General features: G+C 44.4%; 1 long non-coding RNA gene across 1 annotated transcript; it reads left to right on the forward strand.

Moving 5' to 3' along the window:
- The first annotated feature begins 7,538 nt into the window (after positions 1-7,538).
- On the forward strand, positions 7,539-109,039 carry LOC146812980 (uncharacterized). The gene is made up of 3 exons (XR_014965997.1): positions 7,539-7,697; positions 36,929-37,055; positions 108,883-109,039. It is a non-coding gene; the product is annotated as an uncharacterized LOC146812980 (long non-coding RNA).
- Positions 109,040-144,179: the final 35,140 nt, after the last annotated feature.

Consider the following 144,179-nt stretch of genomic DNA (forward strand, 5'->3'; position numbering starts at 1 on the left):
TGCGTGAAAAACCACTGCAAAAAAGTGCTGAAGAGCTCAAAAAGAGCACATGACACCGAGCAACCCATAGGTAGCGCCTTATCCACATACCATTCACCCTCAAATTGTATGCCCAACAAAGGCCAGTCGTCCGGATGAACCGGGAGCAGCCGGAAAGCCGACTTAATATCGCACTTTGCCATCCCTGCAGCTGCGCCCGCGGCCACAACCAGTGACATGGCGACGTCAACTGAGGAGTATGACACCGAAGCAGCGTCTTCATCGATAAAATCATTGACTGACGACCCTTCAGGCCATGACAAATGCTGAATCAGCCGAAACTGCCCCTCCTCTTTCTTGGGCACCACACCAATAGGAGAAATGATCAAATTAGGAACTGGCCACTCTCCAAACGGGCCTGCCATCCTCCCCTCATGCACTTCCTTACGCAATTTTTCCCTCACCACCAGCTTGTGTTCTGCTGCGGATTTCAAATTATCCGCCCACCTTCTCTGCCGGGGCCCGTGGTACCCCAAATGAAAACCCCACCTGAAACCATCCAAAAGAGTTCGCTTTGCCACCAAGTCCTCGTAGCCATCCAAGGCAGCCTGAAGCCGAGCCAATTTAATTGGTGTAGGAGCCCTTTGGCCCAGGACCTTGTGCGCCCCTACCCCCTCGCCCACCCTGTGACTGCTGCGCGCTGCCAGACAACCCTGCACCTGCTTGCTGCCCTCCTGATGGCCTAACTCCCCAGCAGTTGACGAGGGGGTGCCGCTTGCCGCACTTAGAACACTCGTGTTTGTATTTACAATACTCTTGCGTGCACAGGCCCTTGTTGAAATCCCAACAAGCCCCGACCCCAGACTGTGATGCGGCTGAGCCTCCCACCCCACCCCGGGTGGGCTTTCCCTGAAAGGGCCGGTAAACTAACGGCAGACCACTAGCCGTAAAAATCGTCTTACCCCCTGGCGCGGCCCCCATGGTATGTTGCCACAGGTCATTATCCAACTCGACCCATTTAGCTTCAGCATCCCAAGCCATACGGGCTCGAAATTCCTCGTCATACTGAGCCCAAGCATAACCCGTACCAGTGATTTGAGCCTTTCGAATAACGTCCATATACTTAAATATGGCTACGCAGCGCTCGGGAAACTTTTCGCAGTAAACACTAGCATAAATTAAGAACGCCGCCGTCCAATTCTCGATCGTCAGCGGCACCTTAGGGCGCTTGGCCAACTCGTACTCCTCCTCTTTAGAACCCTCCTTAGACCTCACCTCCCTGTGTAACAGTTTCAGAATCTCAACATATTCACCCTTCCAAATACGCTCTTTTGTCGCCAGCATTAAATGCGCACCCAGGGGCTTAGTCACCCCCATATAAGGGAGCTTCTTGATCTTTAGTTCCTTGCTCTGCGGCTTTTCCTTACCATCGCCTGCCTCCGCCTTAGACCCACTCTCCACCTTGGCCCCCAACAATGCTCCCTCCGTCCCCGTGCCAACTCCCGTGTCCTTCACATACTTGCCTCTATATAATCTCCCCTCCGACAGACCCCCACCCCCGTCCTCCCCAGACCCCACAGACACCATAATAGGTTTGGCCTGTGTTTTTGCGCTCTCACCTGGCTCTAAAGAGGGTGTGCGGACCGACTCCGACCGCCTCATTCCCTGTGCAGAAAAATCCCTTGGAGGATGCGCCCTCGCTGACGGGCCGTGCTCTCCTGTAGGTTTCACCATCAAGGACTGTGCGATGGGTGCCACACCCGGAACCTGCAACAGCCTATGAGACACATGAGAAATTCCCCCCCCCTCGGAGCCCCGAATCTCCCCTTCCTCGGGGCTGTCCTCATCATAATCCAGGAGTATTGGCTCATCCACCAACAACTCCTCAGGAGCAAAATCCACCACACGGGCCTTACCGGACCCTGAATGAGCACTACCGGCCTCCGCGGCCTTAAAACCATCCTGCGGGGGAGCCGACTGTACACGCCGGTCCTCCCCTCTACTCCGCCTAACACAACTGTCCATCCTCTCAGAAAATTCCGTCCACCTTGACCGGCGTGACGTTGGGGCCAGCGAGGCCGCGCCGGACCTTCGTGAGCTGGCCGCGACGGGATCCCCCGCCGGTACGGAATGTGCCGCGCAAGGCCTCATCCTCCCTTCTCCTCGGCGATAATGGGCCGCACCTCGCCCTACCGAGTCTGCTGCTCTGCTACTTGACCTATCCTGGAAAGAAAAAGTTTGGACTGGTGTGCCAGGAGCAATAAAACCACTAGCTGCCCGCGATCCAATACCACGCAGAAAACCCGCACTCGACACCCCACTAACCGACGCACTCACTCGTCCCACTCCCACACGCTGCGGCGCCACCCTCTCCTCCTCATCCTCGCTCCATTCCAGCCTAGCGTGACCCAACGCCGACGCCGCAACCTCGCCATAACCTCTCCCCATAGACAGTGACCGAACCGGCCTCGAACGGGCACGACCGCCCGCCCCATACACCGCCCTCAACCTGCTGCCACCTCCTGTTACCGACCCCCGGGCACCTGACCAACCCCCCGCTCCCTCCCCACCAAGGCCCCGCACACCTTCTGCCCAGGAGGGAAAAATATCCAGGCCCTCGCTCGCCACACCCCCCCCAATTGCCTCCCCGACCCCTACAAACCAACCTTCATCCCCAAACTCCCCTTCCCCAGCCCCCCCAACAAGCTCCTCACCTACGGCCTGCCAGCCCACCCCTCCCTGGACCTGTAGCTGCTCTGAACTCCCCCGCTCCAAAAACCCCTGCTCCCCCTGCCACCTCAAGTCCTGCGCCGAACACCACCCCTCCACCTGCGCCCATTCCCCTTCTCCCAGCGAGCTCGCCCCCACTGAAAAACCCGCGCCCCCCACAGAAGAAACAGGGGAAAACAACAAGGGGCTATCAGGCTCTGACCTCCCACTCGCCTGTTGCACCATCCCCAACCCGCACAACTCAGGCGACTTCACCAACCCCAGCCCTCCTGACTCTAAATCCCTTGAAAACCTCGCCCCTGCCTCATAGCACCTAGCACTTCTACCAACCTCATAGCCCTTTCCACCTTCACCCCCTGCTCGCTCCGCCTCAGTAAAATCCCCACGCTCCTCCCCTGGGACAGGGAACAAAACCTCCGCCCCCTCCGCACGCGTCCCCCCTCCCTCGCGCTCAATACATCACCCGTCGGCACAGAAGACGCGCGTCTCTTCATACCGCGCCCGCCCCCGCGCTTAGCTCCTACCACGGGGGGGAGATAACCGCTCGCCGGCACCACAGACCGGCCTGCCCCACCCGCCGACACACCCCCGGCTCCCCCCGCCGCACCCGACCCACATGGCGAAGCGACACGAGCGGGGGCCGTCTTTCGTAGACGCGGGCGGCCCCGCTCACTCACCGTCATTTGCTTCACCCGCTTCGGCGATGAGCACGCCGCCACCGCAGCCGCCACTCCGGCAGAGGCCTGACGCGTAGGACGCGACGGCCCCGCCACCTCACCCACGACCAAATCAATGCGGCCTGCTTCGGACAGCAACCGGAGGGCCTCAAGAACCCGGTAATCTTGCGACGCCATCGAAATTGAAGACTAACAATACCTGCTGACAATACACCTTAACAAAAAACACGCCACTATCCTAGCTCCCGGCCACCAGGTCACCAAACCTAAAATGGTGGCCGGGGGCGGGCGCACAAGGTATTTATACCTGCGCAACATTCCGCTACTTTTGGGCTCTAATTGGGCTGCATTTGGGCTACATTTTCCCTACCAGCAAGCCCAAATTCAAAACGGCCGCGCAGGGCCAGCAAACCCCTCCCTCCACACGCCCCCTCCCAAACTGCCCGGGGGTGGGGACTCCCTGCGGTCGCCTTCCCCCCCCAAGCCCCCCTTGCGTCACGACACTGGAGGGAGTGTACTAAATAAAAAAACAACTGGCAGTTAAGGGGAAATCGAGGACGTGTCAGTTGGGGTTCATTCCAAGACCCAAGAATCTCTCTGAAGCTGTTAAGTTTGCCGATCAAGCGTTGATATTGGCGAAACGACACCTTGCAGTGCTGTGGAACAGCAGCAGCAGCTCTACCCCGTTAGCCACACCAGGAGGTGTGCTCACGAGGGGGACCGGGGAATCTGCAACGCTTCTCACTGTTGTGAGTATAAGAGGCGAGCAGACCTCGAGAACCACTGACTGGGATACGTTCCCGTCGCACACTATTCAGCGCCACATTACGTCACAGCGAAAGAAAGTGGCTCGAGCGCTGGCAAGGTGTGATTGGGAGGGGGATGGGGGTGCGGCGTGCTCGCCGTGGTTTTGGGTTGCGGCTGCCTGTGCAGTGGAGGGGATTACCTTCAGGAAGGGGAGAGGCTGTGACAGCGAGGCCCAATAACCTGATGTGATTATCAGGTTCTGGGACCTGTGTATCCCTTTTCCTCTCTTTTTGAAGGAATGATAAGATGAACGGTGATTAATATCAACGGCAGAGTCATGCTTCTCTATGGCCGGTCGGATGCTCGCTCTTTTGAAAGGCACTCTAACCCCATTTTAGTTTTCAAATTGTTGTTTACGCTGCACATGTGAGTACATGTACTATGTTTAAAGATAGAGGGGCCCATTGGGGGCCTCTGGATGTAGTCCTTGTAAACATAGTGTCTGGAAAATGCCAATAAAACATAACAAGCGCGGCCATGAAAGGAACGTGCGGTATGCAGCTGGCACACGGCCGTGCTGCTGCTCGCTCCCGAGCTCCCTAGGCCAGGGTAGAGAGAAGGTGGGACATGCACCTGCCTTTGGCCAATTGCGTGCTGTCTTTCTTAGAAATCAAAAGTCACACAATTGATGGACGGGATGCAGAACAAGTCAAAACATTCACCCTCAGTCAAGAGATCTGAGTTAAATCCATCATTGAGTGAGTGAATGTCTGAAAAGTTTCAGCGCTCCGTCCATCATCTCCTTGTGTTTGCTTTGTTCGCCCTAAATTGGCAGGGTATGCCCAGACATGGGTCCCTTGCTCACTTTGCCACTGGATTCAAGCTAGCCTGGCTGATGATGGGTGTTACCCAGAAACCAGTGCCAGGATGCTTGTTTCCGGTTCTGGGAAGACCTGGCTTGGCAGTTCGGGCTGGACTGTTGCCATGAGGCACAGGGTCAAGACTGATTTGCATATAGCTGGGTCTGAACTGAGGTGGCAAAGTGAGCTGAAGAATGATGATGGATTCAACCCAGATCTGTGACTGGGGGTGAGTGTCTGAAAAGTTTCAGTGCTCTGTCCATCATCTCCTTGTGTTTGCTTTGTTCACCCTGAGTTGGCAAGGTATGCTCTGACGTGGGTCCCTTGCTCACTTTGCCACTGGATTCAAGCTAGCCTGGCTGATGACGGGTGTTACCCAGAAACCAGTCCCAGGATGCTTGTTTCCGGTTCAGGGAAGACCTGGCTTGGCAGTTCAGGCTGGACTGTTCCCATGAGGCACAGGGTCAAGACTGATTTGCATATAGCTGGGTCTGAACTGAGGTGGCGAAGTGAGCTAAAGAATGATGATGGATTCAACCCAGATCTGTGACTGGGGGTGAGTGTCTGAAAAGTTTCAGCGCTCCATCTATCATCTCCTTGTATTTGCTTTGTTCATCCTAAGTTGGCAGGGTATGCCCAGACGTGGATCCCATGCTCACTTTGCCACTGGATTCATGCTTGCCTGGCTGATGACGGGTGTTACCCAGAAACCGGTCCCAGTTTGCTTGTTTCCGGTTCAGGGAAGACCTGGCTTGGCAGTTCGGGCTGGACTGTTCCCATGAGGCACAGGGTCAAGACTGATTTGCATTTAGCTGGGTCTGAACTGAGGTGGCGAAGTGAGCTAAAGAATGATGATGGATTCAACCCAGATCTGTGACTGGGGGTGAGTGTCAGAAAAGTTTCAGCGCTCCGTCCATAATCTCCTTGTGTTTGCTTTGTTCGCCCTAAGTTGGCAGGGTATGCCCACACTGGATTCAAGCTAGCCTGGCTGATGACGGGTGTTACCCAGAAACCGGTCCCAGGGTGCTTGTTTCTGGTTCAGGGAAGACCTGTCTTTGAAGTTCAGACTGGACTGTTCCCATGAGGAACGGAGTCAAGACTGATTTGCATATAGCTGGGTCTGAACTGAAGTGGCGAAGTGAGCTAAAGAATGATGATGGATTCAACCCAGATCTGTGACTGGGGGTGAGTGTCTGAAAAGTTTCAGCGCTCCGTCCATCATCTCCTTGTGTTTGCTTTGTTTACCCTAAGTTGGCAGGGTATGCACAGACGTGGGTCCCTTGCTCACTTTACCACTGGATTCAAGCTAGCCTGGCTGGTGACGGGTGTTACCCAGTAAGCGGTCCCAGGATGCTTGTTTCCGGTTCAGGGAAGACCTGCCTTGGCAGTTCGGGCTGGACTGTTCCCATGAGGCACAGGGTCAAGACTGATGTGCATATAGCTGGGTCTGAACTGAGGTGGCAAAGTGAGCTAAAGAATGATGATGGATTCAACCCAGATCTGTGTCTGGGGGTGAGTGTCTGAAAAGTTTCAGCGCTCCGTCCATCATCTCCTTGTGTTTACTTTGTTCTCCCCAAGTTGGCAGGGTATGCCCAGACGTGGGTCCCTTGCTCACTTTGCCACTGGATTCAAGCTAGCCTGGCTAATGACGGGTGTTACCTAGAAACTGGTCCCAGGAAGCTTGTTCACGGTTCAGGGAAGACCTGGCTAGGCAGTTCGGGCTGGACTGTTCCCATGAGGCACAGGGTCAAGACTGATTTGCAAATAACTGGGTCTGAACTGAGGTGGCGAAGTGAGCTAAAGAATGATGATGGATTCAACCCAGATCTGTGACTGGGGGTGAGTGTCTGAAAAGTTTCAGTGCTCCGTCCATCATCTCCTTGTGTTTGCTTTGTTTGCCCTAAGTTGGCAGGGTATACCCAGACGTGTGTCCCTTGCTTACTTTGCCACTGGATTCAAGCTAGCCTGGCTGATGACGGGTGTTACCCAGAAACCGGTCCCAGGATGCTTGTTTCCGGTTCAGGGAAGACCTGGCTTGGCAGTTCGGGCTGGACTGTTCCCATGAGGAACAGGGTCAAGACTGATTTGCATATAGCTAGGTCTGAACTGAGGTGGCGAAGTGAGCTCCAGAATGATGATGGATTCAACCCAGTTCTGTGACTGGGGGTGAGTGTCTGAAAAGTTTCAGCGCTCCGTCCATCATCTCCTTGTGTTTGCGTCTTTCTTAGGGTGATGAAAATGAAAAGCACACGCATGAGCGTGGGGTCCAAATTTAAAGTCCTAACTAGAAGCCCCGCAGGGTGGCGCATGCACGCTGGCTCAGGCAAGACCTAAAATCATTAAAAAACGGCCTTTTCCGATGTCCTTACTGGGTACAGGATCTCAGAAACAGCCAGCCAAGGAGCCCTGCAGTCCCGACTGCTGCCACTTCACCATCCGGCCTTCAACCTGGAAGGACAGCCCCAGCCATGCAGAGCCGGTGACTCCGTCAACCGGATCCTGCCACTCTGCTGTCAAGAGTGCTCCGTGACCCCAGACGCAACGATGGAAGGCACCCCGCTGCTCAGGCTGGCTCCGCCATGCCCAAACAACCATACATCCGCCGCAATACTCGTGAAAAAGTTGCAATCCAAAGATGTCACAATGCAAAAAACGACCGCAGAACTGCAAACGGCCAGTGGATGGTACGCCCGCCCCATGTCAGGTGAGACAGAGAAAAATTAGGAGGTTGGAGGGAGGTGGGGGTTGTGTATATAAAAATGTTAGATTACGTGGTATGGGTGTCTGGTGAGGCAGGGATGCCTCGTATGTGTAATGACTAGAAGTGAGGGAGGGATGAGGAGGTAATGGTGTTACCGCTAGGGGGTGCTGAAGCTGGTGTTCATGCCATGTGCCTGGTATGAGTGGCACCTGCAGAGAAGGGATTGTTTCAAGTTTGCTTTCTGACAACTGTAGTTTCTCTTTTCATATAAAAAACAGATCACACCATTTTTGTTGTGTTAGCTGGGAAGCTGGGGCCAGGGCTGGAAGTAGGCTACACAAGGCAAATACCCAGTTTAGTAACTTTAAACAGCCTATTTGTGTTCGACTGCTTCCTGCTTCTTATAATTTAGCTTTTTTAGGAATGCAGGAAATAACCAAGAAGCGCATCACGACGTTCTTTCAAGAGGTGTATCTTCTGCTCTTTCCTAAACTCAAACATGGTTGGAGTGGTCCTGATCTTGGGTACATATCCTGGATGTATAGATGAAGAAGGCCTGTTGCCTTCTTTGTTTCTTTCTATTTTGCACTTTATTTCCAGTCTTATAGTGTCCTGACTTTGGATGTGCAGAGGTGGTTTGTAGATGATGCAGCTGGTTTGAAGATGGTCATCAAGAGAAGTCACTAGAGTTTCACCAGGGTGGAGGTGACGTGGTCATATTTCTTCTGACACTTGATATGGCGTACTGTAGAATAGAGATATCATATTGGACGCTCACTGGAGTCTGGGTTGACCTGTGAAGCAGGGCCTTGTCACCACCCTCATACAAGATTACCAGGGCAGATCTAAAGTTGCTTTCTAGGAATGGTGATTTCCCTTTCGTTAGAAGAGAGAGCTAACACCAGGCCCTCATGGTTTTCTTGGTGAGGTGTTCCTGAAGGGTGAGGTCAGTGTATGGGGTAAATCAGACTTCCTAAACGTTATTTGAAAATTGGGGTTCTAACCTTCCAGGTTCATGCTGTCAGCCACTTTTGGACTACTTGCCTAATGTCACCTGTGAAAAATTCATCCAGCTGTGGCTTTTTACCCAAGAGCAATTTGCATTCCTGGATTCATAAGCCCATACTTTTAATTACAAAAATAAACTTCATGGTCCATGATGGTCAGCACAGTAGTCTTAAAAGGTAAGCGTGTATAAGGCTGCCACACATATATCTATGGAAACTACTGAAACTGCCTGAAATAATTTATTTACATTGGCGTAATATCTCGCCATATAGGGAGGATGCTTACCTCTTCATTCACAAAGTCCTAATGATTGTGTATGTCTAGATGCCAGGGACAGTGAATAATCAAGTATCAGACATAGTTTTATAATATCAAAACATATTTAGTTAATTTACTATTCATGTTGTCATATTAAAAATGTACATACCTCTACACAAAAACATGCATAGCAGTGACTAGAATTCATAAAAAGTAGATATACCCCTTTATATCTGAGAAAATCATACCCCATTCATACTGAATTACATCTGCCCCATATCTGTACATACATTCATTCAAACCATACTCAACATTCATACCAGCAAACATTGAACAAGACAAAAGGAACAAACGTACTATTACAGACAAGATATATTAATGATAAAACATATATGCAGAAAATAGCAGCACAATATTTTTCAAAATACATTTTCTGTACAAAGGTAAGTGTTTTCTAGTAATATCATTCCTTTTTATGACATGGAAAGCATTGTTATCATTGCGTCTTGTTCTTTGGACCTCACATTTGGGTGAAATACCTGCGCAATATGGTCGCAAGTTCTTCAGGGCGCTTAAAGAATCAAAGCTTGGGGCAACAGAATGGGGACTGTACATCCACTGGTGTCTTTGTTCCTGACGATTGATGGAATCAAGTGGGACCAAATTTCACAGATAGAAAAAAGGGATCAGACAAACAGATCTGCCTTGGTGTAACAGCAGATCTCCTTAAGAGTATCAGCAGATGTGAGCTCCAAGAGGGCAGCACAATAAAGAAAGAGAATCCCAGAAATTAGATGTCTCCCAAATGTTTGGCACGTGGTCTTAATTTAGATTAGTTGCACCAGAATTTAATTCATGCCAGAATAACAGAAATAACCTACTGTAGAGTTGGTTCAAGAATCCAGAACACAAGGTAACCATCACTGAGTGAGGGGCGTAGCCAAGTAACAGGGCCGACAGGACATGAGACTTGAAGCTCCCGGCAGGCCCGCAGCTAAAATCCTTTATTGATGCTGGAATCTGGAGCTGATCGTTGCCCCTGACCACGGTGTTGTGCCTTGTAACTAGTGGCACGCCCATGACACGATAGCCCCCGGACAACAAAGCTGCTAAGAGGTGCTGTTAGTGTGCTCTTGCTGGGCCTAGATTGATAAGGCGTACTGTGATGCAGCTGCCTGGTGGAGGCGCGGCTGTGTCTGGAGGTCGGCTGGTGCCTGTGGCGGCTGGGACCTCCTGTGGCGTGCGGAGGATCGATTTCTTCTGTGGATTTCCTTCCCCTCTCCTTCCTCGTAGTGCGATCGGCGCCACTGGCTCGGGGGAGGGGGGGGGAGACCCGGCAGAGGGCGATGCTTCCCGACAAGGCCCAGCTTAAATTTATTTATAAAGTTTATATAGTGCGAACAAGATCCCGAGGGATATCAGAGCGCTTTACAATATGATGGAAGGAAGGACATAAATGCAATATCCACATCAAGTAAGAAAAATAAAAAATAAAAACACAAAAGTATTTGCAGATTACAGGATAATTGTACCCAGGAGGGTAACACATCAACAGGTACAGGCGGGCGACAAGTGGGGGGCAACAGTATGCAGTAAAGAAGAGCCGTAACAAATGGTGGTACAGTGGTAGTAGGAGCAACGGCAATGGGCAAGTGAAGCCTATCCCTCTTAGGGTAAGAATTTGTTCATTAGGAATGCAATGGAGGGGGCCCCATGCTCCATGAACACTTGAGTTCTTGGGGGCATCGTTGAGTGTGCGATGGTCCCTCTGAGGCAAGGCACTCTGCAGCTGAGTGGGTGACTGGAGCAGACGTGGTGGGGCGAGCCCATTGCATGCACGGAGTGTCCGGGGCCGGATTGGGATCAGATGGTGAGTGGAGGCCAGACACCCGTTGGACGGCCCTTTTGTGGTGCGAGTCCTTGGCGATCAGAGAGGCCTTGCCTTTGGGCCCATTCAACCCCTTTTGCCTGGAGCATCTGCGGGGGTGTGGGGAGGATCACGGGGGTGGTATTGGCGCAGTGGGGGGCGTTGCGAGACATGCTCTGAGTCCTGGCCCGCTCAAGATATGAAAATTGAAGAACGCCCCTGAGGACAGTTTGGACTTGGAACTGCAGGAGCTAGGCGGTAGGAAAAGGAGCCTCGCCGGCGCCTTGACGGGGAATTGCTCCCAGAGCTTGTGGCATGAAGGGGCACTTTATCTTGCGGATGATATGGTGGAGCTGCGGGAGCCCTGCTTGAGTAAGCGGGTGGGCTACTTGGACCTCTCTGGGCAAGGAAGTCGTTCAGGACAGTTGCAGAGGTGCCCATTCTGCTGACCTGTAAGTTTGATACCGGCTGGGAATTGAGGCAAGTTGTGGGTCTTGTGCTTACACAGGTCTGAGTCTTGCAGTCAAGATGGGCTCACCCTAGTGAGGAGGATAGCACGCTCAAATTAAATCTGGACTGGGGCAGATACTTGTGGAGTAAGAATTGTCATCCTCCAGCCTATTGGACTGGAGGTGGTCTGCACAGAGAGGGCGCAAACTGGGCACCATCAGCAGAAGTGGGGTCTGACTAACACACCAGTGGGGCAGAGAGAGTGGGACATATTAACCATGAACGGGGTGGCCTCGGTTGCACGTAAACATAGGCAAGGACAAAGCGGCCCGAGCTGGGACATCCAACACCATCATGCAATATACCACACCTCATCATCCACCACAGCGCATAACTTGTCAAACTGCTGGCACCGATGAGGAGGACGGTGGAGGGGAGGCGGAGCTGACGCGGGCTGAACTGTTGGCTGCCATACAGGGATCTCGAAAGGCGTTGGAGGAATGGAACAACACAGTCTCCATTATGTTAATCTCCTACAGGCAGAGCTCCGCAAGGTGGCGGACAAGGTCACAGTGTTGGAAGAGGATGTATCTGGCCTCAAGGGGGAAGTGGTTGCCCTAAAAAAGCAAGTGTCACAGTTATCCTCCACAACGAAAGCCCTGGAGCGCCATGCAGAAGACGTAGAGGGCTGGGCCCGGCACAGTAATATTCACATTTTGGGCTTTCCCGAGAGGGCAAAGGGGAGTTCCATGGAGGGGTTCTTGGAGCGATGGATCAGGGCTCAGTTGTGTCCAGAGGGCCTATCAGGCGTGTTTGTCACTGAAAGGGCTCATAGGGCGCTGGTGCCTCCTCCGCCCCCTGGGGGCCCTCCATGGGCGTTCATTGCGTAAATCATGAACTACAGGGATAGGGACTGCATCCTACGGGCCACCAGAGCATGGTCTTTGCTTTCAAAACAACAAGATCTCTATTTACTGTGATTATTCCAAGCATGTACAGGAGCAATGGAAATCGTTTCTAGGTGTGAAGAGAAAATTGAGGGACCTCCACCTGCAATACATGCTTTTATATCCTGCAAAGCTTAAGGTCCTGATGCAGGGAAAGGCGTACTTCTTTGAGACTCCCAACGAGGTTTGGGAATAGCTGGAGATACGGGGTATGCGCTTCCTTCGCGAGAGCCTCGGACACGCACCAAAAATTGGGGCACCAGACCCATATCCGGAACATACGCCGGGGGGCGGGGGAGGGATCACCTGTCAAGGAAGGTGGCTCAGATACCAGAATCAGAGTTGGGAGCGATGGGACTCTGCATCTGAGCGCAGACTCTCTCTCGACCTTGGATGCTGAGGGGGACACTGTTGGCCAAAACAACGGTGCATCGTCATAGTGGCCTAATGCATCGGTGGATGTGGTCCCGGAGATGCTGCTTGAACAGTAGGTTGATGCTGGGGGGTGTGGGGAGAAGGGGGGTGTGTAGGGGTTGTGGGGCTCGGCTGTATTCAGGAACAAAGCAGCGATAAGCTACTACTTGCTACTTAGAGGCTGAAGAGAGTCATGGTATTTATAGGCTAAGTGCATGCGGTGGGTGCGGGGGTTCTTATAATAATGATGGCTTTTGTCTCATTTCGCAGCTGTCACAACTGCAACACGGAATAATTAATTTGGTTGAAGACGGAATTTGGGGAGGCGTTATAAGGGTTCCAGACTTCTGGACATAGGGTGGTTCAAGAGTGCTTGCCCCAGTTGGGCTATATAAGGGATGCGTGTGGCCTGGTATGACATTAGAGGTGACATTTCTGACTGGATTGTTGTTTGTAAAATGTCAGTGGGTGGGGGGATGCGATTGGGGGTTATTAGTTTGTTTGGGTTGGTTTGTTCTGAAGGTGTGCACTGTGGTGGCAGATGTAGGGGTGGGCAAGGGTCCGGCATCGGGGCCTGAAGTGAGCACACTCCATAATGGAGACTGAATATAAATTTCCGAACTGGAATGTGAGGGGACTGGGCACTAAGAGACACAGGGTGTTAACATTTCTTAAACTTCAACACGTATCGATTGTTTGCCTCCAGGAAATGCACCTGGACGACAGCGGGGCTGACAGAGTTGCCAAAAAGTGGCGAGGTCATATGCATCATTCCTTCTATTCTACCTACGCTACGGGTACCATGGTCTGGGTGGCGCCGGTCACGCCATTCACTGTGACGTATAGCGAGGCGGATGTGAATGGAAGATATGTACTGTTGCGTGGCTCCCTGGATGGCAGGGAAATTGTGATACTGAACACGTATGCACTCAATATAGACGACCCCTAATTTTTTCCAGGTCACTCGGGGATTATTGTCTAACAAAGTGGTTGTTCCCTTTATATGGATGGGTGAATTTAATTGCGTGCTGGATCCAGCTCTTGATAGATCCCCCCCTAGAATGACCCAAATGCTTCGCAAGGTCATGCAAGATTTGGGGGCTCATGATATATGGAGGGACATTAATTCTGCTCTTTCATTGTTTACCTGTCAATTCCAGACGCATGGTACACAGAGTAGGCTGGATAGAGTGTTGGTGTCGGGCGCACTTGCATTCCCTGAGGCAGCGGCAACTCATTTGGCGTGCTTCTTGGCCAATCATTCGCTGGTGCAATGCACGGTGAAGTGGGGGACCCCTATTCTGGGCCCTAGGTGTTGGAGGTTCCCACCTGACCTCTTGGAAGACCAAGTGGGGAAGACTACATTGGCACAGTCGATCGCAGCCTATCTAGAGATGGACGGGGGGAGGGGGGGGGTGAGACTGGGAGGGCCACTGAGTGAGAGGCCTTAAAAGCGGTGACTCGCGGTGTGAGTATGGGGCTCGTGTGTGGGGTGAGGAGACAATTGCTTGGGGAACTTGATAAGGAGGAGAAGACACTGGCTGCAAAGCAGGCGCAAAAGCCAGTAGAGCCGGGAGCAGGTAAGAGGGAATGGGAACAGCGCGAGCGTATAGCCGACATCTGAGACAGAGTGGACAAGTCAACCCTGACGTGTTACCGCCAGCAGTTGCAAGCAGAGTGCGACAAGTCGGACGCTTATTGGCCTGGATTTTACAAAGTGAGCAGGCTCCCAAACTGACAACTGCCTTGACTGCGGAGGGGGGACACTGGTTCACACCAGGGCTGGCGTGCTGTAAGTATTCCAGCAGCACCTACAGTGGGTCTATACTGCAGACCCTGGAGTGACTGCTGTTGGGTATCTCCCAATTGCTGAGGATGTGGTGCTGCCGCAGCTTTCGCCGGAGAGTGATTAGGAACTTGATTCCCAGTTCACTGTCGAGGAAATGCAGGTGGGACATCGAGCCATGCCAGGATCCAAGGCCCTGGGTGCGGATGGGTTCCCTATAGCTTTTTTGCAGGCATACTCAGACCAATTGATACAGCCACTACTGCAGGTGCATGAGGAGGCCTCTGAGCTAGGGGTACTACCACCCACAATGCGCAAGGCCGAAAGTGTCATTCTCCTCAAGCCAGGGGGGAACGCGCAGGACCCCTCAGCATATCGTCCTCTTACGATTAATAACTCGGACGTTGAAATATTATGTAAAGCCCTGGCCACCAGACTGGCCCCTCATATGACTCACTTGGAGGATCAATGTGGGTTTATACCTACTCGTAACACGGGTATGAATATCAGGAGGTTGTCCCACCATACTGCATGAAACACGACAAAGAGACGAGGACCTAGCTCTAGTATCTATAGACCTGAAAAAGGCTTTTGACTCCGTGGACTGGGGGTACTTATTGGAGGTGCTAAGGTTAGCTGGTTTTGGACCGAATTTTAGAAGATGGTTGCATATCCTGTATACGGCACCTAGCTCGAGAGTCTGGGTGGAATGCAGCAGGTCCGGTGAGTGGAGGCTAGAGAGGGGGGACGCAGCAGGGCTGTCCACTCTCCCCACTGCTATTCGCCCTGGCAATAGAGCCCCATGCGATTTGGGTGCGTAGGAATCTGTCCGCTTGGGCCATTCATGAAGGAGGAACATCTCAGGTGATATCTTTGTATGTGGATGATGAATTATTTTATATCTCCTCGCCCAGGGAAGTAGTACCGATACTGCTACGGGTTTTGGAGGAGTTTGGAAATTGCTCTGCACTGGGACTCAATAGGAGCAAATCTCAGCTTTTTCCCCGGCCTGCTTGGCTGGCCACTGCGTGGAGTCGCTCCCTCGACTGGTTCGGAGATGGGAGACTGGGTATTTTAGGTACCTGGGCATACAGGTGGCGGGTGAGGATTCACAAGTATTACAACTCAATATCTATAAGACAATAGAGGCTTTAAGGGGTTCAGTATGCTTCTGGAAAACGCTCCCACTTTCCTTAATGGGCAGGATGGCGATAGCTAAAATGGTGGTACTGCCCCGTTGCCTTTACATGCTCCAGAACATGTTGTGCCCTATACCTAGACGAATATTGAGGGTCCTGGACTCCCTCTTGATAGACCTCAGTTGGGCGGGACGGCACAACAGAGTTGCACTTGCTACACTAAATCGTACCTACGATGGAATGGAACTATATTATTATGCTGCTAGGTGGTTTGCCGAGGGGGACAACTGGGAGAAACATCTCCTCTGCGATAGAGTACCAGTCACTGAATTGCCGGCTTTATTCATGGAGGGCGCGGGCACTTCTGAAGCAGCTCTGTGCGTGGCTAGGCAGACAGTGTGCGCTTGGCAGGTATTCGTGGACTGACTCCTCAGGCATGCTCCGTTTCATAGGGAATTGACAGTGTGGGATTTGGCACCAGTTCGGAAAGTTATGGCCAACATGCCCTTTAGGGTTTGGCAGGAGGGAGGATGCGATTCACTCGCAGACCTGTACCCAGGTGAGTGCTTCATCATGTTTGAACAGGCGTACATGGATTTTGGACTGGGGCAAGGACAATATTTACAACATGTTGCCCTGGCTAACATATTTAAAGAAATATGGCCCACGTATCCCCTGATACCACAACTTACACAGACACTAGATATTATACTTACCTGTGGGACAGGCAAGCGTATTAAATCTCTGCTGTACAGGGCAATGAGGGCAGACACCGGTGCTCCCCCTCCTGTCGCATATGCTGCTTGGAATGCAGATCTGGAGGAGCCATTGGAGGAAAAGAATTGCAAGGTGATAGGCGCGCTCACACACTTGATCTCCTGCAACGCTCGGTTTCGCTTAATACATTATAAATACGTACACCGCACATACATGACCACGGTAAGGATACGTCGCATGGCCCCTAGCAGGCCTAATTCAAGTCCTAGCTGTCACAAAACGGGGGCTAATTTCTTGCACTTGGCTTGGGAATGTCAAGCGGTCGTTGGCTTTTGGACAGAGGTAGTGGAGCTGATAAGGGGTCAGGTGAATAGAAGAGTCCAATTACACCAAAACATTTTCTCCCAGGGTTGAAAAGGAAAATAAAAAAAACAAAGTAAATTGAGCTATAGGCTACAGCAAATAATACTGGTGCTAGCAAGGCGCAGAATTGCAATTGTATGGATGAGGACATGCCCCCCGGAGTTTTCAACATGGATACAGGATGTACGTGAGTGGTCCCTAGCTGAAGAAGTGTCGTGGAGATTAGAACCTAGGGGACAATCTAAGGCTTTGGAGGGAGCTATGTCACGATCTACTGGCCGGGAGCTCCCAAACAGATACACAAAGCACAAATATAGGGGAAAACTATGGGAGCTCTTAAGGGGAAAAGGAGGGGGAGTAAATGTCTTAAATGTCCAATTCTTGCCTCAGAATTTGGAGGGGGTGGCAGAGGATCCGATGTCTTGTATTACTGTCATTGTACTACATGTATATGTATTGCCTTTGCTTGTTACTGGGTGCTCACCTATGGTTATGTTCTTGAAAACTTTAAATAAAGTTTATAAAAAAAAAAATCACCGAGTGGTGTGGCTGCCACACATACCATGGGTTGACTAAGCAGCTATGCAAAACAAGCATTGGCATAGCCAATAGATCTCACCTTTGGGACCTTATAAGTGTTTAGTTATCCAGCACAATACCCTTGGTGCAACAACATCAACTGTTGCATCGCTAAACACTTATAAGGTCCCAAAGGCGAGACCTATTGACTATGCCAATGCTTGTTTATTTTGAGAGAGAGAGTACCTAATCCTTTTAATTGTAGAGTACCAGCACTTCTCAGAAACAAGCAGGTACTCTGTTACAGAGTACCTACACTTCTATTTTTCTTTTATTTCAAGCACTGACTAATACCCACTGAATGCTACACCCTTTTAAGCACGTCAGAATGAAACACTGAATAAACCCTGTCAAGAACCCGCAGTGTATCCTTCTGGTTATGCAGCCAGATCTTAACTCACTGAGCTATTTCAGCGGTTTAGAGTGTGTTGGCTAAATTTTCTCTCCCATCAGCCAGCAATTACGGGTACATTTTGACGATAAGCAATGTTTTAGTTGTACACACGTTTGCTGTGAATAGGTTTCGTGTTCTCAGCCAGATGACAATTTTCACAGAGAAAAGCAGCTAGTGAGAGAAGCGATTACAATTTCAGAAACATGCTTCCTTAATCTTCAGCTGCGTGACAAGCTGTGAACATGAAATAAGAAAGCTGTTAAACGTTCTCACTTCAAACAAAATAGAGTTAAGCCACGAGCCGAAATAAACGCTGAGATCTTGGAGCACAGGACTGCGTTCCTTAAAAGTTATATTTGTTGATGACAAACAATAAATTCGCTTCAAAATATTTTCCCTATGTAACGGGAAAGGTGTTACAGCATGATTAGTAGATAATGTTTTTTATAAGATGTTGCCGACAAACCTTTACACTCGCTGTCAGCGCGACGGAATGCAGCGAAAGGGACGCCGTGCTCATTCATATGCAAATTGATGCACAAGTTAATTGCTTTTGGGTTGTCACTGGTGTTTTATGTCTGGCTTGTAAAGATCACGCCTGGCATATCTATTATGTTGGGCTCAAGTGAACTCTAGCTCTTGCTAGCGGCGTCATGCAAGGGAGGCGATGTGTTCATTCATATGCAAATAGCAGACCAACAAGCGCGCGCAAAAAGCATTGGCCGCGCCTAAAGTTAAAGTGATCGCGATGCACTTAATTACCCGTGACGGAGAAATGACAGATGGCGGTTACGCGCTTTCACGCGCACATGCACGCAAGCTTGAGACCAGCAAAAACCCTCAGGTAGCACTTTGAAAACCCCCTTACTAAAAGTCAAGCAAGCGGTGCATGCGCTGCTCTAGGCTCAACCTTAAAAGGCTGACTGTCTAAAATATCGAAGAAAAAATATCATGTGACCAAAATATTGTGGTAAGAATACAGAGGACAAGAATATTGTGACGGTAAGCTTGTATGGGAAAACAATGTTTAACTCCACATATACGTACCTTGACGATAGATCTCTTAAAGATGCATAGATGTGGAGTTAAGAGTGGCAAATCTGGACTTACTGATTTGCACTTACCTTTTAGATATTCTTGTCCTGGATATTTTTTCCGTGATATTTTTGGCACCCCATGTGTTCGACCTTCATCTTTGGTCAGACGACCTAAAAATGGAAGCACTGCTAACATAAACATAATCAGTGGTGATTCCAGTGAGAGAAAGAGAGAGAGAGAGAGATAGTTTAAGGCTGGCCCGTCCATCTCTCCCATATCATACCCCTGATAGATTACCTCTGATTATCTCTCAGAGTAAGACAGTAAGTGACAGTTTGAAATTTCTAGATCTAGTTTCCAGATTCTCTTTTCTACTTTCACACCCTTGTTCTGTCCCTTTCTTGTTCTGTCTCTGCCAATATTGCTTTTCAATATCACGAACTCACATGCACATTTTCTCCCACATCCTTGTTTTTCTTATTATGTAACTCTTTTTCTTCCTTACTTCTCTCTTGCTATTTTTAGTCTGTTTTCATGCTATGATCTCCCTACTCTGTATTTCTGTGCTTTCCCGTCTCTTCCACTCTCTACATGGCTGTCTCTTTCTCCATCACATGTGACTTCCCTTCTTTGTCAGTGATACATGCCTGTGACTTTCTTCTTTCTCTGGGTTCTCTCTTACCCCCCTCTCTCTCTTCATTTTTTCTATATTCATCTTCTACACGCTTTACTGGTGACTTCTGTGTGTAATTGTCTCCTACGAATGCCTCTCATCTGTGTGTACCACTTTTATTACACTCGTCTCTCTTCTTCTGTGTGTCCCTCTGTTTTCCATTGTTTCTTTCGTTCGATATTGTATCCTATATCTTTCACAGAAACCCTGGCTGTCTGTCTCTCTTATCTACCCTTTGTTTCTTCCCTAGTATTCCTCGTTGTCTAGTCAGTGATGTAATAACTGGGTTAATGTTGCTTGTCTCTCCCTCCTTCTGTCCTCTTCGTCCTATTTAGCTGCCTCTTTTACCTATGACTTTCCCTTTAGCACACTGTTTTATGTACCTCCCTCACTTCCTTCCCCCCTCCATCGCTTCTTCTCCCCATCTCTTCTCTTTACCTCCAATACTTCACTCCACCTTTGGATCCCTGTGAGATTAATTCTAATCCTGGGTGCCCCACGTTGCACTAACAGGTCAAGCATGAGTTGCTTAGTCACCTTTTTAGCACTCAATCTATCAACATTATATTGTAAGCATCAAGAGGGAATTTACTTTACTAAGTTACAGAGTACCCAGCCCCATGCTCACGTTTGCCTATTAACGCGTCACCTTTCTGCACTCAGTTTAAATCTTGTCTGTCTGTCTGTCCGTCTCTGTCTGTTCTGCTGCTGCTGTCTGTCTCAGATATGCCGAAGTGGGATACACAGTTTAAGTTTCGTTTTCTTGTCCCCTCTGCTGGTTTCCAGTCATCCTAGCTAGCCAGACACTCCCCCAGCCGGCGAGACGTCAAGAGGGATAAATTAATTACGGACTTTCTGCTCTTGCACAAACTCATCTTCAAATTCAAGGGTTAGAATTTCGGATCTCCCTTGCAGTGCAAGAGAAATCCGAGTCTTGCATTTTTAGATCTGGCTGCATAGGAAGCCTGCACCCTGTGAAACCTCTCTGCCACTTCTTTTGGAGGGGTGTGTGAAAAGGAATTATTGCCTAACATAACTGTAACCCCCGCAGAAACGTTTTCGTAGTCACACTAGTCAGCCTAAAGAAAGCAACATTATTTGATGTTCAAAGCCTCTCTTTCATATCTTAGCCCCAAGTAAAAATGTTTTTAATAACCCTAAAAAGTTTAAAGGTCGTCTTCTTCCTTTCTCACAGTCTCACACTAATGGCTTTATTTAGGGATTGACTAACGACTCCTTAGACTGCAAGGACTGGGGGTGAATGTTTTGATTTGTTCTGCATTCCGTCCATCAATTGTGTGTCTTTTGCTTTCTCGCCCTAAGTGCGCCAGGTATGCCCAGACGTGGGTCCTGGGCTCACTGTGCCACCGGACTCAAGCTATCCTGGCTGAAGAGGGGTGAAACCCTGAAACCGGTCCTAGGATGCTTGTTTCCGGTCTAGGGAGGACCTGGCTTGGCAGTTCGGGCTGGACTGTCCCCATGAGGCACAGGGTCAAGACTGAGGTGGCATGGTGAGCAAATAAAGATGGATTTAACCCAGATCTCTTGACTGGGGGTGAATGTTTTGATTTGTTCTGCATTCCGTCCATCAATTGTGTGTCTTTTGCTTTCTCGTCCTTAGAATGCGGCTGCCCTGGCGCCCGCAGGGTGCCATAGAAGGGCGGGCCACTAGTGCCAGCAGGGCACCAGCCCACCCCCCTTCTTCTAAGTATGGGGACCCCTCGGGGAGGAGTCCCCCTACTCTGGCAGCCAGGGGCTGCGGCTCGCAGGGCGCGTCATTTCCGGGGCGCGAGGAATGGGGGGGTATATAGGCCTCCCCCACCCTCTGTCCTTCCTCTTTTGCGCCCTGGTGCTGTCTTCCACCCTACCGCTTACCCGGCGTGGAAGCAGTGGGGAGGCATAGAATGTTGTAATGTTGTTCTTTTTCGTTGCAGGCGGAGTTAGAGGGCGATCTGGAAGCAAATGGGTACCGAAGGGTACTTCTGCGTGGCACCATAGGGTGTGCCAGAGCCCAGGAGACTCATGGGAAGTTCCTGGAAAACCGTGTCGGTGCCCCGTTAGTCCTTCGGGCTTGCCTTGCTACGCTCCGCCCTGAAAGGGGCGTGAGTAATAAGGGACCGTGATCCAGGAAGAGGATCACCGAAGGGGCACCACAGATGGGGTCCGCCCCAGTGCTGCTTGGCTCATCAGGCGGGCAGGCGGCCCAGATGGTTCCCTGCCCTTGGATCGCCCGTAAGATAACCCACCATATTGGTGTATGTAATAAACCTGCTGCAGTTTTCTACCCAAACAAAATTTGTGTGGTGTGTTTTATTTATGCGTAGAACATGCATGCTATTGTGGGGGGGTGGGCAGTGTTGCCTCCTGCTGGTGCTATGCACTGCGGCTTTGATAATCGACTGCTATGTTTCATGCAGTGCCTCAGCAAAGCTTTTTGTTTTTCAAAACCAAACTCCCAAAACGAGAGATTGTTTTAGCAAAGAAAAAAAAATGATTGGCCTAGTGTACTGAGAGTTTTCTCCCAGAATGATTGGCGTATATGTATTTTTTCGTTCTCGATTGCACCCTCAATGTTGAATCTTACCTAAACAATTCCTGGCAGCAGGCGGATGACAAGGAGATGTTTATGGAAATGCTCATCCAGGCATTTTTCACCTCAGCAGAAATACAGTACGCAAGGTGTGTTATAGTGAAGAATAAATATTTCTTAAGCAAAAAGGAAAGCATTCTTTTTATGAGATGAACAATAAATGTTTTCCTGTTTCATTTAAACACTCCGATTTCAGACCATGATGATTATTGTTCCAAAAATTGGCAGAGACCTGTACGTTTAATACATAGAATTTTGGCTAGAGCAAGAGCTCGTAATTAAAATGCAGGAGTGCATAAAATGAAGGCTGGACCTGAGAATCCTTTTCAGGAATGCATAAACTGTAGATTGGTATTAAAAACGCAAATTACATTAAATATAATTGTCCTAGGGGCAAGATAAATTAAACCATAAAAGTAGCCAGGGTTTGGAACACAAAGTGAGAAATCATAAAATGTAGATTGGACTTCTTTGGAAAACAGTAGTATTGAACTGTACTAGTTTTTATAGAGCACTGAGCCTGTCCCTCACAAGGCCTAAAGCACCGTTCTGGGTGGTCTGGTTTCATTATTTAAGTACCACTTCATAATAGTGACAAGGATATTGAAGCGCTCTAATTTGTATCAACTGCTTGGGCGACTTTCAGAGTGCATGGTTGAAAGGCTAGTTGTATGGTTTGATCTTTATTGGACATGTTAGGTGAAGAGTGTGAGGTATGATAGGAGAGGATGTGCTGCCGACTTTGGAACTGGGGAACCAGAATGAACAATAGGAATCGAGTCAACATCCTGTAATTCTAGGCAAATCACATTAAAATTAAAAAAAGAATGAGACATTTTTTAATGCAACTGGTGGACATGTAATGTGCTCCAATTCCTCCGGGTTGAGTTTGAGTTATATAAAACTGCAAGAATTAGAAATTATAACAACAAATAATACACATATGATGACTTAGTGGCCACATGTATCATGGAGTAAAGCTTCACCGAAGCATAGGTATTGCAGAGGTTGTGAGAAAGACTCAGCCGCACCTGCATGGACTATACATGGAATCCACTGCTGATACGGTGCACACCAATTACGATCAGGAGACCATACGTATTTGAAGGCATTGTTACACCACCAAGTAGTATTATATATGGGATAATGGTTTCACTAGAAGGATATTGCAAGTCATCAAGGAGTTCCTAGACCAAATAGACGAACAGTGCTAAGGGCTGCTTTGCGTTACTTTGAGGGAACTCAAGTTTTGCACTAGAAAGTAAATTAAAAGAACATTTTGCACAGGTTTGCATCACTTTTGTGACACAAACCCAGCACAAAAGTTTTATCTGGGCATTGGTGTATTGCTCTTTCATGTTCATTACAGACAAGCAGTATAAAAGTAGAATCTGTACTGCAAAATTAACCACACCAAATGCACATCCTATTTAAAAAAAATATATAATAGAATCAATTTAATGTAAGTCAGGTTAAAAAGGCTGTGGACAGCTGCGGCCCGTGGAGGGAGTTCCGTGGGGTGGAAAGGCGGGGCGGGGGAGGGGCAGGGTGGGGGGTACTAAAAACCGGAATATGGATATTTGGAGGTAAGTAAACAATTAAATAAATAAAATGAATTTCGTAGCGCGCACTGCATCGCAAAATGCAATGCAGCGCTTGCTACGAAATTAGTTTTATTTATTTAATTGTTTACTTACCTCCAATTATCCATATTCCAGTTTTTAGTAACCCCCGCCCGGCCTCTCTGCCCCACGGAACTCCCTCCACGGGCCGCGGCTGGCTGTGGAGCAGATTTTGTAGAAACATGTAGAGAGTCTATCTTTCTTGCAATGACCTCTAGTTTGGAAAAAACAGAAACACAGCAGGAATTTCTTATTGATGTTTACCTTTTCTTTTTAACTATATATCAAAAGGAATCGCCAGCTCCCATTTTTGTTGGTTAAACTGCCTTTCATACTGGATCGTGGACACAGCCATTCTGATGTCTGATCTCAACTGTAATAACTTACTATAGTTGAGCAGCTATGTTATTTCTTTATTACACATGAGAAGATGCGTCACAACTGAACTGTTATAAGAAAACTCAGCATTGGCCTTTATACAGGGATTGGATGTTCCAAAGTATTATGTGAAGTCGGTCAGAAGCATTCCCGGAGAAACTGAAGAGTAATTGATTGGCGGTGCTGTTGAAACATCAAAAGAGTGATGTATGGTGTTCTCTCAGGAGAAACAAAGAAATGAACTGGAGTGATTGTTAAACTACAAAGGAGTCTATCCATGTGCAACAAAGAATCAACCACCAAAACAGTAGTGTATGGAGTTTACCCAGGGTGGAGTGGGGAGTGACTCAGCGAATAAGAGAACAGAGATGGAAGGGAACCAAACTCTGCTTCAAGCCCTCTTGTCTATCAGGCACAAACAGGGTAGTCACTACAGATAGAGACTTTTATCCTTCTTCCTTTTAGTTGGATACGCGAGATGGACACCTTGATGGGAGAGATAAAATGAGTGAGCTGAGCAACATTTACCAGAGGGAGGAAAGGGGGCTGGTATGCAACAGGTTCAACAACTGCACCTGCAGGTCAATAGAGACATTAAGAGACCAGTCCTTGAGGTGGAGGTGGTCACTTTAGGGCAGGTAGGAAGCAAGGGGCTGCAGGGTATGAACAGAGCACAATAATTTGAAAACACAAAGCTAGACACGGGAGGAAAAACAACACAAATCAGAGGAGGAAACATTTTAAACGTAAAAGTACTGTAGATGCAAAATTGCAACAAATGGTTGCCTTTAAACTTTTTCCATTCAATGTATATCTTTATTCAGTTACATTTTAAACCATAAAAGCTTACATCTGTACTGTTTTTGGAATATCGTTTTTTATGATTCAGCCATTAAATCTAAACCTAATGACCAAAATCATTTCCCTGTTAATTTTCACCAGTACTAAGTAAGGCTCCATGTTCTGGGTAGAGGTTAACATAGCAAATTGACAATTAATTAACAATATGTTCCATTCTAAGAAGTGGTCCTTCACTCATTTATAATCCGTATTTAGTATACCTTCGGGGGTTACAAAATAACTCCACCCTTCCCATCCTTGGAAATAAATCCCTAATGTACTTGAGCCAGGGTATTTAAAGATGCGATCAAGTGTCTGGCAGTCCCTCAGTATTAGCCGGTTCATGCTAAGCTACTCCGTGGTTCATCCTCAAATTCATCCCAACAGAGGGTAGGAGGGCTATCTGGTCACTGAGGTACTTGACTCCCAACTCCTCATGCACGCAAGAAGTCGAAGTGCATTGGAGGGACACACAACAGTCGTCTGAGGAATTTGTTTTCTACAGTTTGCCGTTCATTGAGACACATAACCCCAGATGTTGCTTCCGTAGGACATCTTAGAGATGCACTTAGCCTGATAAATCTCAGCTAGTGCCTAAGGAGTCTACTCTCCATTTTTGTTGCGAAGCTAAATACAGCCGCATTGATCCTAGTGAGTGCCTCTTTCTTTGCTGTAATTAAGGGTTTCCAACGCTTCCAACTTGGAGTTGAACAACGCAGCCAAATAAGGGAAAGCCTTAACCGTTGCGATTACATGTTTGCTCATGCTGAATGTTTTAGATCTTGTTGAGGTTGGGACCCACCACCATAATAAAGGATTTGGTAAGATTAACAATCAGGTCAAACGTGTTCATAACACCATCAAAGGAGTTCAGGCAGTTTTTTAAGGCCTTGGCTGTCCTGATCATCAGTTCCATGTTCATCCCTGTATAAAAGTACCTGGAGTGACCGAGGACCAATGTGGTGACAATGTACCTTAGCTGTCACTAACGCCTGCTCAAGCCCCTTTATATATAAGGAAAATAAGAAAGGGGCAAGTATGCACCCTTGGAGAACCCCTTTTCTTTTTTCTAAAACTGTTAGTACATGCAGATTCATTTGTGTATCTAACTAATGCTTTCGTATTGGTGTGCAGGTCCTGTAAAAAAAGAAACCATATTGGGGCCCACCCCCATACCAAGGAGAATATTACAAAACGTTGCAATTAACTTGGTCAAAGGCCGACGTAAGGTCCATAAAGGCGAGATGGACTGAGTCAGAATAGGCTACAGTGTATTTATTAATGACTATATAAAGATTCAAACACTGATCGGTTGTGGATTCACCCGTTCTTGAGCCAAATTCTTATTCTGCAATTACTTTGCTCTCCTACTCCCTGCAAGATTATCTGTTAATAAACTAATACCTTTTAAACTTTCTGACTTTCTCGTACATAGGTGGGGTACCTAAGACCACTCACACAACACCAGGAGTGCACAAGCCTGAGGCCTGTATGAGATACGTTCATCACATGGATAGAAGTTGTCTAATTTGAATACGATGGCCAATCTATTTCACCCTTACTCCCAATTACCTGTTAACTGTCACAGTTGACAGCTTCATCCAGACCACTTTGTAGCCATCTACGCTTTACAAGATGCAGCTCATAAACTGTTTGGAAAAGGGAGGCTGCAAATTCCAGAATTCAAAACAATGTTGGCTAAAAATACACAACTGAATGAAGGCATCCCCATATTTTGGGTCCGGTTGGCAGTCCTGACAACCTCCTCACTGATCTATAAACATCAGGCCATTGCGTCAGGCCTATTTGCTTTCTGCTGCTGGGAATATACGCATTTTACCCCCATGGAGAGAGACTCCCAAGGAGCAACAGTGAGCACTGTAAAATACCCTGCCCATGTTCTTCTGTTACATTAAGATCTAAGGGGTGAAATAACAGTTTTACTATCTCTTTAAACTATCATCAAAAACAAGAGTGATAATAATAGAAATGTGTTATTTGTATAACTCTCTGCAAAGGACAGTGTCTATGCAATTATTAGCAATTCATAACAGAAACTGAGGGCCAGATGTACGTAATTTGCGACCAATATTTTTGATGCAGCTAAATTATTTTGAGAACCGACCTAAGTATTAATAGGTTTGATTCACACAGTAAGGATTCAGAGTGAAGCATAATCCAACCTACCTCATTTACTCTCCATAAATTAGTAGCAAATTGTGACTTACTCCAATGGATGGCCATTGGATGAATGATGGCCTTCTGTGGCCAACAGACCACCATGTGTGTGATCGCAATTTCAATATTTTATTGTTTTAAATGCAACCCATTTGCTTGAAGGAAAAGATGCTGCATTTAATTTTTATTATTTGTTATGTTCCACTGGAGCACTTACTACTCCAAACACTTCGCCTTTGGGAACGGCTTCCCACCAGCTTTGAAGAGTTGGTAACCTAAAAATGGTTTGCAACCCAAATTATGGTCACAAACAGAAGTTACATAGCATTCTGAAATGCAATTTAGAAGGGATACTAGAGACATCCCCTTCAAAATTGCGATTGGATATGCATTTCTAAACCCATTGTGCAATTTGGCACGGGAGTGCTTGGCAATCTATTGCTTCTGTGATGGTTAACAAAGATAAGGTCTGGGGGTTCACTAACTTAACCAGAGGGCCTTCTGTGAGCCCTTCCTACAACATCCCAAAATGTATACATCTACTCTCACTGCCTGTCGTGCTTTCAGCAGTCTTTACAACCTTACCTAAATGTAAACATGTTTAAACTGAGCACGAAAGCGTATTTTCCCATCCACTGGACCACTCTTTTATGTTGCTGTCATTACTCGGGCCATTGCCCGCCCCAAACATATATTCATGGCCGACCCAAATATTAATAAGTTGGATCACATAATAAGAAATCGGAGTGGGTGACAATTCAGCCTACCTAAATATTAATGAGGTATGTCACAAATTGCAACACACTATGATTGATCACAATCACAGGGATGAGGGCTTGGTGGGGGCAGCAGACCAGTATGTCTGTGATTTATTTTTATAAAGCAATCTTTTTAAAAATAAATAAATGCAAAAAAAAAATGGGATGTATTTAAAAAAGAAAATGAATACTTTTACAGACATTTTTTAGAAGCAGGCAGCATAGTTCCAAAGTGGAAGAGGTACCTTGGGGACTCCTTCTCATATGTGAATGAGTTACCAGCACCTTTGAATTGGAGGTAAAAAATTAATGTTTTGTAAATGGATTTTGGTCGCAAAACATTCATACATACCTCAAGGAATCGATATTTGGAAATACCGATTTCTTAATGTTTTATAAGCCCATTTAACGATTTTGAAATCCTTTTCCAAAATGTTAAATGGGTTTGGTACATTTAGATATACCAAATCTAAACCCTGTTAAATCACTTTGTACATAAAGATCTAAATAAATAAAACCTCTTCTGATCATAATATCTCAACTGCTGGCCAGTATTGTTGCGGTAAACTGTTGTTGGCTCTTATGAGGAGACACTCAGGGCCAGATCTTTCAAGGTTTTGTGTCGCCCTTGTGCCGTGGCAGGGGGCACAAGGGTGATGCAAAACCTCAGTTTGATTTATCAAGCAATGCAAGGCCACCTTGTGTGGCCCTGTTTGACTTGATAAATCTAAAGTAACGCAAGCATGCAAATCACTGTGTTGCCTTACTCTGCAGCAGGAAGGCATTCCGTGGGTGGCGCATGGGTGTTCCCATGCATCCATCCATGGATTTTTGAGCATTTCCCGATTTACCATCAGTGGTAGACCTGGGAATGCGTCAAAATGCTACCCCTCTCCAGGTGAGTAGTATCTTTATTTTGCCTCGTCTTTTCCTCTTTCTACATATGCTTCATTCTGCCGCACATGTAGAAAAAGGACAATGCCGCTCAGTAGTGTCCCTTCCTGAACAAAAACAATCCTGTCTACAACCCAGGCACCCTTGCAACATGAATCAAGGGTGGCTGCGTTGGCACTAGGTAGCACATTGTGCACCAGCACTGGGAACGGGCAGGAATTCGCCACTTAATGGTAAATACGGCTCATTTCTGCCCTTCCCGTTCATACAGCACAGCAAGTCACCTTGCTTTGTTGCGTGAACACCTGATAAATATGGGCCTCAGTTTACAGCCACAAGCACTCACCTCTATCCAAAAGCTCTTCCCCTGACTTCAGGTCTCCTTCTACATGCAGCAGATAACCCATGGTTTACTCTGACCTGTGTCCCATAGAATAATTCTCTTACAAACCAAGTACACAGATAAGTGCCACTCTTCCCAATTCATAGGGTATTCCTTCTGCTTCCACAACTAAGTCCAGCAAGAAAACTGAGCCTTCCTACTTTCTTTCTACACACATGATGCAATTGGGATCTCCACTGCACTCAACTCAACTACCAATCAGAAAGTAGAATGTTGTTGACTTTGTTTGCACATTTTGCTTCTATGACAATTTTATTTTTTGGGACTCTGTTGTTATTGTCCTCAATCGTCACTAAAAGTTTTTTCATGCATTCTATGACTCTTTCATGTGAACAGTGTCATTTCCAGATGTCTGGGTAAGTTGCAGGTGTGGGTGAATATGACGAGCACGAGTGAGAGCTCTGGAGATGAGTCTGAAGGCAGTGTGATTTTCTCACAGTGCCTGCCAGTGAGTCATAAAAGAGATCAGACTTCATGCACATGCAAGCATCGGCTTCTCTGCAGCATACCCAGAGCGACGGTCAAATATGTACCAATTCTAATGGGGTGATTTTACAGAAAAGTGTGAGAACGAGTTGTACATCTGTCAAACTATTGACAACACCAAAGGGAAATAAAATGCAGTGCTTTAAGTTGGATTGGTTGGCAGTTGTGTGTGGAGTGTTGGTGGAGTGAGGAGATGAATAGAATGACAAGACTGGGTGAAGAGGAATTTGATGAGGTGTGAGATATGCAGATGTAGGATGTCAGAAATATATTGGCATCTGCTGTGATGTCCTAGTCTTGGAGCGTTTGGATTTGGGGCAGTGCAGAGTGTTAGTGGCAGGGTCAGAGTTTATCCCTGGTGCGAGGGGTTTGGGCAGGATGTGAATATTCTTTGCTTCTATGCGAAGTGATGCGATTTAGCCAAAATAGTGCTGATTTTGAGTTCTAGACAGGCTATTATAGGGAGCAGTTGCAAGACACCTGGGTCAGCTGAAGGTAGTGGGGTGTGCTGGGGCAGGTCGGAGCTATGGGTGGGGGCTAAGGAAGGAGCCATCCTATTGGGGGTGGAGGATTGTTAGGCAAAAGGAGGGGTGTATAACTCAGGATGGGTTGAGCCCAGGGGGCAAAGATAATCCTGAAGGTAAAAGCAGATGTTCGGCAGTGGACTGAGATGGACGGGGGTTGTGGGTGGAAACTACGCAGGGGGAATGGAGAGTCGTGGGTTTTGGGGGTGGAGGTTTGTGTGCATGACTCAGCTCATTGTGAGAGGGAGGAAGAGTTGTTTTAATAGAAGAGGAGACAGGGGTGGCACTAGAGGGCAGGGAGGTGCAGAGTACGGTGTAGTGTCGGTCAAAAATGGTTAGGTTGGACTAGGATTCCCATTTCAACAGACGGGTATCGTCAGTTCTTCCCTTATGTCCCAAGATGGTAATACAGTGAGCATGAGTCCATGGTGGATGTTGGTAGCTTTAGTTACGTGAAGGTTTTGAAGGAAGTTATTTCTCCATTTGACAGATTTTTTTGTGTAGACGATGAAGTCAATTTTGTGCCCACGTTGTGCTGGACTGTAATAGATATCCGCAATTAGCATTTCAGGATGCTCTCTGAGGGTTTTGTGCTTGATGTTTTTTGCGGCCCATTTGGAGAGGTTTCGAGGGAATTTAATGCAGTATGAGTTGATGCCATACCTTTCCATGATAGTGTTGTGATGGGGCATTAGTGAGTGGTCCTGCTGCACTATTATCAGCCTAGGCAGTCAGAGTATATATGGACTAATAGGAAAGATGGGCAGAGGTTACCGATGAGGAGGTAGGTGCTTTCCTCGACCAAGATATAGCGTATGCATGATGTGGTAAAGACAAAAAGTAGCCAAGCCAGATTCCAACTTCTTGGCGGCATCCTCACCCTTTGATTATCAGCCAAGGAGTTTAGTGTAATGTGCACTTTTGATTCCATCTGACAATTGAGGGAGTCCACTAGTTCTTTATTAGTTAATAATTCTGGGGCATATGGTCTGCAAATGCAGGCAAGGCATATTAGTGAGTTACTTAGAGTCACAAATTGCTGGGCTCATAGTGGTCTTGGTAGGATTTGGGCTCGCTACATGGTAGCTTTGGTGGGATTTGGGCTACCCTCATGATATTGGTGTCGTCAGCTCCAGCAGCAGCTTCTCCAGGTACAGATGGGGCCCAGCCAAGGGTAGGTGCCATTCTCGGCCTCCCCACCAGGATTTCGCAAAATCCATAGTGGGCTCAGGAAGTAAGTATTAGACAGAGGCAGGAGGGAGCTATTATGGTCGATTGTTTGAGTGTCTACTGGTAGGTTTCGGTAGATTTTGGACTACCTCTGAGGAAGTCAGTGTCCTCAGCTCTGGCTCCAACACCTGTACATTTCCACACAGATGGGGGCAAGCAGATGGTAGGAGCAGCATCCGCTTAAGGCATTCCAGTGTCCTCAGGGGCTCAGGGTAGGAGCATAGATCAGTAGCTGGAGGGGGCGTTATAGTCTTTCAATTGGGCACCGTTTGGTAGATTTTGGTAAGATTTGGGAAAGATCAGCGAGAGTGGAGTTCCAAACACCTCTTCCCAGTGCTGAACGATCCTTGGTTATAGGGAGCACTGTGGGAGGTAGGTGTTCCTTCCAGCCTCCCTAGGCGGGCTCACAGAATGCCCAAGCCTCAGGCCTGCACTCCTCACCTCATGGGAGCCGGGTGGGTTTCGGTAGATTTTTGGCTACCTCAGGGTGAGTCGGTGTCCTCAGCTCCCACTCGAGGCGAGCAGATAGTAGGAGCAGCTCCCAGCTTCCCCAGAAGGATTCCAAAGTGTCCCCAAGGGGTCAGGCTTGTAGTATGGAACAGTGTCTGAAGGGGACGTTGTAGTCTATTTCTTGGGCACCTTTCGGTAGGTGTTGGTAGAATGTGGGCGACACCAGCAGGATATGAGTTCTAAACACACCTTCCTGCTGCTGAACCGTCCAAGGGTATAGGGGGCACTTTGGGGTGTAGACGTTCCTTCCAGCCTCCCCATGTGGGCTCACAGAATGCCCCAGCCTCGGGACTTGCACTCCTCATGAGAGCCACATCAGCCACTGCAGATCCCACTCACCCTGTGCCAGATCGAGGAGGACCAGGGCGAAAGACAGGCCCCGGCATCGGAGAGGTAAGGTGTGTTGCAGCTTTCCCCACCCAGTTGTTCACCGATAAGATGGCTGGTACAGTCTAGTGCAGGGATTTACACAACAAGTGATCCCAAGCTTGGGAGTCTCTCAAAGGTTCTACCACCTGGCAGCCATCTTTTCCAGTCTCCCCAAAATTATAGAACGGACAGGAGATGGTACTTGAATAGCAGTTTGTTCAAACCTCTCTGTGTTCATTTTTCTTGACGTGGCAACTTTGACTCTGTTTTCATTAACACATATTTAGGAATAGTCTAGACCAGTACTTAGAAAGAATTTTAGAACCGCTACCCAATTTTTAGAACAACAAACATTCACAACACACCTAACCTTAACCGACATGAGGTGGGGGTGATTTCTTTTATGTTATAGTAGACATACTTTCAAAATGCTGTGAACTGCCAAAATAACCAATAGTTTGTGAATGTTGCAACTTTGACCACGCACTTCAATATGTCTTTATCTGAGATATTGCTCTGCCCATAAAAGTGTCAGATGTTAACTGCACTGGAGCTGAAACACTTTTCAAACTGGGGTGCTGGCCTGTGGCATCTGTTCACTAAAATCAAAAAGTTCTGAAAAATCTCAGTGTTGATACCAGTACTTTTAGCAAATTTGAAAAACCCTTTCTACAGCAGAGTATTGGTTAAGGCTCATGTCCATTTTTGTTTTAAAATAAGTCCTAGTGTTGCATTTTAGACTACATCTGCTCCCTGCAAGGACAACCCTGGACTCCCCGGGTGTATTTTTTTCAGAAATTTCTGAGTCTGGTCCACCCAAGCCCAAAAAGTGCGGGCATTCACCATGGTAAGTGGGACGATATTGGGATTTAGTCCCACTCTCCTGGCCCATATGTAAAAACAACACCCAAAAAAATGAAATGTCTTTTTGCTTGCCATTGGGATGGAACAGAAAGACTGTTGAGCCCTTAGGGGTGAATGTGGGCCCTTATGTTAGGATGGGCCAGACCATCCCTATTATTTTATTTAAAAAAATACATTTCTGTCATACAGTGGGCTTTCTGTTCTGTCACCCAGGGGCAAAATATGGGGAAATGCCTCTTTACCCCTGTGGGTACAGAAAGACTTGTTTGTCCTTTTTGGAGTGAGGGTGTAACAAATGACAGAGCGCAATGCCCTTGCCCCTTTCTTTTGCCTCAAAGGCAAAATCCCCGGTGTCTCGTGAACTTTCTACTCCTCGCCCTCATAGGGGGTGCAGATTTGGGGCAAGCTCCCCAATTAGGGCAAACCTTCCTACAAAGACACGATCTCCCTTCCAGGACATGTAATGGTTTGATGCCAGGGTAGGAAGCCCCCTATTTTTGTTTGCTTTGGCGCAATTTTTAATTAGTTAGTATATCATGGGCTCACTGCACCCCGGGGGGGAAATAGTTTAGGAGAAACCACCAATCTGCCCCCGGGGGGGAGGCAGTAACACTCTTGCACCGTTTTTGGGTTGGGGGCATGATAATGCCCATGGTAGGCATTCCCCACCCCTCTTTTTTTGAATGATTATTTTAACCCTGGTGTCTAGTCGGCTTTCTGCTCTTCCCCCGGGGGCAGCTTGGGGGTGATCGCCCATGGGGCAAACCTCCAATCTGCCCCAGGGGGCCAGAAAGATTGTGTGGTGTGGGGGCAGCCCCCATTCCTAAGTTAAAAAAAAATCCTGGTGTTTCTTTGGCTTTCTGCCCCCCCCCACCTCCTGGGGGGCAGATTGGAAGTAATTACCCCCATATGTCCCCAGTGATGGCAGAAAGACTGTTACTCACTTTCTTGAGGTGGTGGCATTGCCATGCATATGGTGGGCAGCCCCCACCCCTATGTTTTGTTCCTATATTTCCCTGGAGTCTAGTCATGATGGGCATACCACCCCTATGTTTAAAAAAAACATATTTGCTGGTGTCTAGTGGGCTTTTTTCCTTCTGGGGGGCGCAGATTGGGGATAATCACCTCATCCACCACCAGTGGGGCAGAAAGACTGTTGCACACATTTGTTTGGGTGGGGTCAGCTGCCACCTAAATATTTTTTCCCCTTTATGTCTCAGGTGTCTAGTGGACATTCTGCCCCCTTACCCCAGGGGGGAAGCAGATAGGGGCTAACCTCCAATCAGCCCCCAGGGACGTCAGGGTGACTGTTTCATCACTTTGTGGGGTGGGGGTAGGGCAATGCCCATGGTGGGTAACCCCCACCATATTACCCTTTTGTCTAGTGGGAATTCTGTAGCACCAGTGGTACAGAATGGGGGTAATCACCCCATCCGTCTTCAAACAGGAGCAGAAAGACTGTAGATTTGGGGCTGTGTGGGGAACTCAAGCCCTTGCCTAAGTGGTCACTTACCCAAAATCCCCGGTGTCTAGTGGGTGGATCCCTGCTTGGTGATCGCTCTCATGTGGTTATCTCATGTGGGTGATCGTCTTGTTTTGCTTTCCCTTTAGAGGTAAGAACGTCAGCATGCACTACACGCTGATCAAAAAAAAGAAAAAAACACAGGCTGCTCAGGAAGCTCTTTCCGAGCAGCCTAAGTTAAAATTTTACATAAAAGAAGCCTCTGGTGCCAAGAGGGTCTTTTATAGCACTCCCCAGTATCTCCCAATGACCGTCACACATTAGGGAGGTAGTGCGAGCAGCAGCCATTGGCGGACACCCACATTAAAATGGTCAAAAGAATGACCAGCATATTTATTGCTCTTTCACACCCACCAGAAATTGACTGGTGACCCACCAGCGGCTTGGTTTAGAAAGCTCTAAAATACTTTTGACATGTTTTTATCTTGTTGTTGCTGCTTTGCAGAACAAGCATTGGCATAGCCAGTAGGTCTCGCCTTTGGGACCTTATAAGTATTTAGTTATGCAGAACAATAACCTTACTGCAACAACATTAACTGTTGCATGGCTAAACACTTATAAGGTCCCAAAGGCGAGACCTATTGGCTGTGCAACCGGGCCTGGCTCAGTCATTTGTCCTGATTGGGCCTAGTCCTTGTCAGATATGTTCAGCGCCCGTTACAAAGAATGGACGTTTGATCCGCAGGTCTGTGCACAGATTGGGCAGAGATAAGTTTGCGGCGAGTGTTTACCCTGCACTTCAGCGTGCAGTAATGCCTCTAGTCTTGAGCAGCCCGTCCTGGGAGCGCAGGAGCCTGTCCTCAGGGTGCAACTACGCCGCACATAAGACAAGGCCTGGATTGACTGAGGGTAGTGTCTGTTCGTGCGCAGTTGTGCATTGTGCACCCGTGCCTTTTTCATGGAAAGAAAATAGCTGCAGTGCTCTGCGTCATACGAGCGCCCTCGCAAAACATAACTAAAAAACTCACCAGAGTTATGGCAATGTAAAAATCATGCAAAAAATACTCGTGGAAATGCCGTTTTATTTGTATACTGCATAAGGTCGGTTACAACTTTAACACCCTGTAATGGAAAATAATTTGCAAAAAGTCTTTTGCTGGCATTTTTTTGGGATGTCATTCCCATTCACCGTGCTGTTCTGTGCATACAGATTCCTGCATGAAAATGTGCGCGGGCGCACAGCTCTGCGCACGGTTTTAAAGCACCGCTCTGTCTAAAACACGTACTCCTACCTTAATCACAATGTAGCACAGCTCAGAAAAGGAAGGCAACCACTGGTCCCTGCTATGCTATCTTCAATTCAGCGCACACTCTGAGAATTTCTGGGCTAAGTGCATGCGCTTTAGGCAGTGGACAGTCTAAACAATGGGTGAAATAGTTGGAAAACGTAGCACTGTTTGCACAATATTTTACAATTTCCACACACTCAAAATTATGTCTTCTGGGTTTGTGTAGCAGGAGGAAAGTCTCATTCAGGGCTGGTGGTAAGAATGCAAAACTCTGGGCAATCGAGGTGTAACAATAAACTACGAACAAGCAGGGGCTTAACCCACTGGACTAAAGTTAAAAGAAATACGTGCAAGCATTGGCCGCGCGGCAAAGCGAAAGTGATGCAGGGACGTGCTCTGTGGTGGGGAGGGGCAGAGGGAATGAGGGTACAAGGGCGCTAGGAAGACGTGGTGATGCACTGAAAAACACAACTCACCCATGCAGCACGTCAAGCCCACTGCCCACAGGAACCGCGCCGGGCTCATGGTAGTGTAGTGCAGGGAAGTCGATAGAAGCGATGAGGGAGGAGGCTTAGGAGTGACTTGAGGGTGAACATGGAACAAACAGAGAGATTGTCGAGGCTGACGAGAAGGGCGGGGGTGAAAGGAGGGGGTAGTGAGGGGGTAGTGCAAGCAGAGGTGACGAGAAGGGCGGGGGAGAAGGAAGTGGGTAGTGCAAGCAGAGGAGCCTGAATAAAGCTGACGAGGAGTGAGGGGGAGAAGGGAGGGCGGAGTGTGAGCAGAGGAGCCATTAGAACAAGGCTTAATGAGATAAGAAAGGCAGATGGCGGCTGCGCGCGTTCACGCGCACACGCACACAAGCTTTAGGCCAGGAAAAGCTTGTGGGAAACACTTTGAAAAGCCCCTTACTAAAAGTCGAGCAGGCAGCGCATGCGCTGCTCTAGGCTCAACCTAAAAATGCTGGTTTGTGATGGTATTTGTGATTTGTTTCATCAACCTAGGCATAAAAACTGGTCAGACCAATAGCCACAGCTTCAATCCTCTTAAAGTAGCTCGGCTAGTTAATGTACCGGCACCATATCATTGCGTGTAATGTTAGAGGTCACAGTTGAGGTTTAATTGAGATAACATAAGGGTTAAAGCTTTTGTTACAGATATCCTTGTGTAATCTTTTCTCCCCTTGCTTCTTTCCATTTGTCTCTAGCTAGGGGCCCCTCGTCATCTTGTGCACATGTGGTATTGATGGGGCTGTTGATTTCGACTGGTGCCTCTCATCCTCTTCCTGTCTCAGCCAGATTTAATCAACACTTTCTCTTGAGATCTCCCTTCAGGTAATTATGGTGTCTTGTCACATTCCAGTGGGTGAGTTGACAGCTCCCCAGGGAATCAATCAGCAAAAAGCCTTCCAGATGGTTCAGTGTTTACTCGCTCAGTAGCGAAGCCGGCACACCTACACATCACCCCACAACAGCAGCACACATTATACACGATTTCTGTCACCATCATATGCACAATACAACTGAAAGCCACGGAGTTGTCTGAACGTTTGCTCCCTCATTGGCAAATCCTTTCAAATTATACTGATACATGATACCATATTATCAATCTACATATCCATATTGAAAAATGTCTATATTTTTTATTATAAGGGAGAAGGAAAGTGGGATCACTGATTCCTTGATGTGTAAATCACCACAGTGCAAAAGGGTTTTATAGTCCAGGAAATTTCAAATGTACCTTCGCTGGAGTTTTGGGTACCTTATGTTATTACCTGCTGCTATGTATTCTGCAGCATTTTCTACTATTTCAAACCTTTTACATAGCCTGCTGTCCCTGATTCCTCTCTTCTACCAAGTGTGGTCTGTTGCTGGGACTAGGCGACTAAAAGGACAGGTCTCAATGGCCAGAATATTCAAGGTCGGTTGATGTTATGTATGGTTTTTTAGCTATCCTGCTCTCTCTTTGTCCTTTCTGCCCTACATTGCTCATTGCGGTGAGGAGGAGCTGAACTAGAGTGGACAACATAGTCCAGACTATCTCACTGACACCCTCCGCTGACAGGCCTTACTTTTTCTAAATTACTGGAAAGTAATGCCCCTAACCCTGTCTATTTCCACACTCCACTGGCCCCAGCCTGCCTTGTCCTTTTAAGTTGGGTACACCTCATTGTTTGTGGGAAATCTCACACTTCCCTAACATTTTTGACTAAGCTATGCCCTGCTTAGAACCTCGTAGTACCAGTTCTGAAACTATCCAGAATACATAAGGCTCTGGACGAGTTTAAATTCTTGATATGACAGGAGAATTGGAAAGCAGTTAATGTTCTTGCAAAACTTAATGATAAAGAGTAATTATCTGATATTGAATGTCCTTAAATTCAAATTATTTTAATGTTTACATGGACGTGTATAATAAAACATAAAAGTTAAGTTACAGCACCTCAATCATAAACCAATCAGACAGACAACTCAGACAAAGTGCATGCTTACCTAACAAACAAAATTCTCATATAAGCACAGTGACACACACCTACATCAGTCACCCATTTAGACCACAGATACAACCAATGGATATCAACACGTACACCCGTCTATTTAATACAAGCTCCTCAAATATCAAGGGTTGTATACTCGCGACACAATGAATTTCCAACAAGACTTAAGTCAGGTGGTAGGAAGGGTGAGCCTTCTGATGTCATTAGAGGAGAATTAGCTTGAAAAGTTGAGTCAGCCTTGGAACGAGCAGTGCCAGGGAGGGAGGGCGACTATGATTTTGATAACAGCATTCCAAATGAAGATGACAGCCATCTGTGTGCCAAGGCACGTGGAAATCCCTACAACACACTTCTGGTTCCAGTAATTCTGTGTAGTACCATGGAGTAGAACTACTCATAAAGACCAGATATCTGTCAATGCATGTGTCACATTAACAGATGTATTACTGTTAGAAAATTTATTTTGATGACCTATTTTGTAAGGACACCTTTTTGTCACTGTTATTAATTAAAGTATATTAACTGCTTACTATGCACTGTGGAGTAGATTGAAGTAATGGATGCCCTTGGGACAGATTTGTGCTTAAAAAACAAAACAAGTGCAAACGAGAATGTGGTTGGGTATCTGACAAGCAGAAATGATGACATTTCAACCAAGCAGTTCACTATGCAACAGCACTAGTACAGGGCTGGCCCTCAAGGCTGATGAGGCAAAACCTGTCACAAAAGACTGCTTCAGGTTTGGTACAGACAAGCCTCCATGTTCTCCTGGGATCTTTGCAGATCCATGGAGTAGGTTGTAAAAGAAGCACTGTTCCCAAACTGCAGGATTGAGGGCACCAGCTGCTCAAAATGGCGAAAGTTTGGGCACCTCTGGGGGATTCCTTGTCCTTATCGTGTTTATCAAAAAGTGAAGCAAAGATGTGTCATGCATTGTGGTCTGATTGATCAATGGATCTCTGACCCTATTTTGACCTCTCATTGGGCCATAGCCTGTGTAGGGCTGGGTGGAACTCGCGGAGTTTCACTCTGCAGAATAAGGTGAGATTACCTAAAAACTCGATGAGATTCTGCAGAGTTCCGCGAGCAGCAGAGGTTCGGTATGTTGCACTGCTCGTGCTGATTCTTAGCGCCAGGTGCTTGCCCCGCCCTGTAAAATCAGTGTGAATGGCACCATGTAGCACACCAGAGGGTGCTGCATCTTACTGCTGCGCGAGTAGATTTTTTACTTGAGCGGCAGCTTTCCCAACACGAGTGGCAGCTTTCCCAACGCAAGCGACAGCAACTTGCTGTGACCGCCCGCGTTCAAAACTCTTGATGAAAAGTGATCTGTCACTCAGTTTTCTTGCTGGCGAACTCACTGTTGGTGAGTCGCATGCGAGAAAAAAGTCCACCACGCGGCGGTTGGCAGAGTTTTTTTTAGAACTGGGCAAAACACTGTGAGCTCCGCCAGAGGGCTGGAGTTTAACAGCCACTCCTGATCCTGTGGGGACAATCTAGCCGACTAGAAATGCCCCAGATGTGATTCCTGGACCATAGAGTGACCTTGGCTATGCTTAGAGGGTACTCAATAGAGATGGTCTTGCTCACAACTGGGTTATGACTCATTCAAAACACTACTAATCCTAAATCACAGCAGAACTACCACCAACGAAGACGCCCTGGTCGATAGAGGGGGTAACTCCATTTGGGTAACTATGATAAATGTATTTAGTATTTTGTACCTCGATCCCCATGATCGATTATGGATATCAAGATACTCACATTTTGAAACTGTAGCAAATCTGTTACTTCTGCTTCCAGACACTCACCTGGGCCAGACAAGGGAAACAGAAACAGCAAGAATGTTTTGGGATTACTCAAAATGTGTAAAGAGTACACATTTCTGTCCCACAAATAATGTGACTTGGTGTTCACCAACATACCTGCAGCTCAAACCGATATCTACCCTTAACAACAGTAGTATCTGTTGATTGCAAGGCTAACGCACTAAACATATGCAGTTCCTCTGCCCGGGCAGCATTTGTATTACTTGTGGGAAATCGAGGTCATAACTGTGCAAGTTTATCTTTTGCTTTCAGAAGGTTTTGCTTACTTTCGTTTCGCCTTCAATACCAACAAGAATTCCCCCACTCAACCAAGTATGTGAAAGCGAGGAGTGTTAATGTACAGAAATGAGCCGCCTACCCAACATTCCTGGGAGGGTAACACTGGTACTCATATACAGAAGAATGACCCCTCCCCTGACTTAGTGAGTCCTGAAAAAAATCCACCCCCGGATTTTGTGGTGTTAGAGACCACCCAGTGACATGCTTTCTGGGAAGGGAATGAGGTTGCACTTGAGAATCTGTTCTTTGCCAGCACAGATGGCAGAGATCTTTATGTCAAACGGAAATTCCGGGTCCTTTACGAAGTAAACATTTCCAAAGAGGCAGCTGACTCATTCAATTCCCCGATAATGAAACAGAAGGCGGTGGGGTCGTGGAGCACAACATATTTACAGTTTATTCAAAATAATTTAATCTAAATTACCCTAGTTAACACATGCCTAATCCTAAAAGAAGTTCAAGAAAGTGAAAATAAAAGTGATAGCCTCCAAGAGAGGCTCCTGGCCTTTGAATTATGCCTCCCACCCTCGTGTTTTCAGCTTTGCAATCAGATAAAATATACATCTGTAATCCATTCCAGCAGCTGCAATGGCTGAGAGCCTTTAATCAGAGGTATTTACGGCCTCCTCCCTCACTTGGGACTAAGACTCAGCAGCTCCACCCTGGGGAGCTATTCAAAAACGGCATTTTGTAGTATTACAATAGAAGTTCAAACATAATACAAAATGCTATTCACAAACTGTAATTCTAAAGTACTACTGTTTTTTGCAGTTGTACTTTCGAAGTGCAGTTTGAGAATACCATTTTGTAGTTCGTTTGTGATACTATTGTATTCCTACAAAACATACTACAAAATGTAGTTTGTGAATATCCCCAGGCCCTTCAACGTGGGATAGACATGCAAGTAACACGTTTGGAGAAAATTTACACTTGGATTTTGTGAATTTACCAAAAAGTAGTGTTGCTGAGTTGGGGCCCATTTTCAATCTCTAAGTTATCAACCCCTCTCTTGGTCCTCCGATGGACCTTGCTTCGTGCCGACTGGAGTCAGATAAAAGGGGTTCTATTCAGCCATCCAACGAGGGCCAGGAATTGGATGCTGCTCTCCAAACTGATCATCAAAATCAAATATATGATCCTCAGAACTACACTATACAAGTATAGTATTCAAACTGGCAGACCAAATCTCCTAAAGAAATTTAGTCGGGCTAATATCATGCAAACTAGTACTTCAGTTAAAATACTGTAAGGGTTATAGAAAATATAGCAAGTATACAAGCACATCCGCATTTCAGTGATACCAGGTTTGGATCCATTATTTCTTTAGAATCAGTCCTTGTGACTCTTTTGGCAAATTTAGATAAGATGTTTAAAGCGTTTGCAGCCCAAGTAAACTTTCAAAAGTTAATCTTCTTGTAAGTCTTTTTTTTAAACTTTATTTTCATTTTTGATGAATTAAACAACCAACATTACAGCGTACAAGAGGTCGTAGGTATCATGAGCACACCCGCTAGGTTACCAAGGCCAACCTCATGAATTCTTAGAAGCGATAATATAGTTGACAATGAGGGATAAAACATAAGCTTAATCGTAGTGAACCATAAGCATTTGGATAAGCATTCATTCCACCTGTCTCCCCCACCCCCCAGGGCAGCCTCTCTCACCTTTTCGGCCCAGGGCGGGCCCAGCAGTTCAGAGAGGGACTCCCAGCCCTCAGTCTGCCAGCGATCAGGAGCTGCCAGCAAGCACAGGCCAGGGCTCTCCAGGCCAGGTCAGACCGCTCCAGTCCGGCCGGGCCTCACCCCTGCCGCATTGCGTCCTCTGTGTGTCGTCAGGCTTCTTCGGGTCCAGGGTCAGCCAACAATCCGGCTCCGCGTCTTTGTTGCAAAATCATCCTGTACCCTCAACTTTTTCAGATGGGTACTGGTGGTAACTGACTCTGACTAACCAGTCCTAGAGCCAGTGCTATGCTAAAAGACACTTAGAATACAGTTAAAACACCTACATTCACTAGGGAACACTATGCATTGGGGTACCCCTGTTATTAGCATGACCTCCACTGTAAGCCCCTAGTATATAACAGGGCAAGGGGATTAAAACTACCTCTTAAAACAGGCCACAGGGCGCGTTTGCACACTGGTGAATGGAGTGGGGGGGGGGGGGCTGAGCTGACAAGTCCCCTTGAATCCTGAGTGTCCCTTGGGTACAACTAGCCCATCAGGTATCTCTAGTTAGCACCACAGAGCTGCTTTGCAGAGAAAATGGGCACGGCCTGGACCACCTCTCTACAACGCAGCACAGTGGCGCTTCCTGGAAGCACCTGGTGGACTAGTTGGCCCCCATTGGCCCTCAGGATTTAAGGGGAATTATTTCCCCAACTTAAAATGCGCCATGGGGCGTGTTTGCACACGTCACCTCAGGCCCCATCCCCTCCCTTCCCCACTGTGTAAACACGCCCTGTGGCCGTTTTAAGTTGGGAGATTAACTCCCCTTGAATCCTGAGGGTCCCTAGGGGCAAATTAGCCCACTAGGTACGTCCAGTAGGCACCATTGCAGAGAGGTGTAAAAAGGGGCACAGCCTGCACCACTCCTCTGCAAAGCAGCACAATGGCGCTTCCTGGAAGCACCTGGTGGACTAGTTGGTCCTGTGGCTGTTCTAAGTTGAGAGATTAAGTCCCCTTGAATCCCAAGGGTCCCTAGGGTCAAACTAGCCCACTAGGTACCTCCAGTAAGCGCCACAAAGCTACGTTCCAGAGAGGTGCAAAAAGGGGCGTGGCCTCTGAACACCTGTCTGCAACACAGCTTCCTGGTGCATACTGGAGATACCTGTTGGGCTAGTTGTCCCTCAGGGACCCTCAGAATTAAAAGAGAGTTAATCCCCCAACTTAAAACGCGCCACGGGACGCATTTGTACAATGGTGAAGGAAGGGGGCGTGGCCTGAAGTGACATGTCTGCAAACACACCCTGTGGCGCGGTTTAAGTTTGGGAATTAATTCCTCCTCAATCCTGAGGGTCCCTGGGGGCCAACTAGCCCACCAGGTACCTCCAGTATACGCCAGAGAGCTGCGTTGCAGAGAGGTGTTCAGAGGCCACGCCCCTTTTTACAACACTCTGCAAGGCAGCTCTGTGGTGCTTACTGCAGGTACCTGGTGGGCTCGTTGGCCCCCAGGGACCCTCAGGATTGAAGAGGAGTTAATTCCCCAACCTAAACCACTGTTCAAACGCGCCCCTTGGTGCGTATTAAGTTTTGGGATTAGCTCCCCTTGAATTCTGATGGCCCCCAGGGACCCCCAGTATTCAAGGGGAATTCGTTCCCCATCTGCAAACGCACCAGGTGGGCGCGTTTGCAGAGTGCTCAAAGGAGGGGGCGTGGCCTCCGGCGCAATGCCGGTCTTTTTCTTTTTTTTTTTTAAGAAGGGGGGCTGTGTGGCCCCCCTTCTTTTCCAAATATTCTTGGCCCTGGGGACCCCATCCCTCAGGACCTGCCCCCAATATATATATATTTTTTTATTTTGGGAAGGGGGCTGCGTGGCCCCCCTCCCGAGGCCAAAATCTGCCCCGGGGACCCCATCCCCCGGGGCATGGCCATATTGTTTATTATATTTTTTTTTTGGAAGGGGGCTGCCTTGCCCCCCTCCTTAGGCCATTTATGGCCCTGGGGACCCCATCCCCCGGGGCGGGACTTTGTTCTTTTTTTAAAAATTTTGGGGAGGGGGGCCACGTGGCCCCCCTCCCAGGCCACTTGTAGCCCCGGGGACCCCATCCCCTGGGGATGGCCCTCTCCGTTAGGGACCGTGGGGGGGGTCCCCAATCCCCCCACGGTCCCACCGGCTCCCCGCGTCCGTCGGGAACCGGCATTACTTTTGCACATGGGGAGCTGCTAAGATGCAGCTCCCCGTGTGGTAAAGCAATTTGGTTTGAATTTTGAAAGAGAGAGCAGGTTTTCCTGCTCTCTCTTTCAAAATTCAAACCAAGTTTGCTATGGCAGGGCGGGAGCCTTGCCCCCCTCCTTAGGCCATTTATGGCCCTGGGGACCCCATCCCCCGGGGCGGGACTTTGTTCTTTTTTTAAAAATTTTGGGGAGGGGGGCCACGTGGCCCCCCTCCCAGGCCACTTGTAGCCCCGGGGACCCCATCCCCTGGGGATGGCCCTCTCCGTTAGGGACCGTGGGGGGGTCCCCAATCCCCCCACGGTCCCACCGGCTCCCCGCGTCCGTCGGGAACCGGCATTACTTTTGCACATGGGGAGCTGCTAAGATGCAGCTCCCCGTGTGGTAAAGCAATTTGGTTTGAATTTTGAAAGAGAGAGCAGGTTTTCCTGCTCTCTCTTTCAAAATTCAAACCAAGTTTGCTATGGCAGGGCGGGAGCCGTGAGGCTCCCGCCCTACCACAGCAAACTACAGTGTCCCGGGGGTGGGCACCCCGGGACACTGCAGGAGCTGGCCCTGGGGGGTGGCGGTCCCCAGGAACATGACAAGGCTCCAGGAGGGGGGCCGTGCGGCCTCCCTCCCACAATCTACAATCTACCTCTGGGCTCTAAATATTTAAATTGGGGGGTCCTTGACGGTCCCCCCAGCCCTGGGGACCACCACCCCCCGGGGCTGGGGTGTCCGTCACGGACCCCCCAATTTAAATATTTAGATCACCGGGGAGGTGGCAGTCCCCGGGGCATGTGGGGGGACTTTAGCCCCCCACACAGGGTATTTTATTTTTAAAAAGGCCCGGGGGGTGGCGGTCCCCGGGGCTGCGGGGGGCCATGAGCCCCCCACCAATCTTTCCTTAAAGCCCCGGGCATGGCGGTCCCTGGGATTTGGGGGCCTTTGAGCCCCCCACCCATTAATTTTCGAAGCCCCGGAGAGTGGCGGTCCCCGGGGCTGGGTGGCCTGAGTGCCCCCCGCACATAATTGAAAAAAGCCCCGGGGTGGTGGACCCCGGAGCTGGGGGGGCCCCTCTAAATATGTTTAATATATATAGGGAAAGGCCTATGGAAGAATGAGAAGGTGTATAAGTATGTGAATGGATGATTTAGTAGGTGCGTGACTGACTATATAAGTGAGTCATTAAACGTATCTTACTGCAGACTAGTGACTAAACTGTGTGAATGTCTGTATCAGTCTGTCAGTTGTTGTGTAAGCGGCTGCATGGTTTGGTGAGTAGCCACATGAGTGTCTATTTGGGTTATTGATTGGTTGCCTGAGAATCTATATGGGTGCCTGGGTATCTGTGTGGGTGGGTACGGGGGTGTGACTGCATAAATGTGTGAGCGGGTGATTCACTGGGTGTATGGGTTCAAGAGTGCATCTGTGAAGGGCTGTATGGGTGGGTGAGTGTGTGCATGGATGAGTTGATGAGTGAATGGATGTCTCAGTGGTGCATGTGTGAATAACTACATATGTGCAAGGCAGTATATGTGAATGTTGGACTATATAAATGACTATATGTGAGAGTGAGTGATTGGAAGAGTGGCTGTATGGATGAGTGTGTGCTTGTATCAGTGATTGTATAAGAGAGTAAGTATGTGTTAGTATCTGTGAGAATAAGTGAGGTTGTGTCTGTATAACTGCATAGGTGAGTAAAAGGGGGTGTGATTGATTCTTTGCATGACTGACTAGGTGTGTGAGTAACTCTATAGATAAGTGGCAGTGTGTGAGTGTCTGTATAGGTGTATGAGTGCAAATGATAGTGCTGTATTGATTTTTTGTTTTCCCATTTTTTTGTTTTTGTATTGATGAGTGACTGCATGTATGAGTGACTGTATGGGTGAATGATTAGATGATGTGTGTAGACCTAGGAATCACTGGGTGGGTATGTAGTAACTGGTATTGGTTTCAAAAATGGTAGCTTGTATTTTAGAGTGGGTGTATAAAAGTTTATACTAGGGTGTGAGGAGGTGCATCAGATTATCACGTGGATGATGTCATCAGTGATGTCATTTGAGATGTCATCAGTGATGTCATCAGTGATGTCACTGACCATGTCATGAGTGATGTAATATGTGACATCATCAGCAGTGCATTGCGGGGGCGCGAGTTATAGTTAGTTCAACTAACTATAACGGCCGAATTTCTCTGGTTTTGTATGAGTGAAATGTCCAACTAACTATAACATCCCTGAAACCTGTGGTTTTTTCAGTGATATATATATATATATATCTATATATCAAATCAAATCAAATCAAAACTCACTTTATTCGATTATAACACATGATAATCATAAAAGCACAATAAAAAAGAATCTCGTAAAATAGGTCATAACATACATGATAGCAATCATTCTTAAGAAGAGATCGCTTCATTAAATTGTTTCATGATTTACTATAAAATTGATTTCATACATTTAAAAACATTCTTTGAAAACGATAAAACAGATATAATAGTAAAATCATCTTCCAGTAGTTGTAAAACAAGGAAAGCCGGATGAGATTGCCTTAGGCCGATTTTCCTTAAAAGGGGGAGAATCCAGTACTTTCTTTCCGACAAGTAAAATCTACAGAAAAATAATACATGGATAGTCGACTGGTACGACAAGCCTTCACAGGGGCATTTACACAGATCCCTGGACCAATCATTCTGTTCTGGGAATGAAATTGATCTATGTATGGTTCCCAGATGAAAACGAGTTAGCAGGAACCTACTATAATCTCCTATCGGCAGCCCTAGGTAGGGCTGGATTTTGAAGGATGTAAAGGTGGAATAATGGGCAAGAACTGTTGGCTTTTTTAGTTCTGCCCCTCTTCTAAGATCTTCCACAAAAGGCAAACATTTATTTTTAAAATCGTTCCAAGATATGGCGCCTATTGTGGATGGTTTAGTAAAATACTCAGGGTGGCCTCTGTTGAACATGAACTTTCTGATATAATCCAGCCATTTTATATTCTTAACCCCTTCTAAATTGAGGCAATCTGTTAGAATTTGTCTATTTAAAATTGTCTGGTCTGTGGTCCAGATCCTAAACCATAACAGTACTGGTTGAATTTTTATTTGGTCCGTGAGGTGATGAATGCCTAGTTCAGTGTGGCAGATAAAAGAGGAGGTGCTGGCTGGGAGGGTCAATATATATCTCAAGAACCTATTCTCTATAATCTGCAGGGCAGTCACATCCTCGAAGCCCCATATACCTGCTCCATAAATTGCAGTTGCAACGCACTTAGCGTTATATATCTGTAGTAGTTCTGTTGGGGCCCTTTTGCCGATTTTCCTACTGAAATTTATTAAAGCGGCTACAGTTTTAATAAATAACAACTTCCTCGTTTTGACCGCCTGGGACCACATCCCCCTTCTGTCAAATAAAATTCCGAGATAAGAGAATGTGTCTGAACTTTTAATTTCATTAGAATTTAACACAAAAGGCCGGGATTTACTACTACCTATCCTGCACTTCATCACATAGGTCTTTGGGATATTAACGTTGGCGGCAAACAAACAGTTTAAAAGATTAGCCATGGGCTATGAAAATAGTCCAGGCGCCTTTGCCGCACGTGTAGTCTCTCTGTTAGAGAGCATTGACTCTGATGCATACTCGTATGTGGATGATATCTACCTCACAGACGATGAATTATGGTCGCATCTGTGTCGCGTTGAACACATCATTGTCATGTTTGCGGACTTCGGTTACAAATTCAACTTTGCAAAGTCACATATTGCAGAGTATACAGTGTTGTTTTTGGGCTATGAACTCAGCAACGAAGGCCGAGGATTAGCCCCTCATTTCCTGGAGAAGTGCACATGTTTACGTGCTCCGACAACACTGAAGAAGCTACAACCTTTGCTGGGTTGTCACACCGTATCCTAATCTAGAGGCAGTGACGAAGGCCAGTGTACCTAATTCTAAGGCTTTGCATCCACGTTAGATACAATGGGCCACTTCCTTGACATCGCTGGATGTCACTTACAGAATCTGCCTCTTGTGAGTGTAATTCATACTCTTGGGCACCAGTGGGTTGGTGTCCACGCTGTCTGAAACAGCTTAGCTGACGAGGCAGCGAAAACAGCAGTGGCAACATATCTAGTAGCAGCAGTTACAAGATCCAAAAGTAAGATTGATGATGACCTCTTGGCAGCTAATGCTGCAACCGTGAAAGGAATATTTTACCCAAGAGGTTTCCCTTCTAAATACTCTTATCATTTAAGTCCTGATAAAGTTCCTTATGTGAGAATTAACGACGTTGGTGACAGATTGATTCACAACGCGGACTGCAGACTTTCCTTGATAACAGCAGCTCACGAAGGCTTGGCTTCTGCGCATGCCGGCGTTTCAGTGACTGTTACTCTCTTACAACAACGTTACTGGTGGCGCGGGTTGTATAAACAGACTAGAGCTTATGTTCTTAATTGTGACATCTGCCAGCAGATTAAACCTTCGACTGCTGCGCGCCCACCAGAAACACAGTTGTACATATCTAATAAACCACTTGGGTGTGTTTATTTGGATCACTGTGATCCTTTCTCCTCTGATACTGCGTATAAGTACATCTTAGTTGCAGTGGATTCGTGCACACGTTTTCTTTGGGTATGGCCACAACAGAGTGTTGATGCTCGAACTGTCATCAGGGATTTGTATGTCTTTGTGGGAATTTTCGCATGTGGTAACCTTTATTCTGACCAAGGTCCTGCGTTCACCTCTAAGGCGTACAAAGAAGCCATTTGCTCTTTGGGGGTCCAAGTCAAATTTTCGTCTCCATACCGGCCTGAGGGCAGTAGTGTTGTGGAGCGAATGAACCGTGACTTAAAGCAATCTCTGACAGCTAGGGTTTTAGGCACTGGCAGGAACTGGTTAGCCCATCTGTATAACGTTCAACGTGCACTTAATAATCTCCCTAGAAGGTCTCTGGGTGGGCGGACCCCATGCGAAATGCTCTTTGGCATAAAGATGTTTGTTCTGGACCTTGATGGTCTAGACATGGCGGCGTAGGCCGCACCCTTTGACGTAGATGATCACTGTGCTGTATTACAGAATCTACAAGAGACCAGAGACGGTCTTGCAAAGGAACACTTGCCCTCCACGACTGATACTGCGCTTCAGATTCCGGTAGTGGCTGGCTACCTTGAGTTGGTGACCTGGTCCGTGAGAAGGTGGAGAACAAGAAGGAGTTCAGCCCCTCTAATCGTGCTCCTGTACCAGTGCTTGGCATGCAGGGTACAAGAACAGTCATTTTACCTCCACTTCCTGGTTGCAAGGATAACAGGTACATCTCCATTAACAATGTCTAACTACAGTGAGTGGCCAATTCTTCTTAGTATGACTCCAGCGGTCTCTTGTCCAGCGATGCTGAGAAATTCTGTTTTGGCTCCGGCGTCTACCACCAGGCCTGACATTGCCATCAAGATGCATATGGTTACTAATCCTTTGTTGCCACCACCGGCTGGTGGTTCACCTGAAGATACTGAGTATTCTTATCCCACAGATGTGTTGTTGCCTGGTTTACAATCAACTGCAGTTGACCAGTCACGTTTTTCATTTGACACTAACTCTATGACTTCCAATCCCTCATCGAAAATTTCTATTTTTGCTGCTTGGTTTAAAAGACATTTTTTAATTCCACCCTGGACTTACATTTGGCTGTTGCTCATCAGTATTTTTTTGTTTATGTCCATTGGATTTGTGGTGGTATTTTTTCATCTTTTAAATGGACACTATCTCACTGAAAGATCTGCAATTAGATTAATTGATGGAACTTTGGCCCCGACTCCTCATCGCACATCATGAAAAGGGACCAGACTTTTGTGAATATTACTGTCTGGCCTGTGTTTGATGGGATTGTGTGGGATGCTGTTAAATTTAAAATTCATGGTCCCACAGAAGTGATTAATGTCCCCCCAATGTACTTCGTGCTTCTATGGGGGATGTTGTGAAACAAAACATCTGCTCTGATGATTGGGACGTCCCGGCCATAGAGGCACTTTTTTCTGATTTGAAATATTATGCTGCTTTTGATACTGAAGATTTGTATTTAGACATGGCTAACTATGGGGAGTTGTTTTGCTACCAACACCATGGCAATCATTTCCTGCATAAATCGAATACATTTAGAAATGTTGTCAATTACACACAATGGGAGCATTGCCCTGCGCCCATTGAAGGCAGCTCTAAAACTTTAGTGAAAAAATGTACATATTTTACTGATTTCATTGTATCTGAACCAGAAGCATTTTATTTTAAAGTGGCTGCGGAGCCAGCTTCTAAGGTTAGACTGACCCACACTAAATTATTATATTCCAAACCCTTTATGGATGAATTGGCTATAGGGGGCTATTAGCTGTGGAAAGATACCATTGATCTTAAATCGCTTTGGGGTTCTAAAACGTGGCAGGTACAAGGTGCAGAGGCTCTGAATTCTACCATTTTTCAAACCACCTGCTTTGGATTGGCTACTTCTAAAAAGATGAATTCACCCTCTGTTCCTGATCTGGGTGCTTATCCACAATGGAATAATCACACAGATCTGTCCATCGATGCGTTGCAGTCCTATATTTCTAATACATCCTTCAACATTTCCAACTTAGATCCTGAAGGATGGTTGATATGGCAGATGAGCTCAGATTCCTGTCAACGTCGGTTTCTGGGTCTATATCCTGGCTATACACAGGTTAGGGATGACCCCAGGTTTGCATCTCTTCATACTGTTACTACCTATTCTGTCGGGAAGTTATGTCAGAATTGGCTGCAACATTCCACTTTAGCATCTGTTAAAATTCATTTATCAAAATTAAATGACAAAATAGATCTGAATGATTTTGTTAAGGGTCCTGTGGATGGCAGATCCAAAAGATAGGTGTATGCTATTTTTAACGAGGTGTGGAAATTATCTCAAATTGAGGCTGCGTCCAGATTAAGAACTATTGATCAAGCAAATCTGGAAAAAGTGCTAGCTGTAATCGATAATAGCATTTACACCCTTTCTTCCAGAATTTACACGTTAGATAACATTGTTTCTTCTGTTGTGGATATTGTACAGGATGATATGTCTGTTTTATACCATGGTCAAAATCAATTGCGTTCTATTATGCAGTTTGCATGGACTTTGCACACATTGAAGGCTGGGAAAGTTCACTGAGACTACATGAATACATCATCTTTATTCCTGCCGTTTAATCTGACTGCAAAACAACAATTCACGTCCATGAAAGATGCTACATACTCATTACTGCAAATTGAAAAGTTAGAGCCTTTACCTTTCTATGTGGCCGAATCGAACTCAGCCGTGTGGCTTATCCACGGTTTGATCACCCTGCCGTTTCCATTGTTTAAATTCAGTTTGTGTATGAAACATTACGCCCTAGGCAGATATGAACCATTGGGTACTTCTTTCCTGCATGAAGCTTGGTCACTCCCATTTACATACAGATACATGAGAGAGGGTAAAGAAGTTTATTTGAAAGGAGAGGAATGCACTTCCACACCTGATCACTCAGTAGTCTGTAGGCACATTCAATTGCATGGCGCATGCAACGTTCAGGCACCGAATTTAGCTTTCATTCCAAAGGGAAATCCTGTGCCAGTAATTACGCCCACTTTTACATTTTTAGCTAATGGTAGTTATTTGCTCTTAAATAATGAGGCGTGCTGCAGGATGCTAATAGGAATCCCGTACATTGTAGCTGTCTCACAACGCGTAATATGCTGTAAAAATGTCCTGTTCCCGCCCCCGCATGGGAGACTGGATGTATCCATCTGGCCTTCCATCCCAACCTTGAAAGCAGAGTTCAACAAGATGAGCAGAATAAGGGCTGTATTGTCTCAAAAAGAAGTCGCACTGACTTCCTCCCGTGAAACATTCGTCCTTCACGTAGCTAACACCCGCACCGAGGTGCATGCGCTTTTAAATACTGATCTCCCCCTTCATTTCGGTGCTCTGATTCATACTATATTCAATGCCTCGTCAACAACTGGCTTAGCGCATTTTTTCAAAGTTGTGGGCTCCGGCCTCGTGACCTCCTTCCAGACTAACTTTGGTGTGATACCGGCATTTTTTAATTCTATTTTTTCCAGCGTCATTGGCGGGCTCCTGTTGATTCTCGCCCTCACGGCTGGTGTGCTGCTTTTGGTCTGCTTGCTGCGCAATGACTACACAATATATATCATGCAACAGCCTGCCCCGGCTGCTCCAACTTCATAACCGGGTGCTTGAATATTATGGGACATTACCACGGGCCACTTTAAGCTTAGCCTATGGATTGTCCTTCCGGTTTTCCTACTTTACTTGCGTGCAACCTATTTTTCATTCCCTGGATTGTTCTTTTGAATGGGCTCTGGATTTGTGCCTGTCGAACTTGGTGTCTCCTGGCCCGGATAATGATCGACTGATGAGTCCCTTAGTGGCTCATGAGTTGGACTGTTCTGGTATCGGGATTATGGCCTGTGGAGCGGCACATGGAGTCCTAGGGAATTGGGATTTCTATACGGCAGCGTTTGACTTCTTGGCGAGAAGTTATCTTGAAGAACATGCAAGTTGTCCTCTGATTGTGCTAGAGGCTCCAGTTATCGAAGAACATGTATGTTCATTTACTTTGCTAGACTGGATGGTGGAATCGTTTACAGAACATTATAATGACTTCCTCTTGGAGGCTGTTGCTACTTATTGTGCTTACACGTTGATGGATTAACTTGGAAGTTGTCCATCATCCATTAGCCAAAACACAAGTTTTTAAGTTTTTTCCATTTTTTTTGTTTTACTCCACATCTAGGCTCTGTTGTGCCTTTGCGAGATGTTATATATATTTCTTTCCTTTTTCAAGCGGGTTTTTCGAACTTTCACTACTGTTCGACCTGGCACCTTGGCGTGGGTCTCCCTTTCCACTTTTTGTTGTTGTGCCTTATGTTTTTGCTGGTGTTAGCTGCTCAGAGCACTGGGCCACCAGTGCCACAGTGCAAGTGCTCCCTGTTGTAAATTGCTATATTGATTGGATTCCATGATTGGCTTATTTGGTTTACTGTCAGACCCTAGTACAGTGCACCAGGAGTGCCCAGGGCTTGTAAATCCAAATGCTGCTGGTGGGCTTGCAGCCCTGGTTGTGCCACCCACAGAAGCAGCCTTGTAAAATATGTCTCAGGTCTGCCATTGCAGAGCCTGCGTGCGGTCTGGTACTGTCATGCTGACTGGGCAAGTGCACCCACTTGCCAGTCCCTAAGCCTTCCCTTAACTTCATGTTAGTCACCCCTATGGTAGGCCCAAGGGCAGGGTGCCTTGTAAGCATAAGGTAGGACAAGCCCTGATGTGTGTGGCATGTCCTAATAGTGAATTACAGCCATTTTCGTTTTTCCCTATTGCAAGGCTACCTGTTCTCCATAGGCCAGAATGGGCTGCTGGAATTATTACACACTATAATCCCAGCAGACTCAGAGAACATGGTAGAAATTTGAGTTTAGTATGCCTGAACTCAGAATAAGAAAATACATCTTTTAGTAAGGTTTATTTTAATATTCTGTGTTTGCAAATACCGCTTTTAGAAAGTTGGTCTTTGCTGCCTAACCATTTCAGCCCGCCTCTGCTAGGATGTGTATCTGCTGTCTGGTTTCTGTGAGTGACAGGGCTGGGGAATTCCAGGAGACAGGCTGGGCAGCCAGGTGGTGAATAGAGAGATTACATCCAAATGGCTGGGAGGAGTACACCTGGACTCTGAATAGGGCTGTGCCTTTCCACCACAATGCTGGCTCCACCCCCGGGGGAGCGTCTGATGTCTCTGCCCTGCACACTGAAAAGAAAAGCCAGAATCCTGTAAACAAAGTACTCCAGAACTGGGCTTTACTGGGCAAAGGCCCCCTGGCCTGAAAGGACAAAAGAATTGCAGTATAAGTATTGGGACCCTGAGCCCAAGAAATTAGATCCTGCTTTGACAAGAAGAAACCTCTGTCCGACGAGAAGGAACTGGGAAAGCTGTAAGGAGGAATACTGTCCCTGACCTGGGGGATTGGCCTGCAGTATTTGCCTTGCTGCTGAAGGAGAGGAGAAAGACTACAAAGACTTTATTTTCCAACTTGTGCTTAAAGATCTCCAAGGGCTTGTGAGTGAGCTTGCCCCCTGAACGAAGTCCCAGGACCAGTGGACTTCCCCCGCCTTGAGAGGAGCTGCTGAAAAATGCCGTTCTCCCCGTAGCGCTGAAGCAGAGAGAAGTGTGCGCCTCACCAAGGTTGACACGTACACTGGGAAGCCCCTGCCAAGCTGTCCGGCCCGAACAACAACTTTGTGGCCCCCACGAGCCGTAGCTCGCAACATGAGGGAAGGACTTCGCACCGCACCTCGCTTTCCACCCTCCAAACCGCACTACTCCACGCGCACCCTGCCACTGATGTGGGAAGGCTGCGGTGCGTAGAGTGGCTGGGTACGTCTCACACCACTGCAGCGTACAGTCCGCTTCGCACCGCGCTCAGAGGATTACCCGAGCATCAACTCTCAAGGTACGGCTCGTACGCCGCAACAAACAGCAACCGTACCGCACAAAGCACCGTCCCCTCAAGCAATGCGACTCTGGGCCTCCACGAGCAGTAGCTCGCACCGTGAAAGAAGGACATCACCACGTGCAACGCTTTTGTTTTCACCGCTTCGTCCGTGACGAACTCTTCCATCAAAGGTACTGTGTACGACTCGCACTCCGGGTTTGAGCGCATCGGACAGAAGCGTCCGCTGCGCGCGTCAGACTCTTTGGGTTCATTTCATCATCGTAAGGGCCGAACCGAGGAATATGAATCACACAGACTTTTTTTAAGATACGCTTCACACAAGAATTCTTTTATTGCTGAGAGTATTGTGGTTACGTCTGTCGTTATATGGTCTTGTGCTAAGCCTGATATAAAATATACTTATTTTTGATAATCCTAGTGTGGAGTCCATTTGTGGTGGGTCACCTGATTACTGTATGAGTTCACAAATGCTTAACCCATAACGCCTCTGAAATAAGTCTTGTCTGCTCGTGCCAAGCTACCTAGAGGGTGAGCAGGGGTTATTTTAAGAGGGTAATCCCCTTATCCTGACTAGAGGAGAGGGTCCCTGCTTGTCACAAGTGCCTACCTGTGCCAACCAGAGACCCCCAATTCTAACAAATACCAATTATATGGATGGACAGTACATGAACTTGGTTCTGTCTCTGTCAAACTTGAACTCTGCGTTCCTAATTTGCATCCCTATTTGTTCGTGGTCTGATCAAGGGAGGGTGTAGTGGAGAAGGAGATCCAGGTACACACATTGGTATGTTAGCATAAGCGTCTTAGAATTAAAACGCCATCTTGCCACTTTTGCTGCTTTTGCATACGACACTGCAGGTAGCTGTTATTATAAGAAAACTGCTTGCTTGCGTTTTCTTCACATGAGAACGGTCTGTTGTTCACATCCCTAGACGTGCACCGCTACCTTGGTCTGAACAATGTGTGCAGAAGCCGTCAGGGCCAAATAACAATGTATGCTTTTGAATTCATGTTGATCGGCCCACGCTCTAGCCATAACACGCACACAGCTGCAAATATCTGAAACTCGAGTGCCTTTAATATTGCATTTTGCATGCATGATTCAGACACTTTGGAGAAGACCTTTTCCAGGCACAGAGCAGAACTGATCCTGTGATGTGATTCACCTAAGCTGATCTTTACAGTATGGGGTTCCCCATTCAAACCTAGAGACCTTCTATTAGTTTAATAATACTAGCTTTCTTATAAAGGGAGGGTGACTCTAATCCACTATCATTTATAGCATGATTTCTTACTTCAGTTTATATGGTATTGTAACAATGCTGATGGTTTTAGTTTTTTTTAATCATTTGTCTGCTTATGTTAGCCAAAGTACTGCATCTTAGGGCACGTAGTTAAAAATAAACATTTTAAACTATAATGTGTCTGTGATTACTCTTGTTGTGGACTGATATGAGAATAATAACGAAAAGGTGTTTCTGATTCCCACCATTCCTGAGAGTACTCTAAGTCGCTTGTTCTGAGTTGTCTAATCATTGGTAGCTTCGAGATGATACGGAGAACGAATGAGACACTGATGCTAGTCGGATAGGGGTTCTGGGTACTGAGGTGAGTTTTGGTACACCACAATTCACTGAGGTCCTGGTTTCCTGCGCATAGTTCTGTGCATGAGCAGAATCCCTGCAACAGGATCAGGTCAAGGACCCCAAGGACCACATAACAAAATGGCGTGGCTGTAGGCTAGCACATCCATTCAGAAGTAAAAAAAGGAACACCTACCCCAGGAGCAGGGTGGAATGAGGAGGGTAAGTCACCTGAAGTACAAGGGGGAAAGGCTGGAAGTCATAGTTTCCTCTTAAGATTTTTAAAGTGGGGAAGAAGTCAGCACAGGCACCAGCTCCGGGAGGGGCAAAGCAGCTACGGTGTCTGGAGGGAGCGCACAGCACGCAAAAGGGAGAACAAGCTTGAAGAGAGAAAAGCAGGGCACCGGCGTCACGGCACTCTGGAGGAAGCTCCGACGGGAGGAATGATCCACACGCCCCAGCTGCAGCCCTGGAGAGGCGCCACAGGAGCCAGGAAACTGCAGCAGGGGTCCGGAGGGCAAGCGTTGATCGGTGGGGCCACCAGGGCAGACAAGACAGGCATTGGACGTCCAAAGCGAGGTGAAACCGAAGGGCTGGCAGTAGGGTAAGCAGCAGCAATCGAGCCCAGAGGCAGAGGGAAGTCCAGGAAGGGAGAGCCTCATCCCCGCTCACCGACGGCCATCCGGAGAGCTCAACCAGGCATCGGCATCGCCAAGAATGACTCAGACGACTGCAGGTCATCAAAGACTCAAGGAATGGCAGGGGAGAAAGAAGACTAGTTGTGGAGATGCGAGGAGAGCTGTGCCCGATGCCCGGCTGGGTAGGCAACGGCCGGTATAAAACATATACTGGCAAGTTTACAATATTAAAAATCATTTAAAAAATCTGAAAGTTTTTCCATTTATTCCCTTCCTTGACACCAGTATTCCCAAGGCAGATTGTACCCTTAGGCTCTTTGCCAACTCCATAATATATTTCATTGTGTTGGTACATATATCGTTGTCTACTTAAAATATACATATCTAAAAAAGCCATAAAAAGTTTGGATTACATCCTGAATCTAACCTTACAGTTTTTTATACTCTTTAATTCTCTTATAGGTTCTACTCTCCACGAGGGTGGGTTCTAATCATTGTTCATTTTCTTATATTTCTTAAACCAGATAGACAAATAACTCCTCATCGGAGTTCAGACCATTAGGGGTTTTTCATTCAAACATCAGAATGTAATGGGATTCCAATTTCCTCAAACTTGCCTCACGCTTCCCACCCCGTCTCCTTTTGGGAACTGAATCTACTATGAAGTATGAAAAATCTTCAACTCTGTCTCCATGAGTGTCATTAATGTGTTGGGCCACTGGGTAAGATTGGTCCTTGTTCCTAACTGTCCTTAGATACTGGAGGATTCTAATATGTGCCAAGGGGCACATGCATTGTAGCACGTACACCACATGGTCACTCTTGCAGTTAAAAATCCGAGGGATCCTCCATGGCTTGTTCATAAATGGCAGCTGGATTTCTTTCTTATTTACTCCATACTTGCAGGCCTTGCAGTTACAGCATTTATTAAAACCAGGGTTGGCCTTCAGCCAGCTTCCACTTTCAGTTTACTCAGGGCTACTGCTTACCAGTTCCTGCCTCATTGATTTGGCTCTCTTACAGGTGACTAAAGGTTTATGAGACACCAAACTATTTAGAATGGGATCCCCCTTAACCAAGTGCCAGTGCCTATTCATGCAGTCTCTCACCCTTGCATGATAGGCACTGTACCCGGTTATCATTCTCGTGTCTTGTTTGGGGATATCACTGTTTTTCTTCTTTTTCTGCTTGTCAAAAAGTATTTCTTGCTGTAATCTTCTATCCACCTTTTCTACTGCTTGACTGAGTATTGCCTGGCTGTTGCCCCTTTCCTTAAATCTCTATGTCAGGTCTGTTTGTGCTTGAATTAGTGAGCTTGCTTTGCTACAGTTTCTTTTCATGCGAAGTTGCTCAGTGCACAGGATTCTGTGCTTTAGTTTTTTCGGGTGGAAACTGGTTGAATGCAGTATAGAATTGCGCGCAGTGGGTTTTCTAAAAGTTTGTGTATGTAAATTGCTATTTCTAATAAAAACTTCTAGGTCTAAAAACTGTATACTAGAATCACTGATAGTTTGTGTAAAAGCCAAATTGAGTACATTATCATCGATGGCTGTTACAAATGTATTTACACTATCAATGGGGCCTTTCCATATGATGAATAAATCATCAATAAATCCACACCAAACTTTGATGTTCTCCTTCCATTCTTTCTCATACTGGACCCTGAGCACCTGCTCCTCCCACCAGCCCATGTGAAGATTCGCATAGCTGGGGGCGAAGCAGGTACCCTTGGCCATCCCTCTGAGCTGTCTGTAAGTATCAATGCCAAAGAGAAAGAAATTATTTTCCAAACACAGTTTTACCATCTGCATTAACATTTCAGAGTGTTGGTATGCATTCAATGGTCTGCTGCCTAAGAAATGTCTGAGGGCCCTTAACCCATCATTATGTGCTATACTCATATACAGTGAGGCTACATCAAGAGTTATTAGAAGATTGTCCTCTTCCCACTGTACACTATGAAGTTTCCTCAAAATTTCCCGGTATCTTGGATGTAATATGGCAGGGCTTTCACAAAATCTTGCAAGAAGTGATCCAAATATCTGGTGGTTTCATAAAGGCTTCCAATAGCCAAACATATTGGCCTCCCAGGAGGGGATATCAAGTCTTTGTGTACTTTTGGTATTAGGTACATTATCAGGGTAACTGGATTATTGATTTTCAGGTACTGATGTTCTGAATCTGATATAAGACCCATGCCTCTCCACCTTGCCAGTTCTTTAAAATACTTGGTTTGTACCTCCAGAAGATTGCTATGCGGAACTCACTGTTAACATTCCACAACACTCAGCTGTAGCCGCGCTTCTACATTATATTTTCACAATAGCCAAAGGGCAACATTGCCCCCCTTGTCAGATTGACTCATTACTATGTCAGATCTTGATTTTATCTTGTCCATGATTTTTTCACAGTTTCTATCTTCTTCTTTTTTGTCTTTATTAAAATTCATGCTTGATTCCTTGGCAAGTTCCTTCAGATCTTTAATCACTCGATCAGAAAATAAATCAATTGAGTCTTTTGGTAGGACTGGTATAAAGGTTGATTTTTTCTTAAAACAAGTTATACTTGTTCCATATATATTCAAACCTAGTTTGTCTAAATATCTTTGCAAGATGGTTCCATGTCTAGGTTGTCGTTTGTCCTCTCTAATTCATCCAAGTCTCTGAATCTAAGGTCTAAGGTCGTGAACTACTAGATTACTTATAGTGTCATGTTCTTGGTTTCCCGCCACCTGGTTCTTCCTGCTGGGTTGGTTGCTGAAATATTTCCTCAATTTCAACTTTCTCAAATAGTTGAAGAAATCAATCTGGGTCTGTACGTAATTAAAGTTTGTTTGTCTGCAGTATGATAGCCCTAATGAGAGAATGTTTATTTAAGTTTTCGATAAGGCAAAATCTGATAGATTTATCACAGTAATGGGTGCAGAATTCATTTTTGTTTGTTCCACTTGTTGTTCTTTGTCCTACTTCCTGACAGCAGCTCCATACCTTCTCCTTCGTCTTTGTCATTTCCTCTGTAGCCCCGGCCTCTTCCCCTTCTTGGTGGTCACTGTCTGGCGTTTATGTTTCAGTCCAGTCCTAAAAAATGCATTTCTTCCACTACAGTTGAGGGTTTGTCCGTATTCTCCATTGTTCTTGCGTCCTCTTCGAGTTCTGTATCCACCTCTGAGCTCCACTCGGAGCTCGTGTCTGCAGTCTTTCTTTTGTCTTTGTTCTTATTGACTGGCGCTGTCATGCAGGACATTTTTTGCCAGCGAAGGGAGTCAAATCATTTCACAAAGGTGGAAATTTGTCCCCTCTGATAATCTAGACGGTCACTGGTAAATTCTATTGCTTTTCTTTCCTTTATTGATTTTTCATATTTGCATAATTTGGTTTCTAGTTCTTTTTCAAATGTATTGATCCTTTCAGGGTTTGTCAAGTTATTTAGTTCAAGTTGGAGACACTTGTGTTCATCTAAAATCCTGTCTCTATCTTTTTTGACATAATTGACTAAAATCTTCATCATATTGATTGAGGACTCCGCGCTGTTGTTTACCCAGTCTTGGAGCATCTCTGGATCTAGATTTTCTAAGGTAGGAGTAATCAATATTCTTAATCCGCGAAGCACTCTCCCAACCTATAGATATTTATCCAGAGACCGGATTTCCCACCAAGTCAAAATTTTTGCTCGCCTGAGTTTTTAGGTCTCGGATGGGCGTAGCAGCGCAAAGCGCTGCTCCGTCTCTGCGAGAGGTATTGTTAGAAAAAAAATTCTAAAGGGGACTCTAAGCCCCACCCCTCTTTTCCATTGGGTAGCATCAGCGTTTATGGTAAATGCTGGCTTCCCATGGGAAAAGAGGGTTTTTGGTTGACACCCTGTCCGTTTTCCGACTGCCCCTCCGGACACGATAGCCTGCGTTGCGGCTGTGGTGAAGACTTTTCTTATCTGCTTGTTTATTTAACAAGCAGATAAGAAAATTCTTCACCACAGCTGTGAAGCAGGCACGGAGCGCAGAGGCGCACGGGGAGGACAGGGGATCGCGGCAGACTCTGTGTTTTTCTGCCGAGGCAGCAGGTGTGCGTTCATGCTGCAGGCTCTGGATCCAATCCCGCACTCCAGCACACACAGAGCCGCCACGCCGAACCGCACCCCCCTCCGAGTGAGAACACTGAAGGGCCCAAGTGAGACGAAGAATGGAGACATCCCCAGGTGCTCTTCACTGATTACTATGAAGGGGGTGTTCTAAAGTTTAGCAAGGGAGGATCCTAGTGCCATTCACCACTAATCCCTTATGGGTTCCTAAGTACCGCGCTACTCGCCGAAAAAGTGCTTTGAGGCCTCGTTAGGGGTAGTAAGCGCTATATAAATGCAATTACAATAGGTCCCTTTCAGGCAGGGAACCAACGTTGAATGCTAGTGCTCACAAAACATTCCGATATTACCTATTGAGCCCTGCACACACTGACCTCTGGACACAAATCCATTCAGAAAGTAACACACTTCCAAATATGTTTACCCCTTTAAACAACAGCAACACCGTGTTACTGGAAGCTGTCGGTTTCGCTTTCAGGTCTAGGATAGCAAATAATTTGAAGGCTCAAAAATATGGGCAGGGCCAATAAGAGCCAATGATCCTTCTGGGGTGGTAAATTGGGTACTATGGCACCTGTGTGGTATACAAAGCACTGCACATGATAGTTATTTAAAAAATAAATACAAGACTGCCTAAAACGGAAGGTGATGCTAAATGCCTGTAGTGAATAGAATACCGTTAGTAATAGCAATACATCTCCATACAGTGTTCTGATTCAAAGAACTGTACATATAATTGGCCAACTCAGCCCATCTATCTCAATGGGCCAATATACTGGGAACATTTAAATAGGTCATGCATGCTAACACTACGTTAAAGTACAACACCAGTACAATTATGGTTTACACAAATTATTTATATTTTACCATGTGGGGTGGTCATTCATAACATAACTTGCGTATCTGTAATGCTCATGTTCACCCACGGGCATCTTACCAACGATTAACAGATAGTTATTGTTAGCCAACTCAATGGTACCCATTTTATCGACCTCAGATGGATGAAATGCCAGGAGTGGACATGCTGGGGATTTGAACCTATGACCTTGAAGGAGAAAACAGTACGCGGTAGAGGACGCATTAGTCCACTGAGCCACCAGATCCGACTAATTGCATCAGCTGATGCTTTGCCCACTAAGCTAACTAATAGATTTACATATGCAATACACACCTTGCACTTTTTCTGCCAGACATAAATGCCTAGGGGCGTGCTAAGCGCACACAACAAAGCCGGTGAGTGCAGAAGGCCAAGAGCGGGCGGATGAGTGGATGAATGCACCCCTTGTAACTAATATTGAGAGCAGCGTCGATGATGAATACCCTCTTAAAGTGGGAAGTGCTGATGGACCAGGTAGAGCAAAATTTTGTACACCTCCTCTATTTTGCTTGAGAACTAATTATATAATCTACTAATTATAATTTTATTAACTGAGTGCAGTGGGAAAACTAATCAACCATTTACACACACCAATTACATGTGGGAAACTGCTATTTGCATGGCAAAATAACTCTAATAACTAAAATCTGTACGCATATTAATAGTGGTACATGTGGTAATAGAAATTGCATGATTTATGTTGCTTTTGTGACGTTTGCGTTCCCGTTTAGGTCCGTGAAGGTAATTATTATTGCTTTAAATGTCGCTCTATGCTAGGAAATACTAATAAATAAAGGGACTAGTAAGGGGTTAACATTAGAATCTTCATTTCTTTGTATTAATTATTCTTTTGTGTCTGTTTCGCTTAAGTTGGCATTTGGGCCTACCCAGAAAATAGCGCCCGTAATGGAGTTCAGAAGTGGCCACCGTCTCGTGAGCGCGATCCCTACTGCGCAGACTCAGATGGCTCTGTAGACCTCCACATAACCTATACCACAGTGTCCCTGGTCAAGGATAGGATCTTGGTAGACTGCCAAACTCCAGACAGTAAAAACTGTTTTAAATGAAGAATTGAAATATACAAGCAAACCAAAAACATTGTTGCATAAGGACAAATTGTGCCACAGAAGTGAACCAGCAAAATTCATGGGAACTTAATGAAAATGAAATCAGACGATTCCCCACCAGCCAATCAAAAACCTTTGTCGCCTAAAAATGCTTCATGTTATCCCAAATTTCATTATAAAAAGGGTAGTACAATAGAGAGGGGGGCTGCTGGACTTATGGACATATCGATGAGGCTGGCTGATGCTGCTTTCTTACTCGATGACCGCAAACCTCTATCGATCCCACAGGGGATCACAAATACTTGCACGATTTCTGGTCCTTTGGAGATCTTTGGGACTGTAACGTGCTGAGCAAAGAACTTTGGACTTTAAGCTTTGGCCTGCTTTATTTGGGACAATTAACGGCTAAATTTGGTTATGCAGACCCAAATGAATTAGAGAAAATCCAGATAGCAAGAATAGGTAAATATAAATGTCCGGCATCTGTATTGATTTACTAAATTTCTAAACTTTGATTAATTTTAAATGTTGAGATTAATTAAATAATATTTAGATAAACAAATATTGATTAACAGAAATTACGAGTTTGTGGTTATTCAATGAAGAGAGTAAAGGATTCTGAGTCTTAAATGTGTTTTAGCTGGTTCTAAATCACTATCAACCAATCCAACGAATTGGTCTGTACGTCCAAGTGGTGGAGTGCCTTGATGTTTAGGATTAGGAATCTATAGGTGGCAAATGTTAATGTATATTCTGTAAAATAACTTTTTCTCCCTCATAGGTTATAAGGTACTCCCCCCACATGTCCAGCGCTTAAATTATTCATCCCTCCTGTGTGCAGAATCGTATATGGAGATGTGTGAGTGTTGGTGTTATGGGCCCCACCAATGAATGTGTGCGTGAATGAGTTAGCGTGATGACGGGTCTGCGACGCAGGGAGGTTATGTAAATTTGTCCCCTTTCTCGCGCTGGATCAGTTTTTCTGGTAGCAGAATGATGGTTTTATTGCATTGATTTAGTGATTATTGCTTATAGATTTGATTACTGCTTATTGATTTCTAATTTTTGCATACTGATTATTGATTGTGGATGTTTGGATGAGTATTGGTTTATGTATTAACACTATATGTTGAGTCGCGTTGAGTTCTATGTTGTTTTTGAAGACTTCTGGGTAGTAGGAAGTCGGATGCCTTATGGCGAATGTAATGATTCCATAGTAGGGCAGAGGTAAGCGCTGCTCTCAAGAAAAACTGAATTATTGTTGCCCTGTAGGTACACGGGGAAAACGTGTAACAATTGAAGTTGCACGATGCATTGTCTGGGTTTGATTTGGTAACATCGACGTGTGTTATCGTTAGGGACATTTCTGTGTGAAAGAGGTGTATGGGTAGCGAAGGCCACCTGTGAAATTTTGGTCTTAAGTGACAGGAGTCCACGTGAACACTGATTACGCTTATCACTGGAAAGGTAATAGGTGTTCCCTAATCTTGTAAGAAGGATAAAGTAGAGGGAAGTGCTACTTTATTAACGAATTAAATAATTCTGTAGTAGGGCAGATTGCGCCACTGCTCTCGGGAAAGACAGAATTCTGTGTGAATGAACTCCATTTTCCGTATGAATGTGTGTGAATGAAATAGCATTCAGGTTAATTGTGACACTCTGGTTTTATTTCTCAGGAGCAGAGCGTCTTGATTCTAGAGAAACGGTTAGCTAATGCTTGTTAGAAGGGTAAGGTAGAGGGAAGTGCTAATTTATCGACGGATGTAATGATTCCGTAGTAGGGCAGATTGTAGCGCTGCTCTCGGAAAGACGGAATTCTTGTGAAAAAGGTCAAGACTATACTTTTGTTAGCGAAACAGATAATGGTGGCGTTTTTATGTCGTTATTAACAGACTTGTGAGTCAGAAAGAGCGTAAGAAAGTTTGCCGATAAATTTTGTAAAGGCAGGGTCAGCAGAAGCAGGAGTAGCGAGAAAAACTGACGTCAGAAAAGACCGCGCGGGGATTGGCCAGTCAATAAGAAACGTAGACGCTCCTGATTGGTGCGTTAGTGTACGCCGCGCTAGGAGTGGAAAATTACAGGGTGATGTAAATGCTCCAGATTGGTGCGTTGGTGTGAGTCGCGCTGAGATTGACCAGTTAGTAAGAAACGTAGACGCTCCTGATTGGTGCATTAGTGTGAGTCGCACTGGGATTGGAGAATTACAGAAGTGACATAGATGCTCCGGATTGGTGCGTTAGTGTAAGTCACGCTACGATTGGTTAAAACAACAGAATAGTCGTAGGAGAAAATTAGCGATATTGAAAAGACAAAATGATGTATTACGATCCACCAGAAAAAGAAAAAAAGTCCTGGTTTGGAAAGATCAAGAGTTTATTTAAAAAGGACAAACCGATTGTGACTAGAGAGGGACAGTTGCTTCCTCCACCGAAATCGCCTGCATCCTTCATGGTTGCAAAATATGGATATCATACATGTATTTGGTTGGACAATTGGGCAAAGTATACAAAAGATGATGGAGTGTTAGCTTTTCCAGAACATGGTTCATTCAATTTAGCGGTATTAAGAAACTTGAGAGAAAGAATGATTAAACTAGAACCGAGACCTAGACCTACTCAGTTTGAAGCATTGACAGAATGGGAAGATGAGATGTATAACAGAGAAAGGCAGCGGAGTGGCGGAAGGTACAAATATATGTTTGGTGAGTCGTATAGACAAGAGAATCATGATGATAGAATGAGGAGATGGCGAAGTGCAAATATGACTGATGGTATGTTCCCTATGAGAAGTGCTGAAGAGACTAGTAGTAGAAAATGTACGGAGAAAAGAAACAATACGGGACCAGTAGAAAATAAGTATGGTGCGCATGAGTCAGAGCATGATGTTCTTGAGGACATGCTTTATAAAAATCCACCCCCGTATCAACAAAATTCCACATTATTGACAGCAAGTGCCCCAGTAAAAGAATCACCATGGAATATGAAATTTGAGACAATACCACATGATGTAGGAAGAAATAATCCCTTTAGAGAAACAGAGAATATACAAACTGGTAAAATGGCTAATGAAAATTCAGCGGAATTAGCAAGGACTACATTAGAATGAACTGAAAAGATTAGGGAATTGACTAAAAACATGGAAGCTGTAACTGTTCCTGTAACAATAGGACCTGTAATCCCCATTTTTGATAAACAGAAAGATAGTGAGCATTGTCTGACGATTCCTTACAAAAGTAATAAAGAAAGTGAAATGCAAAGAAGAGATTCCAGAGAAAATCAATGGGGACAAGTAGTAGGTATTTCCGAACAAAGTACTCCTAAAAATTTGACTGTAAATCAGAGACTAGTGAATAGAGCAATAATGACTACAGAATCAGTACTAGGGTCACCAAAAGGTTTAGAACCCCACGCGAAATGAAATGAATCCTGTAGGCCCTACTTCCGATGAATTAAGTGAATGGTTAAGGAGTTTACAGCAAAAAGATGTTGAACCTCGACCTTTAGATGTATCCAAATTCAAAATAGTTTTAGAAGAATTAATAGTAGGAACTATATCCTACAGCAAAGTTAAAAGCTTATCAGGATGAGGAATTTATGTTTTTATGCAAAAGCATAACATGGAGAGCAAGAAATTTATATGAAAGATTAGAAGAAGTGGCAAGTGAAATGGGTATCGACTTTGAAAAGGTAAAGTCATTACAAAAACCATACAGGGTAGATTTTTCTGAAAAGGACATTGAAAATGTGAATACCACAGAATGAACAACTCAGATTAAAGATTTAATCATTATACTGAGAAAATGGGGTTTATGTAGATAAATGGAAAAGCAGATGGTTTTGGAAACAAGACGATGTAACAGACAAAACTGAGTGTCCCATGAGGGAGATTCCAGGCGGAGTCTATGTGCATGCCCCCTGGACCACACAAGACATTTTATCATTTACCAATGACTTTCCTCGACTGCGCGAGAAGCCAGTGGAGTGGTACAGGCAGGTAGACAGATTTGTAAAATTATCAAAAGTACTATGGATTGATTTAAATAGTTTATTTGATATAATTGTACCAGCAGACCTATGGACAGAAGGTAAGATTACGATAGGTTGGCCTACTCAAGAATACCCTAGAGATCCAAAAGCAGGTGCCCCTGATCCAAAAGTAATGAGAAAATATGAACAAGTAGTTACCTTTTTGAAAAATAAAGTGCCTCCTAAAGAAACTGATTGGGTAAAACTTGATAGAACTCATCAAGAAGTAAAAGAGTCCGTACATGCGTATTACGAGAGGTTGATTCATTTTGTATATTGATTTGTATATGGATAGCGTCCTGAAGTAAGGGAAATGATTAAACAGCATACTGTAGATTGGCAAAATAAAAAGATAGATGAAGTACTGAGACATGCAAAATATTTTAGCGATGAGATTGAAGCAAAGCAGCGTAAATTAAAAGAAAAGGCCATGTGGGCTCAAGTAAAAGTAGCAGAAAGACAGGAAGCTCAATTAATGGAACAAGCCAATGGTACGAACATGAGAAAAAAAAACAACTTTGGAAAAGGGAAAGGACAGATTAGTCTAGATGAAGCTAAAAAGAAATGGCCATGTCATAATTGCGGAAGAAAAGGGCATTGGAGAACCGGGTGTAAATTTCCCCCAAGTGCTAATGGTGATAATGCATCATTGAATCCACAGGTGCAGAATGAGGTGAGTTGTCAACCACAGCGACAGCAGCAGGTTAGGTTATTACCCAACAGAGTCAGGTGCCAAAACCGCCTTTTCCACGGAGCGTAAATCCTCAGAAATACAGTAATGAGACAGGATTCTACAACGAAGAACAGGTAACTAAGCTGCCGCGCGCTAGTGCTGTTTCGCAGTATTGGCTACAACGCGATGAGAGTGAATCAGAAGAAAGCTATTGACGGTGCTGAGGGGAGGAAGAAGAGTGCGTACTTGGCGCAACTCTAGAAGTAGACCAGACAGGCCCTTTTGTGGATGGAAAGGTAAATGACGAAAACATTACTTTCCTAGTAGATACTGCATAAACATTATGAATATGATTAACATTCAATATTTATAAATCAGACGTATGCTTTTATAACACTCTTTTACATCATTAATGTTTTACATTATGCATTAATCATCTCAATAAATGTGGTACCAGAGCCCTGGTGCCAGAACCCAATGCATTTCGGGACATTAAGTCCCTTCGTCAGGGGTATTTCTAGAAGAAAAGAGAAAGAAAAAGAAAAAGGAGACCGTTCTCAGTTGGTGCACTTTTCCCAAACACATTTTAAATTATCATATTCCCTTCACCATCATGTTGTGTCACCATATATGTGTGTAACTTGCACTTACTATTTCTGTCACTAGATGATTCTTCCCTGTGTGAAGATAACAAAGTAGAAAAACCAGAATTCTTATTGATCCAGACCGTCAATCCAACAAATGATAAATTCACATCTTTATGAAATGCCAAACTCATACCTGATAACAATGTGATCAATATTTCAAAATTCCATCCCCTCTCCGGAACATCTAAAAACGTAAAGTGTCATTTTATGTACCAATTTAATGACACATGATTCTCACAACAACAAAAAGAATTCAAAATAAATGATCTCACCTCATTCAGAGCATGAGTTAAACGCAATCGTTTGAAAAAATCCACGCTGTGTGCTTCGTCAAATGAGTATATCCTCCGGTGACCCAGTGTTATTCATCACCTAAAACATATTGGCAACCCGAGTTAAAGTTTCTACATCCTAATGCTACCTTCTTGTCTCCCTCTGAAGTTGCTAATCGCTTACCTAGAATTTCTGAAAAAGCTTCAATATCCGTCTTTCGTTCCCGAGTGGTGAAAAATTACCGCGTTTGCGTCCATTAACAGAGAACGACTTCCGTGCTATATTTAAACGTCATCACGCGTTTTAAACATCGAAAGAGGACTTTACAGAAGCTACGTGAAACGTGCCTGCATCAGTCCGCTTTGTTTATCAACATTAAAGACGGACTAAAGTTGGGTCATACGATCTACAATGAACCAACTAAATTGCCCAAAGACCGTTAATGAGGGATTTATCTCTGTCTGTGCGTTTGACACCCGTAGTTTATATGAGCGGTTGACTTGACTTTCTGTGTTTCATACATGCTAGGATGCAATTTATACTCAACCAAATTCGTGCCCATCACCAAAGAGTAGTGGAAAAGGTACCCACCACCAGTATATGGTGAGGTGTGCGTGAAAAAGCTGTTACACTTCCAGATTTTCAATCTTTAACGATCCAAAATGACATACAAGCAAATTAAAAACAAAAAACACAAAGTTATACGTTTCAAATCAATCTGTGTGTTTTTATGTTTAATCTAGGTCTGGAGTCAATATTTCTATTATTTTAGTATGGGTGAGTGATTTTGCTAAAGTAACGCGTATGGATCTTTTTGTGATTACTCAGATTATGCATGCGTGTGTTTATAAAAAACAAGCCATTTCCAATTTGTCATTAAGACCATGTGGTGTCATGGTCTGTAATTTTTTGATCCAAAATACTTCCCGCTGTACAAGATATTTTGAATTGTCTCTATCAGGGTATTTTGGCACTTCCTCTATAATTTGGAATTTGAGTTGTGCTATTTGGTGGCGCTGTTCCTCCCAATGTGTGGCTAAACTCGATGTGGAATTCTTAGTACGAATTTTGCTTTTATGTTCCGTCAATCTTATTTTCATTTCTCTTTCTGTTTTTCCCACGTATAAAAGTCCACATGGGCATTTTATAGTGTACACCACATTTTCAGAGTTACAAGTCGTCCTATTCAGGATCTTTATTTTAGCCCCGGTACGAGGATGAAGTAACGTGTCCCCTGGAATTGCATTATTGCAATGAATGCAATTCCAGCACTTAAAAGTACCTCCTTTCAAACTTGTCGGTTCTGTGGTTAAGGTGGATTTCCTCTTTCTTGATAATATTTCCTTCAGATTGTGTGCTCGAGTGTATTCAAACAACGGTTTCTCACCAAAGACTCCGTTAAAATCCATTTCAGACTCCAGTAGATCCCACCTTTTGCATATAATTCTCTTGATTGCACGCGATGTTGTAGAGTATTTTGACACAAACACAGTTCGAGTGTTTTTTGATGTGATTTTCTTTGTCAGCAATTTCTCACGAGGTATGCTCTTCACTTTGTTAAGTTGTTCTTGTAGGAGATCTGTTGGATATCCTCTTTGCTCATAATTCTTTATTTGTTGCTGCCATGTTTCCTTACAAGTTTCTTCAGTAGATGAAATTCGGCGAGTTCTTAAAAATTGAGACACGGGTAGATTTTTGATTAAGGACGGTGGATGAAAACTATTGTACAGTAAAGCGTTGTTTTTGTCTGTGGGCTTTTTAAAAACGCTGGTGTTGATTTTCCCTGTTTCGATATCAATCCAAACATCCAAAAAAGATAGTGCCTTTTTACTGATTGTATGAGTAAATTGTATTCTAGTATCAATTAAGTTAAGTGTGTGTATGTTATTTGTTAGTGCTGTCTCTGATTTCTTCCAAATGAGGAAAATGTCATCAATGTATCGACGAAAGAATACAAGTCCTTCTTGCCATGTACTGTCTGATAAGATATAGTCTTTTTCAAATCTTGCCATAAATGTATTCGCGTAGACTGGTGCCCCAGGAAAACCCATAGAGGTACCATTTAGTTGTGTGTAAAAATCATCTTTCCAATGGAAATAACTGTTCTGTAAGCAGAATTCAAATAATTGCATGATGAAGCTTTTGGGTGCATCCAGATCTTCTTGACTGAGTAGAGCCCATTCGACTACTTCCAGTCCATCCGCGTGTGGTATAGATGTGTACAGTGCTACAACATCAATAGTGCACAGAATCCATTCATTGCTGCATTCAAGATCAAGGGTCTGCAAACTACGCAAAAAGTCAGTTGTATCTTCTACATATGTACTCCAATTTTGAACAAATGGTTGGAGATAGGTGTCAATAAATCGTCCTGGATTTTCAAAAATCGATTCGCAGCCTGAAACAATTGGTCTGAATGGAGGATCAATTACACTTTTGTGTATTTTTGGAAGAAGATAAATCCTAGGTCTACGTGGGATTTGATTTGTGAGATACTTTCTTGTTGAAGCGTCAATCCAATGTAACTCCTCAGCTTTTTCTAAGATTTGGTTTAAGAGTTTCTGTATTTCAAGAGTGGGATCCTGTGACAGGTGTCCATAAATTGCTTCATTATTCACGTGTTCCGCAACTTTCCTGTCGTAATATTCCATGTCCATCATTACCAGTCCCCCTCCTTTATCCGCTTTTTGAATTATAATATTTGGATTTTTTGCTAATGATGACAACGTACTAAATTCAGCTCTGCTTAAGTTAACATAGGGACATTTTCTGAAATGCACCGCTTTGTCGTGTGCGATTCAAGCCCTGTAAATTTGTTAGGGAGAGGTTTGCTGGGCAAAATGAATTGCACAATATTCTGTACTCCTGATGGAATAGCTTTTGAGGCTCCTGATGAGGATGTACTGTACAAAATGACAATAGCTAATATGGAACCTGAAATTACTGAGGCATTTGCTGTATTTGACCCTGAGGAATTGCCTCAAGAATTGAAAAAGACAGTAAAAACAGAGGTGTGGGATTTCACAGGAGAAGATGTGGAATTAACGAAAAATGTAGATCCCGTAAAAATTGCTGTAAAAGAAGGAGTAATTTACCCAAATATTCCACAGTACAAATTGAAACCCAAGATAATTGCAGGAGTCACTCCTATAATAGAGAAAATGATTAAGCAAGGTATTTTGAGAGAATTAATGAGTAGTCCATGTAATTCACCAATTATGTGTCTGAAAAAGCCTAATGGAACTTTTAGAATAGTACAAGACCAGAGAAAAATAAATAAAATCTTTGTATCATGTTGTCCCATTGTACCTAATCCATCTGTAATTTTGTATCAGATTCCACATGACGCAGAATGGTACACAGTGACTGATTTGCGTCATGCTTTCTTTTCCATTCCATTGCACCATGACAGCCAACAGATTTTTGCGTTCCGGTTTAGCGAACGTATTTTGGCATGGTGCCGCATCCCACAGGGGTATACAGAGAGTCCCTCGATATTTAATCATATATTGAAAAAGTCCTTAGAAGATTTAAAAATGCCTGGAAGCTCGGTACTGGTCCAATATATCGATGACCTACTTGTGGCATCGAGAATTCGAGAAGCTTGTGTAGTGGATACCATTGTATTGCTGAATCATTTGGCAGATGGAGGACTTAAAGTATCCCCATCGAAATTACAATTCTGTCAGAAAGAAGTACGATATTTAGGCCACAAAATTGAAAAAGGATTGAGGAAAGTAACTGCAGATAGAATCAAGATAATAAAAGGAATTAGAGCCCCAATGACCCAAATAGAAGTGAGAATGTTTCTTGGAATGGTCGGATATTGTCGCCAGTGGATTAGTAATTTCTCTTTGATTGCAAAACCTTTGGTACGCTTGACAAGGAGCGATGTAAAAGATCCCATTGAATTAAATAAAGAAGAGTTGCAGGCTTTTAAACAATTGAGAGAAAGTTTGTGTGAAGCACCAGCACTTGGCATGCCAGACTATGAGAAAGAATTTGAACTTTATTGCAGCGAAAGAAATGGATGTGCATTTTCTGTGTTAATACAGAAACACGGAAAATTGCGGAGACCAACTGCATATTTTTCAGCTATATTACACCCTGTAGCTGTAGCATTGCCTGGTTGTTTGAAAGCTGTAGCAGCTACTTATAGGAGTCTGGAACAGAGTGAAGGAATTGTGATGGGATATCCTGTGAGAGTGTTTGTACCTCATGATGTGGCAATCCTTTTAACATGGAACCGCACTCAGTTCATGACACATAGTCGCCTGACGAAATATGAGAAAGTCATCCTAGGTGCAACGAATGTGAGCCTTGTGAGATGTCTGAATGTGAACCCTTCAACATTGTTACCTGATGCTGAGAATGTGGAAGTCAGAGATGATGTGGATCATGACTGTTTGGAAGTGCTTGATTTTTGTACCAAACCACGTCCTGATATAAAAGATGTACCTTTGACAGAGAGTAACTATGTGATGTTTGTGGATGGATCATGCTTGAGAACAGATGAGGGAATTCTGAGTGCAACGTATGCAGTATGTACGGTAGCAGCTGTACTGGAAGCATCTTGTCTGAAAGGAGTAAAATCAGCCCAGGTTGCTGAACTTTTTGCATTAACAAGAGCATGCAAGTTGGGAAAGAATGTGAGAGTGACTGTGATAACCGATAGCCAGTATGGTTTCGGTGTAGTGCATGACTTTGGGCAAATTTGGTCCCAAAGAGGGTTTATGACATCGAGTGGAACTCCTATAAGGAATGCTGAAGTGGTTGGAAAATTGCTTTAGGCGATACAGCTGCCTAAACAGTTAGCTGTGGTGAAATGTGCTGCGCATACTAAATCCAATGATTATATCTCAGCTGGCAACCAATTTGCCAACGATATGGCTCATTATTGTGCTCGTAATCAGAACTCTGTGAATCGCGGGAAAGAAAAAGAAATTAATTCATGTCCCTTGTTGTTTACTAACACTGTGAATACATGGGAAGAAGTGAGACAGTCGCAGGAAGAAACAGAAATGAGGAAATGAGACAGTGGGTAAAAGCAGGATGCACACTAAGGGAAACAGATCATGTGTGGGTCTATCGTGATGGAAGACCAGTCATGCCTGATAGCATGGTTTCTACCATGGCACGGATGTATCATGGACAAGCACATGTCGGGAGAGCTGCTATGATCAGACTTTTCAAACAGACATTGTATAATGCCAAATTCAGACTTGTAGCTGAAAGCCTTTGTCAAAGATGCCTTATATGTCAGCAGTTCAAACCTGGAAGAAAAACAGTGGTAAGTCTAGGAACAATAGGATGAGAAGGAGGGCCTTTCACCAGAATGCAGATTGACTTCATTGAAATGCCCCCCTGCAACAGGTTGAGGTATGTTCTAGTGATGGTTTGTTTGTTCTCTCGATGGGTGGAAGCATACCCAACTAGAAGAAGTGATGGAATCACAGTAGCCAAGCTACTATTGAGAGAGTTCATTCCTAGATTTGGTTTTCCAGTCACGATTGAGTCAGATAGAGGACAACATTTTCATAATGAAATCATGAAATTAATTTGGGAAGCATTGAATGTACAACAGAAACTACATTGTGCCTATCGCCCAGAGGCTTCTGGTGTGGTGGAACAAGTGAATGGCACCATTAAAAACAAGATTGGGAACAATGTGTTTAGCCACAGGTTTGAAATGGCCTGATGTCTTGCCTCTAGTACTCATGACTATTAGATCTATTCCAGATAGGAATACAGGCTTGAGTCCCCATGAAATCGTGATGGGGAGAGCAATGAAACATGTTTTCATACCAGTCAACAAGCTATTGCCTATATCCGATGACTTAGTTTTGGATTATTGCAAGGGGTTGGCTGATTCCGTTCATTCTGTGTTTCATCAGGTTGGATCGGATGCCACCACTCTTGAAAAGAAGCCAGTTCATGATCTGAGCCCAGGTGATTTGGTGAGAATAAAAGTGCATAGAAGAAGGAATAGTTTGGTCCCACGTTGGGGTAAACCTCGCCAGGTGATTTTGACTACGACGACAGCTGTAAAATGTGCAGGAGTGAAGAACTGGATTCATGCTAGTCATACCCTGCAAATTCCAAATCCAGTGGATAATTGTGAGAAGTTGGCCTGGCATATGCTGTTCCTAGGTATAGGGACACCTTGCACCAGTCCAATTCGACTCCTATTGATGGTAGGTTTAAGACAACCTTTAAAGAAAGCTATCCTAGTGGTAGCTGTGGAGAGCAGCCTTCAGGCTAAGTCTTGAAGGAGTGTTAAGCTTATTGTTTTACCATAATAACCTCTTGAATAACCAAATGAAAGAGTAGCCCACACAGGTATATATATAAAATATATGTATTTATTCTAGACAGAATCCCACAGTCACTTTATGTGGCTAGTGGCAAAGTTACAATTCAAACAAGCATTTCTAAACACAATAAATAGCACAGAAATCAATGGGCCCCAGGGGGGGACCTAACCATATACTAAAATAGTGGTATAAGAACCACGACAATTCTACAGGCAATGCCTAGGGCATTCAGGATCGCTGGCCCCTTAAGAATCCACCCACAGTTGAGAGGAAGGGGACCCACGGGAGGCGTGTGCAGTGCAAGAAGCTGCTGTCGGGATCGCAATGTTAGCCTATGGAGAATGTCGCGGTTGAATAATTAAGGTTTAAGGACACTTCTAACAACAGTACAAAGTTAAGGCTTGAGACTTAAGGCTTTGGAGAGCCCACCACCACGGGAGTACCGAAGTACCACTGTTACCTGCCCCAGGGAAGCCGGGTGCATAGGTCGATTCTGGTGTCGGGTCGCGGGCTGATTTTCTATGGAAAAGGAGTCCAAACTGCTGCTAGCTGGAAGTGTCGCTGAAGTCGTGAAGATTAAAGTTGAAGAAAAGACAAAGATGAACCTGAAAGCAGAGGGGACAGAGTCTGGGTCACAGTACAGTGACCAGGGAGCTCACAGGAAGGAGCTCGTGGATGTCGGGTGCTTCAGGTGTGGAAGGTACAGCTGGTCTCTGCAGTCACGGGCTCCGGGAGGCTTCAAGGAAGGCCAGCTTCTGGAGGGCGACTGTCCCACGTCGGCTGAGGGTCGCTGCGGTGTTAGTGTCCCGATTGGATCCACTAAGCATTGGCAACCGCAACCCACGCAAGATGAACAAAGCAGCTGCTGGTGCAGACCCACGAGGTCTGAGGGTGCTCTCCTTTGCAGGGAGCGTAGAGCAGGCCTGGAGCAACCAGGGGAACTCTTAGAAAGGAAGTTTGTCCTCCGTCAAGGCCCACAAGTCGAGGGACAAGGGACCGCGGAAGGCAGCAAAATGGAGTGCGTAAAAGGGCTCCCACGGGCCACCGGAGCGGGCCAGGGAGCTGAGAGTCGGCACAAATGCTGCTTGAAGGTTGGCTCAAGAATGGGCCAAAGCACAACTTCCCCACTGGTCGGGGTCGTGTGCTGGACAAGAGGTGGCCGGTGTCTCGGGGTATGCGGGGATCTCGACACCCACGTGGTCCAGGGTGCTCAGACTTGCTGGGCACACTCACAGGACGCTGGGATGCACTGGAGACCCACCTCGAGGTTGCTGGAAGGCGTCGAAGGTCGTGAGAGCAACGAAGTCCCAACCGGGTATCTTGTAGTCTTTTAGGTGCCTGCCAAGCAGGGGGATAACTCCTTTATCCCAAGGGGGATTTCTTCAGTCAGCTGGGCAGCAGCTCGTCGAAGGTCAGTTCTCTTAAGTCCTGTACGAATCTAAAGCTCTAGGGCAAAGTTATTCCCATATATCCCCAAGATTAGGGGATGGTCCAAAATAGAGCCTACCAATCAGAGTAGAGGCGGGAAAGGGTGGCTACACCCACTCCCCTTTGTGTGTTTCCCGCCTGGGCGAGGGGCAGGATGCCCCTGAACCGGTTCCAGGCGGTGTATGCAGAATTGGGGCTCTGCAGCTGCCTACGTGCAACTCTGAATGGACTTTTGGTGCACCCACCCTGTTCCAATCCACATATCCTGTCTGGGGAGGTGCTGGCACCTCCCTGCCACAGGAGCCCTATTGTCCAGATGGCGAGGCTGGGGTTTTCCCCAGCAACAGCCAGCCAGAGTCGTGTAGGTGGCGAACAGTAGCCATTTTGTGGTACATGTGCACTTTTAAATTGGTTTCCAAATTCTACCGCTTTTCCCATATCACCCTCCAAGCAAGGGAGAATCGTGCCCCCATGCCCATGGCTGGACTGGGGGTATGATTCCTTCATGTTTGACACCAAACACGATATGGTTCTGTGTAGCCATTCCTAAGTTACAGCGATGACGCAATAACTTTATAATGCGGTTAAGAGTATATGGTATGGCTACACTACAAACAACCCAGTAACGATTTTACGAAGGTTGCAGAGAGGTCCTACTCACGTAGGGGTCCCCCCTCACACATACCTCAGCACCCAGCCCTGTAGGATTACCAGGGCCTGCCATAGGGGTGACCTATGAGAGTATATGTGTTGTATGGTATGGGACATAGGGTACCTACATCCCTGTAAGGGGTGCTAGCACCACCTTACCCAGGCTACAGTAGTGGCCTGGTGGTGTCAGTTTGGGTGGCTGTCCCAGGGTGGCACAATAAGTGCTGCAGCCCTGGTAGGCCTACTGGGGGACCCGTGCCCTGGGTACCTAGGGTACCATCTACAAGGGACTGGTAGGGCATGTCCAGCATCCAATTATGTTTGTACCTAGAGTACTCACAACAGTTTTAGGGAGAAAGCAGATAGGCTGGGGTCCTGGATAGCAGGATCCCAGCCAGACTAGTCAAAAACCACTTAAATACCAGGCAAAAAGTTGGGGGCAACCATTAGTCAGATTCCACTCTCCTACATAACCCCCCCCCAAACGAAAGGAGATAAGGCTAACCTTGTCCAGATAAGCCTTTATTTCCTGAGTGGCCATATAAGGAAGAACCTGTACTAACATGGTTGCTCCCTGTGTCATGGTCCACTTGGGAAATCCTACCCCAAGGGGTTCTAGAGTTTCTCCAAAGTCTAGGGAAATTACCTGTATTGGTTTTTGGGTCAGAGGTGGGCTGGTGGGGTGTCTGAGTCTGGAAGTGAGACCCTACTTGGGTTGGTCTCAACCTCCTCAGATCACTGGCCACTATGGAAGCCTTTCTGCCCATGACTGTGTCATATCTGGCCCTAAGGGTCAACCTCTGGCTGCCTACAGCTGGGGGTTGGATCCCTTTGGCTGGAATAGTGGAGGGCACTGGAAGGTTTGGGGCAGCTAGGCCCCAGGTTTCCCTGTGCTCAACAACATCCATTTGAGGGGTGCCTATACCTAGGGGTAAGGGGGATCCCTCAGTTGGTAGAGGAATATTCACCTGGCTGAAACTACTCTGCTGGGTGTCCCTAATCTGTTGATGAGGGGGTTCCTCTGGGCAGGGGCCCAATAAGGGTCCACTGACCTCCCTGACCTCTGCAGCCCTGGGCTGACTGAGGCAGGGTAGAGAGGGGCAGGATACCTGCTCCAGACTGGGTACCACCTTGGAAGGATCCCCTGCCATCAGAGAGGTGGGCAGGCCAAGCCTGTCCACTTCTGGGGCAGTTACTTCACAAGGGGCAGGGTCAGTTCCCTGAGAAACTGGACCTTTACCTGTAGTCTGGTGGGGGGAAGACTGCTCTTCCTCCCCTATGCTCTCTGTTTGTGTAGAGTGATCCATAGTTTCAGGCTTCACTCTTGCTATTTCCTCCTGGGGTGGAGGTGAGGCCCTCAGGGTCTCATCCACTCTCCCAGGAATTCCTACCATTTTCAAATGGGCCTTGTGGTCAACCTCAGCCCAGGCTGAGATTTCTAGATCATTCCCCAGTAGACAATCTACAGGCAAGTTTGGGGACACTGCCACTCTCTTGGGGCCAGTGACTCCTCCCCAGCTGAGATTTATCACTGCCATGGGATGATCTGTCCTGATTCCATCAATATTGGTCACCTGATAGCTAAACCCAGGTAAAAGCTGATCTAGGGGCACTAGCCTCTTGGTCACCATGGTGACACTGGCCCCTGTGTCCTTATAGGCCACAGCCTTCTGACCATTGATCATTGGTTCTTGTCTGTACCTGCCCAGAATACTGGGGCTCATGGTAAAGTTGGCAAACCCCATGCCACCATCACAGACCATAGTTGCTAATGCAGGGGACCTGGCTAGGCCAGAGTCCACTGGTGTCCCCAAAGAGAACCCAACTAAGTTTTTGGGTGCACTCCCACCGCCTGGGGGATTACTACTAGTAGTAACAGGAGGTGTTGAAGCTGGTTTTGGAGGAACACTTTCTTTATTGCCATTCTTAGGACAGCTGGAGTCAGTTTTCCAGTGGCCAGGTTTCTTACACACATGGCAATATGGTTTCTTGGTATTAGAGGAAGTATTTTGGGACCCACCCCCAGCACTGGTTTGTTGGGGCCCTTCAGAGGACTTTTCTTGTTTATCATCCCCACCTTTCTCTTTGGGCTTAGTGGAATCCTTCTTCTGGTCACCAACTTGGTTCTTAGGCCTAATCCTGGTTCTGACCCATTTGTCTGCCTTCTTTCCCAATTCTTGGGGAGAGGTCAGATCAGAGTCCACCAGGTGCTGGTGTAAAAGTTGGTTCTGACAATTATTAAGAATCTGCTCCCTCATAATGAGATTATACAATCCTTGATAATCATTAACTTTACTGCCATTTAACCAACCTTCCAGTGCCTTGGTTGCACAATCCACAAAGTCTACCCAATCTTGATTCTGTGCTTTCTGGGTGTCTCTGAACTTAAGTCTGTATTGATCAGTGGTTAAGCCAAACCCATCTATTAAAGCAGCTTTCAAGATATAATAATCATCAGCATCCTCTTCTCTTACAGAGAGGAGCTTGTCTCTCCCTTTATCTGAAAAGGAGAGCCACAGGATTGCTGCCCACTGCTCTACAGGGACCCTCTGTACTCTACAGGCCCTTTCAAGAGCAGATATCCATTTGTGGATATCATCCCCATTCTGATAGGGGGGCACAATCTTGTGGAGGTTCCTATTGTCAGGGACTCTCTCTCTAACTCTAGGGGTTTCATTACTGCCACCAGGGATCTCTAGACCCCACTTTCTTGAAGCTTTCTGAAGCTCCAGGGTTTCCCTGTCTAATGCTAACTGTTCTCTTTTAAGCTCAAGCTTAGCCTGCTCAAATTTGATCAGTCTGCATTTCCTCTCATGAGAGGTTTCTCTTCTCTGAGAAGAGGCAGAGGACCCTTTGGATCCCTTAGAATGGTTGGATCCCACTGAGGGGGATCTGTTCCTTCTTGGACCCACCACTCCCCTTTTAAGGGTGGAGGGAGTGCCTCTTGGGCCATCACCTCCATGCTGTGAGTGGTTTGTTTCTTCCAGGTCAGGATTTTCATCCTCTTCCTGTTCCTCTTCAGATTCCACTCTGGGAGTGTCCTCTTCTGAGGGGTGCCCACCCACTCTGTCCGTCCCTCTGGATCCTATGGACTCCATAAAGTCTGCTATGAGCAGGATCTCCTTGAGACGTTTTGTGTTGGCACCTCTTTCTGTCTTCAGTCCCCTAAGGGTGCACATTTCCCTGAGCTCTGCAAAGGTGAAATTATCATACTTATCTACTGGGACCCTCTGGGGTCCTTCCATAGCCTTAGTGCCACCTGAAGACATGTTTAGTGTAGTGATGTATCTACCTACACTAAGTGTGGCCTACTGAACCCTCTCTTGAGTTGTAGTCAAGGTGTGCTAAACCCTCTACACACAACTCCAAGTTCAGTAGAACTTATTGTATTCTAGCTTGAATTTATATGTACCTTTGGTACCTTGTGGCTTTCACTTTAGAAATTCACTTTGTTATCTGGTAAAACAATGGCAAGCTTGAATCCCACCGCTGCCACCAATGTGAGAAGTTGGCCTGGCATATGCTGTTCCTAGGTATAGGGACACCTTGCACCAGTCCAATTCGACTCCTATTGATGGTAGGTTTAAGACAACCTTTAAAGAAAGCTATCCTAGTGGTAGCTGTGGAGAGCAGCCTTCAGGCTAAGTCTTGAAGGAGTGTTAAGCTTATTGTTTTACCATAATAACCTCTTGAATAACCAAATGAAAGAGTAGCCCACACAGGTATATATATAAAATATATGTATTTATTCTAGACAGAATCCCACAGTCACTTTATGTGGCTAGTGGCAAAGTTACAATTCAAACAAGCATTTCTAAACACAATAAATAGCACAGAAATCAATGGGCCCCAGGGGGGGACCTAACCATATACTAAAATAGTGGTATAAGAACCACGACAATTCTACAGGCAATGCCTAGGGCATTCAGGATCGCTGGCCCCTTAAGAATCCACCCACAGTTGAGAGGAAGGGGACCCACGGGAGGCGTGTGCAGTGCAAGAAGCTGCTGTCGGGATCGCAATGTTAGCCTATGGAGAATGTCGCGGTTGAATAATTAAGGTTTAAGGACACTTCTAACAACAGTACAAAGTTAAGGCTTGAGACTTAAGGCTTTGGAGAGCCCACCACCACGGGAGTACCGAAGTACCACTGTTACCTGCCCCAGGGAAGCCGGGTGCATAGGTCGATTCTGGTGTCGGGTCGCGGGCTGATTTTCTATGGAAAAGGAGTCCAAACTGCTGCTAGCTGGAAGTGTCGCTGAAGTCGTGAAGATTAAAGTTGAAGAAAAGACAAAGATGAACCTGAAAGCAGAGGGGACAGAGTCTGGGTCACAGTACAGTGACCAGGGAGCTCACAGGAAGGAGCTCGTGGATGTCGGGTGCTTCAGGTGTGGAAGGTACAGCTGGTCTCTGCAGTCACGGGCTCCGGGAGGCTTCAAGGAAGGCCAGCTTCTGGAGGGCGACTGTCCCACGTCGGCTGAGGGTCGCTGCGGTGTTAGTGTCCCGATTGGATCCACTAAGCATTGGCAACCGCAACCCACGCAAGATGAACAAAGCAGCTGCTGGTGCAGACCCACGAGGTCTGAGGGTGCTCTCCTTTGCAGGGAGCGTAGAGCAGGCCTGGAGCAACCAGGGGAACTCTTAGAAAGGAAGTTTGTCCTCCGTCAAGGCCCACAAGTCGAGGGACAAGGGACCGCGGAAGGCAGCAAAATGGAGTGCGTAAAAGGGCTCCCACGGGCCACCGGAGCGGGCCAGGGAGCTGAGAGTCGGCACAAATGCTGCTTGAAGGTTGGCTCAAGAATGGGCCAAAGCACAACTTCCCCACTGGTCGGGGTCGTGTGCTGGACAAGAGGTGGCCGGTGTCTCGGGGTATGCGGGGATCTCGACACCCACGTGGTCCAGGGTGCTCAGACTTGCTGGGCACACTCACAGGACGCTGGGATGCACTGGAGACCCACCTCGAGGTTGCTGGAAGGCGTCGAAGGTCGTGAGAGCAACGAAGTCCCAACCGGGTATCTTGTAGTCTTTTAGGTGCCTGCCAAGCAGGGGGATAACTCCTTTATCCCAAGGGGGATTTCTTCAGTCAGCTGGGCAGCAGCTCGTCGAAGGTCAGTTCTCTTAAGTCCTGTACGAATCTAAAGCTCTAGGGCAAAGTTATTCCCATATATCCCCAAGATTAGGGGATGGTCCAAAATAGAGCCTACCAATCAGAGTAGAGGCGGGAAAGGGTGGCTACACCCACTCCCCTTTGTGTGTTTCCCGCCTGGGCGAGGGGCAGGATGCCCCTGAACCGGTTCCAGGCGGTGTATGCAGAATTGGGGCTCTGCAGCTGCCTACGTGCAACTCTGAATGGACTTTTGGTGCACCCACCCTGTTCCAATCCACATATCCTGTCTGGGGAGGTGCTGGCACCTCCCTGCCACAGGAGCCCTATTGTCCAGATGGCGAGGCTGGGGTTTTCCCCAGCAACAGCCAGCCAGAGTCGTGTAGGTGGCGAACAGTAGCCATTTTGTGGTACATGTGCACTTTTAAATTGGTTTCCAAATTCTACCGCTTTTCCCATATCACCCTCCAAGCAAGGGAGAATCGTGCCCCCATGCCCATGGCTGGACTGGGGGTATGATTCCTTCATGTTTGACACCAAACACGATATGGTTCTGTGTAGCCATTCCTAAGTTACAGCGATGACGCAATAACTTTATAATGCGGTTAAGAGTATATGGTATGGCTACACTACAAACAACCCAGTAACGATTTTACGAAGGTTGCAGAGAGGTCCTACTCACGTAGGGGTCCCCCCTCACACATACCTCAGCACCCAGCCCTGTAGGATTACCAGGGCCTGCCATAGGGGTGACCTATGAGAGTATATGTGTTGTATGGTATGGGACATAGGGTACCTACATCCCTGTAAGGGGTGCTAGCACCACCTTACCCAGGCTACAGTAGTGGCCTGGTGGTGTCAGTTTGGGTGGCTGTCCCAGGGTGGCACAATAAGTGCTGCAGCCCTGGTAGGCCTACTGGGGGACCCGTGCCCTGGGTACCTAGGGTACCATCTACAAGGGACTGGTAGGGCATGTCCAGCATCCAATTATGTTTGTACCTAGAGTACTCACAACAGTTTTAGGGAGAAAGCAGATAGGCTGGGGTCCTGGATAGCAGGATCCCAGCCAGACTAGTCAAAAACCACTTAAATACCAGGCAAAAAGTTGGGGGCAACCATTAGTCAGATTCCACTCTCCTACAATAATAAAGAAAGAAAATACTTTGAAGAGTCCGATACAAGTTCTGACTTGGATACCAAAGAAACAAGAACAAGACAAACTCCTGAAAGGGGGGAGTCAGAACCAAGTTTTGTTATTGCACTGGAGAATCTTCCATTAAGAAGAAAATTGCAGATTTCTGACACCAGCTCAGAATCAGATACTGAATCAGTACAAGCACATAAGAGAGAAAATGAAAACAGTGAAGAGACAATCAAAGAAATTCTTGATAAAGGAGTTCCGGATGAAAGATTAAGAGAAATTCCACCTGAAACAACAGAAATAGATGATAAGGTATCAGATACAGAGCGAAAGGGAGAGATTGTCGCTGAAGACCCCCGAGGAGATGTAGGGAAACCATACATCCAGGTAGAAGAAGAGACAGCTAGTCAGCAGGAAGATTGTGTGGAAGAACCACGAGGAGGGACAGAAGTAGGTAAGAAAAAGGAAGTGGTGGAAAGAAAGACTACTGAAAGTAAAAACCAAGTCGGAACTAAATCGGAAGACAGTGATGAAGAAGTACCAGAAGGTCGAGTCCTGAGGAAAAGAGCATGGAGAACTGAAATAAATGATAAGGGAAGTAAGCAAAAATGGGCAGCAAAGGATGAAATTTGGCCGAATAAGATAAAGAGATTAAGATACAGATTGACAAGAGTAAATTCATCCAGAGCTGAACAAGTGAATGAGGTATCTAGCCAAGTGAAAACAATAGACATTGAACCAACACCATCAGAGGGAAGCCAAAGGACTAGAACGCCCAACCAGAAGTATAAGTCACCAGAATGGTCATATGTGGCACTTCCTGAAGTACGAGAAGAGGCCGACAGTTAAGGTGAACTGAAGGTGACTGTACCAGGAGTGGTTGAGGAAGACGAAGAATCGGAAATCCTGAGACTTATCTTGTCCGACATCGGGGAAGAGACGGATGTTCAGGAAATTCTGAATCAAGGTTGTGAGAGGAAAGTGAAAGATGATCAAATGCCAAACTGAAGAGACAAAAGTGTTCTAAAGGGAGAAAACTGGAAATTTACCGGAAAAGATATAAAACTGAAAGAACCAAGTAGGTGCTTAGAGCCTTAGGTTAGAACCAAGTAGGTGCTTAGAGCCTTGGGTTAGACAAAACTAGTTGTGAAGTAGAAGAGGCTAAGTCAAAAGACACTGATCATTTTTTGTAATGGCAAACACAGAAAGTAGAAAATCTAAATGTGTGTTCCTTAAAAGATGATTCAAAATGTGTTGTTGTTGTACAGGATTACTAATGCTTCTGTGGAGTGTGTTTGCTTTAATGGTCTCATTTAAGGTTACATTAGAAACAATAGAAGGTCATAGAGAGAATAAGACTAATATAGAAAAGACTCCGAAGATTTATCCGACTAAAATAGATAAGAATTACTTACATAAAGATAGGTCCATCACTGATTTTTCTAATGTTTTTTCAAAATTATTGAATGAGTATGTGAAAACAATGGACGTGAGAGATTGTTACGTCTGTATGCAGTTACCTGCATCAGTATCTGAGGGAGTGACATATCATCACCTCCCAGTGACATATGGAATAATATGTAGTGTATTAGCAAGTCTGTTTTACAAAGTAGGGAAACTAGAATATTATTTTTCAGATGTAGATAACATATTTTCACAAGTACCTGTAGTTAATAAATTGAACAAAGTGACACCTGCTAGAGTGTTAGGTGAATTTTTCTTAGAAACTAAAGAATTAACATTAGAGATAATATTTAGAAACAACCTAACTTGTAGTCTGAAAAGAGAGGAGAAGACGTTCTTAGATATGGTGGAAGAAAGGAGACTGAAAATGCAAAGGAAGGTACCTGAGGGAAAAGAAGAGAAGACGGTTTGGGATGTTGAAAGAGAAAAACATTTGAAAGGAGAAGCTAGTCCAACAATGGCTTTAGATTGGCCTCAGAAAGGAAAATTGTGTATTAGAAGAAATCAAACTGCACATGACAACTATTTTGTAGGTACAAGTGATTGCCATGATACTTATAGAATCATGGGTGGATGGGGATTTAAAGGTGGAAATGATCCGGTATTTCCTGGATTATATTTTATCTGCAGGAACAAAGCTTATTATCGATTACCAGACCATTGGCATGGCACTTGTTATCTAGGCCTGGTTTTCCCAAAGATATTTCATGTGGGAAGAGGACAAGATGGTGCACATGAGATGGGTAGACAACTAACACATAGAAGAAGAGAATCTTGGTCAGAAATTGTAGGAGACATTTTTGGAGCACTGATACCAGCAGTTGGAATATCTCTGAATGCACATAAAATTAGAAAATTATCAACAGTAGTGGATCACTTGTCAACAAGCACTGCTGGAGGATTTTTATTGGTAAATACCGAAATGGTTGCCATGCGAGCCATAGTAATGCAAAATCGACTTGCCCTTGATATGGGTGGAGTCTGTGGAATGCTGAAGGTCCAACATTATTGTACTTATATTCCTGATGAAAGTCAAGATCTACAGACATACGTAAAGAATATAACTGATTTGAATGAGGAGATTGCACCACAAATCAACAAGTATTGATTAACAGAAATTACGAGTTTGTGGTTATTCAATGAAGAGAGTAAAGGATTCTGAGTCTTAAATGTGTTTTAGCTGGTTCTAAATCACCATCAACCAATCCAACTGATTGGTCCATTCGACCAAGTGGTGGAGTGCCTTGATGTTTAGGATTAGGAATCTATAGGTGGCAAATGGTAATGTATATTCTGTAAAATAACTTTTTCTCCCTTATAGGTTATAAGGTACTCCCCCCACATGTCCAGCGCTTGAATTATTCATCCCTCCTGTGTGCAGAATCGTATATGGAGATGTGTGAGTGTTGGTGTTATAGGCCCCACCAATGAATGTGTGCGTGAATGAGTTAGTGTGATGACGGGTCTGCGACGCAGGGAGGTTATGTAAATTTGTCCCCTTTCTCGCGCTGGATCAGTTTTTCTGGTAGCAGAATGATGGTTTTATTGCATTGGTTTGGTGATTATTGCTTATAGATTTGATTACTGCTTATTGATTTCTCATTTTTGCATACTGATGATTGATTGTGGATGTTTGGATGAATATTGGTTTATGTATTAACACTATATGTTGAGTCGCGTTGAGTTCTATGTTGTTTTTGAAGACTTCTGGGATGTAGGAAGTCGGATGCCTTATGGCGAATGTAATGATTCCATAGTAGGGCAGAGGTAAGCGCTGCTCTCAAGAAAAACTGAATTATTGTTGCCCTGTAGGTACACGGGGAAAAAGTGTAACGATTGAAGTTGCACGATGCATTGTCTGGGTTTGATTTGGTAACATCAACGTGTGTTATCGTTAGGGACATTTCTGTGTGAAAGAGGTGTATGGGTAGCGAAGGCCACCTGTGAAATTTTGGTCTTAAGTAACAGGAGTCCACGTGAACTCTGATTACGCTTATCACTGGAAAGGTGTTCCCTAAGCTTGTAAGAAGGATAAAGTAGAGGGAAGTGCTACTTTATTAACAAATGAAATAATTCTGTAGTAGGGCAGATTGCGCCGCTGCTCTCGGAAAAGACAGAATACTGTGTGAATGAACTCCATTTTCTGTATGAATGTGTGTGAATGAAATAGCATTCAGGTTAATTGTGAAACTCTGGTTTTATTTCTCAGGAGCAGAGCGTCTCCAACAGGTGTCTTAATTCTAGAGAAACGGTTAGCTAATGCTTGTTAGAAGGGTAAGGTAGAGGGAAGTGCTACTTTATCGACGGATGTAATGATTCCGTAGTAGGGCAGATTGTAGCGCTGCTCTCGGGAAAGACGGAATTCTTGACAAAAAGGTCAAGACTATAGTTTTGTTAGCGAAACAGATAATGGTGGTGTTTTAATGTCGTTACTAACAGACTTGTGAGTCAGAAAGAACGTAAGAAAGTTTGCCGATAAGTTTTGTGAAGCAGGAGTAGCGAGAAAAACTGACGTCAGAAAAGACCGCCGGGGATTTGCCAGTTAGTAAGAAACGTAGACGCTCCTGATTGGTGCGTTAGTTTTTTTGGGAGAATGGAAACACAGTTCCAGTTCAGAGCCTTTCTTTAATGAAGAGAGTTATTTACAGAGCAAAAAATTACTGTTTGCAGTTGACACCAGTGGTAGAGGTTATGAAGTTAGAGATGGTTGTCCAATTGAGAAAGAGAAAGTGGTTGAAAGAAATGCAGAAGAAGTGATAGCTGATGAAGTTCTAGGGAGACGTCCTAAACACCCTGTGTATACATGGCATTGCAGTAGTATTTGTAGTGTACGACAGGAAACTACTGATAAATTACGCAGTTTTTTACGAGCATATAGTAAAAAAGTGTTAAACAAAAGATTAAGGTGTTGCAAGGACTAGACCCTTGTAGAGTGAGAAAAAATACTGGTTTGCAAGGTCATTCTCTGGCTTGTCTTTCTAGGAAAGTTTGTGAAAGTGTTTTTCACCATTTCAGGATGCTGGCAGTACATCATACTCAAATGCCGAAGATAGTGAGAAGATTGTATTGCGAAAAGTCCAGCACTAAAGTTAAATGAGTTGAACAGTGCTCTTTTGCGTGGCTCAGTATCAGATGTGAAGAAGGTTTGTGATGATATTGAGTTTTGTTACTTTGGTCCTCAGCAAGAGAGTGCAGAAACTGACACATTGGTAGAACAAAATGTTGAAGACAATGTAGAACCCGTGATTACAAAAAATGTTGAGGATGAAATCACAAAGTTTAAGGTAATTTTAGGTGAAAGACCAAATGTTTCTTGTATTTGTTGTCGGCGAACTCACTATAAAAATCAGACTAGGGGTGTCAATCTGTATTTAAAAAGTGAAATAGAATATAATGATAAGTGGATGGAATTTGCAACTTATTTGTTGGTAGAGGATTGTTTTGATTTGGGATCTGAGCAGCGTATTTGCAAATATTGTTATAACAAATTAGATGAGAATAAAATGCCTGCTAGAGCTGTTCAAAATAATCTAGAGTTGGTTGCTATTCCTCCAGAGCTGATAGATTTAAATACGTATGAGTCTATTCTCATTCAATGTGTTCACCCGTTTCAGGCTATTGTTCGTATGGAGCCTAAAACAGGTAAATTACCACCATCAGAGTTGCAAAGAGGATTGAAAGGAAGAGTTGTGTATTTACCATTAGATTTAAGGAAAAATATTGAAACTATTGGTGTAGACCATGCAGAAAATGTGCCACTAGTCATTCTAGTTAATGGTGTTCCTACTAAGAATAAGAAAATCTGGCAAGAGTTAGTGGATGTTAGAAAAGTGCAAAAGGCATCATTGTATCTGTTAAAAAATAATGAGTACTATAGAAATGTGTTTGTAGGAGAAGAAGAAATAGATTTAGCAGAAGACACTGAAACAATAAGTGGACACATTGAAAAAGTGGACATGTCCAGATGTGAAGAAATCTATGAACATTACAGTGTACATGCACTTCATTCCAAAGAGGTGATGGGGAATACAATTGAGTTGTTCCAAATGAAAAAAGCAACAGGAAGTCCCATGAGTGTATGGGAAGAGAGTTTGGAAGCTCGTGGTTACCCGCAGTTGTTTCCAACAGGAAAAGGTGGACGATATGATGAACGTCCTGTGCAGATTCCTGCATCTGAATATCGGACAACAAGATTATATGCAGAAGATCCAAGATTTCGACAATGTATCCCTTATATGTTTCATCTTATGTTTGAAAGTGACTTGTCTGGACTTTCATATGCAGTAAATCACATTTTAAAAACTGGAATGCATCTGCAAAATGTAACTGCAAAGGATTTTATGGATAAAGTGCATCAGAGAGATGATCATTTAGAATCTCATTTGATTAATCTGATGGCATGTCAGCATGGGACTGATGAATATTGGTACCGTCGTCATGGAGAACTGAAATGTATGCTACGTAACTTGGGAACTCCTACATGGTTTGTTACACTAAGCTGTGCTGAGTATGCTTGGGATGATTTACTTGAATTTCTTCGAGAGGCAAATTCCAATATAAAAAAAATTGAATACAAGACACCTGGAGAATTGTGCTTATTGGATCCTGTTAATATATGCAGATATTTCAATCATAGATTTGAAGCTATGATGTCTTTCATCTGCAATAAAAAGAATCCTCCTCTTGGAGAAGTTGTGGATTTCTTTTGGAGAAAGGAGTATCAAGCAAGAGGTGCTCCTCATATACATATGTTGTTATGGATCAAGGACGCCCCCAAATTTGGAACAGATTCAGATGAAACTGTTTTGTATTTCATTGAAGATTATGCAACATGTGCTGTACCCAATAGCAAAGAACATAAAAACTTAAAAAAACAAGTCTTACGATCCAAAGCCATCGATGTGGAAAATACTGTCGACGAAAGTACAAGTCAAAGGATAAGTTCTATACCAAATGTCGTTTTGGATTTCCACATCCTGTATTATCCAAAGGAAGAGTGAACAGTTTGATGTCAGTTGTACGACAGACCATCACAAGAAAGTCTCCGAAAAACACCTACAACTTAAAAAGAAGTGAAGAATCAAAATACATAAATGACTACAATCCAGTTATTTTATCCATGTGGAATGCTAACATGGATATTCAGTATGTTGCGGACAATTCCATTGCTGTTGCACGATATGTAACGTCCTACATTACTAAATCAGAAAAGACGGAATTGAAAGAAATGTGGAAAGAGATTTCTCACGAGAAGACTCTAAGTAAAAAATTATACAGTTTCAGTTTGAAGATGTTATCGCATCGTGAAATTGGAGCATATGAGTGTTCAGATCGGTCATCATCTGCAAGTCTATATTTCAAAAGTAGAAGAATCATTTGGGTGAGTCTAGGTCTTGTAGGAATGCCAAATCGGGTACTGAAATCTGTTCAAGAAATTGAATATTTAGCAGAAAAAGACCCCGAAAGTACAGATATTTTGAAAATGAATATGTTGGACACATATTACCCAAACATAAGTCATCATCTTGAGAACATGTGTCTCTATGAAGTGCTGCAAAACTACACTTTTAAACGGAATACTACAGAGAACATCAATGATGGAAAATGTGCAGTGATTGGTTCTGAAGGATGTCTGGTGAAACAAAGTAAAGGAAATTTAATTAATCACAGGAAACTGAGTTGCGACACTGCTGATAAAAGGGAATTTTACTATTTAGCCCTTTTGCAAATGTTCAAACCATGGCGTTCAGAACTGGAATTACTTGGAGATTTTCAGAGCTATGAAGATTCATTTAAGGCTTGTAAAGATAGCATACAATGCAGTGCTTTTGCAAATTATGTGAAAATGGTGGATTATGAAATTGATCAATAAGCTACAATTGCAGCTGAGATTGCTAGAGATAGTTCTCAAGACAGTTAAAGTTCTGCTGCACTGGGTCAAGATCCACTTGGACAACCAATTGTTGAAAATGAAGCAGCAACTGCCATGAATGAGGTAGAAACAGCAATGTATCAAGCTCAAGAAGATGTAAAACAGTTAGGAAACTTGGAAGAACAACTAAATGTTGAACAGAAACAAATATATCAACAAGTGAAAGAGCACATTGACCATGGATTACTTCATGAAAAGAAAGGGTGCTCATGTACATCATTTCAACCTATCCGAATGTATGTGAGTGGTCAAGCTGGAAGAGGAAAAAGTTTCTTAATTAAGGTAATTATAAGTTATCTACAAAAAACAACTGAGTCACATTTGTCTTGTGTTGTCACTGCTCCAACTGGGTTGGCAGCACATAACATTAAAGGAATTACTTTACATCATTTACTAATGCTATCAGTAGAGCAGGAGAACAAATTTGAATACCACAAGCTATCTGGTGAAGCTTGTTGTGAAGTTTCAAGAGTCTTGAAGAAAATGAAACTTCTCATTATTGATGAGGCGAGCATGGTCTCAAACTTGATGCTTGCCTTTGTGCATTTAAGAATGCAGCAAATTCTTAAAACAGAGTATGACGTGTTATTTGGAGGAAAACACGTCATAGTTTTGGGAAATCTATTGCAATTGACTCCGGTAAAAGGACAACCGGTATTTAAAACACTTGCACATGAAGATACCAGAAAATCTCTTGGTAGTGCTGGTAATGAGAACATTTGGACTCATTTTGAATACAAAGAACTGACAACAAATATGCGACAGGCAAATGATGCTGAATATTGAAGTATTCTTCAAGATATAAGAATTGGAATTCTTACAAAACATGGCAAACAAGCTTTGGAAAGTCGATTACTTTGCAATGTCTTTCCAAATGAAAATGTAGTTTCTGCAAAAGTGTAAATGAAAATGGCTGTAACTAAATCAGTGATCTGTTTAATGCCAACACTGCGCGAGTGTTCCATATTCAACGAAGAACTATTGAAACTGGAAAATGAAGAAATTATCAAAATGGAAGCCTTCGATAAAATAGAGCATGAAGGAATCACTATTATTTTGACGGGAAAGTTGAAAACAAAACTGGATTCTTTAGAAAAAAAATATCTAAAACAGCTGGTTTAGAAAAGACACTGCATGCGTGTGCAAACTCTTGGGTAATTTTAAGGCGTAATTTGGATGTAGAAAAAGGGTTAGTTAATGGTGCAATGGGTAAAGTGGTAGATTTTGTTAATTATCAGAAAAAAGAAGGAATTGAATTTTTAAAAATTAAATTTGATCAGATTGAAGATGTTTAAGAAAGTGGTCGTTGTTCAGTTCGTTTTTTGCTTGTTAAAGATTTATATGTCCGTAGGAAACAATTTCCATTTTCTCTGGCATATGCAGTGACTATTCATAAATCTCAAGGATTAAGTGTAGACAGTGCATTGGTGAACATTGGATCTACTGTATTTAAAGAGGGTATGGCATATGTTGCTTTGTCGCGAGTCAGAACATTATCTGGTTTGTTTTTGATTGATTTTGATGAGATAAATGTTACTGCAGATGCAAACTGTGTAAAAGAGTATAATAGGTTAAGAAGGGTGTAAGCTCCAAATTTAGGTCAATATCCTGTATTTGAAAAGCGTGTTGTTGGTCAAAAAAGATTGAGAATATCTGTTCTGAAGGTGTTGAGAAGGGAATAGAACAAGATAATGTTGTGATTGCAAGTAAAAAGAAATTGGACACTTTGAAGAGGTTGTTGGTAATCAGTTTGAAAATAGTTCAGGTGTCAACTGCTATGCTAATGTAGTGGTCAATGTTGTTTTTTATCTTGAAGGTTTCCAAGAACAAATTATGCAGAATCGGCAACAAAGATTTTGTTCTCTGTTGCATTCTGTTTTTGAAAAATTGACAACAGATACAAGTAAAATACAATCTGTTTCAGATGTCCGTAATCTTTTGGATGTGTGTTCTGGTTCTACACAATTTACACAAAATATCCAACAAGATGCTCAGGAATTTTTAATGTATATGCGTACCATTTTTTAAAATGAAGGTGTAGAAATAGAAAATATTTTTGGCCTTTCTTACAAATGGGAACATCATTGTGAAAATTGCATGTATACATGTTCCACTAATGTAGACACTGACAGATTTCTGTATTTAACATTACCAGACTGTAAATCAGTTTCTTTTAATAAATTAGTTAAAGGTGCAAATCAAAACATGGAGTGTAGCCAATGTAAATCAGAAATTTTTAAAAACACTCTGTTTATACCGATGTAGTTTTGAAATCTCTCTGTTACCGGATATTATGTGATCTGCAAAAAAACAGATTTGAGTGGTTCATAATATTTCCCATTGTACCTATCGAAGTACCGCAATCATTTCAATCATTCTTGTTTGAGCATCTTTGCAGACAAAACTCAGTGCTTACCTTCTATCATTCGAAAGCAATTTTAAAACAGAAATACGTCACTTTTTGTAACATAGTTATTGCGCAAGACACTCTTTCATATTTACAAAGAGAGGAAAAGGCGCTCTGTGTACTTTTTCTACACCATGTAAATACACACCACTTTGCGTTGAAAGGTTGTTCTATAAGTTTTGTTGTGCATCATTGCACTGAATACTCATAGAACAAGAGACATCTCCAGATTTATCAGAAATCATAAATTTCCTCATTTTTAAATCTTCAATGCATGCTAAAATGTTCAGCATACATTGAAGGAGAAAAGTGCGTTTATTGATTGTTTTTGTGCAGGAAGGTGTGTCTTTCTGTACAAAAACAAACAGCACATGACACAGATATCCTTCCACTATGGTGCAAGGGTGTCTGTGTCACCACATGGCTGCAATTTAAGCTGCTGTGCAGAGAGAAGCATAGATGTGCAACATATTTATGTACATATGTTGCATCCCTGTGCTTCGGAAGTACTACAGCACACTGCAGTTAAAGAGGTTACTGTGTGATGCTGCAGCACTTCCTCATAGTTCTGCACTTATACATTCACCATACGCTATTAATGCATTCATTCAGTCAATTACATACTACACATACATTCATCTAAACTTTCACACACCTACAAACAAATATAGCTCTTTTTTTAAACCAGGAAAGTTAGTTCTTAGAAGAACTTTTTTTTTTCTTCTTTTTTGTTTTTTATTTTTTTTGTACTTATTGGAACAATTTTGTTATTTTTTTGTTTTTTTCGAAAGGAAAAAAAGACAACGGGATGAACAAAACAGTCAACTTCTGCAAAAAAATAAACACAAGTTTAGCACTTGTGGTTTTGCTGCGCTCGGCAGATAAGTTCAATTGACTGCTCGCCATAACATAGCAGTTTGTTGCATTTAATGCAACTAATTTTTAGTTTTACAATTTCTGGACGTATGTCCGGGTGAGTGGTCGATGGTGATGCTGCAGAAGTGCTTGCCACTGCTGGCTGAGGCTGCTGTCGGAGTCTTCTGCATTCCTGATTGGCCAGGTTCACGTGATGCAGAGTCTTCAGGTGTTTTAACATACTCGCAGTCCCACAAGAGTATTTTTTAGATGGATCCCCTCTGGAAAGCACTCTTTGACAGATTTTACATGTCACTTTAGTTGAATTCGTTTTATTTTGTCCTTCTGGGAAGGAAATTTTTTTCCACACCACAGAGGTGTATCTTTCTGGGCATGGAGGTTCCACAACAAATTCCTCATCGGACGAATGGTCTGAATCTGATGGTGGCTGCTGTCCAGAAGCCATTGTCTTCAGATAATGAAAAATTGCATCTGTGAAAATCTTCCCCAAAAAATTTCTTCTACTTCTAAGGTGTGAGATGTTCATCCAAAGAAGCTCAAAGAAGAATGATTGAAATGGGTGGGGTCTTTCAATAGTTAGAATAGGAAGTGTAATGAACCAATCAAATCTCTTTTTCTCAGGTCACATGGGATCCGCGCACCATGCGCATAGGCGGCACGCACCGAGCGCGAATCCGTGAAATCGCATTTAAAAGGAATATAGGATTAGAAGTAAAAATATATACATTTTATGAGTTATTTAGATTGTGTTCAATTAATATTCACATGAAATACATATATATATGTTTTTTGAGATGTAAAATATTTAGCGGGATTCGCGCACCCATCGCGTCAAACATGCACATAACGTTTCGCGGAAGCGCGCGAGCGTCGCGTAACGTGTTTGTACGTGTCGCGTATGGGCTTGGAGTCACGTACCAGTCGCATAGCAATCGCGTACGAAAATACGTACCCATCGCATACCGTACGCGGATCCTACACTACAATCGTAAAATGGAGACTATGTTCCGCGCAGGGATCGAGAAAGGTGCGCATAGGGTGCGCGAATACTTTTTTTTTTAAGTATTACAAATATAGCTTCAAAAATTTAAAAAATATATAAAAAATTGTTTACAAAATTAACAATTTTAAAAAAAAAATAATTTAAAAGAAAATAATATTTTTTCATTTTTAAAAGAATTAATTGCAAAAAAACTATAAAAAATGGTGAAAAACTATTTAAAAAAAACATAATTAAAGGAATTGACACACTGAAATATAAAGATTTAGAAATCCTATGAAAGTCATTAAACATCATAGCTTTAGAGATAAGTTATAGATAGGATTTAGCATTTAAAAAACCTTTGAAATTCTCTTAAAAAACCATAGGTTTCAAGTATGTTATAGTTAGGAATTAGCATTTAAAAAACCTTTGAAATTCACTGAAAAAACCATAGGTTTCATACATGTTATAGTTAGGAATTAGCATTTAAAAAACCTTTGAAATTCACAGAAAAAAACATAGGTTTCATACATGTTATAGTTAGGAATTAGCATTTAAAAAACCTTAGAAATTCACTGAAAAAACCATAGGTTTCAGGGGTGTTATAGTTAGCTGGACATTTCCCTCGTACAAAACCCTAGAAATTCCCCCGTTAAAGTTAGTTCAGCTAACTATAACTCGCGCCCCCGCAATGCACTGCTGATGACATCACATATTACATCACTCATGACCTGGTCAGTGACATCACTGATAACATCACTGATGACATCTCAAATGACATTACTGATGACATCACTGATGACGTCATCCAGTGAGTCTGTGTTTCTGTAAAATGTAAATATGTTTAATATATATAGGGAAAGGCCTATGGAAGAATGAGTAGGTGTATAAGTATGTGAATGGATGATTTAGTAGGTGCGTGACTGACTATATAAGTGAGTCATTAAACGTATCTTACTGCAGACTAGTGACTAAACTGTGTGAATGTCTGTATCTGTCTACCTGTTGGTGTATAAGTGGCTGCATGGTTTTGTGAATAGCTATATGAGTGTCTATATGGGTTGTTGATTGGTTGTCTGAGTATCTGTATGGGTGCCTGAGTGTTTGTGTGGGTAGGGTGTGTATGACTCTGTGCATAGATGTGTGAGTGGATGATTCTATGGTGCATGGTTTTAAGAGTGCATATGTGATGGACTGAATGGGTGGGTGAGTGTGTGTATGGTTGTGTTAGTGATTGAATGTATATGTCAGTGGTACATGTAACAGTAACTACATATGTGAAAGGCAGTATATATGTGTGTAAGAGTATATAACTGGCTATATGTGAGAGTGTGTGATTGTGAGAGTATGTGTATGTATGAGTGTGTGCTTGTATCATTAATTGTATAAGAGCGTAAGAATGTGGGTAAGTGAAGTTGTGTGTGTATAACTGTATAGGTGAGTAAATTGGACTGTGATTAATTATTTGCATGACTGACTAGGTGTGTCAGTACCTCAATGGATGATTGGCGGTGTGTGAGTGTCTATATAGGTGTATAAAGGCATATGATAGTCCTGTATTGAGTGACTGTAAGTATGAGTGACTGTACAGGTGAGTGAGTGGAGGTGTATGTAGACCTAAGAGTCAATGAGTGGGTATGTAGTTATTGGTATTGGAGTATCTATGGTTTTCAAAATGGCCGTCTGAAATTTTGAGTCGGTATATCAAAGGTTATATTAGGGTGTGAGAAGATGCACTAATTTATCACATGGATGACATCATCAGTGATGTCATCAGTGATGTCATTTGAGATGTCATCAGTGATGTCACTGACCATGTCATGAGTGATGTAATATGTGACGTCATCAGCAGTGCATTGCGGGGGCGTGAGTTATAGTTAGCTGAACTAACTATACCGGGGGAATTTCTAGGGTTTTGTACGAGGGAAATGTCCAGCTAACTATAACACCCCTGAAACCTATGTTTTTTTCAGTGAATATATATATATATATATATATATATATATATATATATATATATATATATATTCAATGAAAAAAAACATAGGTTTTAGGGAAAGTTATAGTTAGTTGGACATTTCACTGGTTCTACCGAGGCACAAGATGGCTGCCAACACTTCCTGGTTTGGAGTGTTGACAGCCAATTAGAATAAAGCTCGTGGTCGGGAGGAGGCGTGCCTCTATATATTGAAACTTTTATTTTTTGATTTTCTCAGCAACTACTGAACGGATTTGCACCATTTTAAAAAAAGGTCTCTTTCTGATCCAAGGGCTACCTTTTTGCCAAATTTGGTGTAATTCCATTCAGCAATTTTGGCTGTAACCGTGTCTAAAGTTTCCTATGGGAAATTGATTTTTTTACCTCTATTTTTTAATTTCTCAGGAACTACTCTACGGATTTACACCATTTAACAAAAAGGTCTCTTTCTGAACCAAGGGGTACCTTTTTGCCAAATTTGGGGTAATTCCGTTCAGCAGTTCGGGCTGTAGGCGTGTCTAAAGTTTCTTATGGAAAATAACATGGAGAAAACACGTTTTGGGACCCCCCTTTTTTCTCGGCCCCCGCTAGGAAAATCACCTCGCGCGGCCGCAATCCACTGCTCATGACATCACATATTACATCACTCATGACATGGTCAGTGGCATCACTCATGACATCACTGATGACATCATACTTGTGATAGAGTGGCGGTCGCGCGAGTTATAGTTATCTGAACTAACTATAACGGGGGAATTTCATTGGTTTTTTACGAGGGAAATGTCCACCTAACTATAACCTGTGTGAAACCTATGGTTTTTTAAGTGAATTTGCAAGGTTTTTTAAATGCTAATTCCTAACTATAACGTGTGTGAAACCTGTGGTTTTTTAAGTGAATTTGTACGGTTTTTTAAATGCTAAGTTATGTATGTATTATTATTTATTTTTTCAGGTTTTTCACCGTGCGCGCACCTTACGCGTTTCAAACCGACATGGTTCTTGATCACAGGCATCTGATGTGATTCTGGCAGCACGACGGCACTTTCAACTCCTCTGCATTCTCATTAGTCAAATGCCCTCCGGTGGGCGTCTCCAGTGCGTGCTTGTTCTCAAGGAATGCTGGAATTCGTAGTGCATATTATATCAGCCCTCCAGTGGGTGTGCGCCAGAAACAGCAATTACAGTTTTTTAAAACCCTCCAGTGGGCCTCTCGGTGTTTAGTGCTGCTTGCATATTCATTTATTGGCCGTACCGTGACAAAGCTCTAATTAGTTCAGAGCCTCCGGTCCCACATGTTTCCTCGGTGGGGGTGCAATCTTCACGGCAGGGCTGCCGTTAAATATCAACATCACAAACTGTAATTGCTGTTTCTGGCGCACACCCACTGGAGGGCTGATATAATATGCACTATGAATTCCAGCATTCCTTGAGAACAAGCACGCACTGGAGACGCCCACCAGAGGGCATTTAACTAATGAGAATGCAGAGGAGTTGAAAGTGCCGTCGTGCTGCCAGAATCACATCAGATGCTTGTGATCAAGAACCATGTCGGTTTGAAACGCGTAAGGCTTAGAAGAACTCTTGATGTGAAATGCTGCTTTGAATAAAGAACTCTGCTGAGCTCATTGGCCTTGTGAGTGCGTCTTCGATATAGGGCAACCTTGTGATGTTTATATATATATATATATATGTGTATATATATATATATATATATATATATATATATATATATATATATATATATATATATATATATATTACCTACTGGCGGTCACCAGTAGGTAGTTATAGTTAGGACCCTGTTTCCATAGGAAAACCGCAACATTCTATTTATTTGGAATAACTTTGGCGCCGGTCGACGAATCCTCGCGAAATTTTCAAAATAGGTGGGGCGCTATGCTCTGCTCCTACCCTGAAAGTCTCGGGGGGATTCGTCAAGCGGGGGCTGAGAAAAAAGGGGGGTCCCAAAACGCGTTTTTCCCATGCATTTTTCCATAGGACCTTTAGACACAGCTACAGCCCGAACGGCTGAACAGAGTTACTTGAAATTTGGCAGAGAGGTAGTCCTCAGGTCAAGGAAGTGCCTTTTGTAGGTCTGGTGTAAATCTGTTCAATAGTTCCTGAGAAAATAGCATTTAAATCAATATATATATCTGTGGCAGCTTACGGTGCGCTTACGGTGCGCTTACGGTAAGCTTACCGTACGCGTACGGTGCCGTGCGCGAGCGCGAATCTGATTGACTGTTAGATCTTAGTAAACATTCGAATCGGTCGAAACCAGGAAGTTGCAGCCGCCATTTTCTCTCTCGCACTCTGAGAGGGGGTTGAAAAACAAAGGCCAAAAACATGTAAAGGGGCTGTTTAGACAGCTCCTAAGCACCTAGCCATGTTGAGGGAGTCCCCAAAGATCCCCAAGGCCAAAAAGGTAATTTTAATTTTTTCGAAAATTTCGCCGATTACGCTTACTTTAAAAAAAACAAAATTATCCATACTCTCCCCACCCCGTGTGCATATGGTGCCCGAAGGGCACCATTTGTGCATTGCATATATGCCCCAGCTTAAAAATTAAAATATTACCTTTCACAACGAAGCGCATCATATGTCCTCCATGTGCACACGGTGCGCGAAGCGCATCGTGCGTACATGGCCCATCTAGCATAACGTGGGCACGCGGTGCGCGTAGCGCACCGCGTGCCCACCGTGCGTGCACGGCACTAACTGCGTAAAGTGGGCGCGCGGTGCGCGAAGCGCACCGTGCGCGCACGGAACGAACTGTGTTAAGTGGGCGCGCACGCCACGAATGGCGTAAAGTAACTTAGCATTTAAAAAACCGTACAAATTCACTGAAAAAACCATAGGTTTCACACACGTTATAGTTAGGAATTAGCATTTAAAAAACCTTGCAAATTCACTGAAAAAAACATAGGTTTCACACATGTTATAGTTAGCGGAAATTTTAATCATAAAAAACCATTGAAATTCCCCCGTTATAGTTAGTGCAGGCAACTATAACTCACGCAACCGCAATCCTCTGCTGATGCTAATACTGTATTTAGACACTTATTTGCCCATGTCTTCTTCCATTAAATTTTAGCTATACATAAATTACAAATATTTTTTTTGATAAAGACACATATGTCATCAGCAGAGGATTGCGGTTGCGTGAGTTATAGTTGCCTGCACTAACTATAACGGGGGAATTTCAATGGTTTGTTATGATTAAAATTTCCGCTAACTATAACATGTGTGAAACCTATGGTTTTTTCAGTGAATATATATATATACATTCACTGTAAAAATGTAAGGATACAGTGATGATATAGTTAGGTTGACGTTTTACCCACACACAACCATAGAAATTCAGCAGTTATAGTTATACTTATATTAAGAAACTATAACTTATGGGCTAACCTTACTTAACGGCACGAGTTATACTTTCTTCAGATAAGTATACCTATACTAAGGTAGATGGAAAGATGAATCGTAAATAGATGGATGTAAGGGCCAAGGACACCATTCGAGGGAGAGTCGGGCATACTTGCTTCACTCACTCAGTGTCATTAGAGTTTAGCTTCAAAGTAGGGGATATTTTCACTTTTTGCCTCCTCCATTGCAACTCGAGGTGGGTGCTATTAAATGTCAGCGCTCCGAATAATAAGGCTGCGTAGTACTGAATCCAACTCATGCATCATTCTCTAATCCACTTCTTGGCACTCCCTACCGCTCTATCACTCCTGCAGGGTCCTGCTTTCTCCCTTTGTGATGGTTTTCCTCTTTTCCCTTCCTCCTTCTTTGCCATTGTGCCTTGTTTCCCTCTGTTGCTTTGGGAAATGTATGAAGAGGAAACATAAGTGCCGGTCCCCAAAAATGAGGGCTGGTGGCCTCCACTGACAACCACTGGCTTAAATTAAGCACTTTAGATGGGACAGGAGGTTTCCACCACATAGTTTAACCTGATTCTAATACATACAGCAATGCAATAACGCCCTTTATAGAGCAACCTCTGCTGCTGCAGCAAGTGGAGCCCAATGGCCAGCGCACACAACCACCCAGGGGCACGAAAACCCACACGATGGGGCTTTTTCAGCTCTTCTTGTTTATGCTTCAACATGTTTGTGTTCTGTGAACGAAGGAACTGGTGATGTCTCTGAGGACATATGAAAGTCATGGAACCTCATGATAAGGCGCCGTCAGCCTTGTGCACTTGAGTCATTATGCTTATCACTCTCCACAAGGGTATTTCTGGTCCAGTATTTTCAAAACATTGAAAATAAAATCAAACATTGGCATGATGCCGGTAGCTTCTGTGCGTTGAGAATCCAGCATGGTTTGTGGGACTACAGTGGCTGTTGGCAGTCACGGCAGACACAGCCAGGAAGGATGACTACGATGGCTTAACTCCTTTATTAGACCCCTGCGTGGGCATAATACACACTGGGGGCAGTGTGGCCTCCCCCTGGTCCTTCTCATCAGGGCAGTTGTCATTTCAGCAGCCCTTGGCCAGCCTCCCTTGCACCAACCTGAACATCACCCCGGTTTGGCAAAGCACACCTTGGACTGCCGAGAGGCGCTGAGATGCAGATCATAAGCTATAAAAAAATTAACAGCAACGAGTTAGTAGTACAGAAATCCCATCTTGAATGGGTATAGCATAAACCTACTCACACCGCCCCAGACCAACAGCCTTTCTAGAGACACCAGCAGGGTGGAAACATTGCACGGTTGGATCATGCGCCTGATCCTAGAATCTGTGTTTAACCTGCACTTTTCAGCTTCCCATTCTGCTGAGACAGTTCAGTCGGTTTGTGTACCTGCGGTTGAAATCTATGCAATGGTTAATCATCCCAAGCTGGGTTTCTTTGCTGCAATCACATGCATGTACTGTGTTGATTGATGTGCCCTCCTTCCAGCCCTCCATCTCTCCATGACATTCATTCTCAGAGGGTCCCCAGCTGACCAGGAGTATTTAAGTTAAGGTCGACGCATGAACTCCAAAGAAATTTTGTTCACTCCTTGTAATTTACTTCCCCGCAGTACTTCTTGTCTTTGCTGCTCCATAGCAACACTTCAGGGGTCTGAGAGCTAACGCTGACTTCAGCCAGACCACAGTGTTAAAGATGTTTCACATGCCTAGCGAAGTATGAAAAGTTTTTTGTTTTTTTTTACAAAATTTAGAATAAGTAATCTGTGAGTCACAGAGTCAATTATCCAGAGTCCCTTTCATTTGTAGAGGAGCGAGCTTTCCAAGTGGGGGCCAGAGCCCACATTTGCACCATACTGTAGACATTTCTAACTAAGGTAATGTGTTTATTTCTTACAATGCACTGAAGCAGGTGTCTAGTCATAGCTCATGGACATGAAGGAAGCAACCTTCAAATAGCAAAAATAATGTATTTTATTCGTACAACTCGCAGCCAAGATCCAGAGGTGGCTTCAAGACAGGGTCAGGAACTTCCTGTGGGCAAGAAAACATGGCTGAAGGGGGTCATGATTACACTAATACAAGTAAATATTATTTTTCATCTACAAAATAAAGTCATGAATTCTAGGCTGTCCTGTAATTCCACAGGACAGAATTAGTACCCTCCTCCCCTGGCTTTCAAGTGCATTTTTACCAGACATAACTTGGTGGAATGTGTCCCAAAAATGCTTAGCAATGGGGATTGCCACTTTACACCCTTCACAAACTGTCTGCTTTCCCTTTGTTTCCCAGAAGGAGTCTACTGCCCACTTCCCTGCCCTTGTTAAACCTCAAAGATTCTACTGCAGTTTTCCACCTTTCCATGACTCCAAGATTACAGATTTATTTATGAATATGGTTTGCATAAGTGAGAGTTTGACTGATGCGACCACTGTGTCCTGGGGAAATACTGAGGGCTCTAATGAGAAAGGTTGAGCGGGAGCAGAGGTACCAAGGAGGTTTTGGTGGTGCTGGAGTAAAACCAGAATTAAGGGATTATCGCACTTTGTGATGTGGATTTAATTCTCAGTAAGATAACTAGTCTTAACACTGGTGATGAGCGACATTGGCCAGGCCGATTTTCTCGCCACCGACCCGGAGAGATTTTAAACTTGAGTACAACTGAACAACAGACCAGAAAGGCGTTTGTGTCCTCCTTGCTGCTTCTGCTGATGTAGGCAGGAGTTCTGATACTGTACCAGCAACCAGTAAGGGGCCGATTCCGATCCGGGTCGGATCCAGAGTGTTTTCCGACCGAGCCGGACCCCTACAGCCCGACCGAGTGAGTACGATGCGCACATATGCTGTCGGACTCGGTTCGGTCGGACTCCCAATGGTCAATGGGAGCCAGTTGTACGACGCGTACATGCGCTCCCATTGACTGAACGGGTACGTCTCGAACAAGTGCACCCCTACAGTGGGTATGCATCTGTGCCATCCGTGCCGTACATGCCTGTGTGGAAGAGAGACCCATGGGTCTCCCCCTGTGTGCGATTTGAACGGCTGCGGGTGTCGGGAGGGTCAGACGCGGACCCCCGAAGTCCGAATCCGGGAGCTTTTGCGTGCCGAACGCTCCAACTCGGTCAAGCTGTCCAATTCGAGCATTGTACTTGTTTGGTCGAGAATCGTCTCCATTGCGCGCGTCGGTTTGCGTGCGACCGAGTCAGATGGATCGGGCCGAAGCCGGAATTGAGTCGGCCAGAGAATTTGCGCGTCTTCGCATCGTACTCCGTCGTTCGAACCCATGTACGGATCAGTCGGAAAAGAAGCATCGGAATCGGATCCGCTGCGGCCGAACCCGATTCGGTGCCCTTCCAACCGAGATCGGAATCGGTCCCTAAGTGTTATGTGCAGGATTGCAGTTTTGACGAGAGGTTATGGCCAGGGATACCTCAATGGAATCCCATGGTAACCTTTTGCCTGACCTTGCCTGTCTGGGCAATGTCTTACACAACTCAAAGCTTCAAAATTAGAGGATGTGAATTCATAAGGGCACAATTCTGCAGAACATGTTTATCCTGAATTCAGTTTCACCAATGGTCTTTAATAAACTTTGCGCAGGAACAAAACCAGCCTTTATGGTGTTTAATTTGCAGCACAGTTGTAAAACTTTTATTTAAACATAGGTGGGGTGTAATTTGGGTTTTAGAATCCAATATTTCATACTAGGACCCTTGGGGAAAAAAAAGAACTTGCAGGTCCTTCAGTATCTGAAAATGGGATTACAGGTATTTTTATGCGGCGTGAGACAGGTTATTTAGAATATAACCACAGATACTTTTAAAGCTGGTGATATAATTAATTAAGAGATTAATTATTAATACTGTTATGAGCCTGGTAGACGGCTTATTGCAGTGGAACCTGTGATACCTTTGTGTCCTGCTGAAATAGCTTTTAAGGTTGATTTTGAGTAAGGCGTCCCGATGTGTAATGTAGCCTTTGTCCTTCTGGTGCTGTGTATTCTAGGAATGGTCAGCTTTCTTTTTGTCCAAATGTCCATATGAAAATTTGCAGGGTGGGTTAGCAGCATTGATAGCAACAAGAAGCCTTGTGAGTGGAGTCTCCGCGACTCATATGTGTACAGACTGCCAGCATGTGGACACTGGATGGTGGACTTTCAAGGGACTACTCCGCAAGGTTGTAGGGGGAACTATAACTCAGTTAGTACATAATAGAGTTGACAGTGCAAAGCTGTGCTTTGATATGTCTCATGTAAGTGCTGGATTCGGATTACATTGTTTTGTGAATGGTATGAAATGCAAATAAAAACATATTAAAAAAAAAAAAATGTGCATGGTGCAATAAGATAGTGGTGTACCAACTCTGTGACAAGTCTGAAAAGTTTGTGGAGAACAGGCCCTTGTGAAAGACATCAGTTATACAACTAGAGGCTCATATGAACTCTGGATATAAGCTCATGAGTGTACATTGTAACTCTTTCTTTTTTTCCTCTCTTTATTTCTTTCTTTCCTCCTTTCTTTCTCTCTTTTTAGATTTCTTTCCATAAAGGATTTTTGCATCATTTCATTTATCAACATTTGCTCTATATTTCTAATTTAGTTTGGGATTTTTGTTGTTTTGCATTTCAATTATATTACTATTTTGGTACGGCATACATACTTTACACATTGCTCTCTGTTAAGCCAGTCTGCAGTGTGCCCCAGCTACCAAGGGGTTGAGCTCAGGTTAATTTAGTGACTTTGAGGGTTCACCCTGACAAGGATTTTGATTATTACTTGAGGTGGGTAGTTACCAACTTCACCTAACAACCCAATTTCTTTCAGGGGGTGTCTCATGGTTTGATCTCTTATATCAGAAGATAATGCATTGCTGTCAATCTTTTGTGCAGAGAAGCCATATCCTAGGCCAAGTTTTTTCTCTCTCAGGTACGAAACAATTATTATAGATGTAGCCTCACCCAGGGGCACATTTCTGCCTCTGGTTATAGGTATTGAGGGTGTCTCCTTAGTTCTTACTTTAAATACTTTGATTGTCCCCTTGTGTGTAAAATTGCCAAAACATGGGATGGGTTGAGGAAGGAGGGAGTGGAACTATGAACTGATCCTGCTATGGAGAAGGAGAATGACAATGGATTGGGCCAAGATATTTGGAGTCAGAACAGGGGGGTCGGCAGGTGGTTGGAACAAACAACAGGGTCATGGAAGACGGAGGTGACCAAAACATGGGAGTCAGAGACGGAGGTGTTGGGGCCAAAAATGTAGGTCAGAAAAGGAAGAGACCAAAAACAGACTCATGGGAGAAGGGGTTCAAAACACAGGGAAATGAAAGCAGGCACAAGGCGCGAAAAATAAAAAGATAGAAACACACCTGACTAAAAGAGATTGGCAGTAAGAGAGGACAAATAAAGCCTTTGCATCCAAGATTTGTAATGTAGTAAAATCGTAGAAGCCTGTGAGGAAATCTTTCGTGCAAAGTAGTAATAATGGTCGTGAGGAATCATCTTTATGTTTTGTTTATACTAAATATATTTATGTAGATGCTATCAGCAAGTAGTGATGTAAAAACGTTTTAAGTTTGAAATGACACACATTACACAAACAACAGATAGTCGTTTTTAGCAGTTACAAGGACTATTACTTCCTTGTATTTTTTTATATGCATGTTCTTGTAAACCACAAACCAGGCTTTAAGGGCAGTCAATTGATTTACTGAGTAGATATGTGTCCTTGCTATAAAGAGGGAAAAAAAGATGACAACTGAGCCCTACAGTGAAATATTTTTTTTTAACTCAGACGTGGAATACATGAAATTTGACACGCAGTAGTAATCAGAACTAATCAGAAAACAACACCATACATTTTAAGAGGTGTCAAAAATGTTGAAAACATGTAAGAAGTCATTACAACATAGAGGCCAGAGGAAGCGCATAAAAACGTTTGTAGTACCAGCAAATTCACAGCGAGGCATGGATGTGTCCAGTAGTAGTTAAGAGTAGGGCTGAGCAAAATTTAAATTAGGCCTACTTGGCTGGTGACGTGGTTAATAGAATTCGCACACCCATGCTTGTCCCTTGGCTGGATCAGTCTTCACAGTGAAATGTCACTGATGACTTTTCTGTAAAATGAAATGTCATTGGTGGCGTTTTAGCCAACACATTATTTCAAAGCCTATTAGATAACTTGTGTACATCTAGAAACCTGGTAAACCCTTGAGGTGATCCCTAAAGTAACTATAACTTGGTCCCCTGTCATGCACAGAGTTCTTCTCAACGATGCCATTTCAGAAGTTGCACTGATGCTATCAATGGTGTCATAGAATATTTAATGAATACTCTAATATGGGAAGTAATTAACAGTGCGCGGCGATGGCACAGGTTATAGTTACTTTAGGATTATGATTCTGGGGAAACCAGCATTGAGGCTCCATCAGTGGTATCTGGAAAACGCCAAAGAAGAGGTGCTATGCGAATTTAGAACATTGGAACGTTGGCAGCTCCATTGAAGACAATGGAGCGCTCCGGGCTAATACTGGCCGGTATAAGCCCGGAGCACCAACATTCCAATGAGTCTTTGTTCACAGCTCTGGCTGTGAACAAAGACTTCAGGGAGCCTCAGGGGATTTCAATCCCCTCGCGCTCCCTGAAGGGCTTTGTTTTGGTAGAACATTCTGCCCTCTAGTGGCAGAATGTTCTAATAGCCTTATAGCCCTTCGTAGCAGGGCTATACCGCTGTTAATGGCCCGCTGCTGTTGTTAAAGTCCCTCGCCTTCGGCTCGGGCCTTTAACGCTGCAGCGGGCCATTAACAGCCGGTATAGCCCGCTACGGCGGGCTATAAGGCTATAATAAATACCCGAGCAAGCTACTTGACAGGCAAGGCTGCTTTAAACAACATCTGGAGCTCATGTGCCTCAAGCTAACACCTCCACCCCAGCCCTCTAACTCCTATAATCGACAATAGCAACATCAACATACACACCTCTTCTAAAAAGAATACAGATCAAATTAGTCCCAACCATTGCCTTTGGCAGCGAAGCCCTAAGGGGCAGAGGCGCTGCTCACTAAGACAAAATCATCGTAAAGCTCTTCAAGACATTCTTTTAATACCGCTTTACTTCTACCCAGCCCTGTTGCGAGTAGAATTTGGTCCAACTAAACAATCTATAGCGAGACAAAGAGCCTTGATTAAATTCTGCCATAAATGAAAGAATGCCAACAATGGAACGCTGGGTAGTCACCTTTGGGATGAAACCAGCAGCAGGCATCACTCTCCAGCCAGATCCTATGATTCTCGCTCATTAACCACTCTCAGCCTTACTGAAAAATGGGAACTAAGTACCCGCTACTCCCTAGTGAAGGGCTCTGTAAACAAAAGAATCGAGAGAGACTCGCTGCTGGCAGACAAAGAAGTGTTGGCATGCTTGGCTCACCATAGCATCCTAGGATAAGTTAGCCCTTCAGCCGTACCTGGGCGCATCCTTAAAACCTTGGAACAAAACATGTTTTCTGAAATATTTCCTGGACTGCTTATCCTCATGCCAATACTTACCCATCTGGAAACACACTGCCAGCACAGAGGCTTGCCAACTTTGCTGCAAATCACCAGAAACCATGGTACATCAAATCTACATATGTAAAGCAAACATGGAAACCCAAAAAGTATTTTAAGACCAGCTTGTAATCAGAGGGGGTTACGCCGGTGCAGGCTGGCCGTTCTAGCCTGCTTCACCTCCTCAGACATCCAGCTCAATCGCAGACTGACAAAATACCTTATGAGGTTAGATCGAAAAATCAATCTCGTGACTGACCTACAACATCCGAATAAGCTTCAGATATTCAGATTTTGTTCTCTACACAGGCTTACACTGTCCCAAAAAAACACCACAAAGGCCAGTAGCTATCGGAAGCGAACATAAGAACCTTGGGCTTGCACACTGACATAGTTTGCAAAGGTCTGATCACCCTACCACCTTCCTGAATCCATTATCGTCAAACATTTGAACTTTTTTGCAGTCCATACTTGAAGAATATCGACTAATTACGCTATGCCTCATTACTTAATACTTGTTCGCCAGCCTAGAAACCAGGCACGCGCATCCAAGCCGCAGAATCATAGCTCCGAATTGCACATTGAGACTCTTTATTTTATTATAAATAAGTTCTTTTTTGCACAGTCACTTCCTTTTTCTGTTTTCCAAAGTTTCACAAAAGCAAAATAGTCATGGGCTTTAAATGGCGAAGTTTTAGTACCAAACCAGCAAACATTACAATTTTATATATTTCCGTTGTCTAATCAAATAATTAATTTTATATTTAAAAATGTACATTCTGTACAACAGTGCCATTGCTCTCTACCAGCATCTTTCTTTTCAAAGTGTTTTAAGAATGCATGTGTTCAATCAATTTTAGTGCAAAAGTTTAAATTAACTAAGCACTCAAATAAAAAATACAAAAATGACCTTGAAACTAGTAACTATAGGGCACAAGTTAGAGTTACTTGAGAAGTCTATAACTGGTGAATTTCCGAGGTTTTGTTAATTCAAAATGGTATGATTTAACTGACATTTTCACCTAACTATAACATCCCTTTAACCTTTGTTTTTTTCAGTGATGAGGTTCAACCCCATGCCGCTCACAGCCTGTGGCCTTGCTCATAATGGGCATTGGATGTAAGGCCCAAAAGTCAGGACATGCACCTAATGCCCCCTTCCCCCAGCCGCACACTGCTGATTATGTCATGTAACAATATAAAGAGTGTAATTTTGAGTAAGGTAGACCTGTTAGCTTTGTTAAAGGGTCAAAATATATATATAAAGTGACAGGCCTATTGGCTTTATCAAGGGATCAGCACATCAACAGATATAATACAGACCTTTGTCATAAAGTCACCAATAACTGCAGTCAAATGTATATTTCATAAATTCATATATTGCAATGTTTATTATTAGTGATTGCCACAAAATATGTTCAATAAAGCATTTCTTAAAAATAAATATAAACATGTCTTTGAGTCTTATTAACATTTCCCAGTCCACAAAAAAGCACAGCCTCAGAATCAACCACAAGGAGTCCCTGTGGATCTCTGTAACCGTCCACTGTGATCATCCATAGGAAGTGACGGCATTCTTAGGCCTGTAAATGTAACTGTGTTTGGAAGCGTGAGCTCAGCCTGCTGAAAATCTGTTCCTGACAGATTCTCGCGGCGTCCATTTCGGCGAGGCCCTGTGGGTTCTAATAAAACCCATGGAGATAGGGCCTGGCAGTCCCTGGCGCGTTGCTCAACTGTTGCAGTGAAGTGGGACACGGTGAGCGGAGGACCTGGGAGCTCCAGCCTGCTTCCTGCCTCTGTCAGGCATTACACGTTCAACGCCTATTGTTCTGGCAATGCTGAAGAACCCCTCCACCTGAGGTGTATGCCGAAGACTTGCAGCTGACATTCGTCCTACTTCTGTGTCTGTGAAATGGACCAGTGAACACAGAAAAAGAGTTACTACCTGTCAAAGAAGGGAGTGGGGTGGACTTTAGCAGCTTTTGCTGTACGCAGATGTTTCTTTTCTCTGTAAAGAGCTTTATGTGTATTTACCTGCCACGCAGACCTAAAGCTAGTGATAGTGCATTAGTAACTCCTCCCTCTCACGCTCTCACGCTCTCGCTTACACATCTGTTTAGCGTTTAGCATCTGTGACAGTCAGCACCAAAACTGCAACACGTACATTTACCTGCCAGCCAGACTACGATAGTTTCCTGCGGTTCCCAGCCTCCAGCTGTCTGCTGCTCTCTCTGTTGGGTTTCATTAACGGCACCCAGCCCTGGACATTATAGGCCATCAGTAGAACGAGCAGCCTGTTATACAGTATAAAAATGTGATCTTAGATTGAGTAGCAGAGGTTTGTGATGGAGGCAACAACTGCGGATGGTATGTTGGATGGAGGGGGGAGGAGGTAAGTGTTTCTTATCTTACTTTTCTCCCATTGTGTTAGAGGTTCCATCATGGATGTCTCTACCACGTTCTCTCCCCCAAACCTTAACTCTAAGCGGATTCGTCAGGGCCATGGTAAGGCCAAGAAGATGGAGAAATCAACTAAAAGGAGAAAACATTCAGTTAATGAAGCTAATGCCACTGATCTGGTTGGGTCGGTGAGAAAGCGTCCTTCTCCCCTTTAATATCCTTGATAAGGAACTTTGTTTCAAAGCACTTCAACCTCAGTGTTAATCCCTCGCCTGAACAAACTTCTAAAACACAAGCCACAATTGAAGTGGCCATAGGAGGTTCACATCAAGGGGCTCATTTAGAGGATTCTCTGGCTACTAATTTGGAGAAGGCCCCCAGACATTCATCCTCCCCGTGCCTCAACTTCCCATTCTCTTTAGAGGAAGCAGAGGTCTTAGGGGGTATGGGGCTCAGTTTGAATTCTTCAGGACTCAGCAGCTCCTTTTTGGCTCAAGAGCCACTAATCTGTATGACAGTCTCGTAATCAGGCTGCAGTGTCTGCATCAATCAATCCTCCCTACTGCATGTTATTTTATCACTGCAGAAGACCTTGCAAGGAATCTTAGAGACTCATGTGGGTGTAAGTTCCAATCAAGCCCTGCAATCCAACCATCTGAGGGAAATCCATTTGGATCTCTGTTAAGTTAGCATCTGCCTACAAACTTTTTTTAAGGTCAAGAAAAGGTTTATTGAAAAGATTAATATGATCATAAAAACAATACTTCATATATGCAGTTATTTGTTAATACATAAATACATGAAGGTATAATAAAGAACAATAATGATATAAAATATCCATTAAAATAGTAAAAGGATAATATAGAAGATGATATGAAGGCAAGCAGAGGTTCACAGAAATCGTAAATAACAGTACACGTCAAAAATACACAATGAAATAAAAAGAAATATATATATATATTATAGAAAATGATAAATTAAACATAATTATAAATAAACAATAGGAGGTAAAGGAGGCTTGGTAACTTTTTGTTGTGAGGGAGCAGGTAAAGAAGTTTTCTTCACGGTATCCTCTAGAAATTGTGTGAGTGGGCCCCAAAGGTGAGAAAGGTTAGTAGCAAGAGGCGATGATTGTGACATACAGCATACCACCAAGCTAAATAGGACAATTTAGAGGAATCTTTCCAGTTTTTTTTATATTTGCTGAAAAGCTGCAGCTATTAACAAATCAATAAGTGGTAACTGTGATTGACTTGTTTTCCAGTCAAGTGTTAAACTACCTAGGAAAATGGTTGTAGGGGAGAGTGGAATTGTGGTGTGAAATATAGTCTTGATTTGGTGCCAGACCTGTTTCCAGAATATAAAAACATGTTGACAGGTGAAAAGCATATGATAGAGATCAGCGTGAACCTGGGAACATGTCCAGCAACTGTTGAGATTTGTGTTGTGTATTTTATGTAGGTATGTGGGGGTAAGAAACAATCTGTTGTAAATAAAGAAGAGTGTTTGTGTTGTGTTGGTCCCTCTGGATGATTTCCTAACTTTCGTCCAAATTCTGTTCCAAACAGAGATAGGCCAATTTGTTCCCAGATCGGATTCCCATGAGAGGTTTTGTCTCGGATCTCAGGAGGTACCATTAAACGGAATAAATGGTGGACGCTTTGGGGTTTATGTGCAAAAGGTTATGCCATGGGAAAAGGGGGTGGGAGGGTGAGGAAGGTGAAGATTTGAGTTTAGCATAAGTATCAAGTATTGCTTTCTGCAAGGTCAAAATTTAGGTTTAAAGGAAGAAGGCAAATGATAAAGAGTATGTAATTGCGTAAATTGAATGGGTGCGCCCTGATCTAAAAATTGATGAACCCAGAGTAGACCTTTATTTCTCCAAGCCTTCCAAAATATAGGTTTCCTATTAAGAAGGATTTGTTTATTGTGCCAAATTGTGGAATTGAGAAAAGTGTCTAAATTATGTACTACTAAGTGGGGTGCAGTGGATAGTAGTTTACAGGATTGCTTAATTATGGGAGTAGAGAGCTTTTGTGGTTTGCGAGTAAAGGAGAGACATTCCTGAAATGAGAAGGGAGCTAAAAATGAGGTCTCAAGATCCACCCAGAGAGGTTTATCTTCAGATTGATTAGTGATCCAATTCAATAGTTGTCGTAACTGAAAGGCTTTGTGATAATTGGAGAAATGAGGGAAATTGACACCGCCTTCAGATTTTGGTCTTGTTAATTTCTGTAATGCCATTCTTGTTTTTTTTAGCATTCCATAAAAAAGAAGTCAAAATAGAATTAATCTTTTGAAAGAATTTAGATGGAATTTAAAGTGGAATGTTATTAAAGATATACAAAACTATCGGAGTCAACAACATTTTGATTGTGTCAAGACGACCCCACCAAGAAAGATGAAGGGGATGCCATCTTGCGTCCAAAGTTTGAAGTTTGGCAGAACATTTGTCTATGTTTAAAGAGATATATGGCTTTATAGAGGGAGAGAACCAGATACGAAGATATTTTATATGTTTAGGGCTCCAAGTAAAGTTGGAGATCTTAAAATCATCCTTAAAGGTGTATTTGGTTAAGGGTAGTATCTCACATTTTCCTCTATTCAGTTTATAGCCAGATACCAATCCATAGGCCTCCACCTCTCCCATGAAAGCATGATCTCTCTTCTCCTCTTGTTTCCCTCCCCAAGCTCTGTTCCACTCTAGTTTTCATCTCTCAGTGGATGAGCTCCAATCATCTGAAGCTTAATCCAGATAAAACGGAGCTTGTCCTCACGAGTGGTCCCTCCAATCCCTGGTCCCTTGCTCATTGGCCCCTTTCTTTTGGTCCCCCCCCGGTTCCGGTTTCTTCTGTCCGGACCTTGGGCATTAAGATTAGCCATGACCTGTCCATGCTTTCACAAATCAGTTCCGTTGTCTCTTCGTGTTTTTTTTCCCTTCGTCTTATTCGTAAGATTTCTCGGTTTTTTTCTGTTGATGCCCTCAAAACCATAGTCATCGCTCTTGTCATCTCTCGCCTTGACTATGGAAATGGCCTGTACGTTGGCATCCCCGCCTATGAAACTCGTCGTCTTCAGGCCATTCAAAACCAGGCAGCCCGTCTTATCTTTCGCCTACCCAAATTTTCTCACATAACATCCACTCTTAAGTCTCTTCATTGGCTCCCTATTTATTTTAGATCCTTCTTCAAACTTGCCTGTTTGGCCTTTCGGGCTCATCATCATTCTGCCCCTCATTTCATCAATTCTCTCATCACTTCCCACGCTCCCAGACAAACTCTTCGGTCCTCATCACTTTCTTTGCTTCACATCCCCCGCTTTCGCAAAACTCGCACTGGGGGCACCCGCTTCTCGGTCTTGGCCCCCCGGTTTTGGAATAGTCTTCCTCTCTCTATTCGTTCCATTCCCATCTACACCCACTTCCGTAAGGCCCTCAAAACTTTCCTGTTTTCTCAGGCTTTTCCTAGCTAGTCCTTTTTGGGTTTCTTTGTGAGCTTGGATGAGTCCTCAGCGCCAGGAAGCCGCTTGGCCACAGTGCGCTTAATCAAATTCCCCTTTTCATTTCATTTCATTTAATTTCATTATATTTCAAGTGAAGATTGTGGTTGGGGAGAAAAACTAAAATATCATCAGCATATGCTGCCAGCTTAATTTGTTGAGGATCCGAGACAAAACCTGTCTCGGTTAATCTGGCGTATTCTTGAGAGAAAGGGTTCTAAGGTTCAAATTGAAAAGAAAAAGGGACAAGGAGCATCCTTGGCGTACTCCTCGTTTAAGATTAAAGTAGGGGGAGATGAGGCCATTGGTAGATATGGCAGCCTTGGGCTCAGAGTAAAGTAGGGCTATTAAAGAAATGATTTTCGGTCCAAACCCAAACCACTTGAGAGCGTGGAAGATAAAAGGCCAGTAAACCCTATCAAAGGCCTTTTCTGCATCTAACGCAATTGCCGCCAAGGAGTCCGGATAATGTGATGATTTAGATAAAATGTCAAAGAATAAGCGTGTATTGTCAGTGATGTTGCGACCTTTGACAAAACCGGATTGTTCTTTTCCAAGCAGCATGGGAAGATGTGGTTCTAATCTTAGGACTAGAGCTTTCAAGAACATTTTATAATCTACGTTAACTAAGGATATAGGTCTATAATTCTTACAGTAACATAAATCCTTATCAGCCTTTGGTATTAGACAGATCAAGGCTTCGGAAAAAGAGCCAGTGGAATTACAGGAAGCGATAAAGGAAGAAAGAAGAGTGTGTAAATGTGGGAGTAATAGAAGAACGAAATGTAAATAAAATTCCACTGTGAAGCCGTCTGGGCCTGGGGCCTTGTCTTTTTTAAGAGTTTTTAAAGCATTTAACAATTCTGTTTGTGTAAGTTCAGCTTCCAAAGAAGCTAAATCTAATTGGGGTATTAATATGTTTTGAATTGTGGAGAAATATTGGGATATGTCTGTATCTGAGGGTGTGTTTTCTGGTGTGTAAAGGGATTGATAGAAATGTACAAATTCTTGGAGTATTTCAGTGTCTTTGAATTTCGGTGCTTGGCTATCATCTATAATGGAATCAATATGAAGTTTCTGTTGTTTAATCTTTAGATAATTGGCTAGAAGTTTGCCTGATTTATTTTGGCCACCATAATACTTCAACTAGGATTTCAGTAAGTATAGGGAGGGCTGTTCGGTAGTGGCTTCGTTAAAAGCGATTTTTGCATTGAAGAGATCTTTAAGGGAGTCCTTTGACTTGGAGGTGTGGAAGGAGTGCTCAAGTGTTATAATCTTAGCAAGAAGGTTGTTATGTAATATGCGGGAAACTTTACGTTTATTTGACACAAATTTAATGAAGAAATCCCGAGCGGTAGCCTTAAAGGCGTCCCACACTGTATGAAAGGAGACATCATTCGTTAAATTAATGTAAAAAAACTCTTGAGTGAAAGTGGTAAAAGATTAATTGAAATTAGGGCCAAGGAGTAAGGAATTATTGAAACGCCATTTTTTTGGCAATGTGGATTGATTTAAAATGTCTAATTGAATTGAAACAGGTGCATGATCCGAAATGAGTATAGGGCCTATGTCAGCAGAATGTAAGGATTGGGAAATTTTGCGTGAAATAAAAATATGGTCTATTCGAGATTGTGTTTGATGTGGAGAGGAAAAAAAGGAGTATTCTCTTGTGGATGGGTTGCAGAGGCGCCATGAGTCTAATAAGTTTTTTTTTTTAATAGTTTGTGTGAAACCTTTGTGTGGCGTGTTTGGGATAAAGGGGGATTTAGAATTTCTATCAATAAACGGGTCCATCACTTGGTTTCAGTCTCCTGCAAGAATAAAGTTTTCTGATGGGTACTTGAGCAATAAGTGAGATATACGAGACCAAAACCGCTAGTAGGGGCATAAATGTTAAGCAAAGACAGAGGGGTCTTCCTCAGCAGGTGGTTAGTGAGAATCCACCTACCCTCTGTGTCGGATTCTTGAGATACAAGCTTGGCATTCAGTGCTTTGTGACAGAGAGTTATAACCCCATTCCTTTTGCCATCTCCTGGTGAGTAAAAGATTTCACCAACCCAATTTATTTTGAGTTTTAGTGATTCGCCTTCGGTGAGATGTGATTCTTGCAGTAACGCAATATTAACATCTAATTTGGAGAGGTGAGATAAGACTCTGTTGCTTAATGGGGAAGTTCAAGCCTCTGACGTTCCATGTGACAATTTTCAAAAACATGTGTGAGATGAAAGTAATAAAAACATAAGTGAACCAATAAAATCTCGTAAATTGTGAACAATAGTACATGTGAAAAATTCAACAATAAGAACTATAAAAAACATTGAAATAAACCTTATATTAGGTACAAAGATATTAAAAGTTAAAACCAATTGAGAGAAGCTGAAAAGGTGGGAAGGATGAAGAAAAGGAGGCAAAAGATTGGAAAAAGAGGCAAATGATAGAAACATATGATAAGAAGAAAGAAGAGGGAAAAAAGGAGAAGGGGTGAGAGCTGTAAAGAAGAATATAAGAAAAAGGATCATATCCGCAAAGAAGTCAAAACTATGGAAGGATGGGGGGGGAGACCACATGGAGCAATAACGTACCCAGACTCCATGAGGTAAGGCAGGGAAGACTTCGGGATGTAAACAACATTCAAAACTAAAAGGTCAAGCAAATGAGGATAGGTCCTGTGTAAAGAGAAACAAAAAATGGTTAATAGAAACAGGATGGAATATGTCACGACACATTATGACATCAGCCATTATGAGGTTATAATCTGAAATGGAAGAAGATAATGAGAACAAACAGACCATTATACCATGACAAAATCCATTCTAGAATTCTGTAAGTAAAACAACATACTGAAAAGCTAAACCCTATTCAAACAGAGGAGGAGCTATTTAGAGATTAATGAGATCAAACAAACCATTATACCATGGCAAAAGGTATTCCAAACTTCTATAGTTAAAACAGCACACTGAGGATTTAATCCCTATTCAAATATATTCCATAAGAAAAACTATTTAAAGCGAGTGCTGGAAATGTCCATCTTTTCAGGGCAGTTTGGGTGCTATTTGGAATTTAAACTGAAAGGAAACCCGGCTCTCCCAACAGGCGAGCAGCAGTTAAGCAGCTGTGTGCAGAAAGGTTAATAAAAGGTCAAAGCTTGCCAGAAAGAAGATGAAAATACTTGCATATAGAGGCTCTTACATTCCGACCTTAAATTATGCAGTTTTGCAGACCTTCAAGACTCGGGTGAAGCTAGAAAATCCCTCAAAAGCCCCGTCACCTCAAGCGAGTCACAGGAATGCCGTCATCTTCCTCGGGCTCAAGCCACGCCACCCCATGCCTTCAAACTTAAGTGAGCCCGGTGGAGGTTCATTTGAAAAACATGAGTGTTCAGGGCTCCGGCTTACCGTGCCCCGAGTTCTTCTTGTCAGGGCCCGGTGTTTATATTTCCAGGCCAATGCAGTAAACTCCCCTCCGCGGATGGAGTTCATGGAGTTTTGCCCACTCCAAACTCCGCTTGAAGCACAGAGTTCTGCAAAAACTGCACCTATGCCGCGTGGTGGAGTTTACTAGCGTTCAGGCTCAAAAGTTGTGTGGTGGGTAGAGTAATGGTTACCATGCTCGAACTAATACCAAGGGTGTACAAGGGCAACACCCTTTTCTCAGTCCTAATTGAAATCTTTGAGCTGTTAATCCAGAAAAACAGTGTCAATTTTTCAGTTTTCCCCAATTTATACTAGTTGGCATGTCACTCTGCACTTTTGCCACAGTTTTTTCCTTGTAGCGTATTACCATCAAGGAGCTGGGAGACACTGGGTGGGTATTGACAGCAGATCGGGGCACTTTTCTAGGGGGTTGACCCCTTAGTGAGTGCTGCGGAAGGTGTAGAGAGGGTGCAATGAGCCCTGAGGGAGTGCGGAAAGGGGGGACAGGGGCCTGGTGAGGCAGGAGAGCGCAGTAATGGGTTGAGCTCATCTCGCTGAGTAGCTGGGGGGGAGAGCTGCAGGTGATCATGGAGGAGAGGGGAGAAGGGGGAATACTGCAGGTGAACAATGGAGAGAAAGCGAAGGAGTGAACAGAGTGTGTCAGCAGGATAGCCAGGGAAGACAGACAGAGACCACTTCAGCAGCAGGGAACTATTAACAAACTAGAAGACAGAGAAGGAACTCCCATGTGGGCAGCACCATAAGGCAAGGCAAGGCAGCCAGCAGGAGAACAGAGGGAGAACTACAACAGAGGGACGGAGATGCTGCCTTAAGAGTAGATAGTGAAGAGACTACCAAAGGGTAAGCAGAGAAACGGCCACATCGGAGAGGTAGGGAGACTGTGTTATGGGCGAGCAGTGAGTGATGACACTGCCGAGGAGATCTTAAAGAGAAAGCCACAAATGAGAAGCAGGGAGACTGATTTAGAGAATTGAAGAGACTTACTAACGTTCCTGCAAATTGCTTTGCTCCTGACTACCCGGCGCCAATGTTTACCAGAGGCACATGTGAACTTCGTAGCCAAAGAGCATTTTGGAATTATGTGTAGCGCTCATAGGGTGAGATGCTGCTGTACTCCAATCCTGGTTTAGTTTATAACACATTAAAGAAACGCCCCCAATTCCCAGACACCTAGCAAAATACGTTCAGCCATCGGCGGGGTTATAGTGTAACCCAGAAGTACTGAGTGATATTACTGACAAATTAAGTGACTCATATAAGATGTATTGCTTCCTTGTGCTCGATCATCTTACAAATCCCTGCCTGCCATTGTACGAAGACCCATTAGTGTGCCTTAATGTTCCCCAAACACTTCTCCTCTGCACAGCTGGATAAGTGATGGTTAATGGCAGCTCTAACTGAACCGAAGTACTGAGCCAGTAAGCTGGGATTCACAGTGCACCATCACCCATACTCTGCATGTGCTTCTTCCTTAGCACCGTCTCATGCTTCATTGCTTGTCCTGCCAGGTGAGGGCGGTCTAGGGCCTTGTTCCCGGGGATCAGACATAGTCCTGATCAATGCTAGGGCAGAGCAGAACTCTGAGGAATTCCACAGAGGGTTTCTGCAACTCCGTGGAATTCTGCATAGTGCAACTCTGCGAGCTCCACCAACCTCTATATATTTCTAAATACCTAATGCTTTTTAGAGAAAAGGTTTTATGCTTATGGATGCTTTAAAATTTCCTCTAATTATTACCTGTTGCAGGGTAAGAGATGCTGTAAAAGAGTTAGGAAGTTGGGAGGAAGGATTACCCATAGGGATACTTTGAAGGTCGAAGCCAATCAGCCACAGGTGAGAGCTGGGAAGCCTAATAGTGACCATTCACAGCCGCCCCACTGCAGGGCCACTACAGTATCATGCTCGATTGAACCCCCGAAGCAGAGTAAATAATGGGAAGTTGGTAAGAGGCACCTCCTAAGAGATCAGGAATCCATGCAGAAATGATTTTCAGCCCTGAGAGCTGGAGTGGGCACATAGGTCGGTGGGCCTATTAAAAAGAAGGGAAAAATAACAGCCCTGTCAGATCAACACTCCACTTTTTTGCTGGGGACACACATTTTTCTACTGGATGTTGTACATAAGGGTAATAAAGCTAGAAAATTGAGACTTTTGAATCAGTCCAAGATTTTCTCAGTGTTCCAACAAATCCCTTTGCTGTCAGGAATTTCATCAGGTGATTTAGTCCATGTAGAATTTTTGCCCAGTGAGGGGGAGAGGGAACAATCATAGATAGATTTTATCTCTCCCTTGATTGCTAACCTGGTGGTGGAGGCAGAACAAGACTTAAATGGATTTGGGCTGGGAATAAGGATCTTGTTAATGGGTAAATGTAGTTTAAGAGATTCAACCCATTCTCCTATTTCTAGTTCCCGTAGAGGGGTAGACCTGGATCAGTGAGAGTTTATTTCACCCCATGCTGTGTATGGTGACTTCCAGAGGCCATTAGCCAGGGCTTTAGGGCAGCCCCTCAGTTCCTAGATAATAAAAGAGTTGTAATTATGAATGACAGGACTTTAGAGCATATAGGACCTTCCTATAGAATTATGTTAAATAACCAACCGGTTTCCCCCTCTGCTGAAATTTTATGGCTCACAAGTTCAGGAATGCTGGGTAAATGATTAATAGAATGGGGGGTCCACTCACAACCTGAGAATCTTAAGCTGGAACATTCATGGTTTGGCTGACTCATGAAAATAGGTGACTGGAATGAAAAATTGAGTTAGTATCACACAGTGTTCCTGCAGGAGTCCTGGCCGTGAGAGAGCAAAGACATTGAGGGCTTTGTAACTGTCAACTGTTTGGGTAACAAATGAGGGAAGGGTAGTGTCACACAGAATAAACTTACAAAAAGTAGGGAAATTCTTAATACGTGGTTTATTTCCATAGAGTACGGCCCGCTGGTGAGGAGCAGCAACACAGCACAGACTCTGTACTTCAGCTCCTCTCCCAACTACACCCACACCAACCTTAACATTCTACTAGTGACACCTAAGAACCCAGTGACCTAACCTAATGACATGCTTACATTCTGAATTCTAATTACAAATGTTCACTACACAACAGGAAGAGCCTAAGGGGACATGTTGACCTTGATCTTGACCTTTATCACCAATACGGTAGTAAAGTCAATTTCACGCGTAATCTTCATTTCTAGCAGAGTTAAAATTATAGTAGTTTAGCTATGGGTGACGAGGAGGGGTCATAAGCAGTTTGTATTGATAAATGTGCATTTACATGAAGAGGAACAGTTTATAAGTAATAATTGTGCTGACACCTTTGATTGTTCCTTTCAGAAAGTGATCAGGGAATGTCTGAAAGATATGCTAACTTTGACCGGGGATTTCAAATGCTAATCTGTGCTGCAGGAGATCTTAAAGCACTAAAATAAAACTACCTTTCCTTGAGGCACAGTTAAGAAAGAGTCATTGGTGATGTGCAATTTGTTAGCAGTCACTGGTCTTCTGTGTCTAAATGATCGTTTTCAGAAGGATATTCCGGCTGCCCAAACTTTTTGTTGTGGCTCTAGTGGCTGCCCGATCGACTATCTGTTTTTTCCAGCATGGCAGTTTGGGTGCTATTTGGAATTTAAAGTAATTTATTTTTAGCAAGGCGACCTCTGGGCTCTCTCTGCCATTTTGTGTTTTAAGGAACTGCTGGAGGCTGAAAGGGTTTTTACCCTTGGGCTTGAGCTATCCACAGAGACTCACGACACGCTCATATCCTCCATACTTTAGCCATTTGACTGCCTACAAAGTGTTGGTTTGTTAAAAAATTGTCCAAGATAAAATTGTTTGGTATAATATGGTTTTAGAAAATGTGTTAATGTGTATACAAGTGAATCTGAATAACCATTTGGCACTGTGGAAAGGCCAGGGCAGAGCTGTAGGATGGTTCAAAGTTACTTGCTAGAACATGAAATCCTATCTGAGGTAGATAACTAAACAGTAAAACCTCGAACAAATTCTCAGGAAGATTTGAAGCGCCTAGGGAGGCAATATAGGCAACTGCTCAGAGAGAACGAAACCTCCTTTTTGCATGAGCACTGGACAGATATGTTAGAGATAATTCAGCAAGGGGATCAAATAGCTTTTTGGCATAAGATGAATAAACTCAGTACTGCTCTTTTCAGGAGGTGCTCATCTGCATGATCGCTGAGGACATGTGGGAATCATACTTGGAGGATCTCTATGGCTTACTACCTACACAGGCCAACTCAGAATTATGTCCAAATACGGGTTTGGTGTGTGATTGGTTCTTAGCCAAAGGGATCAAGCTGACAATTGACCACCTGAAGTTAACTAGGGCCATGCAGTTGTTGTTTATATGTATATATTAAATTTAGTCCAACAAGTACAGGTGAATTGTTTAATTTTTTAATGTCACCACCAAAAGAATATGTGTGTTATTATGTATTTACATTTTAAAAATCCTTTTTTAAACTGTTTTATATAATTTATCTACATGTATTATTTGACTCGTAGCATGATTGTGGTAATACTTTTTAAAATTGTTGATCCTGTTACTGGTGGGCAAGGATCTGTGCTTATTTGTTTTGTTGGATAGTTACAACGGGGTCCTGTCCGCTCTCGTGGAAAGCCTCAGTAGTGAAGCCTGTTTTGAAAAAAGGAAATGGTAATCTCCCCTCGAATTATATGTTGATAAATGTTGGAAAATGGCCCTCTGAGGGTCACCCCAAACATTTTGCCTTCCTCCTCCTCTTTTTCTGACCTTGTATTTTATTGGCTTTGTGACTCTGGGCACTTCACCACTGCTAACAAGTGGTAAAGTGCATGTGCTCTCTCCATAAAACTTGCTAATATTGGCTCCTTCCCAATTGGCATATGTAATTTTCTTATAAGCCCCTAGTAAAATGCACTACAGGTTCCCAGTGCCTGTAAATCAAATGCTACTAGTTGGCAGCTAGCTCCATTGCTTTGCTTAGGCCTGGGTGAGGGAAACTTAATTTATTTCCTCCACTGGGTGGGATCAAAGCTGTGTTCCCTGCCCAAGAGAGTGGAGGCAGAAAATAAAGTTTAAGTTCCCTGCCTGCACTCTACTGGACAAGAAACACACTAGCGTCCCCAGGATGGCATCTCCAGGACACTGCTTTGATTGAGCCCCGTAGATGAGGTCCCTCGGGCCGGTCTAAAGCTCTGAGGGGGGCAACACACCCATCCTCATAAAAAATGGCCTGGGTTTAAAGTCTCCAGGACCTCTCTAAGGCTTGGGGAGGGCAACCTCACACCCCTCTACCAAAATTATTAGATCAGGCCTTAAAGACACTCGGAGAGGTTGGCCACATGCTCCCCTCCCTAAATACAGTAATTATCCCTTGGGGTGGGGTTCTTTCAAAGACTGTTGGGTGGCTGAATGCCCCCTTCCCATAATAAAACAATCGGCCTGAGGGAGTGGGTTCCCTGAAGTCCCCTAAAAGCTCAAGGAGGGGAGGCGCACACCCCCTTTCCCAAATAAATACATTTTACTGATACAGGGCTGTGCCCCATGCCAGGGGGTGTATTTTAAGAACATGTAGGGGCACCCATTTTTTTCTTGTCGCTAATGATCTGCAGATCCTCTACCAATCTACGGTGTTGAGATAAAAGTTTTACCTCTTTGGCCGGAAAGGTCACTCTGGGACCCGACACCAGGTCCAGGGGTAGGGTTATCCCTACCCTGCCACCTATATGTTTTTTCTTTTTTATTCAGAACAGGGCACAGATTCACTGAGTCCTAAAATAGCTGCCATCACATCTTAGTTTATATGGCAACAGCCAATCAGATCTTATCTCAAGATCTGTTAACTACGTGGATCCTATGTGGAGTGCAATATATATACCTTTTTAACCTTCATTTCTCAAAAACGACTGAATGGATTTACACCAAATCCCAAAAAGCAAACTTTCTGGACAAAGATATAGCTTTCTGTCAAATGTGGTGTAATTCTGTTAAGCCGTTTTGGCTGTACCTGTGTCTAATTTTCCTATGGAAAAATAAATCGAGAAAACGCATTGTGGGACCCTCTGCTGACAGACCAACCCAAAACTTCCCAGTAAATAGCAGAGTTTGATACATTTTTGGGGCGAAGAACGATGATTTTTCAAATATGCCAAAGTTATTATCAAATCAAATGAATACCACAAAAATCATATGAGGAAACTGGCACTTCTTTGCAACATGGAGATAATTATTTTACCAGGAAAGACAGTGCGTTTCGGTGCGTAGAGCCTTTATCAAGTGCAAGCTCTATCGCCTATCGAAACCTTATAGCGTGTTCAAATGACATAAAAGATACACTACAATTGTGGTGAAAGAGAAAATGTAATTAATCAGGTACACAGTTTAATACATGAATGTGGTTCCTGATTCTCTGTAAAATAATTAAATTAATCAATAATTTATTGTACGCCCATCAATTTAAAATTGTGGCATGTCATGACAGTCATGTGATCCATAAATAAATGATTATGGGGAAATCAACTGCAAATTGTTCTTAATTAAAAAAATCAATCAATCATCATCATGCATGAAATATATATTTTCATTATAGTCAATCATAATACACAAATGAAAATAATATTCATAAATTAAAAATAATTATCAAGGGGAGCCTGTCAGTTCTTCATAACGAATTTAACAAACAATTGCAAATAATTCTCATAACCATAATATCATGTAAATGAATAAGCCTACAGACAGTGTTGCCCAGGTGGGCAAGTGTTATTAACTATATTCATGGTTCTGGCTTCAATGTGCCTGGTCATAAACTGAGCCATCAAATACATCCGGAAGGAGAATTGTTAATTTCAGTTATATATCAGGAACCTCAAACCTATGTTACAATGAAAATCCATATATAAGGAAAGGAAAACACAGGAAGCAAAGAGAATTATAAATCATAGAAACCAAGGAAATAAACATAATGCTCAATTATTGTAAATTGATGTTCAAAATGTTGATTCTAACCCCCCATCAAGATTAATATACATTTCGTAGCCCAAATTAGGGGCACCTATATTGATGACGCAATACATAAAAGCAGTATTTTCGCTTAATCATCAATTCAAATTGAATGGAAAATCAACAATTCAAACATTGAAAGTCTCATGTGACCAATTCACCAATGGGGTTAACCCAAATCAACTCCTAGATCCTTATCCATATTGAGCCCAGACGGGGCTTTCATGTCCAACTCAATAATGAGGCTCGACCCTTTGATGCAAAGTATGTTCTCTCTGTCTGTCTCTTTGTAATCTGTCAATCCTGCAAATTCCCCAAACCTCGCACATTACTTCCATGTATACTTGTGAAATGTCTCGCCGCAGGATATGTGTCATCCGCTCCTTTAATGACATGTAAATGTTCCAATATTCTTTTGTATAAAGAAAAGATGGCTCTCCCAACACACTTCATTCCACAGGTACATTTCAGAATATATATATATACAATAGTTAGATGCACACAAATTAAACTGAGTTATATTTTTCTCTTTACCATTGGATATCAAATATATATCACAATACGGACTGTAGGAGCAGGCTTTACAATTTCCACATCTGTGAAATCCACAACGTGTGTTTAAACATGTACTTTGTGCTGGTGATTGAAAATTACTGGGCACTAAAATATCATTAAGTGATCTTGCTTTTCTATACGTTGTAGATACCTTGGCCCTTAAAACAGGTTTGAGGAGGTTGTCTGCTCATGAAATATTCCAGTGTCTGATAATTAGATATCTAATAGTATTCAAACTACTGGTGTAGGTTGTAATACACTTGATTTATTTGTCTAACCCTTTCTTACCTGTTTTATTAAATAATATCTCATCCCTGTCTTTTGAGGGTACTTTCAACTGTGCCTCATGTAAAACTTCAAATGAACAACCTCTCTGTCTAAATCTTGTCAGTTCTTTCTCTTCCTCAGATTTACACACTGGCACAATTTCTTTTCATCTTGAACAGCTCCCTATAGTGGAAGCTCCAGTTATGACTGACAGGACGATGACAAGCAGCATTGTTCCCAGCTGTCTGTTTTCTGTATAATCTGGTGGTCAGTTGATTATTTCAAACTTCCAAAATAATGTCCGGCTATTCAATGGATCTTTTACTCGTTTTAAATGTAAAGCTGAGATTCAATTAATTAATTTGTAATTTCTACACAAATTCTTCAGCTAAATATTCCGGACCGTTCCATATGACAAACAGGTCATCGATATACCTTACTCATAATATTGTATGGGATGTATAAGTGTCATTGGAATCCGACCACATACATACATATGCATATTCATGGGAGGGAAAGTTTGTTCTTGTTGCTACGACTTGTCAAAAGGAAATATGAGCTCATATTTGATAATGTTGCTAGTAAGCTCTGGCCTGAGGGACAGATATAGCAATAAAGAGTCCCCTAAAATCAAGATCCATTTGGACAATGACTGTTTCCAGGACTTGTGTTTTAGATGAGTCAATCAATCAATCAATCAAATGATTTGTACAGCGCAGGTAATCGCCCTTGAGGGTATCCAGTAGCGCAAAATAAAGATTCCATTGGTAAACAGCTTCACTACTTGGTGATGTTCAAAACCTTGAGCACGTTGTACAATTCCCCTATGAGACTTCAGGATTTATCTAAAAAAATCTTTATTTTAGGGAAAGTTCTCTAGCTCACAGTTGTTTTGTTGGTTTTGTCTAAGGGTGCATGTGTTTGGGGGGAGGGTTCTCCCACAAAAAACTAAGTTAGCAACTTTATGTGAAAAGTCACAAAGTAATGGGGAACAGTCCTAACTATGCCCTAACTACGTGCAGATGTAGTAGGAGAGGTCCTCAGCCCCTGATCGAACTCTTTCAAGCGACATTGAGAGGAGGGAATTGACCAACCAACATCCAGGGGGCAGGAGGACATGGGAGCCCTTCCCTGCCGCTTACAGTCCAACATTCTTCCTTTTTTGAAAGGGGCTTCATGAAGGAGAATGAAGAGCATTTCTTTCTTTTCATGATTGATGAGGGGCAGTGACTGCAGAGTGATTCATAGCCAAACTCATGGCCTCTGAGTTGGTGGTAATTGCTCATGCTAAACAGCCAGAGAATGTGCATATTTTACTCATATATAGAAACCCCCAGACTACCATCATGAGAAGACTGGAGTATTGTCTACCACACATATGAAACTTTAAACCACAGCAGAAAACTGAACAGAAAATGAAATTACTAATCTGTAAACTCTCGAGATCAGTATTGAATTGGCGCCATAGATTCCCGAAGTTAACATATGCAGACAGGGTAGGCCAGATGTCAAACAGGGGAGTTGTAGTTTACATGTTGGGCACAGAGACGGCTGGCAGTAAGGAGGGTGGTGAAGCGGGCGGGAATAAAATAAGTTATATATATATTTTTAATTGCATTTATCTTCATCCTGGTGCAACGTCCTCCTCGCTTGGGCCCAGGCAGGCAGGCCCCAACTATAGTGGATGCTCCAGTTATGACCAACAGGACGATGACTAGCAGGAATCTGCAGTAACCAATCCTGGTGCTGCTTTCATGCAGCATGAAAGGAGCACCAGGATTGGATGGTGCATCCTCCCTCGCTGGTCCCGAGGGCACTGGGGTCCTATGCTGTCCCTAGCACAACTGTCTCAGACAGCTGGATTAGAGAGGTTTAAACTGAGCATGTCTTGCTGGTCATCGGAACACGGCCGGCCAAAAAGACATGTGCTCTTTAAACCTAAAGTGCCCTGCCAGTCACTGCTTGGCAGCAGCAGAAACCAGAAAGCCCTGCCTCCTGTCCTGATGGTCTGCTCGGGACCAGGTTTTGAAAAATAAAATAGTAATTAATTAACTTTATTACCATTTTATTTTTCCATATCTGGGGGCAATTTGGTTAGTGGGGCGATGCTCCTCTGCCTTAACGGAGGAGCTGCCCCTGATTGGGCACCTGAGATAAGAAATTGTTATATTAGCAAATCAGTGACTTCTCAGCAGCATTATTCTGATAACGCTTTAACTCGTCTTGAGAAATTAAATGGAGTACTGAGGTGAAACAATATTTTTAAAAGTAAATGAGATAGTAGTATATATGTTATGTTTTTGGTGTGGAGCATATTGTAGAAATTATGATCACCTTAAGTATTCGTTTTTGTGAGGAATCCCTGACTCGCAGCACACTTGGGGGCAGATTTACAAGCTCTTGCGCCACTTTTGCATCATTTGTAACATGGAAAAAATTACGCAAAAGTGGCGCAAGGGGCTTGTAAATCTGCCCATTGGTATCTTGTGATAAATGTAAATCAACAAACTAAAACAACAGTACTGATAAGAAAGAAAGAACTTAAAATAACTTACAGGTAACAAAGTTGGCTAAACGAAAATAATAAAGCGCAAAATGTCACAAAAATTAAGAACATTGCATGTACGAATCCCAAAAGAAAGCAATAAACACCAAACATAAAACCCAAATCTTTCCCATTAAAAAAAATAGGAGGTCAAAACTACTTAGCCTTTGGAATAAAATCAACCAGAATTTCACACTCTTTACAGTCAACTTGAAGTGACTGCTGTTGTGTAAAAGTCAGTGGTTCCTGCCAGTCCAAGTTGTTAGCTTTGAACTTAGAAACTTTTCTGGTAATCAGGGAACTTCACTGAGTGATGCCTGCTAATAATTCCCATTTCCAGGCCCAATGGAACTATTGAACAACCTGTAATGAAGGTTTAAGGTGAAGCCACCGAGGTTGCGTTTTTGTATAGTGCTGGCATCGTTTCCTAAATTTTAGAAAAAGGCTCAGCACCAATGCTACCTTAAATAAGAAGTCCCCGTATCTCCAGAACTAGCTCTTTCTCTAAAATAGCAACAGATTCCCCTGACCACAGGACATTTTGCAGTTTCCAGCCACAGAAGTGACTTCCACGGGGGCAAGCAGGAGAAGGACGTCCCACAGGCCCAAGCAGGAGATGGGCGTCCCACAGGCCCAAGCAGGAGAAGGGCGTCCCACAGGCCCAAGCAGGAAAAGGACGTCCCACAGGGCCAAGCAGGAGAAGGGCGTCCCACAGGCCCAAGAGGGAAAAATGTCCAGATAGCCGCAGACCTTTGGTTTTCATCCTAGCATAGGAGAGTTTCCTCTGGTACAGAACTTTCAGCACCTTCCTGCCAACCGGGTTTACTGGGAAGACTTAAATCCGTGTCGATTATCAGAAGGATGATCCCACCTGCCATGAAGACAACTCTACCGAGCAAAACTTCAAGACGGACTTGAACACAACCATCTCCCATGCATCTATCAGAAATTCGTCTGTGCAGCAGCAAAGGTGTCCTCCGTCAACCTTAAGTCAGGAAAGTTCTATCTGTGGAGTGTATAAAGCAGGGTATTTCAGAAGGCAAAAGCAGTCAGCTATTGGTGATGCCACTGGCACACCGGTGTGTTTTAGGGCCAGATGTACTGAACCTGGCAAATTCGCTAAATTCAGAGTTTGTGAACAATAAAAACTACTCCTTATAAGCTAACCTATTTTTCAATTCAAAAAACGTTTTCTGAATCGAAAAAATTGGTTTAGAAATGAACCCACCCAAACCAGCTCTCAATGCCGCTTATATGATGGTGGACAGACTGCATTTAGATTTGTCAAATGGCTGCAAAATGGTTACCATATAAGACAATGTGTACCTTTTAACTTTGCTAAGAGTCGGGCGCTGCATTCAGGGGGTGCTGTACTCAATCACAGAGTGCACGAAGCTGGCATGGGTAAAACACGGACTGGTCTTGAAGCCGGGCCGCATGCCAGCTTCGTGCAGTCTGTGTTTGAGCACAGCACCCTATGAATACAGGCCCTGACTTTTTGCAAAGGTATAAATGGTTTTATTTGGTAACAATTTTGCAGCCATTTGACAAATCTGAATGGAGTCTGTCAACCATTGTATAAGCCGCCGTCAAGTATTTTGTATTTCGCATAGATTCATTAAACATTGCCAGAACTATTAGTCAAAGACATCTGGCTGTCATAGTTTACTTTGCCCATCTTTGATATTTTTTGACAAAGCTTAAGATGGACGAAATGCGATTACAGTTGCATATGTCGCCAAATTTCATGCAAATCATCAAAACGCAGCCAGCATTACTAACAACCGAAACCCCTTTTGCCCTGCTTTTAACAAATGTGTAGGAAATTTTCAATAGTAGGACGGGGGTTACTGCTGTCTACCAATTTTCAAGAGAGAAATCTTTTTTTTGACCGCGTACCCCATCTGGCAAAACGTTTTCCTGTGGAGAAATCCCTTTCAATATAGCTCACAAATTTCGTGGGCATTACCACGAATTTCTGACCTTGAAAATGTATTTCCTCCTTTTGTAACATAATAAAAACATCTCTGGCCACCTTTAGGGTGGGAAACTACCAGCAAATGTTTTGTTTACACCCACAAACTTGCATGTTTGCAGGAGTTCAGCTTCTTACGAGAAAGTAGTAAACTCCGGCATACGGAGGTACGGAGTTAAGTAAATAAATAATAAACCTATAAAACACTTTACATTGCGCACGCTGCATCGCCAACTCGGTAATGCAGCGCGCACACTATAAATTGTTTTATATATTTATTTACTTAACTCCGCACCTCCGTATGCCGGAGTTTACTACCCTCCACCCTGCCCCTCCCCTGCACAGCCCACCGCCCCACAGCACTCCGTCGGCGAGCCACCACTGAGTTTAACCCTGTATTTAGCACTATTTCTTACAAAATGCGAAGTGGGTCGCACACCGCTCGTCATACTAGCAAATAACCCCATAGGATTCTGGAGAATGTAGTGACAGCGGCGGGTACACCTATGCCACGAGTGTAAAGTTTAAAATGCCATCCCTGGACACGTGTTTCGAGGTAATTGCCTCTCGTCAGCAGGGAGCAGGACCGTATGCGGGGTGCCAAGTAGACTGCCAAAAAATAATATCAGGTATAGTACCTCTCAAGGCGCGCAGGTGCGGGATCCGGGCTCGTCAACCCAATAGCTCAGGGAGCTTTAAATACAAAATGCGAAGTGGGTCGCACACCGCTCGTCATACTAGCAAATAACCCCATAGGATTCTGGAGAATGTAGTGACAGCGGCGGGTACACCTATGCCACGAGTGTAAAGTTTAAAATGCCATCCCTGGACACGTGTTTCGAGGTAATTGCCTCTCGTCAGCAGGGAGCAGGACCGTATGCGGGGTGCCAAGTAGACTGCCAAAAAATAATATCAGGCATAGTACCTCTCAAGGCGCGCAGGTGCGGGATCCGGGCTCGTCAACCCAATAGCTCAGGGAGCTTTAAATACAAAATGCGAAGTGGGTCGCACACCGCTCGTCATACTAGCAAATAACCCCATAGGATTCTGGAGAATGTAGTGACAGCGGCGGGTACACCTATGCCACGAGTGTAAAGTTTAAAATGCCATCCCTGGACACGTGTTTCGAGGTAATTGCCTCTCGTCAGCAGGGAGCAGGACCGTATGCGGGGTGCCAAGTAGACTGCCAAAAAATAATATCAGGTATAGTACCTCTCAAGGCGCGCAGGTGCGGGATCCGGGCTCGTCAACCCAATAGCTCAGGGAGCTTTAAATACAAAATGCGAAGTGGGTCGCACACCGCTCGTCATACTAGCAAATAACCCCATAGGATTCTGGAGAATGTAGTGACAGCGGCGGGTACACCTATGCCACGAGTGTAAAGTTTAAAATGCCATCCCTGGACACGTGTTTCGCGGTAATTGCCTCTCGTCAGCAGGGAGCAGGACCGTATGCGGGGTGCCAAGTAGACTGCCAAAAAATAATATCAGGTATAGTACCTCTCAAGGCGCGCAGGTGCGGGATCCGGGCTCGTCAACCCAATAGCTCAGGGAGCTTTAAATACAAAATGCGAAGTGGGTCGCACACCGCTCGTCATACTAGCAAATAACCCCATAGGATTCTGGAGAATGTAGTGACAGCGGCGGGTACACCTATGCCACGAGTGTAAAGTTTAAAATGCCATCCCTGGACACGTGTTTCGAGGTAATTGCCTCTCGTCAGCAGGGAGCAGGACCGTATGCGGGGTGCCAAGTAGACTGCTCCCTGCTGACGAGAGGCAATTACCTCGAAACACGTGTCCAGGGATGGCATTTTAAACTTTACACTCGTGGCATAGGTGTACCCGCCGCTGTCACTACATTCTCCAGAATCCTATGGGGCTACTTGCTAGTATGACGAGCGGTGTGCGACCCACTTCGCATTTTGTATTTAAAGCTCCCTGAGCTATTGGGTTGACGAGCCCGGAAACCCGCACCCGCGCGCCTTGAGAGGTACTATACCTGATTTTATTTTTTGGCAGTCTACTTGGCACCCCGCATACGGTCCTGCTCCCTGCTGACGAGAGGCAATTACCTCGAAACACGTGTCCAGGGATGGCATTTTAAACTTTACACTCGTGGCATAGGTGTACCCGCCGCTGTCACTACATTCTCCAGAATCCTATGGGGCTACTTGCTAGTATGACGAGCGGTGTGCGACCCACTTCGCATTTTGTATTTAAAGCTCCCTGAGCTATTGGGTTGACGAGCCCGGAAACCCGCACCCGCGCGCCTTGAGAGGTACTATACCTGATTTTATTTTTTGGCAGTCTACTTGGCACCCCGCATACGGTCCTGCTCCCTGCTGACGAGAGGCAATTACCTCGAAACACGTGTCCAGGGATGGCATTTTAAACTTTACACTCGTGGCATAGGTGTACCCGCCGCTGTCACTACATTCTCCAGAATCCTATGGGGCTACTTGCTAGTATGACGAGCGGTGTGCGACCCACTTCGCATTTTGTATTTAAAGCTCCCTGAGCTATTGGGTTGACGAGCCCGGAAACCCGCACCCGCGCGCCTTGAGAGGTACTATACCTGATTTTATTTTTTGGCAGTCTACTTGGCACCCCGCATACGGTCCTGCTCCCTGCTGACGAGAGGCAATTACCTCGAAACACGTGTCCAGGGATGGCATTTTAAACTTTACACTCGTGGCATAGGTGTACCCGCCGCTGTCACTACATTCTCCAGAATCCTATGGGGCTACTTGCTAGTATGACGAGCGGTGTGCGACCCACTTCGCATTTTGTATTTAAAGCTCCCTGAGCTATTGGGTTGACGAGCCCGGAAACCCGCACCCGCGCGCCTTGAGAGGTACTATACCTGATTTTATTTTTTGGCAGTCTACTTGGCACCCCGCATACGGTCCTGCTCCCTGCTGACGAGAGGCAATTACCTCGAAACACGTGTCCAGGGATGGCATTTTAAACTTTACACTCGTGGCATAGGTGTACCCGCCGCTGTCACTACATTCTCCAGAATCCTATGGGGCTACTTGCTAGTATGACGAGCGGTGTGCGACCCACTTCGCATTTTGTATTTAAAGCTCCCTGAGCTATTGGGTTGACGAGCCCGGAAACCCGCACCCGCGCGCCTTGAGAGGTACTATACCTGATTTTATTTTTTGGCAGTCTACTTGGCACCCTGCATACGGTCCTGCTCCCTGCTGACGAGAGGCAATTACCTCGAAACACGTGTCCAGGGATGGCATTTTAAACTTTACACTCGTGGCATAGGTGTACCCGCCGCTGTCACTACATTCTCCAGAATCCTATGGGGCTACTTGCTAGTATGACGAGCGGTGTGCGACCCACTTCGCATTTTGTATTTAAAGCTCCCTGAGCTATTGGGTTGACGAACCCGGAAACCCGCACCCGCGCGCCTTGAGAGGTACTATACCTGATTTTATTTTTTGGCAGTCTACTTGGCACCCCGCATACGGTCCTGCTCCCTGCTGACGAGAGGCAATTACCTCGAAACACGTGTCCAGGGATGGCATTTTAAACTTTACACTCGTGGCATAGGTGTACCCGCCGCTGTCACTACATTCTCCAGAATCCTATGGGGCTACTTGCTAGTATGACGAGCGGTGTGCGACCCACTTCGCATTTTGTATTTAAAGCTCCCTGAGCTATTGGGTTGACGAGCCCGGAAACCCGCACCCGCGCGCCTTGAGAGGTACTATACCTGATTTTATTTTTTGGCAGTCTACTTGGCACCCCGCATACGGTCCTGCTCCCTGCTGACGAGAGGCAATTACCTCGAAACACGTGTCCAGGGATGGCATTTTAAACTTTACACTCGTGGCATAGGTGTACCCGCCGCTGTCACTACATTCTCCAGAATCCTATGGGGCTACTTGCTAGTATGACGAGCGGTGTGCGACCCACTTCGCATTTTGTATTTAAAGCTCCCTGAGCTATTGGGTTGACGAGCCCGGAAACCCGCACCCGCGCGCCTTGAGAGGTACTATACCTGATTTTATTTTTTGGCAGTCTACTTGGCACCCCGCATACGGTCCTGCTCCCTGCTGACGAGAGGCAATTACCTCGAAACACGTGTCCAGGGATGGCATTTTAAACTTTACACTCGTGGCATAGGTGTACCCGCCGCTGTCACTACATTCTCCAGAATCCTATGGGGCTACTTGCTAGTATGACGAGCGGTGTGCGACCCACTTCGCATTTTGTATTTAAAGCTCCCTGAGCTATTGGGTTGACGAGCCCGGAAACCCGCACCCGCGCGCCTTGAGAGGTACTATACCTGATTTTATTTTTTGGCAGTCTACTTGGCACCCCGCATACGGTCCTGCTCCCTGCTGACGAGAGGCAATTACCTCGAAACACGTGTCCAGGGATGGCATTTTAAACTTTACACTCGTGGCATAGGTGTACCCGCCGCTGTCACTACATTCTCCAGAATCCTATGGGGCTACTTGCTAGTATGACGAGCGGTGTGCGACCCACTTCGCATTTTGTATTTAAAGCTCCCTGAGCTATTGGGTTGACGAGCCCGGAAACCCGCACCCGCGCGCCTTGAGAGGTACTATACCTGATTTTATTTTTTGGCAGTCTACTTGGCACCCCGCATACGGTCCTGCTCCCTGCTGACGAGAGGCAATTACCTCGAAACACGTGTCCAGGGATGGCATTTTAAACTTTACACTCGTGGCATAGGTGTACCCGCCGCTGTCACTACATTCTCCAGAATCCTATGGGGCTACTTGCTAGTATGACGAGCGGTGTGCGACCCACTTCGCAATTAGCACTATTTCTTAGCCCAATATGCACCCTCATGACCAAAATGTACATTGTGCTCTAAGAAAATAATGCTAAATGCAATAGACTGGAAACAGCATCAGCCAGCAGCCACCCACGCTCTGTTCCTGCACTCTTGCCGAGGCATTTTTCCCGAAAATGACTCAAAACTATTCAAACTATGCAAACAAATTCCATCATTTTGTGTCACAAGAGTAACACAAAAGGACCGAAATTACTCAGATGACTAAAAAGCTATCAAAGGAACACCACCTTCTACTAACAAGGGGAGAGGATGTGGTCCGTCTGCTACGCTGCCGACTTTGGTGCTGGAGACCCGGGTTCGAGCCTCGAGGTCGCGTCCACATCCTGTGATTCTAGGCAAATCACTCAATCTCTCCGTGCCTGAATGTGTAATGTAAATACGGTGCTATGTAAAGCGCTCCAATACCTTCGGGTCGAGTTCGCGCTATATAAATATGCAAAAAGAAAAGATGAATGAGGTCATTTCTTTGACTGGAAGAATTCCATTACAAGTTTAAGTCTTGAGGAAAACATATTCTGAGAATTGTATTAAAAAATAAGTGCAAATTTGAATGGACAAGTCACGGACTGTGTTTGAGAAAATAAAGGAGAATATTTGAAATGTAAACCATACGCTAGGGACCATTATTACAACGGATTAAAAAAATAAAGGGTTGAGAGCTGTAATGTGACAGTGTGGGAAATGAAGCTGCTGATGTGTTTACATTCAGGAACTTACACTCCCTGAAGTAAGACATTCCAGTTATTGAAAGGGGGTCCTTAGGATGTGGGTGGGCTGCAGAGCATTTTTTACTATTTGGGTGGGGAACAGAATTATTGATTAGAACAGACTACAAACCCTTGACTACTAGGGGATTAATGTAAACATCTCCCCATATTGCTAGGTTTTCCTGTGATTGCAGGACCACAATTTTACTGTGCAATGTGTAACAGGTGTTATAAAAGAACAGTGCTGACTGCTCAAGCGGTTTAACGATTCCACTTACTGAGAGTCCTGTGGACGTATGCTTTGAGTTTCAAGGAGCGTGGGAGGACCCGAGTGATTTGGAGGCCATTGGAATGGGAGGATGCTGAAGCGAAATATGTAGTGTTACAGAGTATGAAATGTTTCTTGATGGAAAGATGGCCTGCAAAAACTTGGGGAAAGATTTGAAATTGCTTTGGGAAGTTTGTTGTGAATTGCCTGAGGAGTCTAATGTGTTGAGGAATGACAGGATTATGAATTGCCTGAGGAGCTAATGTTGTGTTGAGGAATGGCAGGATTATGAATTGCCTGAGGAGCTAATGTTGTGTTGAGGAATGGCAGGATTATGAATTGCCTGAGGAGCTAATGTTGTGTTGGGGAATGGCAGGATTATGAATTGCCTGAGGAGTCTAATGTTGTGTTGAGGAATGGCAGTATTATGAATTGCCTGAGGAGTCTAATGTTGTGTTGAGGAATGGCAGGATTATGAATTGCCTGAGGAGTCTGATGTTGTGTTGAGGAATGGCAGGATTATGAATTGCCTGAGGAGTCTAATGTTGTGTTGGGGAATGGCAGGATTATGAATTGCCCGAGGAGATAATGTTGTGTTGGGGAATGGCAGGATTATGAATTGCCTGAGGAGTCTAATGTTGTGTTGGGGAATGGCAGGATTATGAATTGCCCGAGGAGATAATGTTGTGTTGGGGAATGGCAGGATTATGAATTGCCTGAGGAGTCTAATGTTGTGTTGGGGAATGGCAGGATTATGAATTGCTTGAGGAGCTAATGTTGTGTTGAGGAATGGCAGGATTATGAATTGCCTGAGGAGCTAATGTTGTGTTGAGGAATGGCAGGATTATGAATTGCCTGAGGAGCTAATGTTGTGTTGAGGAATGGCAGGATTATGAATTGCCTGAGGAGTCTAATGTTGTGTTGAGGAATGGCAGGATTATGAATTGCCTGAGGAGCTAATTTTGTGTTGGGGAATGGCAGGATTATGAATTGCCTGAGGAGCTAATGTTGTGTTGAGGAATGGCAGGATTATGAATTGCCTGAGGAGCTAATGTTGTGTTGAGGAATGGCAGGATTATGAATTGCCTGAGGAGCTAATGTTGTGTTGAGGAATGGCAGGATTATGAATTGCCTGAGGAGTCTAATGTTGTGTTGAGGAATGGCAGGATTATAAATTGCCTGAGGAGTCTAATGTTGTGTTGAGGAATGGCAGGATTATGAATTGCCTGAAGAGCTAATGTTGTGTTGAGGAATGGCAGGATTATGATTTGCCTGATGAGTCTAATGTTGTGTTGAGGAATGGCAGGATTATGAATTAATAATACAAAAAGGAGTCTGTCAGTCTAAATGTTGGTCAAGGTCAACACAGAGATAGAAAATAGATGTAGAGTATGAGAGAGAAGAACCTTAGAGTGCTGATTGGTTATAAAGGATTTCCATCAATAACCAGTGATTGGTAGGTGTCATCATCTGGATATCTAACCTTCCCACCACTATAAACCACTCCGACCTGGAGTATTATATGTGGTACGGTGTTAACCAGAGCACTTGGATAAAGCCCGGGAAGGGGGAAGGAAAGAAGACAGCCAAGTCACTAGCTTAGGCAAGATGTGCAGGTATATACCGAAAATGATATATAAACAGTGCAGTGCAGTAAAGTGAAAAAGTTAAAAAAGGAGTTGGAGGAAGAAGATAGTTTAATGCAAGATATTCCTACCAATCCTTATTTAAAAATGGTGCAGAAACAGCTTTTAACAAATAGGCTGTTTAACAATGTGGTCAACATGTTTCAGCCTGCTTGACCCCATGGTCAAATGGCTTTCGTCAGGACCTTGTAAATTATTAATTGCTACTGCAACAATATAGTGTGAAAAAAAGGAACAGTGAGTATTTTAAAATACGACCTTTTGTGGTGTATAACTTCTTCGTGCACTCAGTCTATATAAGTTTATCTGTGGAAATACGGAAAAAACCAAAGAGAACAAAGTAAGGTATTGACAAAAAACATACTCTCTCTCGAAGAACTAGTTAATTTTTGGCCCGGTGTGTAACCATATCTCAAGTGCTTACCTGGTTAGCACGAGAAGTGAACCTCACCTCACCCGGAATAGACTCAGGTTTGAAGGAGGCCCCGCCCTGAGAAAATAGAAAGTGTGGGGGGAATTGAAGAAACTGTTAAACCCCAGCAATAGTGAGTTCATGATTAAAAAATAGGATCTAAACACATTGTCCTTTACACGCTCTATTGAAACCTCTGTTATGACTTCCCCCTACTAGCAGGTATAACAACCCCGAGGGCAGATTATCGATTGCAAGTATACAAGGGAACACGCAGACGTAAGCGCTCCAATGTAAATGGAGCATACGATAAGCGGTTTGCTAGTATAAGTGTTGTCTAATGGCATTAAAAGTGAAAGAGATCCGATACCTTACCTCTCCGTCGGTGCCTCGGAGTAGGTCTGAGCCGTTTGGGAGGTAACCGGCAGGTTTGATCTCAGGTGTTAAAGATCATTCAGATGCGTGAAGTCGCATCCCTATTCGTCGACCGATAGCCAATCAGTTTCATTGTTGTTGTTTTCGCTCACGGACCATCAAATCAGTATCCGGTAGCGCTTGAAACTACAAAATGACGTCAGCGTACCCGGAAATCGTGGTTCCGCGGGCCATGAAAAAGATAACTTTATCAATCATGCTTGTATGAGGAATGGCAGGATTATGAATTGCCTGAGGAGCTAATGTTGTGTTGAGGAATGGCAGGATTATGAATTGCCTGAGGAGTCTAATGTTGTGTTGAGGAATGGCAGGATTATGAATTGCCTGAGGAGCTAATGTTGTGTTGAGGAATGGCAGGATTATGAATTGCCTGAGGAGCTAATGTTGTGTTGAGGAATGGCAGGATTATGATTTGCCTGAGGAGTCTGATGTTGTGTTGAGGAATGGCAGGATTATGAATTGCCTGAGGAGTCTAATGTTGTGTTGAGGAATGGCAGTATTATGAATTGCCTGAGGAGTCTAATGTTGTGTTGAGGAATGGCAGGATTATGAATTGCCTGAGGAGCTAATGTTGTGTTGAGGAATGACAGGATTATGAATTGCCTGAGGAGTCTAATGTTGTGTTGCGGAATGGCAGGATTATGAATTGCCCGAGGAGTCTAATGTTGTGTTGAGGAATGGCAGGATTATGCCGCCAAAGAACTTGAGAATGAGAATTGGGCAGTTATGTCACAAGGGATATTTGGTCATTTTGAAGGGCATCAGGAGGATCAAAGATCAAACAGTTGTACTGGTGGCCTGGAATGGACGTCAAGATTTAGCATCAAATAACAAAAAAGTGTCAAATGTAATAATTCAGTTAAAACTAAAGGTACATCTACCCTCCTTCCCCCATATTCAAGTGAATGCCTTGGAAAAACTCATCAATTGATATAATGGGTCTAGTGCAGGCGGAAAATGATGAGTGTAATGTTATAATGGTATTTGTGGATTACTTTTCAAAATGAGCAGAAATCAGTGTTACAAAGTAACCAGAACCAGCGTCAGTGTTCTGATTTTTTTAAATTTGTATTATAACTTTATTTATTCTTACAAAGATATACAGTATAGGAGGCAGCACAGTGTTAAAAAGTTGGCAGCAACGTGCTATCAGCGTGCAACATTATATCATGCTATAATCTAGACAGTGTATTGTACCTACATACCACAGTTAGATACAGTAAAGCAAAAGCATTGTAGGGGAGTAATATCTTGTTGATTCGTGTTGTATGCAGTAAGGGTCATGATGGGCGCCTGGTCCAGCCAACATGCAGCCCAACGGGCCAGCCTAGGTGCGTGAGAGTGTGGGATCAGCAACATTCATTGCAGCGGTGTCATGCTGTCGTAAATATTTCAAAAGTGGGTGCCAGATATTTTGGGGCCGGTTCATCAGAGGCATAAAGTCCCTAAATATTAGTTAGCTGTGCTTGACATTGTGAGACGTCAGCCAGCCACGCTTCACTATGGGCGCCGGCGTCCAGCCCCAGTGTATCGCCACCATATGCTTGGCGGTACAAGTCTGAGGTCTCTTTGACGTATCCGAGTAGACACAGTCGGGGGTCTGCTGAAAAGGGACCTCTCGTGATGGCACTAATCGTCATGCACACACTACGCCAGTAGTCTGCCACAATCGGGCATGGCCAGGCCAGATGCGCAAATGTGGCCCCCTGTGCGGAAATCGTATGCACATCGCATTGCCAGCCAGTCCTAGCTTATGTAAGATTACAGGGGTATGAAACATTCTGTGCAGGTATTTAAAATGTATCAGCTGCTGTCTGAAATTGGGGGATAAGCGCTCAGTTTGACTGCAACAGTAAAGCTATAGCTCTTCTGGTATTTCCAGTCCTAAATCTAGTTCCCAGGTCTTACAGGCACTCAAAGTGTCCAGCGTGGAGGCAGTCTACGTCATGGTGTAGTGTCGAGAGATGAGTTTGCCTAGCGATGTGATTGTATGGACATATTCTAGTGCAGTGGATATTGGGGGGGGGGGGGGGGGGGGGGGGAAGCGGTGCGTGCTCCTGCAGGTTGCCCTAACTTGATAATATAATAATGTATCTAGTAGTGTGGTTGGTCGCTCAATATCACTGATGAATGGAGTGAGAAATTGGCCGCCCGGGTATAGGTTTACAAATGTTTTGATGCTTAAAGCTCCAGCACGTCTTGCTGTGCCTCTATCCTGCAGTGGGGGAAAGAGGGGTTCTCCGCCAGCATAGCGGATGGTGCAAATAGCATAGCAGAGTCCATTAGTCTGCGGATGCCATCCCGCGCCCATGCACACATTTCACCATGTTGATTTCAGCCTTGGTTGCTTTATATGGCTGGAACAGGGTGGTTTTTAGTGGCCATGGCGACGTCTGATCACTCTTCACCACCAAATTTGGTTGAAACGGTGTAGGATGCATCCAGAAATGTATAAAGCTCGCTTGGGCACAGTAGGCGTATAGTTTTAGGTCCGGAGCACTCAGTCCACAGCGTACCTGGGGCATTGTGGAGATTTCGTATGATACTCTAGGCTGACGACCTGCCCACACTAATGTGATCATATCAGAGTGCAGTCTCTTGGAAAACTGTGCTGTGAGGGAGAGTGGGATATTGACAAGTAAGTATAAGAAATTCGGTAGGACAACCATTTTTGCTATTGCTATGCACCTAGCGAGGGATACGGTAATTTATTCTATACCCGGATACGCGTCTCAGGCCAGTCTGCGGCTCTTCCATAATTTACTCTCCACTGCTCCTCCGGGGTCCTGCTCAGTCATATGCCCAGATATCTAGTTGGCGCCGATGCCTATTTGAATTGATATTCCGTCTGCTATGGGTGTGCAGCATCAGGGAGCTGGAAGAGTATAGATTTACTCCAGTTAACCTGAACACCCAAGTAGCCTCGAAATCGGATCACCTCCCTCACCATAGGCTCTAGGTTCTTACCGGGTAACATCGTCTGCGTACAAAGACACCACCAGTCAGCGAGCAGTAAAGCCGATGTTCCTTACGTGTGGTGTTGGCACAGCCTAGTCGCCAGTGGCTCCATGGCCGCCGCGAACAGGAGTGGTGTGAGGGGGCAACCCTGCCTGGTGCTGCGTGTGATTGCAATGGGGTCCGAGATATGGCTATTTAGTTTAATGCGCACTGAGGGAAGGCTGTACAGTAGTTAGATTTTTATAATAAAGCTTGAGCTAAAACCCAGGCGACCGAGGAGGGGGAAAAGAAATGGCCATTCGAGGTAGCTGAACGCCTATGTGGCATCAAGTAGATCCGCTACCACTGGCAGAGAGGAGTGAATAGGATGCATGACAGAGAATATGGTGCGGACGTTGTGTAACATGGCCTGCCTCGGTATAAACCCGGATTGATCGGGCCGCACAATTGGAGGCATGAGAGGCAAAATAACCTGTTTGCCAGAATTTTCTCTTATATTTTGTTCTCTACATTTATTAAAGTCAAGAAACGGAAAGAATCACAGAGCTCGGGGGGTTTGTCCATCTTTAGTTTAGTTATGAGTGGCCCAACGACATTGATTCATGGTACATCTCAATGAGATGTGAGATAAGTATGGTGCCGTATTTTGTGTAAAAGGCGGGCGTGAGGCCATCCGAGCGGGGGCTTTATCTGCAAGAAGACCGGCGATGACTTGTGCTATTTCCTCCGGCATAATCGGGTGTCCAGGTATTCCTGGTGCACAGCATCCAGCCAGAGCAGTTCAAGGGAGTCGAAATATCATTTTAAAGACTACTTGTCACATGCCGTCCAAGCGGAGTAGAGCTGGGTGAAGAAGGAAGACATCACAGAGGGCCGTCTTTCGGGGGATGAAATGATTGAAACCTCGCCGTCTCGCAGCTCGGACACATTCAACGAGGCAGGTGGTCTGCGCAGCAGTCCAGCCAGTGTCTTACCAGGGCGATCTTCCTCGCCATACCGCCGTGCCTGCGCTTCACATCCAAGATAGTGTACCCGCCTATCTTCCTCAGTTTGATATTCAGTAAGTTTGGTTCTTATGTCAGCCAGTGTGCTCAGTTTGGAGTCTCGTTTGTTTGCCTGTTCTAGCATCTGTATTTCTGCCTCCAGTCTCCCCACAGTCCCCCTAATTGCCTTTAACATTCCAGACTGCTAGACAATGCATGTGCCCTGAATTACTACCTTAAAAGCCTCCCATAGTGTGGAGGTTGAATTCACGGACCCGGTATTTAAGTCAAAATGCTCGAGATGTCTTGTCGAATCTCTTCCCTGAATGCTGCATCTCTCCGGGCATGCAGAGTTAGCCCCCATGAAAACATCAGGGGTAAGGTCTTTGGAAACACTCAACTGGCGTGGTCCAAGTAGACACATCCCTAGACATTAAACAGACGTCGCTGTGGGACCATAAGCCATGGAAGAGGAGAAGCAAGTATCATCATATTTAGTTTGATGTGTACGCAGCCAGCTATCTAGCAGTGCGTTATCAGTGATGAGAGTATTAAGGGCTTCCGCAGACTGCGGTGTTGTAGCCTAATATAGGAGCGATCCAGGGTGCCCTGTGGTGCAACATTGAAGTCTCCACCCCACAGTACCAGCCAGTGGCAATAGTCCGATATCTGTTTCCAGATATTGAGGAAGAAGTCCCCATGTTTGGACCATATGTTGTGGCCATTATCATTAGTTGTGCGTAAATTGTGCCCGCCAGAATGATGTATCTGCCTTCTTTATCAATAAGGGAGTGCGCTGTGCACCACTGCAGCCCTTTCTTGAGTAGTATTGTGACACCATGGGCATAGCTTGAGTAGACTGAGTAATAGGATTCACCGCACCATCGAGCCCAGAGGTAGTCTGTATCGCTGGTAGAGTGGTGCGTCTCCTGTAGGAAACACACGTCTATGCCATGAGAAGTGAGATATGTGTGTACCAGCCGAGATTTGCAGGGATTATTAAGACCCTGTACGTTTCAAGTTAAGTATGTTAAGTTTAACATGTCGTCAGGTGGTGAGCGCTCATGTATCGCTGTATCGTGTTGCATGACATGTGTGTTTGTGTGTTTTGTTGTGCCAAAATGCGAGTGTTTCTGCTGTTTTCCTATATGTATATAGCAAGAGAATGAAAGCTGCATAAACAGAGCAAAAAAGTAAGAAAATAAACACAGCATGCACTCCGTCCCACCCCCATCCCCATATAAGGCCTTCCAAGAATCCCACTGGGAGGGTAACTGCGATCCCCCAACAAAGCCCATACCCCACTCCAAACCCCCAAACAGGTTGGGACAGTATTCCCTCCTTCCCAAGAATCCCCAATAAAAGAGCGTAACAGGTACACAAGGAATTATCCCTTGTGGACATGATCGCACCAGGCGGGCAGCCCTGGCACAAGGTCAGGGTGGCCGAGCAGTATGTTCTTAATGGGTGAAAGGGAGATAGCACATTCTGGTTTGGGACAGCCGCCTCACCCAGGGCACGACAGTTTAAACTGACAAAGGACCCGGAGTTGAGAATCCTCCAATAATTGTGGAGTAGATGGTATGGGTGAAGATATGGGGTTCTATTGCTAAGAGGAACAGCAAATTTAAGGGACCCTTCTGTGTGGAAAATGTTTTGAGGTATTGACATAGTTATTTTAATATTTCACTTGTTGGGAATTATGTTGCTCTTTATAGCCCTGTCTTGATATCATTCGATTAAGTTTGTGCTTTATAATAATTATTGTTACGTTTCAGAAGTTTTGTTGTGTTTCAGTGTCAATGTACACAGCCAGTGTAAAGAGGAAGCACTACAGCCCAACAAGTTCCTTGTTCCTGTGGAATTTTTGTTGACAGCACTTGAGTGAGAGAGAGCACCATTATTTCCTTAGTTCCTCCTCACCAATGAGTTTTGTATTTGTGCAGTTCCTTCACCTAGATCTTTTTTTTTATTTGTTTATTCAAATTTTCAAGAATAAAATACAGAAGACAACATAGCAGAGTTGTTACACAATAGTTACAAGGAAAACCATATCTCGATAAGGTGGCTAGTGGGGGGAGAGGTAAGTCCCAAGCAGAACAGGGGAGCATCATACAGCTTCATCATCGGAGAAGAGGGGGTAGACCACCCATCCCTCCCTCCCATCTCACACCGTAATCTCTCATAGGGTGATCCATGTGCAGGACAAAGGTGGGCACTATTGGCATGTAGTTCACTCTCACACTCACCCGTCACATCAGCGTTACTCTCCTCACAGCTCCCATACCGCCCCTCTTCTTCATCCCGTTGCCCAGTATTATCATCCAGTACAGTCAACATATCTGACTTCCTCCTAGATCCAGGGGTGGTGCGTCTATTAGGGCACTGGGGCGTTGCCGCACCAGCCGCCCGCACCAGCCGCCCGCTCCA

Source organism: Triturus cristatus, chromosome 7 (genome assembly GCF_964204655.1).
Source record: "Triturus cristatus chromosome 7, aTriCri1.1, whole genome shotgun sequence".
In the NCBI taxonomy this organism is placed as follows: Eukaryota; Metazoa; Chordata; class Amphibia; order Caudata; family Salamandridae; genus Triturus; species Triturus cristatus.